The 134244-nt window shown below is 36.4% G+C and overlaps 28 protein-coding genes across 33 annotated transcripts in view; 17 read left to right on the plus strand and 11 right to left on the minus strand.

Moving 5' to 3' along the window:
- Positions 1-290, minus strand: part of LOC17900737 (cyclin-dependent kinase B2-2) — a 2167-nt gene extending 1877 nt beyond the window's left edge. Inside the window, exon 1 of the mRNA XM_006305341.2 lies at positions 1-290. This exon is cut by the window's left edge and continues 33 nt beyond it. Coding sequence (XP_006305403.1) covers positions 1-200 — 200 coding nt within the window. The 5' untranslated portion in view covers positions 201-290.
- A 1583-nt stretch (positions 291-1873) lies between these two features.
- Positions 1874-6254, minus strand: LOC17900458 (pyrophosphate--fructose 6-phosphate 1-phosphotransferase subunit alpha 1). Its single transcript, XM_006306922.2, has 19 exons — positions 6065-6254; positions 5511-5683; positions 5289-5401; positions 5081-5155; positions 4887-5000; positions 4735-4802; positions 4531-4614; positions 4351-4404; positions 4070-4150; positions 3878-3971; positions 3709-3782; positions 3475-3585; positions 3338-3382; positions 3193-3249; positions 2962-3066; positions 2753-2869; positions 2553-2662; positions 2293-2458; positions 1874-2192 (listed from the first exon to the last, which is right to left on the minus strand). The coding sequence occupies exons 1-19, from the start codon at positions 6152-6154 to the stop codon at positions 2079-2081; spliced, it is 1845 nt and encodes a 614-aa protein (XP_006306984.2). The 5' UTR covers positions 6155-6254; the 3' UTR covers positions 1874-2078.
- A 445-nt stretch (positions 6255-6699) lies between these two features.
- LOC17900625 (DExH-box ATP-dependent RNA helicase DExH12) lies at positions 6700-15186 on the minus strand. Its single transcript, XM_006306511.2, has 5 exons — positions 15051-15186; positions 11928-14883; positions 10776-11165; positions 7479-10673; positions 6700-7015 (listed from the first exon to the last, which is right to left on the minus strand). Exons 2-4 carry the CDS (start codon positions 14865-14867, stop codon positions 7491-7493), a joined length of 6513 nt encoding a protein of 2170 aa, XP_006306573.1. The 5' UTR covers positions 14868-14883; positions 15051-15186; the 3' UTR covers positions 6700-7015; positions 7479-7490.
- Positions 15187-18572: 3386 nt separating this feature from the next.
- Positions 18573-24096, plus strand: LOC17900343 (calponin homology domain-containing protein DDB_G0272472). Its single transcript, XM_006306530.2, has 9 exons — positions 18573-18757; positions 18938-21196; positions 21293-21531; positions 21618-21776; positions 21880-22059; positions 22260-22454; positions 22551-22649; positions 22727-23356; positions 23452-24096. The coding sequence occupies exons 2-9, from the start codon at positions 18976-18978 to the stop codon at positions 23812-23814; spliced, it is 4086 nt and encodes a 1361-aa protein (XP_006306592.1). The 5' UTR covers positions 18573-18757; positions 18938-18975; the 3' UTR covers positions 23815-24096.
- A 5469-nt stretch (positions 24097-29565) lies between these two features.
- LOC17897057 (squamosa promoter-binding-like protein 14) lies at positions 29566-34520 on the plus strand. The gene is made up of 10 exons (XM_006303785.2): positions 29566-30711; positions 30808-30992; positions 31089-31891; positions 31982-32056; positions 32153-32260; positions 32350-32467; positions 32555-32690; positions 32775-32919; positions 33008-33601; positions 33691-34520. Exons 1-10 carry the CDS (start codon positions 30176-30178, stop codon positions 34102-34104), a joined length of 3114 nt encoding a protein of 1037 aa, XP_006303847.1. The 5' UTR covers positions 29566-30175; the 3' UTR covers positions 34105-34520.
- A 647-nt stretch (positions 34521-35167) lies between these two features.
- On the plus strand, positions 35168-39930 carry LOC17898654 (squamosa promoter-binding-like protein 14). The gene is made up of 10 exons (XM_006306591.2): positions 35168-36240; positions 36353-36537; positions 36635-37437; positions 37528-37602; positions 37698-37805; positions 37897-38014; positions 38097-38232; positions 38320-38464; positions 38539-39138; positions 39224-39930. The coding sequence occupies exons 1-10, from the start codon at positions 35702-35704 to the stop codon at positions 39635-39637; spliced, it is 3123 nt and encodes a 1040-aa protein (XP_006306653.1). The 5' UTR covers positions 35168-35701; the 3' UTR covers positions 39638-39930.
- Positions 39931-40722: 792 nt separating this feature from the next.
- Positions 40723-42703, minus strand: LOC17897691. Its single transcript, XM_006305318.2, has 2 exons — positions 42156-42703; positions 40723-41530 (listed from the first exon to the last, which is right to left on the minus strand). Exons 1-2 carry the CDS (start codon positions 42568-42570, stop codon positions 40986-40988), a joined length of 960 nt encoding a protein of 319 aa, XP_006305380.1. The 5' UTR covers positions 42571-42703; the 3' UTR covers positions 40723-40985.
- Positions 42704-48507: 5804 nt separating this feature from the next.
- LOC17899704 lies at positions 48508-50246 on the plus strand. The gene is made up of 4 exons (XM_006305254.2): positions 48508-48694; positions 48788-48991; positions 49086-49301; positions 49549-50246. The coding sequence occupies exons 1-4, from the start codon at positions 48692-48694 to the stop codon at positions 49864-49866; spliced, it is 741 nt and encodes a 246-aa protein (XP_006305316.2). The 5' UTR covers positions 48508-48691; the 3' UTR covers positions 49867-50246.
- Positions 50247-56166: 5920 nt separating this feature from the next.
- On the plus strand, positions 56167-57367 carry LOC17897827. Its single transcript, XM_023789917.1, has one exon. The coding sequence runs from the start codon at positions 56422-56424 to the stop codon at positions 57058-57060; it is 639 nt and encodes a 212-aa protein (XP_023645685.1). The 5' UTR covers positions 56167-56421; the 3' UTR covers positions 57061-57367.
- Positions 57368-66468: 9101 nt separating this feature from the next.
- Positions 66469-67406, plus strand: LOC17899008 (protein MIZU-KUSSEI 1). Its single transcript, XM_006305485.2, has one exon. The coding sequence runs from the start codon at positions 66557-66559 to the stop codon at positions 67313-67315; it is 759 nt and encodes a 252-aa protein (XP_006305547.1). The 5' UTR covers positions 66469-66556; the 3' UTR covers positions 67316-67406.
- A 3864-nt stretch (positions 67407-71270) lies between these two features.
- Positions 71271-73970, plus strand: LOC17896904. The gene is made up of 10 exons (XM_006306226.2): positions 71271-71645; positions 71731-71800; positions 71904-71966; positions 72053-72337; positions 72431-72780; positions 72875-72974; positions 73057-73110; positions 73189-73275; positions 73352-73480; positions 73568-73970. Exons 1-10 carry the CDS (start codon positions 71542-71544, stop codon positions 73886-73888), a joined length of 1563 nt encoding a protein of 520 aa, XP_006306288.2. The 5' UTR covers positions 71271-71541; the 3' UTR covers positions 73889-73970.
- A 35-nt stretch (positions 73971-74005) lies between these two features.
- Positions 74006-75573, plus strand: LOC17897774 (UPF0047 protein YjbQ). The gene is made up of 7 exons (XM_006303513.2): positions 74006-74321; positions 74442-74502; positions 74606-74700; positions 74791-74824; positions 75015-75069; positions 75153-75195; positions 75399-75573. The coding sequence occupies exons 1-7, from the start codon at positions 74031-74033 to the stop codon at positions 75468-75470; spliced, it is 651 nt and encodes a 216-aa protein (XP_006303575.2). The 5' UTR covers positions 74006-74030; the 3' UTR covers positions 75471-75573.
- Positions 75574-75753: 180 nt separating this feature from the next.
- Positions 75754-77985, minus strand: LOC17897330 (UDP-rhamnose/UDP-galactose transporter 2). Its single transcript, XM_006305176.2, has 6 exons — positions 77820-77985; positions 77560-77707; positions 77243-77427; positions 76958-77158; positions 76400-76561; positions 75754-76316 (listed from the first exon to the last, which is right to left on the minus strand). Exons 2-6 carry the CDS (start codon positions 77696-77698, stop codon positions 75957-75959), a joined length of 1047 nt encoding a protein of 348 aa, XP_006305238.1. The 5' UTR covers positions 77699-77707; positions 77820-77985; the 3' UTR covers positions 75754-75956.
- Positions 77986-78454: 469 nt separating this feature from the next.
- On the minus strand, positions 78455-82629 carry LOC17898833 (chaperone protein dnaJ 10). Of its 2 annotated transcripts, none has more exons than XM_023790181.1 (10): positions 82324-82629; positions 82010-82069; positions 81021-81103; positions 80740-80896; positions 80322-80448; positions 80045-80203; positions 79679-79857; positions 79507-79587; positions 79241-79378; positions 78455-78824 (listed from the first exon to the last, which is right to left on the minus strand). In XM_023790181.1, exons 1-10 carry the CDS (start codon positions 82408-82410, stop codon positions 78729-78731), a joined length of 1167 nt encoding a protein of 388 aa, XP_023645949.1. In that variant the 5' UTR covers positions 82411-82629; the 3' UTR covers positions 78455-78728. The 2 variants fall into 2 exon arrangements, with proteins under 2 accessions (XP_023645949.1, XP_006305020.1); XM_006304958.2 differs by having other exon boundaries at positions 78455-78833.
- A 2772-nt stretch (positions 82630-85401) lies between these two features.
- LOC17900432 (uclacyanin-3) lies at positions 85402-87422 on the plus strand. The gene is made up of 4 exons (XM_006304083.2): positions 85402-85763; positions 85871-85986; positions 86525-86914; positions 87017-87422. The coding sequence occupies exons 1-4, from the start codon at positions 85616-85618 to the stop codon at positions 87083-87085; spliced, it is 723 nt and encodes a 240-aa protein (XP_006304145.1). The 5' UTR covers positions 85402-85615; the 3' UTR covers positions 87086-87422.
- Positions 87423-87916: 494 nt separating this feature from the next.
- LOC17898928 (indole glucosinolate O-methyltransferase 1) lies at positions 87917-89284 on the minus strand. 2 transcript variants are annotated; one of them, XM_023776979.1, is made up of 4 exons: positions 88779-89230; positions 88317-88689; positions 88174-88216; positions 87917-88047 (listed from the first exon to the last, which is right to left on the minus strand). In XM_023776979.1, exons 1-4 carry the CDS (start codon positions 89228-89230, stop codon positions 87917-87919), a joined length of 999 nt encoding a protein of 332 aa, XP_023632747.1. The 2 variants fall into 2 exon arrangements, with proteins under 2 accessions (XP_023632747.1, XP_006303698.1); XM_006303636.2 differs by having other exon boundaries at positions 87917-88216; positions 88779-89284.
- Positions 89285-92918: 3634 nt separating this feature from the next.
- Positions 92919-94269, plus strand: LOC17898082 (putative F-box/kelch-repeat protein At1g20940). Its single transcript, XM_023777092.1, is given in 2 exon segments — positions 92919-93179; positions 93181-94269. Coding segments are annotated over 2 exon segments (1281 nt in total). The 3' UTR covers positions 94201-94269.
- Positions 94270-97101: 2832 nt separating this feature from the next.
- Positions 97102-98153, plus strand: LOC17897505 (vacuolar iron transporter homolog 1). Its single transcript, XM_006303121.2, has one exon. The coding sequence runs from the start codon at positions 97284-97286 to the stop codon at positions 97884-97886; it is 603 nt and encodes a 200-aa protein (XP_006303183.1). The 5' UTR covers positions 97102-97283; the 3' UTR covers positions 97887-98153.
- Positions 98154-98925: 772 nt separating this feature from the next.
- Positions 98926-100727, minus strand: LOC17898372 (transcription termination factor MTERF6, chloroplastic/mitochondrial). Its single transcript, XM_006305987.2, has one exon. It carries the CDS (start codon positions 100384-100386, stop codon positions 99190-99192), a length of 1197 nt encoding a protein of 398 aa, XP_006306049.1. The 5' UTR covers positions 100387-100727; the 3' UTR covers positions 98926-99189.
- Positions 100728-100841: 114 nt separating this feature from the next.
- On the minus strand, positions 100842-105399 carry LOC17897435 (eukaryotic translation initiation factor 5B). The gene is given in 15 exon segments (XM_006306606.2): positions 100842-101104; positions 101199-101315; positions 101402-101539; positions 101627-101902; positions 101904-101942; positions 101945-102184; positions 102304-102363; positions 102466-102531; positions 102637-102747; positions 102828-102918; positions 103006-103106; positions 103197-103304; positions 103388-103935; positions 104026-105141; positions 105245-105399. Coding segments are annotated over 14 exon segments (3048 nt in total). The 5' UTR covers positions 105116-105141; positions 105245-105399; the 3' UTR covers positions 100842-101041.
- A 236-nt stretch (positions 105400-105635) lies between these two features.
- LOC17899596 (exocyst complex component SEC5B) lies at positions 105636-111965 on the plus strand. 3 transcript variants are annotated; one of them, XM_006303081.2, is made up of 21 exons: positions 105636-106130; positions 106195-106349; positions 106464-106549; positions 106636-106830; positions 106919-107046; positions 107132-107290; positions 107422-107526; positions 107765-107839; positions 108063-108200; positions 108294-108479; positions 108637-108765; positions 108901-109027; positions 109110-109320; positions 109677-109792; positions 109928-110156; positions 110394-110487; positions 110629-110706; positions 110817-110873; positions 111007-111156; positions 111253-111468; positions 111570-111965. In XM_006303081.2, exons 1-21 carry the CDS (start codon positions 105711-105713, stop codon positions 111783-111785), a joined length of 3270 nt encoding a protein of 1089 aa, XP_006303143.1. In that variant the 5' UTR covers positions 105636-105710; the 3' UTR covers positions 111786-111965. The 3 variants fall into 3 exon arrangements, with proteins under 3 accessions (XP_006303143.1, XP_023645493.1, XP_023645492.1); XM_023789724.1 differs by having other exon boundaries at positions 106038-106130; positions 106206-106349; XM_023789725.1 differs by lacking the exon at positions 111570-111965 and having other exon boundaries at positions 111084-111156; positions 111253-111349.
- A 131-nt stretch (positions 111966-112096) lies between these two features.
- Positions 112097-113256, minus strand: LOC17897644 (sm-like protein LSM3A). Its single transcript, XM_006303372.2, has 3 exons — positions 113043-113256; positions 112798-112893; positions 112097-112418 (listed from the first exon to the last, which is right to left on the minus strand). Exons 1-3 carry the CDS (start codon positions 113157-113159, stop codon positions 112338-112340), a joined length of 294 nt encoding a protein of 97 aa, XP_006303434.2. The 5' UTR covers positions 113160-113256; the 3' UTR covers positions 112097-112337.
- A 523-nt stretch (positions 113257-113779) lies between these two features.
- Positions 113780-115817, plus strand: LOC17897295. Its single transcript, XM_006307466.2, has 2 exons — positions 113780-113889; positions 114120-115817. Exon 2 carries the CDS (start codon positions 114140-114142, stop codon positions 115466-115468), a length of 1329 nt encoding a protein of 442 aa, XP_006307528.1. The 5' UTR covers positions 113780-113889; positions 114120-114139; the 3' UTR covers positions 115469-115817.
- Positions 115818-117376: 1559 nt separating this feature from the next.
- LOC17899741 (wall-associated receptor kinase 4) lies at positions 117377-119958 on the plus strand. Its single transcript, XM_006303631.2, has 3 exons — positions 117377-118243; positions 118336-118500; positions 118579-119958. The coding sequence occupies exons 1-3, from the start codon at positions 117403-117405 to the stop codon at positions 119769-119771; spliced, it is 2199 nt and encodes a 732-aa protein (XP_006303693.1). The 5' UTR covers positions 117377-117402; the 3' UTR covers positions 119772-119958.
- A 903-nt stretch (positions 119959-120861) lies between these two features.
- LOC17899783 (wall-associated receptor kinase 2) lies at positions 120862-123550 on the plus strand. The gene is made up of 3 exons (XM_006306783.2): positions 120862-121880; positions 121973-122158; positions 122238-123550. Exons 1-3 carry the CDS (start codon positions 121037-121039, stop codon positions 123428-123430), a joined length of 2223 nt encoding a protein of 740 aa, XP_006306845.1. The 5' UTR covers positions 120862-121036; the 3' UTR covers positions 123431-123550.
- Positions 123551-123623: 73 nt separating this feature from the next.
- Positions 123624-124483, minus strand: LOC111828707. Its single transcript, XM_023777261.1, has one exon. It carries the CDS (start codon positions 124420-124422, stop codon positions 123733-123735), a length of 690 nt encoding a protein of 229 aa, XP_023633029.1. The 5' UTR covers positions 124423-124483; the 3' UTR covers positions 123624-123732.
- An 829-nt stretch (positions 124484-125312) lies between these two features.
- On the plus strand, positions 125313-127805 carry LOC17897576 (wall-associated receptor kinase 5). Its single transcript, XM_006303852.2, has 3 exons — positions 125313-126162; positions 126270-126443; positions 126534-127805. Exons 1-3 carry the CDS (start codon positions 125319-125321, stop codon positions 127718-127720), a joined length of 2205 nt encoding a protein of 734 aa, XP_006303914.1. The 5' UTR covers positions 125313-125318; the 3' UTR covers positions 127721-127805.
- A 2057-nt stretch (positions 127806-129862) lies between these two features.
- LOC17899487 (wall-associated receptor kinase 1) lies at positions 129863-132267 on the plus strand. 2 transcript variants are annotated; one of them, XM_006306791.2, is made up of 3 exons: positions 129863-130721; positions 130822-131001; positions 131078-132267. In XM_006306791.2, exons 1-3 carry the CDS (start codon positions 129863-129865, stop codon positions 132262-132264), a joined length of 2226 nt encoding a protein of 741 aa, XP_006306853.1. In that variant the 3' UTR covers positions 132265-132267. The 2 variants fall into 2 exon arrangements, with proteins under 2 accessions (XP_006306853.1, XP_023632663.1); XM_023776895.1 differs by lacking the exon at positions 130822-131001 and having other exon boundaries at positions 129863-130360; positions 131311-132267.
- The last annotated feature ends 1977 nt before the right edge of the window (positions 132268-134244 follow it).

A 134244-nucleotide genomic window follows, 5' to 3' on the forward strand; every position in this document is an offset into this window, starting at 1 on the left:
AAGATAGAGATCTCGCGAAGAGTAGTGGGAGGAACGCCTTCTTCATCCTCATGGAGACGGGTCTTCTTCAAAGCAACGATCATCCCAGTAGCTTTCTCTCTCGCTCTGTAAACTTTGCCGTAAGTACCTTCGCCTACTTTCTCAAGCTTCTCGAAAGCTTCCATGGCTGAAACAGAAGGTTTAACTCCATTGTTGTCCATCTCCTATTTCTCTCTAAATCAAATGAATATAAATCTCAGGTTTTTTGTTTTTTTATGTTTTGGGGGAAGGAAGAAGAAGAGAGAAGAAGATAGAAATGGACAAAGGTAGAAGAGAGAATGGTTTAAATAGGAAGCAGATATTTGTTTATTAGAAATATATTAATTATTATTATTCCCTCTTTGAGAATTCATTTCAAAATTCAAAACCGGAGCGTCAGGCACTATTTGCCTTCTTTTTTATTTATTTCTTTCTAATACTCTCTCCTCTTCCGCTAAAAGTGTTATTTTACTTTGTTATTTTATTGAAAGTGTCATTCTAAATTCTTAATGCAAATTTTACACTACATTTCCAAATTTTACTATTTAATTTATAAGTAACTAAACCATTACCAACAAGAAATGTATATGTATATTTGAATTTTTTCTTAATTTATGTGAAATATGTCAAAATGACATTTTTTATATAATAGAAAGAGTACTATTTTAAACCATATGACGTGGAAATACCGATACAGTCATGCTATTTATGTGTTTTTCTTAATTAAAATCATTTTTGTTGTTTTTAATTAATTATAAATTATGATTTTACATTCGTAATATAATAATTATGAAATTTTCATAACTCAAAATTATGTTTCTGCCATTTAATCCAAAACCTTTTCTAAAATATCAATTTATCTATTTGTGGCAGTGTCTATTAGAACTGCGTTGATAGACACTCTGTCTTTGAGCTTTTCCTTCATCATAACCGCGAAATTAGCTATTGTTATTGCTCCCTGTAAAATCAAAAATGTATGTTACGTTTTGACATGTATTTAAACAGTTATAGTTATATATAAGAGGTATGTGGTCAGATAAAATAAACTTCACAAAACGGATAACAGACGTTTTGACATGTATTTAAAGCTATAGTTATATATAAGAGGTATGTTTTCCAACTATCTTAGCTATAAGTTTTGATCCCGAGTGATTAAAGATTTAAAACCTTTTTGTTAAGGGATTTACGACGAAGAGGCATTAGATTAAATATTGGTATATATGTAGGTTTTCAATAATGCAAAATAATATAATATATTAGTTATCAATTTCGAAAAATGTTTAAAACTTTTAAATCTTTTGATGTCAAAACATTTCTTAATAATGTCTAAAATAGTTAACTAATATTATATATATATATATATATATTATTATATTTTTGTATATTGACACACAAATAAACAATATGTAGTTTTTAACTATTGTATAAAAATATATTTATATTTGTACATTAAACAAAATGTATGGTTCATATTATATAATATTGTTTTAGTGGCATGTTCATAAATAATATATTTTGATGAGGGTTTAAAAGTTGTTGAAATAGTATCAAATAGTGAAAATGAATATCAAGAAATTGTATATATGATGTGGTGTCAAAATTAAATTATAAGATCAAAAAATTGTATATATTAAGGTTGAAAATATGTTTAAATAATGTTTTCACTTTATATTTCCTTCTAGGTAGGTCTCAAATGGAAATATAATAAGAATATAAGAATAAATATTGTCATTTGTTTTTTCAGTTGTATAACTACTTTTACAGTTTTACTTAACAACTATATACTTTAACTTAACAACTAGGTGGAATAGTGGTTCTGTGACTGATCTGAAACCTAGGTGGAATAGTGCCTCTGTGACTAATCTGAAACCTTCTGTCTTTTATAAATCTCTTTCCAAACTCAACAACTTTTAAAAAAAAATAACAACAACAAAAGTTACATCTCAGACGAAAGAAAACAACAGATACGACGTGTGGAATGATTATAAAAGAGCTTATATGCAAAAGCTCATGAGAGAAATTATTACAAGAGTTTTCTTGACTCTTACGTTTGAGTTAAACTATTGACCACCAGTGGAAGAAATAGTAGTAAGAACATCAGTCACCGAAGCCATCACACTCAGAGCTGCCTTCAATACGTCTTGAGAACATCCTGGTTTCACTATCTTTCTCACCTGACCGACCCCCAAAAATATGTTAGGATTATGACTATATATATACAATTCTATTACTTTTCAAAGATGACACACAGAGAAATAAGTCTTTATTTTTTACCTGGTCTAGATATTCCTGCAGCTTCTTTATACGGCCCATGTAATCTTGATCTTCAACACAGAGGCTCACTGCTTTAGCATCCGCACCCGGACCATCGTACTGAAGCGGTCCCGGGTTTCTGTACAGATCCTCCATCAAGAACTTTTGTGCATTCTGTCTCAAGAGGCTGCAAAAGAATCATTCACATTAAAAACTATTGAGAAACTTAAAGGCAACTTTGTGAATTAGTGTGTTCATGTTCTTTGCTATAGCTAGCTTACTCGTATGCTTTGCCTTTCAAATCCACCATAGCTGGATGAATTGCAGGTCTACCAATTGAAGTTAAAGTAGAACTAGCATTTTGGGACCAATGCTTCACCGTCATCATCGCCTAAAGGTTGTACCGGAGATGAGGGAATTAGTATAGAAAGAAACTGTAGTAACTGCCATCTTTTAAATAGAAAAGAACACAAAACTCAACTGTAATAGGTGCAGCACCACATTTCCACTTGTTTACTGGACTTTTCAGATTGGTTACAGTTGCCATGTAACCATTCAGACCAGCTGCAAGGATGTGGTAACATATATGTCCAAGAACCTGCATGATTTTCCCATTCAATAGTGTGAATGAATATTCATCCTAATTATTAAGCAGCATTGATATTGTGTTGCAGAGTGTTAGTGACTTACATAGGCATAATCACAATCAAATTTCGATGGAAGAGATCCACGAGCTTGGTAACCAAAAAAGTGACATATGGCATTGAATTTCTTCCCCTTGTATGTGCCTTCTTTCTGTCAAGTTCACAGATTCTCAATTACATATGCAAGAAGTAATGTTTTTGATGCCAATGATGAATCCAATTATTTAGATAAGAATACTGGGAACAAATAGAAATCAGTGACAAACATGGAGCATACCAAGCGCTTGTTCATTTCAGTCTCCACGAGATACGCAAGTAGTTTCTCTGTCTCAATCTGGAGTAGAAAGCAAAAAGAGCATTTAGGATTCCAACCCTTTTTTAAGACATATTAGCTCCAACATTTTTCTTCTTCTTATTCTTACCTGGGATAGCTGAGCAGAATCATCAGACTCAGGACGTAGAAGTAGCTGCAGCAACAAAGATTGACTATCTTGTCAGCATTCACGCTCATTTGCTTTGGAGAAAAACAAAAAGAAACCTCGAGTCAAAGAATTCAAACCTGTTTCTTAATAAATGGAGGAAGAAATTCGAATAAAGCAGATGACCAAGGTGAAAGCTGAGTAGAAATCTTATCAGCAGGTACACCCTGCCTAAGGAGCCCGTGAATTTCCTACATCACCAAATGTCAAACTTAGACAAGGTATATACTACAAAAGTACATCTTGGTGTTAGATAAAGAAGAAAAATAGCTTCAAATGATAAATACAGATGTCTAAAACTATCAACTTATTACCTTTAACAGAGCGTAGACTTCAGGGATACTCTCTATGATTCCTTCCGGAATGAGGATGACTCCATGGTTCTTGTCTGGTTCAAACAAATTTATATGGCACTAGAGTTAGTGAGCATTTGGATACATGACACCATCATATTTAGATAGTTTTGACTTTTTGTTTTAAGACCTTCTCCTGCTCTTGCTTGAACAGCATCACAGATCTGTTTTGCTATGTCAAAAATTGTGAGCTTCGATGCTGCAACCTCCTCGCCCAGAATCACCTGAGACAATCGCATAACACACAATTGAAACTCTGGAAGACAAAAGCATACCTACAGAATTCAACTGTTTATGTTTAGAAACAGAAAAAAATACAAACCATGTTTGGGTGAGACTGTAGTGTACACTCAAGGGCAACATGAGAGTGCTTCCTACCCATGAGACGGATAAAATAATAATACTGCCAAGATACAAAGTGAATTTGATATCAGAATCATAAATTATACAACTTTGGATTGCTCACTTTGTAAAAGATTACATCCTTAATGGAAATACTTTTCTTATCAGAATATGAAGATGATAAAGTGCAGTTAGGCTACATAATCCCATGGTTATGAATGACCTAGCAATCTCTTAGTTCAGCAAAAAAATAGCATTTACCTTCTCTGCAGAGAGAGCATCAGTGCAGGCATTGCTAATGAGCTGTGAATTCACCTGTATGACGCAAAATTTCATTAGCCAACAATAACATACAGTTTATGTAAAGACTTACGAGGACAACCACAACGTGTTGGTTGAAATAGTTACAAAAATAACCAGAAAGTTAAAGTTTACATTTACCTTGCATATGGTGTCAAAACCTACGTTTGTCTCCACAAACTGATTCTTGAGATCTCCGTTTGTGGTAACCGGAACACCAACAACCTGAAATTTTATAAGTAACTTGTAGTATCAAATTGGTTTTTCCATTGGCACATGCAGTTGAATTACCAGAGCATTTATAAAGGAATTCAAAAGACCAATATCAAAATAGAAAATTGGGACCTTAGTTGGACATTTTGCTTCAACAAAAAATTCAGCAAGATGAGCTGCATCTGTGTTTGATGTTACACCTTTAAAAGACCATATAAATTCATGATTTAGAAAAAAAATTACGACAATAATTTCAATGAATAGAAATATAAAAGGCTAGGTACCTCCAATGATAACAAGGCCATCTAACTTCAAATCTGTGCAAGCTTTGAGTGCAGCGTTAACCTGCTCAGTTGTTTTGATCTGATCCTTGGTTCTTCCGAGCAAATCATAACCACCTGACAACATACATTTCAAGACCAATATATCAGAAATTTGAAGTAATATCACGGCAATGCCTTCTCATCAAACAACCTACCTTGGTTTTTGTAAGTCTGGAGTATATCATCTGTGATCTCCAGAGTCTTTTGTGCAAATAGACCTTCGGAGCCACCTATTATTATCAGGTAACAACAAATTTTACTTAAATCTATTGTGACGAGAAGAAATAGTTGATGAATGGTAATACAAAAGGTAGAAATCTCTAATAGCAAAAGATGCAATGCCACAGATAACAAAAATTATACCCAAAAAACCAAGCAAAGTGCTTTTAGAGTTGTGCACTTTGAGAGCCTCGAAAAGACCCCAGATCACATTGTGTCCACCAGGGGCTTGCCTTCCACAAAACACAATTCCAACTCTACAGTAGAAAAGATCTAAGATTAAAATGAAACTCCCTTCAAAGGTGAATCAAAAATATAAAGCAAATCCAGAAACATATGACACAGGGAGCAAAGGGATTCACACACCTAACAGATGGAAGCTCGGTAATGATGTGAGCATCAGTAACTTGAGCAGTTTCCCTGAGGAAGTGAGCCAAAGGCTGGCCTAAGGTATGGGGGAAAGCGCGAACCATGGTGTGGGAATCAGCAGCCTCTGCGACAGTGGTCCCATCGCCAAGCTCCACGCGGACAGTAGTCCCCTGAAACGAAATATCAAACATAAAGTAGAATAAGAAAATAAAAAACGAGAGATAGAGAAGTGAAGTCATTATTAAGACTGTAAAATCCAAGCAAACGAAACACAGGGATCCGAATAAAACAGATCGAAGATCATTACAAACTAGAAATCAGATCTGATTAAGCAGCACCAACACTGTAAGTTGCTCGAGCTAAGATAAAGAAACAAACATGAAAAACATTTTGGTGGGATAGTTGCAAAACTGCAGGTAGTAATAAGACAAGTAATGAAAAGAAGTAAAGGAAGTCATTCAAATAGATCCAATGAGTGGAACAAGTTAGAAACAATGGGAACGAAGGCAGTAATAGATCTATGGAGGAGGAGTAGAAGAAGAAGAAGGGACCTGGAGACAAGGAGGAAGCTCGGGTTTGTACTGAGATCGGAGTTGCTGAAGAGGGGAGAGTTCTCTGGGGATTCCAAAATCTGAATCCATGGCGTTAGGTTTTATGTGGAAACAAGTGTTTGGTGTGTGAGAGAGAGAGAGTGGCTTTGTTTTCTTCCCTTTTAGCTTCAAAATATATAGTGAGGAAGACTGAGGAGGAGGAATATACCACCAACCAAACACATCCGTTTCCTTTCTTCGTCTTTTTCAGATTTCGGACCAAATCTATCCTTCTCTCTCTTCTGACCCCCTCCACTATTTACGATAGCGCCATTGGATCTCTCCTGACCTTAAAATTACCAACACACCCCCGCTCTTTCCCGCTATTTTGAAAGTTAGTTTAATATCTCTTTATGTTATATCTTTGGTCGTGATCGGTAAACTACCAAAATAGAAATAACGTGATTTTTGTGTGTTTTCAATTCATTTCGACTTTTTACTTTCTTATTTATTTATTCTTCTTTTATGTGCAAATATAGTCAATTATAGTCCATTTTAGTTTTAAAACTCGAGTAACCAAGTAAAGAGTAGTAATTTTACAAGTCTCAACACTCAAATTTTGCAAATTAACACTGGTGTGGTGCATTTCTCTCAAGTCTCAATCAATCTCAGTTATCAAAGTCATTTACTCGAAATCAGTTTTCACATAGGCTCTCCTCTGCTTCAAACAAAACCAGGAAACAAGCCATACATAGGTCTAAAAACTCGATGCATGGGCATAAAACGAGTAAATGTAATCGTAGTAGTATTCCCTAGACAGGTCAGACAGAGAGATAGTAAAAGACCAGAACAACGATTACACCTTAATATAATAATATCTTTTTCCACAAAGTTGAGTTTGCAGAGACTCGAATGGTACCCGGAGGCTATTTGGAAGACAACTTTACCTCTCTCCAGAATCACAGCATATGCCTGCAAATAACATAAAAAATTATTGTGTCATTTTCTTGGATTTCTTCATACAAAATCTATAATCAACTATTTTCAAGGAAAACCATGTGAGAGATTTATGAGACATGATTTAGAAACCAGTTTTCATAGTAGTGATGTGATGCACAGATATCAAATCACCATCCAATTTTACTACTTGACTAATTATTTTACAATAATATGTCATCATATACCATGCACAATACGCAGTCTTACTTGCACAAACATTCCTGTATTCCAATACTCAGATACGAAAATCAATGGTAAAGATCAGACCTAATGCATAGCGGATGGACAAATTTCTTACACCTAAAGTTTCCATGAAGGATGATGCGAGACGGTCAATGCACAAAGCAGAATCTACTAAAGCCAAACTCGCATACAAAAAATAAAATACCACCAGACCTAATTCCAAAAATTATGACCAGAACACTGCGAAACTAACCTGAATAACAAATCATTCTTCCATGTGATCTCCAGCGCCAGATCCTTTGACATCAACAGAGAAAGAGTACTCTTGGTCACAGCCCAAGTAAGAGTCGCACATGAAGTATAGTGTGTATGACTTCTCTCCTGATTCAGTCGGTACTGTGAAATCCAGCTTCACCTTCGCTTTCCGTTGCAATGAAACACGCTTGATTGCCAGCAACTGATTCGTCTTGGTGTCGCCCACAACCAGCCACCATCCTTCTTCTTTGGTCTTGGGATACCTGAGTGAATCCACAGGTCCCACTTCTGTCCTTCCGTCCATGTCTCTCTCAAGCATCACTTGCAACGTAACCTCTTTACCTGGGGTCACCTCTTCACTGTCCACAACCTCGTAAGTAAGGTCGATGTTTGGGAAGCGGTTGCAGAATCTGGCAATGTCTAGAAGTTGCACGTCCTCCATCTTAAGAAGCTCATAGCGTTCTTCGTCCTCCATCTCCACAAGATCAAATATCGTTTCAATGTTTTTCCCCGGGTTCTCCTGGCACCTCTTGGCCAAGTCCTTTGTGAAGTGAGGGAGCTGCAGAAGCATGGAGTCCCGCTCCCACATGCCTTGAGTCACCATCTGGCTCACTTCCATAGCTAACAGAGCAAGATTCAGCCAGCCATTGCTTGATATCACATCGACCATCGCTTGAAGAAGTCTAGTTGCAGATAGAAGGACATCACGCTGATCCATTGCCAAGTTTCCGCCAATGTTTTGCCTTGAGAAATGCGCCTGGAGAAGTGCGTTTGCCTTCACATGAGGGTCTGTGCATTTTGGGTTTTCAAAAGAGAACCTCTGGTGATTGATTAGTCTCCGAACAGTGTCCTCTTCGCCAGGCCGTATAGGGATCATGTCATACTCTGAAGCAGAAGTTAGGATCTCAAGAAGACCCTTCATCTTGGTTTTAGAAGACAACAGAGAACTGAAGCGCTCAATAGTGGTATAACTGATGTAATAATAGGATGCAATCATACCAAGATTAAGAGGAGAGAGTTCCATTTCATCCTCTATCTCAATGCATTTACTGGCTTCAAGATCAGACAAGGTGTTCTCAACCAGCTCTGATAGGTGATCAGATAAATGCCTGTGGCTAACACCTTGGAGATTGTAGTAGTTAGGGTTCTGGGGAAGCCTCCTGTACATGAAAGTCCATGTAAGATAATCCACGGCATCTTGCTTGTTCTCTATAACCCCAGCAACCACTTCTGCGTTGAAATTATCATGCAAGAAATGCTGGAGATTACTTTCCACAGGGAAGGCTTCGTACAGAAACTTCTTGTAATACTCTTTCTGAGGTGCGTGACAAAAGATCACACATTTCCCGGCATTGTCAAGAAGTGGTCGGCTAGCACGCCCCATCATCTGAAGCAGATCATGGACGGGATAATCAGAATGTGAATTTTCTCTCCCATCGTAATACTGTGTCCCCATTACAACCACCAAATGCGCAGTTAATGGAGTTCCCCAACACAATGAACTGCTCATCACACAAGCCTGAATCCGTCCAGCTTCAAAGAGCTGTGTCACAATCTCCTGATCCAGATTGCTTAAACCCTCATGCAAGTACCCAATACCATGGCGCAGTGTCTCCTTCAGTGTTTCCTCACGGATTTGCCTAACAAAAGGGTCCAGTTCTTCCATATTCCCTAATAGGAAGTCAGGACTCTGCGGGTTATCCATGTGAGAATAAGCCATTAGATCCACAGCAGTCAAGCGGACATGTTTACGGGTTGGGACGAAAACAATAGCCGGCTTCTTGTTCTTGGCGTGCTGGACTATGGCAGTATAGGTTGGCTTGGTCATAGCCTGCATCCTGGCTTCAAAACTGGATATATCCACTCCCTGAATGTGGATCTCTAGAGGAACAGGACGGACACCAGGAGGGAAATTGAAAAGGCCGTGGGAACTGGCCCCAATCCACTCCCCGAGATCCTTCGCATTTGCAAGGGAAGTGGATAGCGCAACAATCCTGATCTTGTTATTGACCTGACTTGAAATATATCTCATTCTGGAGACTATGACCTCCAAAACCGGACCACCTCGACCTCCAATTAGATGGAGTTCATCGACGATGAAGAGACTAACCTGTTGAACGAATTTTCTCTGTTTCCACCTGCGAGAAAGAGCATCCCATTTCTCAGGAGTAGTTATGATTATCTGACCTTTCTCAAGCAGCTTAAGATCCAATGCTGTCTCCCCAGTTAGCTCAACAACCCGTAAACCAAGACCCTTCCCAAACTTCTTCTCCCAGATACGAAACTGCTCCTTGGCAATAGCCTCAAGTGGCGCAATATAAACAACACGCATTGTAGCAGGTCCTTCTTGATGATTCCTTAAAATAGCAAACTCCGCACAAATAGTTTTCCCACTTCCCGTTGGAGCAGCAACCAACACATTGTCGTTTGTGTTATACAAAACAGTAAAGACCTGTGTCTGCACTGGATTGAAATGCTTGAAATCCTGATAGAGTCTCTCGTAATTTGGATTCCTTAGCGCCGTCACTGGGAGGGGCTGCAAGTCCAGTAGTTCCGTCGGAGGTGGATACTTTTCTGGAAGAATCAGATGCCTGAAAGATACAGGCAACACAGTCTGCGAGCCAAGCCACTTGTCTGAAACCACACGGACAAAATACTGAGGTGGCAGTGGTTCAAAGATAGGCACAGTGAAGCTCAAAGTGTGATCCTCATGTATATACTGCTTCTTCAAAAGAAAATACTCATGATGAAGGATCTTTTCACCATCATTGTCTTCCACAATTATCCAAAACGGCTCAACATATTTATGAATTTTGTCGTCCCACAGGAAATCAGGTGTAACTGTAAGCTCTACCTTCAAAACAGTACGAGTTATAGGCTGAACATGTGCAGAAAGAGTCAATTTTGGGAACTGGTGGATGAACTTGTGAAGCGGCCTGCCCATCTTAGGATTACGAATAAGCTCTCCTAGCTCCTGTGCGGATAAATCATAGTACCTCTCCCACACCAAATCCTTCTTCTCCAACCTCATCAAAATTTCATTGGGAATTCCATGAAACTGACGGAGGGGTGTCTGGACACTCCACATCCTCTTCCCAACCATTTTAGATAAGTTCAGAGCCTTCTCTGCCAGTTGAGCCCATCCCCTCTTCAATACAATTTCATAAAGAGCTCGCACAAGACGTCCAGCACTCTAAACATGATAGAAAGAAAAGAGATATAAGTACCAAAAAATAGATACAGCAAACATATCAATGTAACAAGAAGAGACAAGAGAAGAAAGTATAGAACAAACCTGAGTAATGTAAACCATGTCAGATGTCAAAGAAAGACCCTCAAGCTTTAGCTGCGAAATATATGCCTGCAGCAGTACATTTATCTTTGCACTGGGCTCCTCCAAAGTTTCCTTGATCGGAATCGGAACACGATCCAAGAGTTTCGCCAGTTCCATCTTCTCATCTTGCCGAACAGTCACATACTTGAACTCCTCACTCAGTGAGAACAGACGATAGAGATCTATATCACCCATTGTAGGCTTCAAATGCTCATTGTATGTAGCTATTGTCCCATGGGTTATGTAATAGTAGCTAGCTATCCGTCCCAAATCTGTAACTTGGAAGTATCCACTTTTCCTGTCATACTTAACCAAGTTGTTTTTGTCCAAGATAGTAGCAGCCGAATGTATCTGCAAAAACAACATATTCAAGAAAGCATTAGACACAGCTCGCCATTAAGAATAACTTATAAAAGTAACTTTATTACAATGATATTAGATAACCAAATGCAAAACTATCATTCTGAAATCTCAAAAAGATATATGAAATACTAAATTTGTGATCAGCTTAAGAAAGAGGACAAGGCAAGCACAAGGATCCACCAGTTCATCATGGAATGCATGTCATAGACAGTGAAAAAGCTAATGATGCTACGAACAATATTTACAGGAATTAATATCAAATAATAAACGCAATTTTCAGAGTACTAGAAAACGAGATCACGATTAGGAATATCAAATAAAATAAAATGCAACTAACAGAGAAATAACATTAAAGAATCAGATCAAAACAGAAATTTATGATACTAGATTAGTAATCAAAGTGATGAAAACACAAGTGATCCCAACAGTTAATCATGGATTACACATAGTCGGCAGTGACAAAAGCTACAGATGCGAGGATGATATTATGGGCAATGATACTACATGAAAAACAAACGCTCAGAGCATTGGAAACTTGTCACTAAGAATACTACACAAATAAAAGAAACTTTCGTAGCAGTGACAACAAACACACACAGTTGATCCCAACAGTTAATCATGGACTGCATATAGTGGCCGTGTGAAAGTTCCAGATACTAGGCATAACAGTTATGTGCATTTAACAGTAAATAAATGATATGACTGTAGATAGCAAAAACACAAAATTATGCAGATGGAAAAAGCACGTACCAGGTCAGCTCTTCTTTCCTCCAACACTACATCTTTTGCAAGGGCATCAGGCGCTAAGCCATACAATGTTGGGTTACGAACCATACGGATATATAAATACGTATAACCAAGCCAATGGCAAGCCTCTCTAGCATTCTGAACGGTTCCAAGCACAATTTCAGCATTAAGCTGATCAGCAAGTTTAGAAATAAACTGGCTTTCAATAGGTAGTTGCTCATTCATCAAAGAAAGATAATATTGCAGCTCGCTGTAGCCAGTGATAATTATACCCTCCCCATGTTGATCATACTGAGGCCTTCCAGCACGACCAAGCATCTGCATAACATCTAGAGGACTCAGTTCCATCCACGCCCCTTTTTCAGGATTATACACTTGGGTTCCTTTTATAATAACTGTATGTGCAGGCAGATTCACACCCCATGCGAGAGTTGCAGTGGAAACCAGGACTTGCACATGCCCCTGAGCAAAAAGATCCTCAACAATCTCACGATCACTCCTTGTTAACCCAGCATGATGAATTGCAAAACCGTAAGGCAGAATCTCTTTCAGGTCACTATTCTTAACAATCTCAACCTGACTCTGAAGAACTTCACGACTTACACTATCTTCCTTCAAGAATCTGCTGACGGTATCATTCGACATTGCGGTGTCCCGTATTGCTCTTGCAGTTTTTGCTGTTTCCTTTCTCGAATGAACAAAAATAAGGACCTGGTGCTTTCCAGCACCAGCCAATACTTTCTGATAACATAGATCATTCATCAACTGGAACCTCTGCAACGGTTTTTTCACACTGATTCCAATATACTGCTGATGGAGAGGCACGGGTCTGTAGCTGCGGTCAAATTTAAAAAGACCTTTCTTAAGATCAACCCGCAAAAATAAGGCCACGTCTTCATAATTTGGCAGTGTAGCAGATAAACCCACCAGACGAATATTCTCTTTTGTGGTTTCAATTTGCCTAAGGGTCCTAGCGACAATGCTTTCAAGCACAGGCCCTCGATTATCATGAAGGAGATGAATTTCATCGATAATAAGAAGTCTCACAAGCTGGGTATAAGTTCGATCTCCAGACTTTCTAGTGATGATATCCCATTTCTCTGGTGTTGTAACAATTATCTGAGTTTCTTCAATTTCTCTCCCAGTTAGGGACTGATCCCCACTAAGTTCTCTCACAGTAACTCCATAATCCTTCAGACGATTAGACAAATTACCTACAACTTCAGCAACAAGGGCTTTCATGGGTGCAACATAAACAATTTTGTAATCTCCATGGTTATAAGTTCCATCTGTATTCCTATTCATTTCAAGTTGCTGCAGTATCGTAAGCATAGCAACATTGGTCTTCCCAGCACCAGTTGGAGCACAAAGAAGAATGTTTTCTGCCTTAAAAAGTGCAGTTTCATACACTTTGCTCTGAACTCTGTTTAACTGTTGCATTCCCTTAAAAGCCGGTTGAGCCCAATCAGGCATTTCTGTAATCTTCACAAGCTTCTCATTGATATCCACCTTTTTAGAAACCCATGGCACATGAACTTCATCATATCCCTTGCCATGACTTCTGTACGAGCCAGGGGGGAGGTCACACTTCTTATTCGCCATCAGGAGACCACCTTGGTCAAAAGCCAAGCTCTCCAGGTCCAGCATCTGACGCTGACCCTTCACCCAACCACTCTCTAAATCTCTATCAGCAACATCTCTCCTGCCTCTGCCTCCATCATCACCAGTTTCGTCCTTCAAACGCCGGGCTTCTTCGTTAATACTTTTTTGCAGATTCTCCTCCCTCTCTTTTGCTGTTGCTCTTGTTGCATGCAACTGCTCCACAATTGCTGTCAACTCTGGGCCCAACCCCCTCATCTCCTCCTCAATCCGATTCCTTTCTTCCTGATCTTCGGCCCTAGCCAAACGAGTGCACCACACAATTTTAAGACGGTTCTGCAGCAGAAATTTAACAAGGCTGAACTTTTCATACTGAAGGTGCACAAGCAGCTTGTTCTCAACATCCCTGTCATCCCCTTCAGCAAGTGTCTTTAGCAGCTCTTCTGCGAGTACCTGGCATTGTTGTGGATCAATCTGCTGTTCATATGCTTGAGATATTTTTCTCTGGAGCCAATATGCATCAATGTCTTGAACATTAAGATTTGTGCCCTCATTAACATCTCCTGCATCCTCGTCATTTATCCCTGCACCAACCTGCATACCTCCAGTTCTGGTAGGCTCTTCATCCTCCTCCTCATCTTCCTCTTGAACCATATCAGGATCACTCTCCTCATCATCTTCTTCATTCTCCTCAAATTCAACAGCCACACCCAAATCATCATCAAGTCCTTCATCCTCATTAGCTTTACCACCACCAGAATCACCACCCTCCTGAAAGTCTGTGATCAACTTTCCAATGGAAACAAGCTGATCAAACTCTTGACTCCCAATACGGTTCAGCAACTTCTCAATCTCCATCTTTTTCTCAGGGTTTCTAAATGTTTCGTTCTTGAGAACCGCCAAAATCTCATCAGCCGCACCACTAACAATATTCAGAGGTTGCCCACCCAACTGCTGCTGAATAAGACTAAGCATGGCCTCATAAGCAGCCCTCGTCTCCTTGGTCTTGGGCTGATAAACCGCATCATCAGTATCAGTAAGAACGCTTTCTTCCCTAAGACGACGCCTCTTACTCTGCCGAACATTAACAGTATCATCTACAGCATCACGTTCCTTCTTCTTTGACTTTTTAAGCTTATCCTCCAACTCCTGAGGCCTTCCCTTAGCAACACGGTCACCAAAAGACCTTGGATCGATTTTCCCCCAGAGAGTTTCCGGCTCTCCTGTAGGCTCGTGTGTATCCCGAGGACGATTATCAGTGGTTAACACCAGACTTGAGTTAGCTCTGTACTCATACTGCTTGAACCTGGCATGAGCTTCCGCACCGCCTCCCAAGTTCGCCATTACCAAATCCGAAAACCTAAAAATCAAACCAAACAAAGAGACAGATACAAAATGTCAAACTTCGAATCGAAGAAACAACCCCAAAAGGAAAACAAAAGTGAGACGAAGAAACTCCCAAGAGCGCAGATGATAAACCCTAATAGAACCAACCAAATCGAGTAAACAAAGAGAACGGAAACTTACGGAAACAGCAACGAAGTCTCTTCTTAGCTCGAGACTCGCTGCAGCAAATGAATCAAGTAGCAGAAACCCTAATGGGGAGATGATTAAGAGTTCTCACTTCTCACCTCCTCTACCTCCTAAGAATCGATGAATCGATCTAAGAATAGGTTGAACAAAAAAGGATAAATATGTATAAGGAGTGTTCCTCGGAGTGTTTGTAGCTACCGCCTTAAGGTGACAAGCATTAACGACGCCGTTTCAGACTATGGATCCGATAACTAGACCGACCCATCCATAATTTTATTATTGGGTTGGGCCTTTACATACTCCTCAAATAAGCCCAACGCAATAAAACAATGGTCCGGGAACTTCATGCTTCTTTTTTTTTGTCTGGTTAATCTGAGAATGAATGCAAGTGTTTTTTTCATATTTTTTGTTTCTCTCTCCACAGACACTTCACTATAAATAATTAAAATTGTCAAACCACTATTTATTAAAAATACCTCACATTAAAATTCGCTGACAAATATAATGTGTGTGTAATAATGAAAAAAAAAAAAGAGGAATGGGAAGACTTTAAATTGGCGACAATGACATTGATGCATATTACTTTGAATACAATCTTAGATTAGTAAAAGAAGATGCACATGCAGATGCAGCATATGAGACCAAGGGCTCATGTGTTATCATGTGAGCAAAACTGGGCACGCGCAAAAAATATCCAAAACTTATATACTTATTTTATCTGTTTTTGTCAAAACTCAAAAAAAAAAAAGAGAGATCTATTGATCTCAGAGATAATATAGTTTTCAAACAAGTAACACACACATCATTTCTAGTATATCGTTGGACGACCAAACATCAGTGATGACCACAACAACGACAAACAAGAAAACTTGTTTCATCCATTAAAACTCTTTGTGGAAGATTTAGACTAGATTTTTTAACTTTCGTTTACTCTTTATGTTATAATGAAATACAGAGAATGGTGACAAACAAATGAAAGAAGTTGAATATAGAAGAAAACTCACATATGTAATGTATAATGTGCAAGCGTGTGAAATATTGAGACGTGGAAAATCAAAATGTTCCCAAAAGAAGGCCATGTGTGGGAAGTCCACGTAACTATAGCAATAGCAACAATTTTTGTATTCATGTCTAATATTCTAGAATGCACACTACAACGTACAAGCACTCCCTATATACATTGTGTTTTATTTATTTGTTCTATATTCATGTATTTTAAAATTGTATTTTAAGTGGTTACCAAAGTTTATTATATTAAAAACTACATACACTAAAAACCATTAATATACGTGTTAGTTTTGTCATATATGTAATAACAAAACATTTTGGTAAGCAGTCGCATGTCGCATCCATCTAGATTCTGTTTAAACATACATGGGTGTAGTGTAGAGATAGGTAAAGCACATATAGTGCGGGTTTAGAGAGCATTGATCATGTGACATAGTGTGGCTCCATTATCTTTAAATTTTTTGCCGGAGATATTAATGACAAAATTGGTGTACTTTATTCCAATATTTTAATAGTACAAACACTTTTTTATTCAATAGAAAAAAGAAACAAATTGCCTTTTTATCAAAACAAAAAAATATATATATTACAAAAGTGAGGAGTTAAGGTACCACTTTTCAAATCATGAATACGTGAATTTCCATTATATAAGAATAAGATAAGAACCGCTAAATAATGGAATTTTGATAAGGTCAAAAGATGTAGCTCATCGTGACGTTCCACCAACCTAAAGTTTCACCTCATCTCACCGCTTCACGCATGACCTAAACTAAAAATATTTTACAAAACTCAAGAAAACACTAAAACAACGTGTGTAGAGGTGATAAATTTGAGTTACATATAATTACATATATAGATAGAAAGAGATATGGTATATATATATACGTTAACTGTTTGTTACTAAAAATCGATAATTTTGATAGATATAGCTAGCTCGTGTTTGCGGCATCTACATATTGACAAATATAAGTTTTTTTGATGTGTTGATGATAGCTGTCTCTTAGGCGAATTGTGTAAACACAAGTTGGTATATTGTTTTAATGAGTTTTTACCAGCTAGCTAGCTACTCACCACTTTAATTGTCGTCGAACTATAGATAGTGCCACCAAACTAATTTATAATGGCGACTAGACTACAACAACAACAACAACAAAAGTCGTATCCGTGATCCGTCGTATAACTATTAACGTGTTTTTCAAATTCTATTTTACGTGTATAAGTTCTTTTCGTCAACTATTGAGTAGTGCTGCTAGATCTATATATAAATCAAACGGTGGAAAAAACTAAATAATTGTTGATCATTATACATATATTTGCATGCATTAAATAAACATAAAGCTCATTAGATATTATAAAATGGTTGTATTGAATATACTGAATCCTTCCTACTATACCGAAACCGACATATCCATAAGTTTGATATTTTTGTTTGTTCTGTAAACACGTCATTTTCGTTTAATATAGTGTTGAAAAAGAAAAATTCTCATCCTCAATATGAAAAATGTATAGGATTTTCGTTTGATGGATTTTTTTTTTTTATGAACGTTAATCTCTTATGATCCTTTGGTTAAGTGATGACAAGTAAGTTTTAGCAATTAAAATAGATAGTTTTTTTATCAGTTTCATTTTTTATTTTATTTTACCAAATTTATATGATTAAAAGAAATTGTAAAGAAAAATTAGTTTTATGGTTATAGATGTTAAAAAAAAAAAATGATTCCTAATAAGTAAGTTAGGCAAAATAATGATTTAGTAGTAATATAGGTGTTGTACAGTAGTTAAGATAATGAAAGAAATGAAAATAATAATTTGATGGAGAAGGAGAGAAGGTCGTTTTCCGTGCTCAACAGAAAAGCGCATATCCGTTTTGGTAAAAACTCCCGGGGACCCAAAATCCTCCTCACGCGCTTACTTTATCCCCCACCCGGACCCGACCCGATTCACACTTGTTAACTATTTTGCTAAATATGTGATTAGTGTTTTATAATTAATGATGTTGATGATGTGAAAATTTAGTGTTTCATCCTATTACAAGATGCCACATGTATTCTCTGTTTTTTTTTTCCTGCCCATAATCACCCATTGATACGAATGTGCATTTATCTTTTCTTCTTCACTTTATGAAATAGAAATCATTGCATTATCCCATTTGTACAAAATGAAAATAAAGAAAACTTTTGTTCTTGATTAATTTGATAGATACTAATTCAACTAAATTAAATAGTAGTACTAATTATGAATAATGATGATATTCATAAACAGATCTTGAAGTTAACAATGTTTTGTTCGCAGCACTTATACAGTATATTTTTGGATAATTACGCTATCTGTATATCTATTGGTAATTGTATTCATTAAAAATTTACCCCAATTAAAATGATTCTATCTCTATAATCTATATACACGAAAGGCATTGGTTTGTTAATCAAAGGAAATAAAATAAAAAATAAAATTAAATCTGAATAAGGAAGCCCTCTGTTCAACAAAGAGGCTTCTTCTCTCTCGTTCCTTAATTCCTTCTTCTCTCTTAAGCCAGCTGTTTTCTTCTTCTTCTTCTTCTTCTTCTACTCTCTTCTCTTTGCTCGCTTCTTAATTCCTCATTACCATCCTCCGTTTATCGCCGGCATTGTCTTTTGTTACCGATCTGACTATCTCTGCTTTCGAATTTTCCGGCGACAAAGCCTGATCTCCAGGTTAGTTTTAAATCCTTTTTTTTTTAATTGTTTTCCCGGGACTTTTTTTTTTTCTCTGATCTCCGTCCATGTATGTCGGTTTCGTTTTTTATTTTATTTTGGGTCCTTGAATTCTTTTTTTTTTGTTAGATCTGGCTGCAATTTCGTTTGATCTGATCTATTCCTTACTCGTTTGATTAGCTTTTCGTTCGTGGTTCCGTCGGTGGAAGCTTTGAAAAATGCCGGTGGAGGTTGAGAGAGAGCAAGGTGAGGTGTCGGTGAAGGTCGATTTCGATAATGCGACTGAGATTAAACCCGAGGTTGTTGTTCCGACGACTGCCAAAGAGGACGTCGTGAATGGGATCAGCCATGCCGGTAACAATGGCAACGGGAACGACACTGATGCTTCTTACGTTTTCATTACGGAGAATGATACCGTAGCAGATGATTCTGATTCCGTTAAGCCTGTTGACGTCAATGTGGAGAAAGATCTTAAGGAAGGACAGAGTGTGAATTCTGGGGAAGTGAAGGTAGAGGCTGCAACTAGTGCCGATGATGTTGTTTTGGGAGTTTCTCAAGGTAGTCAACCCCTGGAAAATTCTCAACGAGAAAAGGCAGCTGATGGACCAGAGGAGGTCGTTGGGATCCCAAATTCAGAAATTGAGGATTCTCTTGAAAAAAGTGTCGAGGAGAAGCATCCTGATAATGGGCATCTGGAAAGTGAGCATGAGGCTAAATTGGAATCTACAGAGGAAGCGGAGCAACTTCAAGATTCTGAAGTTGGACCCAGGGATCTGACAAAGAATAACGCTGAGGAAAAGCCTGATGGTAAATTTGAATCTGATAGTAAAACAGATGTGGAGGGACATCAAGGGGGCAGTATTGAAACGCAAGAAAAGCCTGATCTTGATGTTGATGTTTCTGAAGATCTGAAAGATAACGACGATTTAGCAGAGCACCTTGTTGACTCAGATCAGGGAAAGGTGTCTAAGTTGGTGAGCGCTAAGGTTTCTCCAACTGACCCCAACGATGGAGACATGGGTTTAGGACAAGATACGCTAGCAGATCCAGCTGATACCATCAATGGATCTGAATCTGTGGATGATCGAAGTGGATCAGAATCCGTAGCAATTTTAAAACCTGTTTCTGTTGAAAATGGTCATCCTCCAATAGAATCAGAGTCGGAGGAAATTGGTGATGTTCAATTTACTTCAGAGGCGGAGAAAGTCAATGCTTCTGAAGTTGATGTCTTGCCAGACTCTGGATCCGTGGACGTTGCTGCATCAGAGGTAAGTAGTGATGTCCCGGCTGAGACTCAAACTATTACTGCTGCAAGCTTGAATTCCAACATTACTGGTATAGATAGTGTAGTTGAAAATGGTAATAGCAAATCGGAATCTGAAGCAGAAATTGGAGCTGTTGATGGTGTCTCCGTGTCTGATGGGAATATGAACACTCATCCAGAATCTCGAGATGCAAGCAATCCTACTTGTGATCAAGATGGAAAACAACAGATAGCATCTGAAGTTAAGGAACTTCTTGACGCCCCTGCTTCAGAAGAAAGAAGTGATGCTGTTATTGTTGCCAAAGAGAATGTTTCAGAAGCTGCTATTTCTGATGGCTTATCTTGTGCCAACCAGCAGGCACCAGAACGGGATGAGATATCTGGGCTTGTTGAAAATATCCCATCCCATCCGCTGCATGAGAATGCGCATTCTGGGAATGACTCAAGTGTAAATGTAAGCGATGACAGCAAAAGTCAAGGTTTATCAGAGAATCATGAGGTTGACACAAACCAGAAGATCCAAGATGATCGTAGTGCTCAGTTGGATGAAGAGACCAAAGTGAATGTAAAACATGCTCCAAACGAGAAAGTTCAAGAAAACAACAGTGAGAGTGACTTGGATGTTGGTGCTGGTGATTGTCTAAACGCTGCTGAAGAAGTGACAGAATCACCTACGGAGGATCTTTCTGGGAATGCATCCCATGAGAGTGCTGAGACTCTCTCTACAAACATCAACGAACCATTGAGCTTATTGGAATCCAAAACTGCTGTCTCTGACTTGGCAGAAAGCTCAGCAGAAGGAGTGGCTGACGAAACGGGCGCTGTTGCCACGGAATCTGAAGCTGCCCCGTCAGTTAAAGAATGCACTGAACCACAAATTGCTCCACCCACTATTGAAGTTGGTGAAATAAATAGAGAAGTCAATTTTTGTTCAGAAGTGAATGTGACGAAGACCACTCCTGTTGATGTGTGTGAGGATCCACCTAAAGAAGTTTCTGAGGTGAAAGAATTGGACATCAAAGAAAAATCTTCGATAAATACAGATGAAGAAGTCGCTAATGCCTCAGTTGCATCTGAAACCAAAACCTGTGCACAGGACGTTGAATCTAAAGTGGTTACATCTATTGCAGAAGCTAAAGACTCTGTGGACAGCCAACCTGCTGAAAACAAAGATGGTAATAAGTTAATTGAAAATGAAGCTAGGCTATGTACTTCTCTGGTTGAGGATGAGAAAACTGGAGTTGACGGTTTATCTAAATTGTTGTGTTCAGGAAATGCTGTTGATAGAATAGATGATAAAGTTGCCTCGACCTGTGAAGGCTCTGCGAGTGATGCCTCTGAAGGGCACACTGTAGCGGTAGAGATAGAGAAAAGACCGTTTTACTTTCTGCCTAGAGTTCCAAGATATGATGACGAAAAGTTAGCTGAGCAACTCAAGCACGCTGAAGCGCAGGTTGATCAGAAAACAAAGAGTCGGGATGCTCTTAGAGCGGATATCCAAAAGATACGCGTAAGAGACACTTTTAAGATTTTCATAAGTAAAATCAACTTGCTCTAAGTTTAACTTTGACATATTTTAAAATTTGTTATTTATAGGCAATATGTAAAGACTATGATATCAGTTACAAGGCGGCCATGGCAGAAGAGAGATCTGCAAGAAAAGCAATGCACTCAAAACGGCAGGAAATTGATGCTCTTCAGTCTGTGATTAGCCGGGTTAAGAGTGCTGCATCTGTTGATGATATTGATTCTAGGGTGAGATTCCCCAGCGATCACATTTCCAGCTAAATCTTGTTCAACTTCTTAGCTTCTTTAACCTGATTGTGCTAATCTATCTGATTTCTCTGCCTCCAATCAGGTGTATAATATGGAACATATGATGCAACACTCAACTTTATCTCTGACTGAAGAAAAAGGATTCATGCGTGAAATAAAACAATTGAAGCAACTCCGTGAGCAGATATCTTCGAGTATGGGTACCAAGGATGAAGTTAAGCAAGCATTGGATGAGAAAGAGAAAACAGAAGAGCGTTTGAAGGTACCCTACAGTCAGCAATCATATTTATGTCATATCTGCATTTAGTTGATACCTGTTACCTCTTGACATTGATTAAACCTATTTTGTCAGTACAAGAGCCTTTAGTTCCTCTATTTACGTAATAGGTGATGTAGTTATTTAATCCTTTCTTTGTGGATATCATTTACCTAGTTCAAATATGCCATTTCTGGTGATAACAGGTATTGAGGAAGGAACTAGACGGGCTTAGAAACGATCTCTCAAAAGTCGAAGCAATCACAAAAGCTGCTAAAAAAAAGTGTGATGAGGAATGGGAAGCACAGAGCAAACTGCAAGAACAATTCAGAGCTGCTGATGCTGTTCGCCAGGAAGCATTTGTTCACCTACAGGATTTGAAGAAACAACAACGAGAAAAGGTACCCAAGAGCATCTGAAAGCAGGCATAAATTTACAAATGCTTGCATCTGTGTCTTTGGGATTAATCCTTCACTTTTACTATTTTCGTATTGCAGAACAAATATTTTTTCAAGTACAGAGATAACTCAAGGGCAGCAAGTGAAATGGCTTTGAAGAAAGATAGAGCAGCCCTGCAAAGCCTTTGTTCTGACCAGGTATAGGCAGATGCCAAATTTCTATAATGGTTTTTAATCCCTGTATGTCCTTTGTACTCATTACAATCTTTCAATAGGTGGAGAATTTCATGAATATGTGGAACAATAATGAGGAGTTCCGCAAATACTATGTAAGATGCAACACGAGGTCTACCTTTAGGAGACTAGGAACCCTAGATGGACGATCTCTTGGCCCTGATGAGGAACCACCTCGGATCACTTATGCTAAAAGAACGGACAAACTTAGAACGTCTAGTGACAGAGCAGAGAAACATGAGGCAGTTCCACCAGTTCCAGCACAACAAGAGAAAGTCATTAAATATGAAGGTTCAAAAGTTGAAAACAACAGTAATGCTGTTGCTAAAGCCAGTGAGAACAAGAGTCAGGCCACTAAATCTAAAAAGGCCGTCAAACCGGACCAGCCTCCACCAAGTGTCACGAAATTGGATTCTGGAAAAGAGGAGATCGAAAAACCAGCAACAAAGGAAGAAGAAGAGCCACCTAAGTTAAGCGTAGAGGAAGAGGAGTTAATTAAGAAAGAAGAGGAGAAGAGAAAACAAAAGGAAGCTGCAAAGATGAAGGAGCAGCATCGGTTGGAGGAAATAGCAAAAGCGAAAGAGGCAATGGAGAGGAAGAAGAAGAGAGAAGAAAAGGCGAAAGCAAGAGCTGTTCTTAAGGCTCAGAAAGAAGCGGAAGAAAGGGAGAAGGTAACTTTTTCCTTTTAACAAATATAAAGCATATTTTAATTATGTCTCTCTCGCAAATGTGTTTTGATCTAATGAAAACTCTGTATTGTGTGTAGGAACGAGAAAAGAAGCTAAGGAAGAAGGAGAGAAGAAAGGGGATATTTGCATCAGAAGAGACAGCAACAGAAAACCCGATTCCGACATCAGAAACTGTAGTAGAAACCCCAAGGGAGATAGAAATTCCAAAGAAACAAGCGGTGGAAGAGAGTCAACAAATCAAGAAAGCTCATAAAGCATCATCACAGTTTCTCAAACAAAACAAGTCAAAATCGGTTCCTCTGCCTTTAAGGAACCGAGGAAACAAGAGAAAACTGCGGCAATGGATGTGGATTGGACTCATAGTTGTGGTCATCCTCGCGTTGTTCCTTCTCGGTAACGCTAATCTCTCCTTCTCTCGTGCAAATCTCTGGTTTACATAAGAAAAGAAAGGAAAAAAAAAAGAAAAAGAAGTTGCACACTCTTTTACACACTTTGCCTTGTGCTTTTTATAGTATGCTTTTTTTGGCTCATATAAATTAGTTTGGATTGTGTTTGGTTTTTTTTTTTCTTTTTGTTATCATTTAAGTGGAAGCTTTGATTCATTGATTTCACGCGAACGACAGACATAGGTTGGTTTTGCTTGCTCTGGGTATATGTCTAAGAAACACCGATTCCAGTTTTTTTATATTTTTTTTCCAATACACCATAATATATTATATAAACAGTGACGTCTTCTTTTATTTTTTATTTATATGTTGAAAAATATAAGTTTGGAATCAAAAAAATATAAGAGAAGAGGATGTAGAAGTTAAAATCAACAATGGAGAAAGAGTCTCATGTTTCTCTGCTCTGTCACTTGAAGTTCTAAATCTTGGTCGTTCTAGTCATATAAGTGATCCGGGGTGGTTGATCAGTGACGAGACCCGAGAGACCGTTCATCTAGAACGCCATAGCCAATTACCCAATTGATACGATCGGGTTCTAATATCTTATAGCTTATTAAAGATGATTATGACACCAATACCCTAACTTCCTTCTTTCTAACCTCATGCGTTTCGTATTATATTTTTTGTTTTTTTCTTTGTAAATCTGACGTAGACTCTCTCAGTTTTCACCGACAATATTAATATGGAGTTACGAAATGTATAAAATAAATTATCCTAACGTGTAGACTCAACAACAACAAAAGATAAGTCAGGTTCGTTATATAAACAGTAGGTACTTAGCTAGTTTCGTAATATGAAAATCTAGATTAGAAAAAATAAACAAAATAGTAGTTGCGTTCAAACTCAGCCGAATCTTTTTTACATTCACATGACACGTGCCATAATAATATAGCTGCCGTATTACTCTCTCTTTTTTTTTCTTTTTTTTTTTCTGAATTTTGCTTCGTTCTCATTGACATGAAAAAAAAAACCAAAAATAGTACTATTGACTTTTTATTTTGTCAACTAAAAACTTAGAAATATGTATGAAATAATAAAGTTATAAAGTTTGAAACATATAATTTCCCCCCTAAACAAGATAATCGTGGGAAGTGGGAATGGGACCCCGTGATATACAGAACGAAGAAAAGCTACTTTTATAGATTCAAATTTCTAATTAAGCATAATAAAGGTTACTCCATACTCACCATTGCATTTCAAGTTTCAAATGCTTTTGAAGAATTATCTCCTCAAATCTTGAAAATGAATGGTTTACTATTCCATGTCAAACCTTTCTAAGTTCTGATTTATATATTTTTCTGTCTTAAATTATATAAGTTGTCAGATCCTAGGTTTCACATCACAGAACAGTCAGTCGATTGAAACAAAGTGGTTATGATAATGAAAAATTATTGTACTTGTATACATATTCATGACTCATGACCACGTCCAATGAACCTTTTATTGCACTCAAAATTCAAAGTTCAAACAAAAAATGGTTAGATCTGTACTGTACGAATTGAGTTTTTACTCATTCAATTTCTTCTTATGACGTACATATGCATTATTGTTGGAGATGCTTATTAAAACGTACGGTGCTGTCTTTGATTGGTTTTTAAGTTTTACTCAATAAAATTTAAACATAATCACGGGGTGAGAAAAGAAAAAAGAAACGATATATAGTTTCAACGTTTCATTTATACTATACATTTTGATTCAAACGATATACTTCATATTTATATGATTCAAAAGTTATAGATGAGTTTACATATACTATGATCTTAAACGCTACAGTTTGTTTTTTTTGTTATTTTCGTGAATTATGTTCACACAAGCAGCTGTCGCTGACCACAAAGTTGACGTTGTTAAATATTATATTATGATGGATTCTTCAAAAAAATGTTAAAACTGAGGGTTTTTTTAAAAAAAAAAATATATTGCGAGTACAAAAAATTATCAACAAAATCTTAGTTACTTTTGTAATACAACCTAGCTTTTCTAGTCATATTTATAAGAAATCTTGGCATATTGATAAACACTAGTTTTATATATTCCAAACTCCATAAACACATGAAAGAAGATTCGAGATCAATAGCATATATATACGTGTAAATGCACTCACAATTTGCAAATTATTTCCTTATCTCACAAATATATTACAATTTTCCAATCATTGTAAATGAACCTTTAGCATAGAACTAGAGAATATATGAAGATGTGACATATATATACATATAAACTGGTTTATATTTCATATGAACAAGTAGAAAATAAACAAAAACCCGGCGGTGTTGGTGGTAAGAAGCATGTTGCATGAGGATGTTGAGGGATTAGGCTCAATACATTGCACGTTTGATCTGTGATTGGAGTTTGGACCACCATGTGACATTTGACTCTCTCTCTTTTCATTTTTTTTTTCCTTTTTCTCTTCTTCATCATGGTTTACTCCATTTGGTTGCTCGACTTCGGTTAACGTTATGATTTATAGTTCGAGCATAATTCGATCGGTTAGAAGAAAAGAAACAACTTATAGGGTTGCAACATTGTTAGGATACAATCTAATACTATATATATGGTGGCTACATATGGACTAATCCAACAATTTATGATAGGATTTTTTAGTTAACAATAAGATTAGTTTGTTGTTTAATCGGTTTAAGTTAGTTAGCTTCCCATAATTTGGTTTCATTTTGAATGGTTTAGTTTCTATATATACTTAGATTAAAGTTCAATCCTACGCATTTGATGAGATATACTAATGCACAACGTACAGATCTGACGACAATAGTAATCTTTATAAAAAGATTTGCCGAAATGATCAGTAATAAAATACACTGATCAAATCCAAAATAGAATACGCGTAGAGTCGTAGAGATATGTACATATAAAAGGGGTGTATATGGTAAACACTAAACAACAAAACACTTGATTCCAGAAAAATGTTGGGAAGAGAGTTTAGTTGTGTCGGGGTGACATAACTTTATAAATAAAATCGTCTCAGTTCTATTATTACTTTATACATCAAATTAATAATAATGCCACATTTTTGAAATTATTAAGCATGCATGATAAGCCGAATGTTGTAACCAAATTAATAACAACTTCATAGTATTATAACGAAGCAGCTAGCAAACAAAACTACAACCTTTGTTTAATCAGGCTATAGGAGAGTGCATTATTTTTATTTAAACACAATAAAACATTCACAAGGCATATGCGAGCTTTATATTATAATGAATGAATATGCTTCTTTGGGCATTATCAAAACCTGTCATGTTCCGTTAGTGTAGCATCCATCGACAAAAAAAAGGTCTATCAAATTGGTCCATCATTTTTATTTTATTTTTAAAAGGGTTTTAAATATTATTAACAGTCCATAATTGTCCTTAATTTGATTTCCATAATCTTGTCTAACCAATACTTCCAAAATCCAACTAAAAGTTATAATGTACATTGATTGAATAAATACATGGATTGTATAGTCTTTGCAATACCAAAAAATAAATAAGTAATTAAGAAAATAAAATAAAAAGTATAGAAATGGGGTGAGAGGTGTAGTAGTACTTGTACTTAAAGTTAGAGAAAGCATCATAGTACAGTCAAGAATGGAGACACGTTAGATATTGGTTAGCAAGAGTAGTAATTAATGTTTAATTGGTTAGTGTGAATTAGTGAGAGATTATGGTCCAATCCATTGCATTCGACCTTTCCGTACCAAACTCACAGCTATATATTTCCCTTTCACCTTTTTCCTCCATTGTATATATCTTTAATATAATCATGTGTCTATATATAACCATCAAAAAGTTAACGTTCAGCTGACAAAATGATGACATTCAGCTTACAGAATGAATCCCAAATTTCTTAGTATTTCACGATAAATGCAAAAAAAAAAAAAATGATAATAATGATAAAGGGTGGAATATTATGTTCTGATAATAAAAATTAATATTATCTTAAAGTGAAAATTATATAAACGTTGTATTTGTATAAAATAATATAATACTATCACACTATTCTAATCTTCTTACAAAATACTCTAATTATTTTTAACAATTCATTCTCTTCATTTTTGTTCATATATTTCATTCGTATACTATCGATAACAATCTTTAACTTTCTTGATTGATTTATTCTTCATTTTTCCATTTCATTATTTAGTGTCATGTATATTATTTTTATAAGAAGTCAGCAACTGAAACTATTGGCATATATAACATAATAGTAGATTGACATTAGAATTAGTAAAGGAATGTAAGAATGGATGTATGACCGAATAAAAAGTTGACACGAGGTGATTAAAACGAGACACGGTTTAACAACGATAGATTATAATAATGCTAAAACCATCATAAACTAGGGAATTAATAACAAACGTCGTTTTATATATGGAACAACAAGAGAAGAAGGAACCAGCCACTTGCACGCTTGTAGGGACGAGTCATCAAAAAACCGTACGTGTGTGATGACTGATGACTTATGAGGTGTGGCCTCTCTCTCTCTCTCTAATCTCTCTAATCTCTCTTTCTCTCTTGTCTTGTCCAATCTCTTGTTGTTTGTACTACAATGGTCTAGAGGAGAGGACATGAGAGGCTACTTTCGTAATATTCTGAAAACGTATGGGTCAGTTTAATCTTTTCGACATGGTTTTGGGTGGGATTGTTTTTATCCTCTTTACCTTACGTGATCACGACGACTTCTCTCCCTAACGCGGTGTCGATAGATACAAGCTTCATCATATAGCATAAAGCGTTCTGACGTACTTCTTACCATGTATATTAGGTTCATAGCTAATAACCATTATCATATATTGAAGTTTTGCGAGATGAATCATTCAACTACGTACAAAAGAAGAGAAGCTATGAAATATAAAAGAAATGAATAAGTTTTCTTAGCGAAGGTCTTGTACATCTTAGCTATCAGTCCTATAAATGATGAGACAATTAGTTAGGCAAACACTTGTAAGTAGCTCCACGTCTCAAAAAGAAAAGTCGACGATCGCTTCATTATCACTAACCACTCGAGGCATGTTACATGTTTTATAGCTAATATATATATGTAGTACAAGCAATTATATATATATATATTAATAATTATGGTACGAGCTAGAGCTATAATAAAATAGTTGGTTCGTAGGACCGACACTAAAAGATGGTTTTCCTAAACAACAGTTATAATGATTTCGACTATTTAAATTAAACTTTTAGGTTTATTGTTCTCTAGCAAACAACTTTTGATCCTTGCGACAGAAATTGGCATACGTTCATTGATTCAAGTAACCCATCTTTGTTTTCTTGAAAACATTACACTAATATTAACAAGAAAACAAGTTTCTCTTAACCAAGTTTTCTATAGACATAGATATATGTCACAGTTTTGAAATCTACGTACGCATACTTTAAAATTCAACTAGACAAAACAATTGATATATAATCTCAAACAATCTGATATGACTATAATCATAATTTATCATGCCACATTAATTTTTTTTTTTTTTTTAATCTTAAACAAGTATGTTTGACTAAATAGAAGTATTTTCAAGTCAAAAAGTGTGAAACCGAAGTGGATCCGTTTATTAAGGGTAAGAAATAAAGAAATTAAAGAAGAAGAAGAAAAAACAGTGTTTGAGATTTTTAACTGAATCAAATGGATAAAAAGAAGAAAATGGAAATGTCTTGGATCCTTCAACTACCATATCTCTCTCTCTCTCTCTCTCTCTCTCTCTCTCTCTCTCTCTCTCTCCACTCTCACATATGGGCGGCTCGAATAATACCACACAAATGCCCTCTTCACTATTCGAATTTACACAATGTGCCACCACCGTAGAAAACAAATAAGAAACTCACCAAAACAAAAAAAGGAGGAGGACTTGAAACAAACAAGGATAGAAGAAAAAGAAGAAGAAGAAGGACAAGTTTGAGACTTTTTGGATATTTTAAGAAGGCGGGTCGAAGCTGAAGCTGAAGCTGGTGAGAAGGAAATCAAAATCAAATCGTTTCTCTTGTTTTGCTGGATTGGATCGGGAAATCTACAAGCTTGAAGATTCGTTTTTTTGAAAATTTGTTCGAATCTGAACATTCGAATTCGAGTGATGTTTTGCTTGATTCGTTCGTTGATTCGAAGAAGAGTTTATGCTTAGAGCTGTGAAGATTCTGATTTTGGGTTTGTTGATTGGAACTTTTCTAGCTAGGCGGTAGATATGTTGAGTAGGTACGGTGGTTCCTTCTTCCCGTAGATTTACTGAAGATGTTCTTCTGCAAAAACTGAATCTTCTTCTTCTTCTTCATCAACTTGATTGATCAAAGTCTATTTTTGGAATTTGAAAAGAAGAGACTTTTGAAAAGGGTCAGATCGATTTCGGAGGAGAGAGAGAGATATGGATGAGGTAGGTGCTCAAGTAGCTACTCCGATGTTCATTCATCCGTCGCTATCTCCGATGGGGAGAAAACGTGATCTTTACTATCCGATGTCGAATCGGCTGGTTCCGTCTCAACCGCAGCCGCAGCGTAGAGATGAGTGGAACTCTAAGATGTGGGATTGGGATAGCCGGAGATTTGAAGCTACACCGGTGGATGCTCAGACTCTTCGCCTTGGCAACGAGACACAACAGTTTGATTTGACTTCAAAGAATAGGAGTGGAGAAACAAGAGGACTTGATTTGAATCTGGGAAGTGGGTTGACCGCTGTGGAAGACACCACGACGACGACGACGCAGAACATTAGACCGAACAAGAAGGTTCGGTCTGGATCTCCGGGCGGGAATTATCCGATGTGTCAGGTGGATAATTGTACTGAAGATTTGTCTCATGCTAAGGATTATCATAGAAGGCATAAAGTGTGTGAAGTTCATAGCAAAGCTACTAAAGCTCTCGTCGGCAAACAGATGCAGAGGTTTTGCCAACAGTGCAGCAGGTAAGGAAGAAATTTGATTTGTTGTTGTTGTCACCAGTTTGATTTTTATCTGGAAATGGTTCTCTGTTCTTTTCTTTTAATATATGATTTTTGCAGGTTTCATCTGCTCTCGGAGTTTGATGAGGGAAAGAGAAGTTGTAGGCGTAGATTGGCTGGCCACAACCGAAGGAGGAGGAAGACAACACAGCAGGAGGAGGTTGTGGTTCCGGGGAACCGTGATAATAGCTCTAATGCCAATATGGATCTTATGGCTTTGTTAACCGCCTTAGCTTGTGCACAAGGTATTAGCTTGCGATTATACAAGAGTTTGTTTCTGTCTGGGAATTCTGCTCGGATGTTCTTGTTTTATTAACAGATTTGTTGTCTGCGAGCTGCAGGTAAGAATGAGGTGAAGCCAGTGACTACTTCTCCAGCTGTGCCTGATAGAGAGCAGCTTCTTCAGATACTTACCAAGATAAATGCATTGCCGTTGCCTATGGATCTTGTCTCTAAGTTGAACAATATTGGAAATTTAGCCAGGAAAAATCTGGATCAACCTACGACGAACCCCCCAAATGATATGAATGGCGCTTCTCCTTCTACAATGGACTTGCTTGCTGTTCTTTCATCAACGTTAGGATCATCTTCACCTGATACACTAGCCATATTGTCTCAAGGTGGGTTTGGTTACAAAGACAGTGACAAGACTAAGTTATCTTCGTATGATCACGGTGTTGCAACCAATGTGGAAAAGAGAACTTTAGGGTTTTCTTCTGGTGGGGGAGAGAGGAGCAGTAGCAGTAACCTATCTCCATCTCAGGATTCAGATTCACGTGCTCAAGACACTAGGTCTAGCCTGTCTCTACAATTATTTACCTCATCTCCCGAGGATGAGAGTCGACCAACGGTGGCATCTTCTCGAAAGTATTATTCTTCTGCAAGCAGTAATCCTGTTGAGGATAGATCTCCGTCGTCCTCCCCGGTCATGCAGGAATTATTCCCATTGCAGACGTCCCCTGAAACCATGAGGTCTAAGAATCACAATAACTCAAGTCCCAGGACTGGTTGCCTACCGCTTGAGCTCTTTGGTGCATCAAATAGGGGAACTGCAAACACTAATTTTAAAGGTTTCGGGCAACAGTCTGGGTATGCTTCTTCTGGTTCTGACTACTCTCCTCCCAGCTTAAACTCTGATGCTCAGGTTTGCAGCTTTTCAACTTCTCTTTAGCATCTATTTGTACGTAGATAAAACAAACCACTTATGGTTTTTATATATATGACATATAAACAGGACCGCACTGGAAAGATAGTCTTCAAACTACTTGATAAAGATCCAAGTCAGCTCCCTGGGACATTACGATCGGAGGTGATAATTTCTGAGCATGATATAGCCTTATCTTAAATATTTAAGTTATTGATTGCTTCTGTTACAGTCCTCATACTTATTGTCCCCCTGTAACAGATCTATAACTGGCTTTCGAACATTCCATCAGAAATGGAGAGTTATATTAGGCCTGGCTGTGTTGTTCTATCTGTCTATATAGCGATGACACCTGCAGCCTGGGAGCAGGTGAGTGGATATTATGTTTTAAGTTTTTGGTTATTGAATCACTCAATGCTATGTATAGCTTAGAAGCAGTTGGTGGTTTTTTTTTTCAGCTCGAGCGAAACTTACTGCAAAGGCTTGGTGTTTTGCTACAAAATTCTCAGTCTGATTTTTGGAGAGAAGCTAGATTTATAGTTAACACGGGGAGACAGCTCGCATCACACAAAAATGGTGAGTGCTCACGAGCTCTTACTTCTGTGTAGCCTTGAATGTTGCAATTTTTATCTCTTCATGATCATAACATATCACTGGTTACAGGTAGAGTTCGATGTAGCAAATCGTGGAGAACTTGGAATTCACCAGAGCTCATCTCAATTTCACCTATAGCCGTAGTAGCTGGTGCAGAAACAAGTTTGGTATTAAGAGGTAGAAGCTTGACTAACGATGGGATCAGGTAAACTTAAAAAAAAAATCAGTTTCATAGTGTTTCTAATCTTTTCTTATTTCTTTCTAACCTATATTATCATTGTGCTGCCAGTATTCGTTGCACACATATGGGCACCTACATGTCGATGGAAGTAATTGGAGCAGGATGTAGACAAGCAGTATTTGATGAGTTGAATGTAAATAATTTCAAAGTGCAAAATGCACAGCCGGGTTTTCTTGGACGCTGTTTCATTGAGGTATAACTTCATATAACTGAACTTCCTAACTGAACTTAGTAATTTACTTTGTCAGTCTAGAGATGTTGAAAGTCTAGTTTGTGTCCAGGTGGAGAATGGATTCAGGGGTGACAGTTTTCCATTGATAATTGCCAATGCATCCATCTGCAAAGAGTTAAATCGCCTTGAAGAAGAGTTTCACCCCAAAAGTCCGTCAGAAGAACAAGCTCAGAGCTCAGATCGACGTCCCACATCAAGAGAAGAAGTTTTGTGCTTCTTGAATGAGCTTGGTTGGCTTTTCCAGAAGAACCAGACCTCTGAACTTCGGGAACAATCCGACTTTTCCCTTGCCCGCTTCAAGTTTTTGCTCGTTTGCTCAGTTGAAAGAGATTACTGTGCTCTCATCAGAACACTCCTTGACATGTTAGTAGAGAGAAATTTGGTGAATAATGAGCTGAACACAGAAGCCTTGAATATGCTCGCTGAGAGTCAGTTGTTGAATCGTGCTGTTAAGAGGAAAAGCACAAAAATGGTCGAACTACTTATTCATTACCCAGTTAATCCCTCGGCACTCAAGTCCTCTAACAACTTTGTTTTCTTACCCAACATAACTGGACCTGGCGGTATCACACCTTTACATCTAGCTGCGTGTACATCTGGGTCAGATGATATGGTTGATCTGCTGACAAATGACTCACAAGAGGTATGGCTCTCTCCCTCTTGCTGCCTCTCTCAAACGTAATTTTATTTCTTGCAACCCATAAGACTGAGGAAACCGTATTGCTGTTTCAGGTCGGATTATCAAGCTGGAACACTCTTTGTGATGCAGCCGGCCAAACTCCATACAGCTACGCTGCAATGAGGAACAACCATAGCTATAACTCTCTGGTGGCTCGTAAACTTGCAGACAAAAGAAACAAGCAAGTCTCACTAAACATTGAGAACGAGATTGTTGACCAAAGGGGTATGAGCAAGAGATTAAGTTCAGAGATGAACAAATCATCTTGTGCGTCGTGTGCAACCGTGGCTCTCAAGTATCAGAGGAGAGTTTCAGGTTCACACCGTTTGTTCCCAACGCCTATCATTCACTCAATGCTCGCAGTTGCAACAGTCTGCGTTTGCGTCTGCGTTTTCATGCATGCTTTCCCAATCGTGAGACAAGGATCTCACTTCAGTTGGGGAGGTTTGGATTATGGCTCAATCTAGACAACAACATATATATAAATTATAATTTTATTCTTTTGGTTTCACAAAATAAGAGAAAAAGGGAAGAGACTTCGCACGAATATATAAGGAAAAGCTCAGAGACTTGACTGTGACAACGACCAAAGTGTGACTACAGTAGTATTACTCAAGGGAGTTTCACCGTCGGGAGTTCTTTTTTTTTTTTTTCAATTATATATATTTTGGTTTGGCTAATTTGTTGTGTGTATTTCTGTGTATTTTGTTTCTATATTTTGATTATGATTATTCTTTAACTAAGATAATAACCTGCTGCTTCATATAAGAGGCAGTTGTTTTACTGTTTTTTTGTATTTTGGTTCTTGTAAATTTGTACTTTGTACAACTAGCTCCTTGTTCATGTTGTAACTTGAATAACATTGTTTTTTTCTTTCTTTTTTGTCGAAAGTCTAAATGCATTACCATTTGAAACTTACATTACTATTACATGATATAGAACGATGTTTGTGTAAACAATATGAAGATGGAGTAATCTTGTCACATATGCCTCTTATGTCAACGATTCCCTTGTCGGGATTCTCAAACATCAAACCTCACAAGTTAGTGTATTGTTTTGCATGATCTTGTAGCTCATTTGATTTAATGGCTTAGCTCCACCTCGTGAGTTCAAGTCATGGCAGAGTAGGAGAGGAGGCAAAGAAGATACACACTTTATCCAAAAAGAAACTGAAAACTCATGAGATATCTTTTAGTTCAAAGGAATTTATATTTGTCACAAGTAGACAATGAATTTTTTTTTGAGATTAGTGTGATTTGATTACTTCATACTAAACGACGTACTTAATGACATTGAAAGGAAACGATGTCGAAAAAGAAATTATGGATCTCGATTAATTTGAAGAAGTAAAAAACAGAAATGTTTTTGGACTATCAAATCAAAAAATTTAACTTTAATCAATGGATAAAAAGCAAATGGGAAATGTCTTGGATCGAATATTACCATGTAAATGCCCTCGTTTCTGTTTGAATTTACAGAATGTGCCACCACCGTAGAAAACAAATAAGAAAGAAAAAAAAAAGTTATCGTAGAAGGTAAGGACTTGAAGACAGCAGAACACGGATTAAACAAAAAAAAAAGCTTGATCAGCGGAAAAAAGAAGAAGGACAAGTTTGAGACTTTGGGGATTTTAAGAAGGTGGGTCGAAGCTGGTGAAGAGGAATAATCAAATCATTTCTCTTGTTTTGCTGGATTGGATCGGGAAATCTACAAGTGTTTGAAGATTCGTTTTTTGAAAATTTGTTCGAATCTGAACAAGTTCTTAACATTCGAATTCGGGTGATGTTTAGCTTGATTCGTCTCCAGCTTTCGTTGAATCGAGGAAGAGTTTATGCTTGAAGCTGCCAAGATTCTGATTTTGGGTTTATTGATTAGAGAAGTTTTCTAGCTAGGCGGTAGATATGTTGAGTATGTACGGTGGCTCGGTAGATATGTTCTTCTGCAAATACTGAATCTTCTTCTTCTTCATCATCAAGCTGATTGATCAAAGTCTATTTTTGGAATTTGAAAAGAAGAGACTTTAAAAAAAGGGTCAGATCGATTTCGGAGGAGAGAGAGAGAGATATGGATGAGGTAGGTGCTCAAGTAGCTACTCCGATGTTCATTCATCCGTCGCTATCTCCGATGGGGAGAAAACGTGATCTTTACTATCCGATGTCGACTCGGCTGGTACCGTCGTCTCAGCCGCAGCCGCAGCGAAGAGATGAGTGGAACTCTAAGATGTGGGATTGGGATAGCCGGAGATTTGAAGCTACACCGGTGGAAGCTCAGGTTCTTCTTCTGGGCAACGAGACACAACAGTTTGATTTGACTTCAAGGAATAAGAGTGGAGAAGAAAGAGGACTTGATTTGAATCTGGGAAGTGGTTTGACTGCGGAGGAAGACACCACAACGACGACGACGCAGAACATTAGACCGAACAAGAAGGTTCGTTCTGGATCTCCGGGAGGGAATTATCCGATGTGTCAGGTGGATAATTGTACTGAAGATTTATCTCATGCTAAGGATTATCACAGAAGGCATAAAGTGTGTGAAGTTCATAGCAAAGCTACCAAAGCTCTCGTTGGGAAACAGATGCAGAGGTTTTGCCAACAGTGCAGCAGGTAAGGAAGAAGAGTGATTTGTTCTTATTGTATCCAATTTGATTTTTTTCTGGTGATGGTTCTCTGTTTTTTTTTTTTTTTTTCTTAATCTGGTTATGAATGATTTTCGCAGGTTTCATCTGCTCTCGGAGTTTGATGAAGGAAAGAGAAGTTGTAGGCGTAGATTGGCTGGCCACAACCGAAGGAGGAGGAAGACAACACAGCAGGAGGAGGTTGTCGTTCCGGGGAACCGTGATAATTCGTCTAACGCCAATATGGATCTTATGGCTTTGTTAACCGCCTTAGCTTGTGCACAAGGTATTAGCTTGCGAATATACAAGAGTTTTTTTTTTGTCTTGGAATTCTGCTCGGATGTTCTTGTTTTATTAACAGCTTTGTTGTCTGCGAGCTGCAGGTAAGAATGAGGTAAAGCCAGTGACTACTTCTCCAGCTGTGCCTGATAGAGAGCAGCTTCTTCAGATACTTACCAAGATAAATGCATTGCCGTTGCCTATGGACCTTGTCTCTAAGTTGAACAATATTGGAAATTTAGCCAGGAAAAATCTGGATCAACCAATGGCGCACCCCCCAAATGATATGAATGGCGCTTCTCCTTCTACAATGGACTTGCTTGCTGTTCTTTCGTCAACGTTAGGCTCCTCTTCACCTGATACGCTAGCCATATTGTCTCAAGGTGGGTTTGGTTACAAAGACAGTGACAAGACTAAGTTATCTTCTTATGATCACGGTGTTGCAACCAATGTGGAAAAGAGAACTTTAGGGTTTTCTTCTGGTGGGGGAGAGAGGAGCAGTAGCAGTAACCTATCTCCATCTCAGGATTCAGATTCACGTGCTCAAGACACTAGGTCTAGCCTGTCTCTACAATTATTTACCTCATCTCCCGAGGATGAGAGTCGACCAACAGTGGCATCTTCTCGAAAGTATTATTCTTCTGCAAGCAGTAATCCTGTTGAGGATAGATCTCCGTCGTCCTCCCCGGTCATGCAGGAGTTATTCCCATTGCAGACGTCCCCTGAAACCATGAGGTCTAAGAATCACAATAACTCAAGTCCCAGGACTGGTTGTCTGCCGCTTGAGCTCTTTGGTGCATCAAATAGAGGAACTGCGAATACTAATTTTAAAGGTTTGGGGCAACAGTCTGGGTATGCTTCTTCTGGTTCTGACTACTCTCCTCCCAGCTTAAACTCTGATTCTCAGGTTTGTAGCTTTTCAATTCCTCTTTAGCATCTATTTGTACGTAGATAAAACAAGCCACTTATGGTTTATATATATATGGCATTCAAACAGGACCGCACTGGAAAGATAGTTTTCAAACTACTTGATAAAGATCCAAGTCAGCTCCCTGGGACATTACGATCGGAGGTGATAATTTCTGAGCATGATCCTTACCTGAAATATTAAAGTTACTGGTTGCTTCTGTTTCAGTCCTCATAGTTATTGTCTTCCTTTTATTACAGATCTATAATTGGCTTTCGAACATTCCATCAGAAATGGAGAGTTATATCAGGCCTGGCTGTGTTGTTCTATCTGTCTATATAGCGATGGCACCTGCAGCCTGGGAACAGGTGAGTGGAAATTGTTTTTAATATTTGGTTATTAAATTATTCAATGATATGTATATAGCTTAGGAGCAGTTGGTGGTTTTTATTTTTACAGCTTGAGCGAAACTTGCTGCAACGGCTAGGTGTTTTGCTAAACAATTCTCAGTCTGATTTTTGGAGAGAAGCTAGATTTATTGTTAACACAGGCAGACAGCTCGCATCACACAAAAATGGTTAGTGCTCACGAGCGTTACTTCTTTGTAACCTTGATGCAACATTTATCTCACTATAATTATAACATATCATTGGTTACAGGTAGAGTTCGATGTAGCAAATCTTGGAGAACTTGGAATTCACCAGAGCTCATCTCAGTGTCTCCTGTAGCTGTGGTAGCTGGTGAGGAAACAAGTTTGGTAGTAAGAGGTAGAAGCTTGACTAATGATGGGATCAGGTAACTTAAAAAAAAAATAAAACAGTTTCATAGTGTTTCTCATATTTTCTTAATTCTTTCTAAGCTTTATCATCATCGTGATGCCAGTATTCGTTGCACACATATGGGTACCTACATGTCGATGGAAGTAACTGGAGCAGCATGTAGACAAGCAGTATTTGATGAGTTGAATGTAAATAGTTTCAAAGTGCAAAATGCACAGCCAGGTTTTCTTGGACGCTGTTTCATTGAGGTAGAACTTCATATAACTGAACTTGATAGTTTCTTTGTCAGTCTAGAGATGTTTAAAGCCTAGATTTTATGCAGGTGGAGAATGGTTTCAGGGGTGACAGTTTTCCATTGATAATTGCCAATGCGTCCATCTGCGAAGAGTTAAATCGCCTTGAAGAAGAGTTTCACCCCAGAAGTCAAGATACATCAGAAGAACAAGCGCAGAGCTCAGATCGTCGTCCCACATCAAGAGAAGAAGTTATGTGCTTCTTGAATGAGCTTGGTTGGCTTTTCCAAAAGAACCAGACCTCTGAACTTCGGGAACAATCCGACTTTTCCCTTGCCCGCTTCAAGTTTTTGCTCGTTTGCTCAGTTGAAAGAGATTACTGTGCTCTCATTAGAACACTCCTCAGCATGTTAGTCGAGAGAAATTTGGTGGATAATGAGCTGAACACAGAAGCCTTGAATATGCTCGCTGAGAGTCAGTTGTTGAATCGTGCTGTTAAGAGGAAAAGCACAAAAATGGTCGAACTACTTATTCATTACTCAGTCAAACCCTCCTCTCTCGATTCCTCTAACAACTTTGTTTTCTTACCCAACATAACTGGACCTGGCGGTATCACACCTTTACATCTAGCTGCTTGTACATCTGGTTCAGATGATATAGTTGATCGACTGACCAATGACCAACAAGAGGTATGGCTCTCTCCCTCTTGCAGCCTTTCTCAAACTCAATTTCTTGCAACCCATAAGACTGAGGAAACCGTTTTTGCTGTTTCAGATCGGCTTATCGAGCTGGAACACTCTTTGTGACGCAACCGGCCAAACTCCATACAGCTACGCTGCAATGAGGAACAACCATAGCTATAACTCCTTGGTGGCTCGTAAACTTGCAGACAAAAGAAACAAGCAAGTCTCACTAAACATTGAGAACGAGATTGTTGACCAAAGGGGTGTGAGCAAGAGATTAAGTTCGGAGATGAACAAATCATCTTGTGCGTCGTGTGCAACCGTGGCTCTTAAGTATCAGAGGAGAGTTTCAGGTTCACGCCGATTGTTTCCAACTCCTATCATTCACTCAATGCTCGCAGTTGCAACAGTCTGCGTTTGCGTCTGCGTTTTCATGCACGCTTTCCCAATCGTCAGACAAGGATCTCACTTCAGTTGGGGAGGTCTGGATTATGGTTCAATCTAGACAACAACATATATATAAGTTATAATTTTATTCTTTTGGTTTCACAAATAAGAAAAAAGGGAAGAGACTTTGCACGAATACAAGGAAAAGCTCAGAGACTTGATTGTGACAACGACCAAAGTGACTACAGTAGTATTACTCAAAAGGGGTTTCACATTTGGGAGTTCTTGTAAATTTGTACTTTGTACAAGTAGTTCTTCATGTTGTAACTTGAATAACTTTTGTCTTTCTTTTTTTTTTCCATTTTGTTGAAGGTCTAAGTAAATGCAATACAATATTAAGCCTAGCTAGTATATTATATGGAACAAGGTTTATGGAAAAAAAAAATAGAGGAAGAAGCAATGACAGTATGAAGGCCATAACATGTTAACGATTCGAACGAGGATTGTCGAAATTCTCAAAAATCACAACTCACAAGTCACAATATATCTCTTGCCTGATCTTGTAGCTCAGTTGGTTTGAAGGCCTACCTCCACCTATACAGTCACGATAGTAAGAGAGCGACGTATACACAGTCACAAGTAAATTATCTTTTGTGACAAGTAAAAGATTCTTGAGACTAGTGGTGATTTCGTTACTTAATCAACGACAGACCTAAAGAATCTTGAAAATGTTGTTGTTATACAGAGGAGATCACATTATAATTCCACTTTTTTAAAGGAAAGTCTTGAAAGTGAAAAGGAGAGTGAAATCATTTGTAAGGTTACATTTCAAAAGTTTATTCCGGTGGCTATACAAGTCAATCAACTCTTGATTTTTTCGGTTTTGTTTTGTTTTTTTAACTCTATGGTAGGTTTGACATAATCTTTTTTATCAAAAACGTTTTCAAATTCTTGTTTAAGTTGAAATAAACTTGATAATAGATATATTTGATGTAGTAAATATATTAAACTTGAAATAAAATGTGAGTGGTGGGTCTTTTCTCTCATAATATATGATTTGAATGGGAGTTAACTTTGGTGTGCCTCTCTTATTAGGTAGTAGTAGCTTTTTATTTCTGTAAGATCCAAATAATTATACATTTTTGGTCATATTTGCATACCAAAACGCATATGCCTTTGGTTTAGTTACAATGTATTCATTTATTTAAGCACAAACACATGAAATACACATTAAAAATATCACTTAAGCAAATAATACAACATCATTCTCTCTATTGTACAGATCACCGAATTTAATCAAAATAATATTATATCCCACCCGAAACTTAATAAACACCAATACATCTATATGTACTTTATCATCAAAGGCATCATTATGGCATATAACAATCTACACATATAAAAGTATAAACACTCGTAAGTATAGTTAATCAAGCAATCTCCAAATTCCATCATAATCACCCTCCTCAGACACGTGGAATTGTCCTAGTAACACCACCATTTCTGCCGCCGCCGCCGCCACCACCACCACCGCCTCTAGTCACACCGTCCAAAATAGCTTCACCAACACCTTCACCAAGACCTTCCATTATACCACCGAGAAAATCAATCACAACCTGCGACGCCAACCTCGCCGCCGTTCCCAAAACCGCCGGAGACTTGTCCCTCCCTTTATGTCCGTTTGAGCGGAGGCCGTTCACGGCTGCGTCTTTAGCACATACGGCGTGCAAGTGGTAATCGCAGACGGTGCAACGGTAAACCCTACCCGTCCGTTTACCTCTCTTGCACTCTCCGCAAAGATATCCTCCGGGGTCCCTGCCGGTGGTGTTAGCGGCTGAGGAGGATGGGATGAGGCGGAGAGGGTGGTGGTGGAGTGAGGAGGACGAGAGGGAAGGGGATAACATGGCGCAGCCAGGATGCATTTGGAAACTGCAAGCTTTGCATCTAAAGGTGTAACCTTTTGGTGATCGTCCACACACGTCGCATTTGGATTTTACTATCCCTACTTTCGCTGTTATTCATCATCACAACATACATTAGATGGGATCAAATTTAAAAGTGCAAATCTTTAGTTGTTTTTTTACATTAACAAAATATATAAAACGTCACATTTCTAATATCTTATATAGCCTCCGGAAACGTAAGTTGGACCGACATTGTCACGGTACGAGCGTGACATCAGATTTTATAATATCACCGATCAACTAATAATCAGTGGCCAGATTTATGTTTTAATCATTCTTTCGTTCATGCATGAGGACGAGGTGTGTTTAATTAATGATGAAAACAAAATTCTATATTAAGGTATCTACTTTTGGTGTCTTCAGAGATTGTACTAGAGCTAATTAAGTTCAATTACAATCTTCTAATACGTTTATGACGTTTTATAAAGCTTATTTATTCTCTGTTAATTGTTCAATATAACCAAGATTTAGTTATTAATTTTTTATGATACCCACTAAACCAAATAATAATTCTGTTTTTAAAAAGGATTATTATTCGGTGTAAAGCAATTAGTATTTTGTACACGCAAGAAAAAAAAAGTATTCAATATATAATCGACAATAATCCAGATTCTTTTAGTTCTTGGTATGAAGACAAATAAGAATCTGATAGGACAGTAAAATAAAACGTACCAGGTTTGGCAAAGAAGAGAAGTTGATGCTGGTAATGAAACGGATGCGACTTTAGTAAAGGAGGAGCCAAAGCGCAAAACTCATGGAGCTGATAATCGCACTCTTGACACACGTACCTAATCCCTGCTCCTTCCTCTTTGCACCCTGCACACGTGTAGATATCCGGCAAATCAACCTTGACCAGCACGTGTTGGGGATGTCCGAAATGGACCATCTCTTCACCTTGTATCAGTTGAGGTGATGCTGGGAACTCTACTGACCGCAGACGAGGTTTTCTGTTAAGACCATTTGTGCCTACCACTGCGGCTGAGGCAGTAGTGTTTGAGGCCGAACGTCTCAGAGCTGCCATCGCGGTGATGTTGGACGTATCGTTCCTGGAATTGGAATTGATGACTATGGATTTGCTTCTCATCATTCTTCTTTTTTGAAAATGAAAAAATTTGAGTTGGTGGTGGTAGAAGTTATGATTGACTAGCTATACGGGTTTTATGGTTTGTTGTTGTTGTTGTTGTTGTGTGGTACGGAGGTGAAATTTGGAGTGGTGAAATTAAGGGGTGGAGGTGAGTGATTATTTATGGTGGGATAAAGATATTGGAAACTGTTTTAATTACATAGACAGGTTTTGTGATAGATGAGAAATTTAGTTGCTTTAGGGTTTCTAGAAAGAAAAGAAAGATGCTTTTGTGGACTTATTTGTCAAGTAATTACATGTGCATTTTACGTTACATTAAAGTACTTAAAACTAAATATGGATTTTATCGAGATTATTTGGTTCTCTTAATCGCAATGAACAACGTAATTTAGATGTCCCCGTATGCATGTATATATGTAAGCTTTTATCCTTTGTGCATTAGTCAGTTAGAGTTAGCTAGGAGTTGTAGCTATACTTCATTGATTTGTAATTTTGTATAGGTGTGGGTATTAGGGTATATAGCGCACACAGTAAAACAATTCCCTCGCGCGAGTATCTTTTGGATAGAAACCAAAAAAAAACTAGCTAATTAATCTTCCATGCTTTCAATTTTATTTTTTATTTAAACTTGACTTGCTTGCTTACTTTTTCTAACCTTAATAGTCGGCAACCACCACCGTATATACACTACTATACATTGGCAGACACTCTTTTGCCCATATTTATAGATTTGAGTATTTATTTTGTCTATAATGTCAAGATGAGATATATATATATATATATATATACATAATAGTGTGAGTTTTTAGTATAACATAACATTTTTTTACGTTTGAGTTTTGCCGAAGTTGGAAGAGAAAGTAAGATAAAGATTCTAATACAGTAGCCGATTTTTGGAAGTTAATTACATTTAAATTATCAACCAAAAAAATGCTTAGTTCCCTACCAGATCCGACATTGAAATATATCACAGAAATGTATTGGGACCCGATTTAATTCGTATTCCTCAGCGAGATCATACAAAACATATGTTGTGATGGTTTCCTAGCAAAACCCCAAATTATTATAAATCGAGCTCATTTATATACATAAATAAAATTTCCGTAAAAAAAAAAAAAAACAGCTCAAAAGGTTGTATTCGTTTATTCAATGGTAGAGATACAACAAAGTATATTACTAACAATACTCCAACTTAGGGTTTCATTTTACATGAATCATGAAAAATCTGAAAATTTCAACTATATATAAACAACTTTTATGACCACACTCAAAGGTAACCAAATCAGGGGTCCTAATTTATAATCTTCCCCACGACTCGATCGAGCGCTTCTCGGTACATGTTTATTGAAATTTAGAGAGATTGATCATTCCTTTATTACTCTTTTCCAAACATTTTTAGAAAAAGGAAGATAAATATTATAAGAAACAAAAAAAACTTTTCTGCTGGGTATGCGCTGTAAGGGAAGGAGAAGAGCATAAAAGAACAACAGAAGACTGACACTATGAGAAAGATTCTCACTCAATTAAAACACATCAAAACTTGACTATAAGTCTTGATTTGGCCAATTGTTTCCCTTTGCTCAACTCCACAAGTTATTCCACACTGTCATTTCATCTATGGATTAGTCATTATTGGATTTAATCATTCTTTCTCTCGATGATTACTTTCTCCATTAGACAAAAAAACCAAAAGTATATAATTAGGATAGAGAAGCGAATACAAGAATATTTATATATTAGCAAATACTAATAACAGTAGTTTTCTCTTTATTCTCATACATTGTTTCGGATAATGAATTCTTGAGCATATGCATATATATTGTCTAGACTCTAGATTATGCTTAGGAAAGGACGTCTTTTATAATAAAAATAAAATGTTTTGTTAGGTTATTCTGGTTTTACTTATTAGAACTGTAACTGAATCTGAATCTAAGATAGGTTATTTCACTTTGGCTCGGTGTGATAGAGAAGTAAGAGTCTAAATTCTAAGAGAGGTACTGTTAAACCTATTAAAGAGGACATACATAGTAATATAGATGATGATGACATATGTGAATTTGAAAGAAAAAGAAAAAAAAAAACAGATGAAAGTTTTATCATTGCAATTCACACACGCACGTTCTTGGTTATTAGAATTACGAACACTTATTTGTCATAGCGCAGCTCGATTCGATTGTTGGTAAGGTGAAAGGTAAAAATATGATTGAACTCTTACCAAAACATTGGTTTCGTTTTGTTTGCTACGGATTCTTTTCGTAATGGGTCTGCTAAACAAACTGTCACTCCTAATTATGATTAACAGATTATAGTAGTCTCTTATTGTTTTTGTTTCTGCAAGTTACCTTTGTGATTTTGGCTGTTAGTGGTATTTTTCTGATGGATGTTCATTGTGGGTATTGTTACATTAGATTTAAACCTTATAATCGTGTTATATCTTCATTTATTCTTGTACATGTATAGTCTTCTAGATCAGATCAGTAACTCACAATATTTCCCTTTGTTAGATATAATGTGAGTGTAAGCTGTTAAGCAGGCTTATTACTTTACAATTAATTGGGCTTTGAAAAGCCCATGATATGAATTTATATAATACAGGACCTGAGTTTAAGACCCATAAGGATGTAGCAAGCTCGAACTAGCCCATACAGATGAGGCTAACTCGTGGACGAAACGGCAGTTTCGTAAATATGAATTACTTGATAGGGATCGACGAACCTGGTGGCTGATGATACTGTTAAAGAGACACGTAGGATAGTGACTCTTGTCGGCTAAACAATGCTACGTGGCGTATATACTTTTCTAGGGATATCCTTGCCTGTATACTTGGTTCCTTTGAAAAGCTACTTCCTCAAATCGAGGACCTAACTCCGATAAATGCTGTCTCGTCGTATCTTCATGCGTATTCATAGTTTATTAGTTTCTCTGAGATTATATCATTCATTCATCTCCTTGGACCCTTGTCTTTACCCTTATACGAAGAGTCCTTTTTGAAATTTCAAGTGACAATTCCGAATTTGCAAAGTAACTTTCATATAATAACTCCTCACCATTTCGGAGGGTTAATCAGCCATATCACTATTCTGATGGTTATGCGTGGTTTACTATACGGATGTTTGTGGTTCGTTCTACATTTTTGTTTTCTTGTGAGTTCAAAATTATAAGATTATACTATTGAATTTATAAATTAATGTGTCTCCTAGATATTTTATTTAATACTTTTATTTCATAGTAAAAAAGTGCGTTGCCTAATTATATATTCATATCTAATCTACTATCATCACGACGTTGAGCTCTAATCTAAACCAAACCACAAAGTAATCAAACATTGTAATTTTCTAAGTTTGAGGATATAAATTTTCGAAGCGTGTGATTAATTAAGGGCCAAACATGTTTCCCATTGGCTCTTCTTCGCCACCAGAAGCAAGTTGCAAAAGCGAGTGAAGCACCCAAATATTAAACAATAAATCTTTTAAACCTAAAAAGTTAAAATATCCTTTTTATCGTGCTGCAAATTTCACTTTTAGTTGGTCATCCAAATTGTGTACATCAACCTTCGTTAAACAAATACATACGATTTGGGTAATGATACAAAGTAGACACACTAGTGGACCAGTCACGCCTAATAGTACCCACCAATGTATAATCAGGTAAGGATCGGTTCCATTTGTCCACATTCCCAAACGTAGAACAAGGAAAAAAAGAATAATACTTATAGTACGTGTGTCCAAAGCATGGGGTTTGGCTAATGTTCCAATTTGATTATATGGTTAACATTATCGATCCGGTCCATTCTTCATAGGACCAAATCTATATAAAGGTTGTTTGGATCCGAATAGGTCTTCATTTTCTCGAGTTCATGCATGATATAAATTCTTACAAGTTCAAGTTGCATGTTATTGGCCTGTACTAACTACTGAGACTAGTCTCTAGTTTTACCAACGACCCACGTGGTCAAACGGGTGAACAAATGTCACGTGAGTCACGTTCGTGCTATACTGTTTCAAGCCTCTTCACATTTTTTGTTTCTTTATTGCCAATTTTAAGAGATAAGAACACGAAAAGATGTCTCTTCCACTTTCCTCATCGCCGCTCTATCTATCTATGCTCTCACTTTCTTCTCGGTCGGATTTCTAATTACATTTTAAATATTAGTGCTCACATTTTTGTTCATATCTATTTCATGACGTGGATCACACTTCTCTTTTTTTTTACATGCTTATCTCCTTAATTACTATTACAGTATATGATAAACTCGTGATCAATCTTTCGAATTTCTTACAATATATTGAGAGTTGTAATTCGTAAAATAGGGTTTTAAGTATTGACAAATCATTAAATTTTAAGTTATGCTTATAAGTCCATTTTCTAGTAAGCAAAATATTGATTTAGGCTTCGAATGCAGATAGCGTTTCAGGCAGAGCAGATCAAGCAATTCAAAAATATAAAGCAGAACAAAAGCAGATCAAACAAACTAGCAGATAAAACACTCCAAATCTACAGCGTTTTTACTGTTCATAGTGCAGTACAATTTTCCTTTTAAATTTTGATCTGCTGGCAGGACAATTATTTTTTAATAATATTTTTTTTTCTGAACTGCACTTTATGTATTTTGTGTTGAATGGTAAATATACAGGACAGTATATTTGCTTGGCAGGAAAACTGCTTTTTATCTGCTTTTTATTGCTTTCCATTCAAGGCCTTATTGTAACATTCACGTTTCATTACCCGATAAAGTAATGAGATGCATCATTGCACATAATGACGTCTCAGTACAAAAGTCTCAGACTACTTGTTTTGACTTTCTTTTTTTCTTTTAACATGATTTAACTTTTACCAGAGAATCTAACATCTAGCTATTTTTTACTAGTAGAATATTTCCATTGTTATCCATATAATCTAGTCTCTCTACTTTTCAAAATCAGAGTTTTAACCATAAACGAACTTCATTTAATGTTTCTTGGATCACGTTAAGTAAACGTGGCAGCTCAACGCTGACCTACGACTCTATTATTAACCCGACGGCTCTCGATTGGCCACGAGTCTGAACGAGAGACGGGGCAAAAGCGTCCGACACGTCCCAAAAGAAAGAAAGACAAAAAAAAAAAAAGGATTAGACGAGAAGGCTCTTTCTCATCCAACGGCTCACATCTAACTTAGACTACTCTCTTCTGTCTCTTCTAATACCCGTTGATTTTGTCTATAGCTTTTCATCGCTCGCCACCTCTCTCCATTTTTATTATTTTTCAGTTTATCTCTTTAGGGAGTATTTATTTGTTGATCTGATAATTGTCTTAAAAAAAAACAATTTATTAGGATAATACTATTTGTCTATCTAATTCTGACCATTACTTAATTTCTATTTCTTATTTGACTTTTTCAAAATGATAAGTGTGGTAGTTCCTTTATTCTTGTTGTATCACTCTCAAGCGCTTAACTAGATTTGACATCCACATATGTGTTTGTCCGCTATATCGTACCTTTGAAAATTATATATATATTAATATATATACTATCCATTGACATAGCAAAATATCGTAAGTTTTTTTTTTTTGTCTTGGATAAAATATCAGAAAATGTCAAGAAATGTAATTATTTATCAACAATAATATCGCAATTTTTACCTTTTATTGTAACCTTTTTTTTTTGATGAATTTCTTAAAGGTCTTCTAGATGCACACTGAACAGACACGCATATTCACAGATACGTGCGTCTTTGGAGGACTTCAAAACAAATACTAAAAAATAAAGCAGAGATAATGATTTTTCCCAAATAAAGTAGTCAGAAAAATATAATTAAGGAACAAACAAAAAAGATACCTTTAATAATAAACAAAAATAAAACGTTATTATTTTAAAAATCTAATTTCCTATGAAATATAAACCGCATATACATATCGTGACCGCCTTAAGGAAAAAAAAAAGAAACAATAAAACCCTCTTTTTAATTTCTCTCATCCAGCAGCCGCTTTCACTTCCTTCTTCCTCTTCAATCTTCTCCTTCTACTTTCTTCTCGCAGGTTTTTTTTTTCTTTCTCTGTACACACTAGAGCTCGCAAATCTGGCAATCGAAAACCATCATCATAAACTTAACTTCGGGGCCTTCAAGGCCAATCACAAGAAAGTCATGGTGATGATTCTTCTTTTAACCCCTTTTTGTTTGTGTGTTTTGACTTATTATCATTCTCCAATTTTCTGATTTTTGGCTTCTGTGTACTCTCAGGGACCGATGATAAGAACAGAAGAGGAAGAAGACTGTACGAGTCCACCGTGGCTAATGCCAATGCTACGAGGGAGTTACTTCGTCCCCTGTTCGATCCACGTCGATTCAAACAAAAACGAATGCAACTTGTTCTGTCTTGATTGTGCTGGAAATGCCTTTTGCTCTTACTGTTTAGTCAAACATAAAGACCATCGTGTTGTTCAGGTCCAACATCTCTTCCCTTTTTTACCCCATTCAAAACTCTCTCATGTTTTTAAATGTATATTGAAATGAATTTGGTGTTTTATAAAATTTGCAGATACGAAGATCTTCGTACCATAACGTGGTGAGAGTGAATGAGATACAGAAGTTTATAGACATCTCCTGCGTTCAGACGTATATTATCAACAGCGCAAAGATTGTGTTCCTCAATGAAAGACCTCAGCCTAGAATAGGCAAAGGTGTTACAAACACTTGTGAAATCTGTTGCAGAAGCCTTCTTGATTCTTTCCGTTTCTGCTCTCTCGGCTGCAAGGTAACACACCACAAATCACTATTTTTTTTTCCCCTGTTTCCACCATTTTTGTCTTACAAAATTTTTCTATTAGTTTCATTAAAAAATAATAAAAATTTTCCTAAACCCATTCACGCATTTCACTTCTTAATACATAATTTTTTTTTTTTTTTTTAAAGTTTTGTTCATGATTCATTTTTGGATATGCTCTATTTTTGAATGTGACTTATGGGATGACTAAATTGTTGTGTTTTTGACTGTTGTTCAGCTTGGAGGAATGAAGAGAGGAGATTCAACTCTAACCTTCTCTTTGAAAGGGAAGCATGGTAGAGAGTACCAAGGTGGGTCTGAATCAGATGAAGCTACAACACCCACTAAGATGCGCAAGACCAATGCTTTCAACCGTTTGATGAGTGGTCTCTCGATCTCAACCGTCAGATTCGATGACTACGGTCAAGGTGGTGATCAACGGTCTTCAAGCTCTGGTGATGAAGGTGGTTTTAGTTTCTCTCCGGGAACACCTCCGATATACAATCACCGGAACTCAAGCCGACGAAAGGGTGTGCCTCACCGTGCTCCGTTCTAAAACAAAAGATAATTACCGAGTTTCAAACCCCATAATAATAATAGTAATAATTAATTAAAGTATAAATAGAATTATGGTATAAATACCAATACAAAGTGTAACAAGTCGGGGTGAAATTTAGGATGTAGTAATGTTGTAAATGGGCTACTCTCTTTTTTATAGTTTTTTTTTCTTTCTAAAAAGATAAAATAATTAGACACAAATACATAAATACATTTTTTATAAATATAGAAGAATTAGGGTTATAGTGAAAGTGTATGGTAATGTTTAGCTTGTTTAAAAGGTATGGCTTTGTATTGTGTTGTAATGTAATGTAATGTGTACATTAATTTTTGTTCATACAATAATGATAATATCAAGTGAAATGATATAGAACTAAACTGATGCGTTGTCTAAACTTCAACTAATCTCTTCACCATTTTTGTAACATTAAACAGTTCTAACTTATCCTGACTCGATTAAAAACTAATAGTATGATAATGTGTAACTGAAGTAATGTCGTCATACTTATAAGATAGTTTGTATATATAATAAAAAGTCGCAAGGAGTGTCACTGAAACATATAGTTTTCAAAATACTATTGATTGATTTGTTGTAGTTTGACGTAATCAAGAAGAATATTATAATAGTATACGCTAAGGAATATTTATTATGCAATATAAAATAAAGTAAGCATGCAAGTGGATAGAAGAGAAGAGAAAAAAAAATGAAGAGCCGTGTAGAATCCGAAAGGCTGCGATTCTCTCTCACCGTTAAGAGACGGGTGTTCATTTCTTTTTTTCTATGATCTCTCTTGTTATTGTTATTCAACATCATGTTTTTAAGCTCTACACTAATCCACGGAATCGAATAATTGGCAGATTTTTCTTTTTTATTGCTTAGACAATTTTTTCATGATTTTACTACAAGATAATGTTTTTAATAATGCAGTTTCGTAAATTATCCGACACACAAAAATCGTTTTCTCTGGCTGGTTAAGTCTATCCCACAAATTTATGATTTGGAGGTCATTTGTACAAGGTTTTTTCACACAATATGTTCTTCTTTAAAATCATCACATAATCCCTCTCACAATTTTAGAGTCGTCTGGTCCATAATCTCTCTCAATTTGGGAATACAGATTTTCATGTTTATCATCAAGATTTTAACATCAAAACATTACTGGAAAGAGGCAATCTCTTATACATATTTTTAACATTTATATTTTTTGTAGCTTTCGTTTATCAAAACCCGTAGTTACACAAAAATATTTGTGATCAGAACAACTGAAAATGTGTGCTTGTTTAAATTTAGTAGTTACCCTAAGAAAAACAATTGTGGAGGCCACCACAACAAATGTATGCATTTGGATCTCAGTTCAAATCTTTGAATAGAAAGAACATATTAGAACAAGAAACTTCAGTATTTCTTATTCATTTGGATAGAACCTTATGCTATTTCAAAACTATATTCTTGCCAAAAAACAAAACATGTATATACAAAACTGAGACTATAGTATTGCGGCCAAGGACGATGGCTCTGCCACGTAATCGTAGACAGCCCCCACCGGCTTAGGCAGCGACCGAATAAGAGGGTACTACTGACTTTTCGGTCGGACTTCGAGCCAGTTGCGCATCCTCGTCACTCGGACTACGACACGTGTCGAGTAAACCCACTAAGAATACGACACGTGTGATGAAGAGTGTGAGAGGGGGACCAACGTGAGAGACCTTGTGTGTGTGTGTGTGTGGAGTTATCTTGTTCAGTCTCCCAAGACGTTAAGTAATCAATAATATTATTATTAATGGGAAAGCCTAGCGACACGACAAATGCTGCTGGGATAAGGATTTGTTTGTGATGATGTCTTTAAACTATTCCCCCTCTATTGTTTTTAGTGTCGCTTTCGGAATTGTGATATTTTGTTTGTTTTTTGTAACTTTACTTAATGTGGAATATAAAGTACTATAATTCTTAATAAACTCTTAATAGTTATGATCATAATAGCGTTAGCATATAAAATAAAATTTCTAGTACTACTGACAATTAAGAGAAGACACAAAAGTTTGAACTATTTTTCAGGTTTCACAAACACATTCACACATTAGGTGATTGTTTAAGTTCAGTTCACATTATGTCGGAACTGAACCCCGTTACCGTTCTCTCTTTGTCTCATAACCCTATTATTTTCGATCTACGAAAATTACGATGGAAGCAAGAGTGTCCATAGTATACATAAAAATACTGACCTATTCACTATTGTATAGAAACAATTGTAACGAAAGCTAAACCTTATACATCAAAGTAAACTAGAACGCGCGGATATGTTCTGTTATTCATAATTAAGGCTTGGTTCGTGGACCACGAATTACTTATTGGTCTCTTTATTGTTAATTGTCTTGTATTCTTTTGGATCATGTTTTATCAATTTAGATATAAAAAGCAACTCTCGGATATTATATTTAGTTTGATCACCAAGTCATTCATACATTGGTTATATACATATACACTACAAAAAAGGTAGGCAAGGATAGTTTTCAGCATGGGGCCATATGTGTATAAGCTAAGGCCATTTATGGTCCGTGGGTTTCCATCTTCTTAAAAAACTCATATTATATCTATAGATCACGACGAAATTTATATATCTCTATATATATTCCTCTGAGGAATGTTATTTTCATACCTAGATGTATATATAAACCAAGTTCGACAGTGAATGACTTGTACTTTGGTGTGCTTCTGCAAACATCTACTATATGTAAATTGACGTTTGTGGGTGGAGAATTTGCAACTAACTGACAAATTTTACCAAAAAAAGTTATACATTGACAAATAGTTTTTTTTCTGTTTAGATTAATTAGCAAGACTCTCTATCAATTTTCCATGAATTATAATCAGCTACGTGGATTGCCAAAACGTTTATAATAAAATAGAATTTCGAAACAAAAGGTTTTACTAGAAAATAAATAGTGTGTTTGAATGCTGCATGTGAAACAAGAATGGTCGAAATAAATTTCTGAAATATTCGTCTCTAATGTTTGATACGTTCTAGTTGGAGAAAAAAAAAATAGAAGAAAGTTAACTTTTCGTACATTGATACAAGGAGGCATAATCATAAAGAACTGTATACTTCTTTTTATTATGACAAAATGATTTTTTGTGTTTTGTGTGTGTTAATGAAAACTAGATCTTTGTATATATGAGGACATTCTAGAGTCATGAAACAGACATTGGTTGAACCAAAAAGTAAGATGGAGACAATTGGAGAAGAGATACAAATTCTCAAGGCCATGTTCTAGGAAAAATCAAAGCACCTGTATTATATTTATAAGTATCGATGGGCTTCAAGAGAAATTAATCATCATCTATAGAAAACTTATACAAGCCCATTGGACTGGTCCATTTTGCCTCAGATAATAAATGGGCCTTCATAACCCCAACTCTACGCTACCTCCATATGGAACATGTTCAGAAAAATATCGGAGCTTATAATTAAGTGCAAGTTATCAACACTAAGAATATATATATATAAACCAGAATTAGGAATACTTTTGGTAAAGGAACAAGGCGACGTGTGACAAGGTCCTGTCCACAAAAAAGATGGCTTATATATCTGCCGTCTTATTTGGAGTTATTTTTCTAGTTGTTAATTGTTTTATTTTGTTTTTGATATGATAGATATGTTGTTATTAAATTCGAATTTGTCGGGCAAACATGTGAACATCGTCAGCTTAATCAAACGACATATCGCAAACCACATTAACTTTTCTGGTCCCTAATTATGATGTTTAATTGATTTGATGCGTGTGAAGATTTGATCTCATGTGGAATTTCTTGTGAATTAATTTTGTGCACACGAAGTTGCTGCAACAACGTGCCAGGTGTGCCCGTATTTGTACAAACTGACGCACACACATAAACGAAACTATACGTAAATGTGTATTTTAGTATTACATATATAAGCAATCAGTTTGATCCATATAATCAAACTGTAGAACAAATTTCAATACATTTATTTGCTCTTACACACAGATTAGTTTATATATACAATACTACTGACTTTAGATATCTGTTTTTTGAGAAATTTTAAACTTTTTTATTGCAGATGATATAAAATGTGTGCTTTTAAGTACGTCGCTAATTAGATAAATGCGTGAAACACCGACACAAAGAAAATTAAACACCGTTTAAAGACAAATGAATATGATTAGTATGTTTTACTTAACATCAATTACTATTTCTCTGAACATCATGTCTAATATTGTCCATTAGATTTGACTAGACTCTACGTCTCTACCAATTGATAATCTCACAAAACCGAGAATAAATAGCACTATTAAGAGACAATCGAGAAAATAAAACATATATATAGGTTGATAAAGTAACTTATATTTGGAATTTTCTTATTCATATGGAATTTTCTTATTCATATTTATTAGGTTCGATTCGTCCTGTATAAATAACAATTAGTTATAACTATTAGGGATGAACATTTTAATCTTACTTAATTGAGTGAACTAGAACTAAACCAAACGTAAAATAACCTTGGTTAGAATCGAGTTTATATATAGTTTTAATAGAACATTACTAACCAAATTGAACTAGATGTATAATATGCTAAAGGCCAAAACGCATTCCAACAAAATTGAAATGAACTGGCTGACATAGATGTGGTCAAAGGGTTAAAGCTCATTTATATATAGATTTACTAGAATCAAACTATATATTTAATCGAACCCAACTCAAAAAAAAAAAAAAAAATACACAAATAATAAAACCGAAATACCGATCGATAATAACATCTCTATTGTATACTACATGCCTAGGCACCTACAAGTTTATTACTTGATTTGTGTTTTGAAATAATATTGTACGGCGTTACATACCCGAAAAAAGGAAAGTTATTGTAGCGTAGGTCGTAGGGTATGTGATATTGTTTGTTTGACCGTATATGTAAGTTCTACTCCAAACTTTGAAGTTGGTAATGGTATAGATACTCCGTCGTCACATCCAGAAAATTTATGTCAAATGTTAAATGTTGAACTTTACTGCAAAAGTATATAAAAGAAAGGTTCAATTTAAATCACGGGTATACGTATTTATAGATAGCTAGCTCGGTCTACCAAATAAGTCAACGTGTGAACATGTGAAGCCTGTTTGATTTATTATGCATGGCATGCGACCCGTTCGAGTTGACATGGTTCGGCTAAAAACTGAAGATATTTTCTTTACCATGTTGAGTTTTGTTGACCAAAACAAAAGTACGTAAGTACGGCTCTCTCCACTGCAAGTTACTATATAATTACTATAATGAGACACTAAATAACACACAGCTGGATAAATTACAAAATTTGACTGCCGACAAAAAGAAAATTACAAATTTGACTAACCTGGAGTATAATTTATACTCCCTAATTCTTGTATTAAGTTAATAAACTGCCGCCAAAACAAAAAGTTGTAATAATGATGTTGACTCGCACGTGCATGAAAGTTGTAAAAGTTTATGATATTTTTCCAATAAAAAATGCATGGGTAAATTAAATAAAATTACGTTTTTAGCTAAATTTGAAATTTGTACAGTATCAATACGTGAAAGTCAAATACAAGTTGCGGTATTGGGGTTTCAACAGGCCACTTGTCATGACTTGCGACTGGGAGCCGCGTGGTACGTTCCAACGGCGTCGTTGCTTATTTTGCTTTCAGATTGTCCCATCCATCTTTTTTTCATTCTTTTCATTTCCCACCTTTTTTTGTTAATTACACGCTTGATTACTATCTAAATCTAATCAAACTATATAAATAAGTATCCCCGACTAAGGAAATTTTGCTTTCTTTTGATCTTGTAGACTGTAGTGATACTATTTTCTTTTACATTTTTTTTTCATTTACAACTAGTCATAATTCTTCATTTAGTGTATATATAGTGAAGTTGAAAACGACATGATCGTCTACTTAACTTATAAATTTGGGAATTGGGGCGATCCAGAGAAATCATAATTAAGAGCATTCATTCAATTCAAAGAAATTTTTTTGTTAAGTTAAATATTGTTACGCACACGCACTCGTATACATGACCACAACTTATATAATTATGTATACTGTCAATATATTTAGAATCTATATGTAGAAATTCAATCAAACCAGAAAGATTTTTAGGACATATATATGTTGACAGTATATATATATATATACAACTCATATAGTAACAAGATAAATAAAATAATATGGGAGTAATTAGGTCATGAAAAGGAAAGTGAATTAGGAGGTATATAACAAAGGAAAGTTTATATTATGTCCTTTTTTTAACTATGCGTGACAAAAATCTACTTAATGGACAGACGACAGAGAACAAACATAAACCTACCGGTTCAAAACAATCAAACCGTAACCGGTTTAGTAATTTCAATCTTTTTTATTATGGATCACACACAAACCGGATTTATCATCCCCCTCTCCAACTTCTATAAATAACCCTACCATGACCGACTCTCTTAGACGCGTTCGTATCATAAACACATTCACTTAATCTTCATCTTCTTCCTTTACTCTCTCTCTCTATCTGTATCATCTTCAACCATAATGGGAATCTGTGTATCGTTTAACCGGAAAGATTCAAATGCATCACCGACGGTGAAGATCGTGACAGTCAACGGCGATCTACGTGAGTACAATGTTCCAGTGGTGGCATCTCAGGTTCTTGAAGCCGAATCAGCTGCAGCTTCTTCATCTTCGTCTTCCTCTAGATCTTCTTCTTATTTCATCTGCGACTCCGACTCTCTCTACTACGACGACTTCATCCCGGCGATAGAATCTGAGACGCCGCTTCAGGCCGACCAGATCTACTTCGTCTTACCGGTTTCTAAACGTCAGAACCGTTTAACGGCGTCTGATATGGCCGCTCTCGCCGTTAAAGCCAGCGTGGCGATACAGAACTCCGCCGGGAAAGAGTCTCGTCGGCGCAAGAAGGTTAGAATCTCTCCGGTGATGATGTTGACGGGGTCTAACGATTCCGTTAACGGAAATGGGAGTGAATCGACGGTTAAGAAGGGACGGCCGTTTGTGAGTGGTTATAAAACCGCGCCGTTTAAAGCTTCGAGTGGTTATAACCGGTCCGGTTCGGTAAGTAATTTGAGAAGATATACTTCTAAAAGAGCTAAGCTGGCGGTTCGATCCTTTAGGCTGAAGCTTTCAACGATCTATGAAGGCTCCGTCGTTTAGATTTGTTTATTTATCAAGTTGCTTTCAATTTTGAGGAACCAAATAAATTAGAAAACAAAAGAAAGAATGAAAAAATATATTAGAAGAAGCATATATACTTACTTATTTTTTTGGTTTGTTACAAACTGATGATATAGTTTTTTTTTCACGAAGAAAACATTTGTATATTTCTCCTTATACGCTTGATTGTATATTTTTGTCATGTACAATCATATATGTTTACCAACAAGAATTTATAATATATGATTTATGATTTTTCTCAGTTTAGTGATCCTAACCATACGGTCACTAGACTGATGATTGTAAATCTATAATGTGGCTCTTCTTTTTTTTATCGAATGTTTAAAAGTTACGTGAAAAAGTATAATCTGATGCTAAAGTTACGTGAAAAAGGTATACTCTGATGCTGAGTTTGTAATATTGAACAACCTTTTGAATTGTATGTAAAGTGAGCTTTAATTAGGCTTGGGAGGAAGCATAACAACTATGTAGTTTCAATGACGGTTAAAATTAAGGTGGAAATTGGAAAATGTATTTAACTAAAATCTTGGCTTCACAGCCAAGGAAATTTTACTCAAAACATTTCTAAGATACTTATTCAATATCATTAAAGTAAGCAGTTATTCTATGCAAAATTAAAATCAAACTTTGAAATTCAATTATAGCTTTTAAAGAATCTCGTAAGATTTTATATTATAATATTTGCAAGGATCCTTTTAACCTACTTATCATTGTCGAGAAGATACCAAATCAATGATACTTACTTTTAATTCGTTGAATACAGTTTGATGTGTTGTTGATGTGTCGATCAAATCCTTATTACACATGTTGTGTGTGAAAAAAACCAATGTCAATTTTTAGTTGTTGACTAAGACGTCCTAGTTATGTTAGTCCTCTCTAAGCTATGATTTATATATGTATATAACCAAAGAAATTTTACTAGCAGGGAATTACTTATGGTATTACAAGTGTAGACCTTGTAGAAGTTTCAGCAGCTTTCGTGTTTGATGAACCTAGTGACTAAATTTGACAATGTAATATAAACTAAAAAAAACAATAAATATATGACGTAAACAAAATAAATTCATATAAAGTACTATTCAAATGTGTGTTGATTCTAAACAGAGACGTGGTGTGAATAAAATATAGATTCCACTAGGGAGTATATATGAAACCACGTATGGTTTGAAGCGGTATTATATGAACATCGTGGAGGCTTGAATTGGTGATTTGTTTGAACGTTAAGAAATCAACATTCATTATTTTCGCTCTTAAAATAGCAAGTCCTCCGACATGACTGGCTAACAAATCTCCGACAAAGACAGGTTGTATATGGAGGCGACGATGTCATTAATTAACTATATCATATTACTAGATTAAGTTACCATAAACGTGCGTCATAATAGAAAAATAGATAATTATGTGGTATATATGAAGTCTAGATTTATTGCAATGGCTTCTATATATACTTTTTTTTTTTTTTCTGAAAAAGTAAAATATGAATATGGTACAAACTGTTGTATTTTACCACACAGGTTTGATCGTATTTGTCCGTTATATAGCTAGACATGTTGTTAACAAGTTTTTTACAATGAAAAATAAAAAGAGAAGATAAAAAAGAGCTCCTTTGGTAGGTTTTACAATGTGTAGAGAGAATAGGCCTATGTTGCCACGTATGATAAGATGATCGTTGGTATGTACCGAACAAAATTTGGCGTCAAGTCTTTTAGACGAGTGACCAAATCGCCTTATTGGACCTTCCTTATTGAATCCGTTGATTAGACTAGAATGTCAACTCTCCTTCGTTTGTAATCTGTTTTTGGTTTTTTGGTTTTTTGGTTTCTAGGTTTGCTATCAGTTTTGGTGATTCAACAGAAATGCGTAAAATTTTCAATAGTTTATGAATAGTTTCCTACGTTGACCAGAAACCATTAGATATTCTCCTATATAGTAGTTTTGAAATATGGTTCCGGTTGGATAAGCTTGAAACTTTTTTCCGATGAACATATTTCAAACTTATAATTAATGTGCATAGCTCACATGCGACTTTAGAAAAACATATCGATACCTTTTTCCATATAAAATCAAATCTGGTCTTGATATTGAAAATTTAATGCGTATTATATTGGGATGGCTATCCTCCACATATTGTTAAAAATTTAGCTTGTTATCCCAAAAATCAAACTCTCATTATTGATTCTAAATATATAAATACATATTTTTTTATAAAAATAAATCTTTAAGACTTCCATGTATTGATTGATATAACTAGAACACGATATAGTTTTGTTATGAACTACACAATATATACCATTTTACCAACACAAGACGCACACGCACTTCTAGTTCTTCTTATACGAGTGTGAATTTGTAGCAAAATTAGGTAGAGGGGGTAACAGTTCTGCGACATATAGACCGTCATTGACGGGGAAAACAGAAGAAGCAAAATCCAATACGAAAACAAATCAAATCATACATTTGGTTTCCATTTCATTATTCATAAACCTTTTTGAGGAAAAACACACAAAATAAGCAAATAACGATACGTACGAAAGCAAGCTCAATCGTAGATAAAAAACCCTTTAGTAGTGAAAAACAACAACTCAATCATTGATTAATTGATTTCCCTTTCGTGACAAAAACCATACAAAACAAACGAATATTTCTCAAGATTTGCATGAAAACAACTTCAGGCACGACTTGTCCTTCAGATTTGCTTAACATCACTACTGTAGACCCTAGCCAAGTCATCCGAGTTGAACATATTCACGAAATGACCACTACAGGAAGAGAACCATACGTTGATATGTGATAATAACCATTTAACGAAAAAGCAATATGCAAATAACTAGGGAGGTTGAGATATTTTGTAGAGAAATTAATAGAATATGCCTATTAATTTTCTTAATTCTTTCATCTATTTTGTTCTTACTGATTCTTGTAATAATTTCGGGTCTAGACAGAAATATATATATTGATATTCTGTAGTGAATTTTATGAACACAAACGATAGTATATATTAATTATATAATGATGCAGTTCTAAGAAGAATAAGTTAATTTGAAAAGTGAGTTTATAAAAGGGATTATCTAAAAATGTCAGATTTATAAGAAAAATTGGAGTAATGGCTTAGTTAATGTTTTTGGGGGCGGAAGGGTTTCACTTTCAATATCGCTGTCTAAACAAGCAATTATTTTCAATATGTATTATAGTTATCGTTAGCTTTCGTCAAGATTTGTCATGGACCTTTGATTTGTTGATAAGATCTCGACTTTATCTATTTTGAATGATACATAGGCTCTTACACTCACGTGGATATTGGGTGGATTCAAAAATTTGTTCTGTTTTTGCATAATAGGAGATGAACCTCATATTATTGGGGGGGGGGGGGGGGGTACATAACAATATTATTTTTCTGGAAATTGATTTCCAATTTGAAAAATACTTGAAATAATAATTTAGGATGCTGGTTGGCTTATCATCGTCGTCTTTTAATTCAAAGTTAAGCTATTTTCGGATTAAAGTAAGCAAGTAATATACGTCGAACTACATTAATGTATATGATAATCTAAACATTATAGATTTCTAGTCTATAGACCTTCACCTTCCTTCATATATGAAAAGATGTTTGTGTTAAATTATAAGAAAAACAGCATACAACGATGTTTGTGTATAATTTTTACGCGCAAATTAGACTGACTAGGCCCATTATCGTACCATGCAACATTTTACTCTCGGCCTCGCATAGGTCCATTAAAACACTGTACATATTATATTCAACGTACATAGATATGGGAGGAAAAAAAAAAAACACATATCTTGAAACTCATGCAAAATTGCAAAGAAAAAAAAAAAGAAACAAATCAGCCTTATAAAAAGTTAACGTCATATTTACTGGTAAACAGTATTACGCTTAAGTCTTTATTATAAACCACTTATCTTTTACCCTAAATTTTTGGATTTACCCACAAATCTTTTCTTCAGGATTTAATACAATCCATGAGCATTATGGTTCAGTATTCTGGATATGATCAGAAATCAACTAGATCACCTTCTTTGTTGACATTTATATGGCTTTACGATACATTCAGACTCATGGTACTTGGTAGTATCCCTCTCGAGGAAAAAAAATTTGTATCTTGATCCAGAGAACTTATATGTGAAGATTTCTTGATCTGTGATTTCAAACTGACTTCACACTCGAAAGAACTGCCATATATGAACCATTTATAAGTCATATTATCCTTACAATACTCGTTGGATCTTTCATTAATAAAATTTGAGTATCTAACAATGATTAACGAGTGATTCGATTTAATTAACTAACGGATGGTTCGATTTATTCGGCCGGTAACATTCTCCCGGCCACTATCTCTAAAACCTACTCAACGAATGATAACATTGTTTAGTATGATGATTCAACTATTATATGCCTTGATTGATATAATTTTTTTGTTCATGTATTAATATCATGGCATCACATGTATTTCATTTACCAGTCAATGTGGCTTTTGGCCGGTCAAAATATGTTTAAAATATAAATATATTGATTAGTTACTAGTTAGTATGTATTTAGAGTCCATTAGCTGAGGCTGAGTGTACATTATTAAACATTTTCATGCCATCATGCATGAAGGCATTATATTGTCATAAAAATAAAGCTGCCCACTAATCATATCTTATATACAAATCTCAGTTATTAGCTCTATGTGTCTACATTGTTGCAGTGGTCAAGACTCAAGAGTGTGTTGATAATGTTAATTAATAATTTGAATTATTATTATTTTAAACCACAGAAGGAAGAAAGTAGAACTAACACTTAGAAAGTGGTTGATTACAATAATTACAATAATTTTAAAGCATGTCCCCCCCCCCCTCCAAAGTATGCCGTTAATTTGACTAAACCACTCAAATAATGCTGACCTCTCAATTATTTTTGGGTTATCATGCTTATCTCTCAAAACAACCATCGTATTACAAGACGACAAATATAATTTTAAAAATCGTTTAACGATATAGTTACTTAGTTAGTGTCCTTAATTAGAAATCTACATAAGGAAAAATAATTAGGTTTGAGACAAATAGCAAAGAGAGAAATAAGACCCTATTTATTTAGGTAGTGGACATTTGGGCGGTGTTAGGGGTCCATGGTTACATGTGTGTCCTTACTACTCGTAAGGCCATGCATCTCCAATGGGACATCAAAACATCATTTTAGTGTAATCTTTAATTTGTACCCAAATTGACACCAAAAATCGCACTCTTTCAACTATATCCATTTTTTTTTCACTAAGTGAAGATCATAATAAATATCATAGAACATGTTTATTCAGGGATTATCAATTGGCGATATTAATTTAGCTATGATGAAAATGTGTGATACAGGATCTCTGTTAAAGTTATACGCTATGAAACGTAAGCCGACAATCTCAGTGAAAGGATAAAAAGTGATGATGCGAAAACAAAGGATTCACAACACTGGTTTTCATGTTTTTCCCTTTTTCATATGATCCAAAACCATATAAAGTTAATGTGCCATGCATGTTTGTTATCAAATCATTTATCTTGCTTTACTAAACGTTAAATTTAATATAAGAAAGTATATAAGTTACTAAATAGTAAGTATTGGCTTTGACTTGTAGGCGTAAAAACTGATTTTAATTTGTAGTAACACTTTTCACTTTTGTTTAAGTTGAATCTTATTATTATTATTATTTTTTTTTTTTGGTAAAAAAGTTGTCTCTAAATTATTTTAACAGTAGCATACATGAACGTCGTAAAAAACAATTATAAATTATTTTTGGATATGTGAACTGTTTTTGGATACTCGATCTTTTCGATCGATGTTGTTTAGACTTGTATATGTTTCTTCTTAATTTCTACTTTTTATGAATAGATCAAATATTTTATGAAGAAAAACTTCAGAACCCTAATTGAAATGTCTATTTAAAACTAAAGAGAAAAATTGATTGGTAAAAAATTCAATACCGCCAAACAAAAACTTGATTGATTATAGAGACTGGCTATGAAGAATTTAGTAGAATTGTACAACTCTCATCATTATCTATTTCTAATCACCTTGTTTGTGGTTAAGAAGTCAATTTATTATTAAGTTAATCAATAAACCCCATAGTTTAATCTTTAAACTAAGAAAAAGAATCTAGGGTGAGTTAAATTTATAGCCATAGATGAATAAAAAATAAAAAGTATATTATCAATAACAAGAAAATTAGTTCTCTCACCTTGTCTCTTATAAGATTACGAAATTGCCCCTACTTTAGCTGTTAGATGATTTAATAAATTGATTATGGTTCCTATCTATACTGACAAAGATACGAACAACTCCAGCATTTAATGATGTTGATGATATCTACAAATATATACAGTATCATTCTGTTTAGTTGATATTATTCTGTTTAGTCGATAACTCTATATGACAATTAGTATTCTACTGAGGTAACAAGTGTTGTCTTATAAATAAAAAATTGGTATTAAAAACAATAAAGTATTCACTAATTGCACACTTGACTTTCTAAAATAGTATATAGACATAAGCATAACATTTTGGATAGTGGATTACAAAAACATTAGAAGACTACGTATTTGTTATCAGGTAAAAGAGGCGAGTTATATGATCATCATAGGGTTGACACCTTGTCCATCTTTTAATGAGAAGTGCAATGTAACCAAATTTAAACATGTTAAATAATCTGTTATCGTAGTAATTTACATATTATCCGTTAAATTAATATTTATTGCTATAAAAATGAAAATTAATATTTTCTGACATTATATATCAAAAACTGTTTCTTTCGCCTACTACTACACTGTTTAGAAATACAATTTATCACCAAAAAACAATAAAACAAGGATGTATATGAATATATAATAAATAATTTAACTACATAATTATACGTTTATCGAATAACATATAAGTTATAGTGGTAACATAAGGTTTATTATAAATAATTTAACTAGATAACTATGCATTTATTAGATAACTTATAAGCAGTAAATGAAACTTACGCCACGATTTGTAGATAAGAAACAAGAACCATAAGACTCACTCAATTCACAGATAAACATGAATTACATATCGGTAAGGATCTGGGTTAATCAAATCAAATCAAATCTGATGAACTATCATAAAACCCTGATAAACACAAGATCCACATCAAGAACACAAAAAGTGTAATTCAATTAGAAAAAAAAACTTGAACAAAAGCTTCGATCTTTGAATTGAAAGAACAGTACAATACATATCAAACTTAGCACAAAAAAAGACACTTCAAATCCTTAGATTTGGTACACATAGAGAGAGAAAGATGGGAGAGAATGATAGAGAGAGAAAGATGGGAGAGAATGATAGAGAGAGAAAGATGGGAGAGAATGAGAGGGAGAAGAGTTAGAGATGATAAGGTTAAAATGGTCAGAAAAAATGAGAACTAAATAAAAAAACATCAATGACAAATACTTAATAAAACAGTCAATAAAGGTCATCAGTTACAATTTCCCAAGAATCTATACTGTTATGGATTCAAAAGATTGGACTGCATGCAATCTTACTTAGACTGATGTGATATCTATGCTTTATATTTACTTTTGTATGTAATAATCTGTGGTTGTTCTATTATTTAAGTGTTTGTGGTTAACAAAAAAAAGTACTACTATTATTATCAAAATATAGAAAACCAAATAAAGTTAACATTCGAATGTAAAATAGTACAATATTGATGACTAATAGTAATATCTTGCAACTTCATCAATGATATTTTTCTTTTTATGATTTTAAACTCAATTTCTTCATTTTCCGGGACTGGTTTTGAAAAAGAAAAATTATTCTTGAAATGATTATAGAGTTGACTATCCTGTGGTATTACTAGTCAACATGAAACTACATGTAGTATGTTATTAGTCAATAAACTAAAAAATCAAAATATTTTTGTTAGAGTCTCTATAATATCAACTTATAATTAAACTATGTAGATGTATGAACGTTCTTTTAGTTTTAATTTCCTATAAATATTAAGTCTAATTTGGATATTAATATAAAAAACAGGGTTAATTAAGTCTTATATATGAAAAAGCTAAATATGATCTTGAAAATTATCTTTCTCAAGGTGCCATATGCTATGAATATTTCTAATATTTCTTGTGAAAGTAGGTTAAACGCAAAACTATCATGAATCGATTTAAGCAATGATTAAAAAGATCAGCATCTTAAGAAATGCTATAAAAAACACAGGAGCATGATTGGCTTTTAATCATTGCTCTATGCATGCTTGGTCTTAGGCCCTCACGCCCTATATGCGTCATTCATTATTTCTCATGTTACATTTTCTTGGTAAAAGTATATATCTTGCCCAAAAAAAAAAAAAGTATATATCTTTTTGCAATGACAAACGAAATCATATATCTTTTCATGAGCACTAAAACAGTAGAAAAATAAGAAAAGATCCCAAGTGCTTGATCAGTTTCCTAGCGATTTAATATAAGTGAAAAATATGAGTAAGCAGGTAATTGGAATTGTATTTCCCAAACACGATCTAAAGCAAATATAAACCCGAGTCTGAGGGTTTTTTTTGATAGGGTTAGAGAATATTTTTACTATAGTGTTACTCAATTGACTGTGAAACAACAATTAGCAAACCAACAAACCAAAAAAAAACAGAAAGTGAAAAAAAAGTAGGAAGGGGTAAAGAGGGCGTGGGACTTCACTTGGACTGACGCACGCGCACCATTCGCTTCCTTCCAAACGCACTGATTGGATATTACATTAACATATTTTGGTCCGACTCGTTTTTATATTACGACACGTTGACCCACACCTTCCTTTGATCCTTCCTCCACATTCCACTGCCTTTCTCTCTTTTTTTCTTCCTTTGTTCTACTTCTATAAGACTTCTAGTAGTATATGCTCCAAGATCAAGAGGTTCTCGATCTCTCTCGGTTCTGAAATTATCATATGAACTTTAATTTGTAACTATAGGGTTTTAAAGTTACTACTATATATATCATAATAAGAATTTAGAGAAGGAGCATATGACGAATACTTCCTTAAACACACAAAGTTGATGCATGTCAATTTTACACGTCATTGCACTTCGAATTCTACCTTAGTTTATGTATTCTTTACTTTTTCCCAATATCTTAACCGTGATGATCTTGTGGCTGGATTCAAATGCACAAATAACCATGAGTACAAATCATTTTATAAATAAGCTCACTTTAATTGAAGTTTGCACTACTAGGCCCAAAAAGAGATATAAAGCATATACTATACTAGTAATATTAATTAAAAATATATAAAAACAAAAATAAACAAAGAAAAGTCTCCACTCTCCATTACCACCAGTCACCAACCTATACATATATGCCATCAAACTTCATCATCTCCTTCACCAAAAACAAACTCAACATTCTTCTCTTCTTTAACTTTCACTCTCAAGTCTCAGCTTAGCTTTAAAAAAGAGAGAGAAAAAAAAACACAAAAATCATGAGAACAATGGTTGATTTAGGAAAGCAAAGAGATCATCACTATCATCCCATGCAAATCATAACCACTCCAACCACCGTCGATTGTGCCCGTGAATTCCGTCTCCGACGAACTCTCCGATCACTCATCGAATGCATGCTCCCATACTGTTGCACTTACCAACAACCACCTTCTCCTTCATACCAAAACGACACCGTCTCAGTGTCTTCTTCCACTTCCTCCTCTTCCTCTTCAGACCACTCCTCCTCCACCTCTTCCTCCCATAGTAACAGCATAGTAAGTGGAACTTTCTTCGGCCACCGCCGTGGCAGAGTCAGTTTCTGCCTCCAAGACTCCACGGCCGTGGGATCTTCGCCGCTTCTCCTCCTCGAGCTAGCTGTTCCCACGGCGGCTTTAGCCAAAGAAATGGACGAGGCAGGTGTTCTACGCATAGCCCTCGAGTGTGACCGTCGTAGAAGCAGCAACAGTCGCTCGTCGTCGATCTTTGATGTTCCCGTGTGGTCGATGTATTGCAACGGTAGGAAAATGGGATTCGCCGTGAGGAGAAAGGTAACGGAGAACGATGCCGTTTTCTTGAGGACGATGCAGTCTGTGTCAGTCGGAGCCGGAGTTGTGCCGTTGGACGAGGAGGAGCAGACGCTGTATTTGAGGGCGAAGTTCGAGCGAGTCACTGGTTCGAGTGACTCCGAGTCGTTTCATATGATGAATCCGGGTGGTAGTTATGGACAGGAGCTTAGTATATTCCTTTTAAGATCGTGAAAATTAAGTACGGTGGTTTTTACTATTATATTTCTATAAATGTACATCTTAAACTAAAATCATCAATATAGTGATATATGCAGTTTAATCATTTTTTCCCTAAAACAAATAAAGAGTTCTTGAGATAGGGAATTGGGGTATTGTTTAATTATGATCTCTTTAAATCAATTAAACGCAGAAATCATTCTTATGAAATGGTGGATACAAAACAATATAGTAGTGCTTTACCAAAATAAGAAAATAAACAAAATAATATACAAGTACGTACTGGCTTGGGTTTCATGCTTTTGGGCGAGGTATAAATTGATCCGCGCACACACACTTTACCATTGCAAAGTTTTCATAGGAAAAAAGTACTGATTAAGTTCCTCAGAGAATATAAGCCTTGTGTATAATAAAGTTTTTAGAAACATAGCTAGGTACCCAACAAGGCAACAACTGAATTCTGAAGTTACCCAATAATGTTCCGTAGCTTTGAATTTAATTAATTAGTTTGTAGAAACTTATAATGTTTTAAGTCGTACATAAGGGAATGATCATAATGACTAAATATTTTGGTAGGTAAATTGAAAAGGAGAGATCAGAGAGACACCAATTTTGGTTCTTCAAGACAGAATTATGCTACGATATACATTTTAAATTTTATTTTTCTTTTTTAATCTACTTAAGCATATCCTCGTATTAAGACTAACAAAACTAAATATAATCACCAAAATGGTTGAACTAATTGCTGGATTTGATCGTTATGAATATGAAGTTCTTCCAAAATCTCAAGTGACCATCGAACATGTCAATTGCACTTATAAACTGTGCCTCGTGAACCTATCCATGCTAAAGTAATATTTTGCGACTGCGACCAAACTGGATCGTGGATCTTGGTTTTAGCTTCGGGTGTCTGGTTCGGTTCCAAATCAGTGTGCCACGGTAGGACCTCTCTTTTAATTTCCATTTCTTTTTTAAAAAACTTTTGTCTCTTTGATCGCACCGAGTAGTAGTAGTTAGTTATACATATCCCCGTCACTCGACTCATTCCCTTTTACTGGAAGAACAAAGCCCTTAATTATAATATACACACATGCACGCTCTAGTTTTTATTTAAATACTCATATATGTGCTGCGTTGTGTTTCTCGAGAGAGTAAGGCCACGAATAAAAATCAGTATTCAATCATGGAGTTGAATTGTTGTCTTATAAAGAAACTCTTAATTAATTCGATAGTATTAATACTTCAGAAATACAAATAATAGAGACACCGCCGTTGATCGATATCTTGCGATACATTCACCGTACCAGAATACTGACTATTCTTTTCTTTTCCTTTTTTTATTATGAAAAAAAGGAAAATATAGAGAGGAGGCCACGTCCAAGAAAATGACAGAGGCATGCAAAATTGTGATATCCAGCAAGGTATGTGAGACACTTATAATCTTATTGCAATGTTCTTTTGTCCCCTTTTTATGTGAAATAGTACTGTCGTTTGATTTTTCTTGTTCTCCATTATTATAGATTCTCAAAATCTGTAAGCTTTTGTTTTTGTAATATATGTATATATATATGATTAAATGAAGAGAAAAATATATTAAATAAAATACAAAAGAGAAGAAGGAGACTAGGAATGGGTGATGCACACGAGGGATCAGTATTAATCCTCCTAACATAGAGACATGGTTGGCTCCACTACCATCTCCTTTAGTCTGATTTTCACGTGCCCCTTCAACCCCACGGATCCCTCTTTGTTTTCTTTAAATGTAATCTTATGAATGTTTCCATGCAAATCATTTACCCATTTTTCATGAGATGAGATCTTAAGACAAGTACAAGAAAACTCAGTTTATTACAAGAAAACTCAGGTTATTTCATATCGTCCGTTGCTAGCTCGTATATCCTGAAATTAAATGTACTCACGAGTAATATATAATAAGTGTCTAGTTATAATACAAATACTCATATTTAATTCGATACAAATGACAAAAGATATCGTCATATCGATAAGATTGCTCTCTTAATACATAAATGTTATACCATGATGATTGATAGAGATACGAATAAGAATAATTCAAACTCTTAAATGGTGAGGGAGAAAGGCAATGTTTGGTCCAGCACGGCTAACCATATTTGCTTTTCGTTTTGTCATATTTGCCTGCTCTAAATTATTGAAATTAGTATATGAAACCACCCAATTGGCGCCATCTTACAGTCAAAGACTCAAAGGAAAAGAGAGTTAAATAAAATAATCTGATACTTTCAAGAAACTAGAATGATATGTATTCCGATGTATGGTCTTAGTGTAGTAGCCTACTATCATATCTATCCCTATGCTCCTCAAGTAACAAAACGTTAGAAAAACTTCAGTAAAAGTATGACGCGAGAGAGAGCCCGTTTGCAATATGAGCCCAAAATTTAGAGCTGAGTCAATACGGCCCGGTTTGCTTGACTGACTACGATAGTGGTGACTATAAAATGACGAATTTTGTTATAATTTTTGTTAAGGAAGAAAAAATATATTCCGGTTACTATTTTTGACTTCTCTTTTGCGTAAAGTTTTCTGAATTAGAAACATAACAAGCTGATTCATAATATTTGGTTAGCTATTGTAGCAACTTTCCTTTTATAAAACAAAATCTAACAATAGTAACGCTGATCCCTTGTGGCCTTGTATAAAAAACCTACTTAGCAAAGTAATTTTTTTTATCTCTTACTCAACGATTTCCCCTTGTACTATCTATCTACCCAAGCTAGGAAGGTCAGAAGTCTCTTATGAATGATAGTAACCAATATGAAAGTCACGAAAACAAATGAGAAAAGAATGATACGTACCCAAAAAAGTATGATTCTAAATAGCATAGGAAGCTGCACACCTCTTGAAAATTCAGTAGGAAATCCAAAATTTTGTTCACACTGATAATAAATCTATACTACAAAAGAGTGGTGCCAAAAACTGGAGGCATTTATTGGTCTGACCCAACGGACCACGTCGAAAATGAAACTCGATTTGGAAGTTTATGTAACTTAGTTTTGTAGTAATAATAATATTTTGCCTCATTCTATTTTCATTTACTTCTTCTTATCCAACCAACTATATCTGTCTTTCTATACACAAACGACCCAAACAAGAAAACAAGAGTCAAGAGACACTAGCTAGCTACCTCTTCTACTTTCACCTATCTTCTATCAAAAACAAAACTCCCAATATCTAATTTTCTTACTCATTCTTTACATTCTCTTGTGCCTTTCATTTTTTGTTTTTGGTTTTTTTGAGAATATTTATTTGAGTCTTCTTCTACTATTCTATTTTTGGACATGTTTTTTATTTTTTTGCCAAGCCAAGGGTTACTTACTATTGTACAATGATTTTAAACGGAATGGTAAAAAGAAATAAGATCTCTTATTATTTTATGTGACCACAAAAATATTTGTTACTATTTTATGTCTCATTGTCAACTCTTTTAAATGTATCGTTGTTAGATTGTCCCCACTCACTTAGTTGTTTTGAGATCGACTGCATTTAATTTGCTTATCCTTTTTTTAAAAAATTTCTTTACATGTTTTTATTTTATTTCTTCAAGGCATTTTCTGATCGAATCATAGAACTGACTATAGTTTTAAAAAGCAATGATAATGCAAAAAAACTATACTGTATATAAATTAATACGTAATAAACATATCCTCATGTTTTTTTTTCCCAAATAATTGCTGCATTCGTGTATTTATTGATATTATAATTCTTATATTAGTAATTTATTGCATTATTTTCAGAGTAGTTGAGTGGTGTGCACTGAACAAGTGAGAGTGTACTATGGATTATTAATAGTAACTATTAGTAGTACAAAATGTCATTAACAGAGGAATAACAATAGTTAATGATATTTAAAATATTGATTTATTTAATAGAATTAGAATTATTACCTTTTAATAATATACTCGGGATACTCTTTCTTCTGAAGTCCCGGGAAAAATGTCGGTTTCACTTTCCTGATTTTCTCGCTCATTTTCCCGGAAAGTTACGAGAAAAAAACATCTTCTTTTTTATTTTTCGGCAAAGTTTTGGAGTGACACTAACATAAGCATATAAACGACAAGCCAAAAAGACTGGAGCTTTTTCGAGATATGCTCTCTCGTCTTGAGTTTGAGTTGAGACGTCTCAAAGGAAGATACTTTGATGGGATATGTCTTAATTTTTATTACTATTATTCCCCTCTCTCCCTAAATACTAAGTAATATTCTCTGATGAATCTCTACAAACAGACAAGAAAGTGCGAGAAAATGATGGGTCTTTGTTCTCCTTCTCCTTCCTCTCCTTCTTCTCACGATTGTTCTTCATCTTCTCCAAGGTAAACGACGATTTACATCCTCTGTCTCTTTCTGCAACTTGTTTTAGCTTTAATTGAAAATCCAATTTTGTGTGTTTTGTCACAGGAACTCGGAGAAGAAGCAGAAGGTTATTGTTGCATCCTCACCTTCAAGATTATCTACTTACACTAGACCGGTAATACTCTGAGTAATTAGAAAGTTTTCATTTTTCTTTCTAAAAGCGAAAACTTTTTTGGGGTTCTAAAAGTCCACACTTTGTCTGGATATGTTCATGGCAGAGTGTATCAATTGAGAAGAGATTGCTAAGTTACCAGGATTCTAATTGCAGCGTTATGCCAAAGGTTTGAACTTTATGTATAGCTTTGAATGCTCACAGATTGTTTTGGCAAATGTAGTGTAGCCTCTTATGTTCTGTGTGTTTCTGCAGTCTTCAGAAGATTTGAGGAAGGAGATTGCTTCACTTGAGTTTGAAATTCTGCGCACAGAACAATATCTGCTCTCTCTTTATAGGACAGCTTTCGATGAACAAGTTTCTTCTCTTTCTCCTCACGCAGAATCAGGCTTAGTATCTAATCAGTTTTATCACAAATCCGAGCAATCAGACGTTACTAGTGTGCTCAGTTACCATTATCAAGCTTCTCCGGCGTCTGAACGTTCCTCTTCGTGTCCTCCTCGGAGTTTCCAAGCCAGCTTGAAAGCTTTGTCTGCAAGGGTAAGTAACACCATTTGCATTTTCCTTTGGCGTTGTTTAACCAGCATTGTGATGAATCTGACAACACTTAATGATGTTTTGGGCATTTTGCAGGAGAAGACTAGATACGTTTCTGGTAATCACACTACTCTTGGAGATCTTCTGGGTTCTTCTCATATCGTGGATAACACTGTGAACCCGAGTAGGCTCTCTGAAGATATCTTAAGATGCATATGTTCTGTGTATTGTACACTCTCCACTAAAGCCAGAACCAGTTCTTCTCTTCAGGCTTTTTCTTCTTCACCTTCATCTGTCTCTTCCAAAACCACTTTTGATAGCTGGAACTCACGTCATGAGGAACGCAGAGAAGCAAATGTGCCACACGGTGTTGTAATAGAGTCCCTAGAACTTCACCTGGATGATGGTAGTTTCAATCACGCTGCTCTTATGCTCAAAAACTTCAGGTATAATACTTAAAACAGTGACAATTTGCTTATGTGATATTTTTTTACAATGACTTGGGCTTAACCTGACATGTTACTCAAATGGTTTGTATAGATCACTAGTTCAAAAGCTTGAGAAGGTTGATCCAAGTAGAATGAAACGTGAAGAGAAGCTTGCATTTTGGATAAACATTCACAATGCCCTCACAATGCATGTAAGCAAACAAGAACTAGTCTGTTATTGGTTCTGTCTCTGGGATAAGCTTAAATCTTTACTTGATTCCCTCTCTATTGCAGGCCTATTTAGCCTATGGAACTCACAACCGTGCCAGGAACACCTCGGTTTTAAAGGTTTTGGTCTTTACATCTCTTAGACTGATTGATTTATATGTCTTTGCTGTTACTTAAGCTACCTTTTATGTGTCTCAGGCAGCTTATGATGTTGGAGGCTATCGCTTAAACCCTTACATTATCCAAAGCTCAATCTTAGGCATTCGTTCGCATTTCTCACCACCTGTATGCGACACACTCTTTGTTTGTTGATTCACTTTCACTACATTTGTATAACTTGAACTAACATAATAGTAAACAGTTGTTGCAGACACTGTTTTCGCCATCAAGAAAGTCGAAAACTTCTAATGTCAAACACATTTACGCCTTGGAATATCCCGAAGCATTGGCTCATTTTGCTCTTTCTTCAGGAGCTTCCACAGATCCTCCGGTAGCAAAAAAAAAGCCTCACCATGTTTACAAAAAGTTTGGAGTATATTATTTGGACTCTAATCTTCTAGAGTTATTGTTCTTTCAGGTTCGGGTTTACACAGCTGATTGCGTTTTCCGGGATCTAAGAAAAGCCAAAGAAGAGTTTATAAGAAGCAACGTTCGCATACACAATGAGACAAAGATACTATTGCCCAAGATCGTTCATTACTATGCTAAAGATATGTCATTGGATGCATCTGCTCTCATGGAAACAACGGTAAAGTGTTTACCAGACTCGACAAAGAAAGTAGCTCAGAAGTTGTTGAAGAAGAAGAGCAAAAACATTGAATATTCACCGGAAAACTCAAGTTTCCGTTATGTCATCATTGAGGATCCAACAAGAAGACATGAATCTCCTATAATGTAAAGCTGAATACAAAACATTACAAAAACGTCATGTAGTTTATATTTTAACAAACTAGAGATAAACTACACGCCGTTTTTGATAATTGATATATATCCACAAAAAAACTCTAAGGCCCAGAAGCAAAGTGAAGTAAGAAAAATGAATGGTGATGATGATGAAAGTGAAAGGCCTTATTTGGTTTGGAGTTGTGGGAGGAATTGTGTCGGCCATTGTTGTTGTTATTATTGGGCTTAGAGGAGGAACATCGAAAGCTATGCAGAGCTCCACGATCTTCTTCTCTGGTGTTGCTCCTCTGCGTGTCAGATCGGTACTCACTCCAGCAAATCCAGCTACCGATCGAGCTTCAATGGCGAGTTCCTCTGGTCCTAAGTGGGCTCAGAAAACAATCACGCTTCCACCGCAACGTCGTGGGTGTCATCTTATCACTCCTAAGGTTTTCATTATTTTGTTGTGAATTTGTATCAATTTGTAGCGATTCTGAATTGACGAACTTTGTTTTTTTAAGTTTGTGAGGTTTTGGGTTTAATTTTTGTGGAGTCCATGTTTGAAACAGATAATGAAGGAAATAGGGCAAGACTTGTCGGGTTTCAATTGTGGTCTTGCTCATGTCTTCTGTGAGTTTTTCATTCTCTCTGTAGTATCATTCAGCTCCTGCTTTCTGTTTTTTTTTTTCGGGTTCTTGATTGAGTAAATGTTTATTTTCTTGTTTGGTTTTAGTACAACACACAAGTGCTTCCCTGACAATCAATGAGAATTATGATCCAGATGTTCAGGCTGATACTGAAACTTTCTTGAACAGGATTGTTCCTGAGGTATGTATATCTGTCTTTCTTGCTTCATCCCTATGTTTCACACTTTTTTTTGTGTTAACTGATCATCATTTCTTTTTGGTTCAAACTCAGGGGAATTCAGCACCTTGGAGGCATACCATGGAAGGTTAGTCTACTGTTACCATGATTTGTTGTTTTCATCAATCTGAAGCTATTTGTAGAGACAAGTGATAAATCAAAGATGCTCCCTTTATCCTCTGAATTGTGATATTTGTCTTAAGATAATGTTACTTTCACCCTGTTTTTTGCATGAAATCTGATGTACTGAAAATTTAATTCTGTATATGTAATTGCAGGTCCTGATGACATGCCAGCTCATATCAAATCATCAATGTTTGGATGTCAACTCACGTGAGCCACAATCTTATTATAACCCTAACGTGTTGCAAAAATCTTTTCGGATGCTCACTTAACAAGTGTTTATTGCTCTGCAGAATCCCAATAACAAAAGGCAAACTTAACATGGGAACTTGGCAGGTAATAAATTTCTCCATCTGACTATACATTATTACTACATTCACATGTTTTCATATTTCCTCATTTATGGTACTGACATGTTTGAATCGAGTGGTAATGAATCTTCAATACTACAATGATTAGCAATTCAAATCTGTATCTCTTGGATCTCATTTGCATCTACTTTCTCTAAAGCTATTGTGTTGGAAATGTTTGGGTTTCAGGGAATATGGCTATGTGAACACCGTGATCATCCAACCGCCCGCAGTGTTGTGGTCACTCTCAATGGGATTTAGAGATGTCATCTTCATGTTAAATGGCTTGTAAACTCGTGGTTTATATAGATTTTACGGTCTTATAATAAAATTTGACTTTCTATATGAGATATTGCTCCGTCCATGTGATTGTTGTGTTTATTGCATCAGAAAAATCCATATTTACAGCATTTATCAAATAGGAAGGTAAGTGAAGAGAAAGAAACTGCAGAAACAGTGATCGGAAACTTAACACATGATCACTTCTACGTTACTGCAAAATCAAAAATCTTTTTATAAATTCCCATATGTTCCAATATATGCATTCATGCAAAGAAGATAGAAATTTTATATATTTCTATAGAAAAAAAAAAAAGAATGTGCTCTGCAGAGGAGAGCTCATCAAATAGAGGGCTATTAAGGTTCTTTGGGACAAAGAACAAATGAAAGGGTAAAAAAAAAAGTTACATGGTGGTGAAATGAGAAACCAAAAAAACCCAAAAATCTTCTGTCCTGAAGGAGCTTTATTTATGCTTTATTATTTCCTAGCTCCATGTCTTTCAAATCCATATGTTCCATTCCTTCTTTGAGAAGTTTAATCTCATCTTCTGTCATACTGTGTTTACCATGCGGTGTCACTTTCGACTTTCTCTGTTTCTCTAACTCCACCGCCCAACTGTATATAACCATTCCCACCACGGCTAAGACCATACCTGCTATGTTCTTGAATGTCATCTCTGAGTCAAAGATAAGCCATCCTAATGTTAAGACACAGACTGTTTTCATGTGACCAAGAACTTGAAATGAGGTAGCAGAGAATCTTCCGATGCAGAGATATTGGCTTATGTTGCAGAAAACCGCCAATGCGCAGGAGAGAAGAATGCATAACTGTAAGTATGGATGATGGTTGTCAATTGTTAGATAAGAGTTGAGATTTTATAAACAGGATTAGGAAATTTTTGGATTCTTACGATGGCACCATAAGTCATCTTGTAAGTAGTAATGAATCTGCCACTCAAGAAATAGTCAACAAATGGACCAAAGATGAGAAGTGAAACGGCTTGGATTGGAGCTGTCTTGCTCAGCAACTCAAAAGATCCAATTGAGTATTTCTTCTGCAGTGAACCTATAGACTTTTTCCAGAGAGGAAATTTATCAGAAACATTTGAACATCATCATCAAGAAAGAACCTTTCAAAGTAAGACTATCCATAAGGAGCTTTAGGCACTAAGACATCTTATCTTCCAGATTTATGAGCTATAAATACTAAAAATATCGATGTTTGACAACTTATGAACAATACTCAAGGCTACATGACAACATATCTACTGTAAAGCTTAAGGTATAGATCCAGAATGATTCAAAGACTAAAAAAGCAGAGTCACTTGCAGATTGCCACTTATTTGAGAAAACTTTGAGACTTGTATAGAATCAGATTGCAGAAATTCAGAGATCAAGCAACAAAGTAAGGGACGAACTCTGAGTTTGATAAAGATTAACAAGTTGAGTAATGGGGTATAAAAGCTTACGATCTGCTGGAGAGAAGTGGAGAAAACGGCAGTGCAAGCACAAATGAAACCTTTGGCATTAACCTTGACATCAGTCACAGTACAAATCCCAACTCCTACAACGACAACCATGACAGATGCCTTCACTTCTCTCGAGTAATGCTTGCTATGCAGAACCCATTCCATCACGCAAACAACCGGAATCATGCTCAATTTCGAAATCTAAGTGAAATCAAACACAATGTGATATATCATAAAAGCTAAACTGAGAAATTTGTGAATGCAAAATCAAAGAGGAAGCTAAACCTGGTAGAAACCAACAGAGTTTAACATGAGACTAAAATTCATAGCAGCAATTGAGATATTAGCAACGAGTGAGAACCAAAGAAGCTCCCAAAGAGGAACATGCTTAGATGCAGATAAGCCAGTCGCGTTTGACACCATACCAACGAGAGCGGTGAGAGCAAAGTGAAATCCCGTGAGAGTCGTCGCTGCAAATCACGAATCCATTGCTATAACTCTAAAAAATCACACGATTTCAATACGCATTGTATAAACGAAAATGATCATGCAGATCGAAACGAAATGTAAATTCGGGAGAGATACAGATCAAGGAATCAAACCGAAGCTGAAGCCGAAACCAGCTGTTGACATTAGCTGTTTATTCGCCATGATGATCCCAACGGAGCTCGTAACGTTCATCGCCCATGCTCCGACGTCGGATACAGCCGATGGCTTCTTCTCGTTCTCTGTCTTCTCCATCTCCTGTGACTAAATTCGGAATTCGAAATTGTAAAAATTCGAAATCTGAAATCAGAAACCAATTGTTTCCAAACACAATCAGATCCGGACGAGAGTGTGGAGAAAAATTCGAATCACGCACGTTCAGCTTCTTCGTGGAAGCCGCGAAGAAAAGCTCAAAAAACAAACACACACAGAAAGAGGTATCTCTATCGTCTTCCTAATATGTGCAGTGGCTTCTTCTTCTTCTTCTTCACTCGTGGTGGTGATGCCTGGCTATTACAAGTAAGCTTATTCCGCCATTGATGCTTTCCTTGAGGAGGCCTTTGATTATTAATTTATATACATAAAATTAAAAATTCTCATTCATTAAAAAACTTGGTTAATACAATAATAATATTTGACGCTTGTCGTTTACCGTATTTGACCTTATGTTTCCGTTTTTGGGACGCACATGATTAACTGCCACAGTGCGTTTCACTTAAGGGTATTCTTGTCATTTGCTCATGTTAATCCCATAACGTCTCATAAGCCTTTAATTGTTTTACAAACGTTTACAACTGAACTTAGATCGTTTAATAGTAGTGAATTTAATAGACTACTATTATTGGGTTTTACAAATAAATTCGATTACAAAATGTTTCCCAAAACAATACTAGATCTTATGTCTGAAGAAAGTTCTAGTATACGCAAGCAAGTTGTAAAGACAGCTATATGTATGTCTCTTTCTATGAGGCTCTTCTTATAGATAATGAGAATAAGAATCACAACACATGATCGATCTCCAAACATCATCTATATATGTATAAATAAATAAAATACAAATAAACATTATACATTGTCTAAGATGAGATTTGATGTGCTTTTTTTATATAAAAAAAGACCCAATAATTTCTTCTTCTAACAAACATTAAAAAAATTACATATTGGTTACCACCGCCTGCAAATATATCAAATATGCATAAAAGACTTTGTATTATATATAGTACAAAAGGGAAAATAGTCTTTTCGCAATCTCTTATCTGAAGACTGAATCAAATCCTTTGCCAGCTTAAGAGTGTCTCTGTGCCCCTGGAGGTGGCGCAGGCCTTGGGAAGTACTGGTTGAACTGCTCTTCTCCAAGTTTCGGTGTTTCCACATAAGGGCTCTGCGGTTCCTACATACATTGCATTTCATGAGTCCTTTTAGTGGCTTTAGAGGCAATTACAAATTTACACAATGGTGTCTGTAAGAAGTGACTATGAGTGAACCAGTGTGATCCGGCTAAATAATAATACCTAACACAATCAATCTTATCTCATGATCTCCCATTAATAGCATAAACAACTCACAAACCAATTGTTTTAATCAATCTACCCTAAACCATTTCTCAAATCTCTACAGTATATAAACATGGAGCTGTCTCTCACGATGTGTAAGTAAAGTAAAGCCTTCAAACATGCTTAATGAAAGTGGAGATATTAAGATTACACAAGAATATGTTCCTCTGGTTTTGTTCAAGTACTAGTAAGATGAAAATTGTGCGTGTGGTAAATGTTATGGCTAAAGAGGAAGGAGATGTACCTGGGGTCCAACTGTCGAACGAGATGCTTCATCGGATTTTGGTGATGTGGATGCATTACCATGGTCTTGACCATTTCCGTTTAGTGTGTGAAGTTTGGCTCCTACTAATGGATCACTCTCACTGGCTATCTTGTTCTTCTACATGACCACAAAAATAAAAAGACTTTTAATCAGTCCTCCCTCCTATTTCTCGAATGTCATTTAAATTATATTTTGAAAAAAAATATGTGCTATATTCTCTAAGAAGTGAATGAAAAAAGATTTACCTGGAAGATTTTCCCTAGAGTTTTTAACCCCTTGGCTCTTAAACGAAGCTCCTCTCTCTTGGCAGTGGGATCTTGAAGTACCTAAGACAGAAATAATCAAAAATGGTTACAACACAGAATTTGGACCAAGATGCTACATCAGCCAAATAGTGAACACGTATAGTTAGACTACCAGCTCACAAACACGGGAGATAGTGTTTTCTATATCAGCAACATTGAGCTTCCACAGAGAGTCGATCATCACTTTCTTATGGGTTTTCATATACTCTTCCAGTTCCTTCTCAGTATAATTTCCTTCAGCACTTAGCTGTCTTTTCATTTCCTCTTGCAGCTGGAATAAAGCATATGCACCTAAGAAGACAGAAAAAGAACAATCACTAAATGTTACTCCCTAAGAGAGGAGTCCAAGTTTCTTCAAAGCTAGGAAACTATATACTTGGGGTTTCTTTTCAGTAGGTGAATAAATGTTCCTTATGTAGCCCATACTACAACTTCTAGCACATGATATAAACGATGATGTTGTTCCTAAGTCACTAACCTGATGCAGCTGTTACTTGGGATTTGATGAAGTGACCTTTTGTCCTAAACCATTCAGCAACGAATGGTACACCGAGATAAATAGCTTTCTTCCCAAGCTCTTTTGCCGCTTGTCTTACATATATATATCCGATTGTGTTCAACATCTCCACCCCGTATGCTGTTAAAGATAGATACAGAAGAAGATAAGTTTGCCTTTTGACCACAGATATGGCATTGATTGAAAGAGAAAGCATAAATTATGTAACGGGAACAATATATGCTACAGAACATCTTACCTGCATTTGAGAGTCTTGTTACTTCAGCTTCAGCATTGCTAATAAATTCATCTTTGTTCGTCATATATAGGTTGAGGCGGTCCTTAAGAATTTGAGCAAGTTTGTCTTCTCTTTCTTTCTGAACAGCCTGAAACCAAAATCAATCAAACATGCTTAGGAAATTATGAACAAAGGGAAACTCTGGGAATTCCCTACTCTGTTCTAGTGACATGCCGAGCACAATTCTTTTATCAGTTCCGATAATCTAAACAACTGTATCTTAAGAACAGATGTTTATTCATGTCAATAGAGTGTGAGCAGAGTTAAGAAAATTTAGAACACGCTTTCTGTGTTTTATGCTGGATTTATAGAATGCCAGGAAGGACCGGTGAACAAAGAATATTCTAAAGCAGGATAGATCAATAAATGATAAGTTTACCCTCATTTTTTCTATAATCTTTTTAGTATCAATCTGCTCCCCTTCAGTGAAAATATCAAGTGAAGCCATTGATGCCATAGCAAGCTGCCCTATGTATTCTTCAAAAAGTTCACTCCCAAAAAGCATAGCAAATATTGCCGCAGGATCAATGATCTCACTGCAAGAATTAACACCACAAGTAAGAACTGAGGAAAGGAGAAACTTTTTAGCAAAATGATCAAGATCCATGTCACCAATCATCCATGGACCTATCACAAGAGAGAAAAAGAAAAGACACTTACGTTGAAATCCCTGACTTCCCACATGTGTCATAGGCCTGACGTTGCCCTGGATCACTTAGAACTTGGTAGGCCTCTCCCAACACCTGTATAAGAACTTAAGTTTTCAAAAAGCTCATTCAAAAAGATTTACCAAAGAAAAAAGTAGATCAAGAAAGACAAAGAATACTGAAAGCATCGTCATACTATACTGATCTCTTGGAAACCGGATTATCTGTTAGGGAGTATATACTTTGATCTATAATATCTGTTGTAATCTTTGATTATCTCTAAAATATTGACAATTGATCTCTTGTATGTACATGTAGAGATGTACCCTGAACCTAATCAAAACAACGATCCTCTGATCAGAGCTCTCATCCTAAATCCCTAAAGTTTTATTTAATCTCTTCTTTCTCGGCAGCCGTGACAGAAGAAACCTTAAGCACCGCTGCTTCCATCACACAATCCGCCTCTGTTTTTGATCCCAAAGATTCAAACAGCCATATTCTTAACATCAACATGTCTAACATCAACCACTACTACATAGCATGTAGTCAACAGATCAGAAACCTTATTGAAGAACATGGATTATAAACCCTCGTATCTGAAAAAGCCAAATTCGTCTCACCAAAGATGGTATCTCTAAGCCAAATCCTAGGTTTCCTCAGTAGAGGCGTCAGGACCACCTGATTCTGGACGCTCTCCTAAGAACCATCTCCAGCTCAGCACATCCCCTTGTGTCATTTCCACTCTTAAGTTGCCAAAACATTGATTAATCTCCTAAGGTGGGAAAATCCACTTTCTGCAGATGCGCTCAACAAACAATGAGAAAAAACTACAAACCTAAGCATCCACTACACTAAATCTGCAAGCTTTACCACTAGAATACTTTTCCAAACATCATAAGCCAAGAAGCCTAAGAATTAAACTAAACATGATACAGTCTCTCCTAGATATCAATGAGTTTAAGCTCATTTCTCTTTACAACAATAGAAAATTAGAAAACTTGCCTGGAAATTATGAGCAGCCTGAGGATCATTAGGGTTTTTATCTGGATGAACTTGGCGTGCCTGTAGAAGAAAACACAAGCAAACAATCAGCAAATTCATAATGTATCAATCAACCAACTTAACTCTTTTATGAGTGGTAAGGCATGAAAGAGCTTTGGTCTATTATAAACTCAAGAGACAGTACTGAGCTCGTGGGTAACCCAAATCGACACACCCAAATTCGAATTCAGCTAAGAGCTCACCGAAATTACAAAACTTTGATTGAAAAAAGAAGAAGAGAGAGAAGAATAGAATCAGAGAAGAGGAAATGAAACCTTGATGTAATAAGCTTTCTTAATCTGGGCCTCCGTAGCGGTGGGGCTGACGCCGAGGACATCGTAAAACTCCGTCTCCTTCACCATTGCTAGTTGAAATCAATCCGATCTCGATCACGATTCACGATCTCTGACTCTTCTTAGAACGTCCGATTCAGAATCTTTGGCTAAGTGAGGTGGAGAAGACACGAAAACACTCCACGCGCGTTAAGTTGACAAGTACGCGCCAGCCTTTTCAACTCAACCGCTCCTTTTTCTTCTTCTTCTTCTTCTTCTTCTTCTTCTTCTTCTTCTTCCCTTTCTTTTTTTTTTTCTTTTTTTTTAGTATTTCTGTTAAATAGAAGTTTTATTTATTTATTTGAATATATATCCGTACGTTTATATTCGCCACGCGTTTTTTCGTCAGCATATTCCTCTTTTCTTGAATTTTTCCTTCTGATTTTTTTGGCTTCTCTCTTCTATATTTATTTTCAGTGCAATCCAATAAATTTGTTTCTTAGAGATTAAGACTAAGATTAATGAGAGGTTTCTTATTAAGACTTAAGAAGAGCTTTGAATTTATTTTTTGAATTATTTAAGGAGAGATCTTGAGATCACTAACTTAGGCTTGACCTTTTGATTTCTCTATGTGACAATGTCCTGAGTTTGGTCAAAATGTATGGCATAGGGTTAGGGTGTAAACTCTGCACAAGTAGAGGGACAAAAGTATCCAAATATGTATATTTGCTTGTTAATACCTTCCAATATCTTTTAACCTAGTGCAATGTTTGGTTAGTTTAAGTATTCCAGAATCAAACTAATTGCATGCACAAATTAATAACTTTAGATTGTGACTGGTGTTGTAGTTGGAGAAAATAATCAAATAAGAGTTATTTAAACTTTGGTCCTTATGAAATGAATTAAAAATTTTCACAATTTCAATTGATCAAGTAAACTATTATATGTTTGATCGGTATCTGATTTGTCATTTTGAGTTTTTAGGAGTTTAGAAATTAAAGCGGTAACCTAGTGTGTATATTGCTTCCTCTTTGAGAGTGATCTTATGAGATCAATGAGACTAAAACGAAAACAAACAAACATAATTAGAATCCTAAATAAATATATCTTACAATTTAATCGTTTCTTTCTAAACAATCAAACATAACAAGAATGGTATAATGTTTCTATTCTACGATTGTTATGAACTTTGCTTATTTACTAAATTATAAACATGGCTACCTCATACCTGTGTGTACATTATCATTTATGTATTTGATGTAAGCATGATAGTATGATCTAAAGCTTTGGTTGTAAAATGAAATTCATCTAAATGTTTTTACATTATTTGATGTAAGCATGAGAGTATGATATAGCTTCGACGTTTATTCTTCTTCAGATTTTACAAATAAACCCTATTTAGTATCGTAAATTAAACTATTATTTTATTGTAGTACGAAACTCCAAATTGGCTGATACAAAGATTGTTCAGAAACAAAGATTGTTTAAAGTTTAAACTATATATGTACTCTCTCTATCAAAAGCAACGGGCAGAGATTTTTGGGGGTTTGGCCGAAGCTCGCGTTTTGTCATGTAGTAGTTGTCGTTTTTAGCATGGAAAATCTAAAAACATATACGACGAGACGTGTACACACATAAGGCTGTGTGGTTCGTGTGGTTCTATACAAAAAAAAGGAAAAAGGTGCACCATGCTCGTTCCTCTTGTTCCAAGACTGAAAACAAAAACTGAAAAGTTTCTTTATACGTTATAAAAGTATGAGGTATCAAAGACAACATACAAACAAATGCAAAGACAAAATCCCTAAGCTCAAGTTTGTTTGTTTTGAAGCAGAATGTTTGGTCTTGTCAACATTTGTGTGTTGGAACTTATTGATTTTGATCGATACCATTTAACTTCTACCGTGGATATACTGACATTAAAAACCCACAAAAATACATTATAGCCTGGATTTCGAATACAATTTTTTTTTTCTTTTTACGTTTAATGTGATAAAAAAAAAAAAAGTCACTTGAAAATTCGAAAATGTTATAGAAATGTTAGTTTAATAAAGCTTATAAATGAAAATTAATGATTAGAGAGGAGAAATTTCAAGAAACAAAAATAGTAGTAGTAAAGTAATACACTCATTATCTTAACAAAAAGGTAAGATTAGCATTGATGACATCTCTGGCCTAAAACAAAGATATGTGTATAATTGCCTCCAGCCCATAAAGTTGTGTCGATGATATAGTGTCGAAAAGTTATGGTTATTAGTATTTCTAATTTCGTTTGATTAAAGATAGAAAAAACTTTCTAATTAACAAAACGGTGGAAGGTAATTATAAAAATGAATTTGTGTAAAGTAAGGAACATCAGAAACAATGTTGGGGTTAAATCACAGGCGTAATGATTTAAGAATAATAATCACCATCATTATCTTGTTATATAATTCTCACTTTATTACTACCTTTTTCTCTTTTTGTTGTTGTTGTTGTTCTGAAATGTACATTACATGAATTTTTTGGTGGTTCACTTATTTTCGTCAGATTTATATTTCAAAGTATTATTTCCCGTGATTAACATGATGACACTTTTTTTAACCGTTTACTAAAATTATTTACATAGAGATTCATTCATGTACAACTTCTCTTCTGTGCATTACCTGTCTTCCAATCTTATCCTTGAACTAATAAATAAACCATCAGCTTTGTGACTAAGTTTAGTTCAAACTAATTATTTATTAATATTCAGTATAGTCTATGTATGTAAATTAATAAGACAATTGTACAAAGTATGATTTACCTTTAAAGCATACGAGATCTCAACTTATAATTTAGGAAAATAAATCCAAGAAAAATTAGTTATAGACTTGCATTAGTCAAGATGTCTTTTAAATGCGAACTTGTGTTTAGTCATAAGAAAATATATGATATCATTCTTAATTAAAGTGTAGTTAATTGGTTATGGGACAAATTAATATAAAAAAAGAGAGTAAAACACTCCTCAAAAAATTCAATCTTCTCCATTTGTTCAACACAAACACACACATAAAAGTAAAAAAGACAGACACTCACTCACTGCACACTTCTCAAAATACTTCTATCTCTGTCTCTCTCTCATCCCTTTTCTTCTTCTCTTCTCCCTAAGCTCTCTCCATAGTCACCAAACCTCTCTTTTGACCTAAGTGTGTGTGAGAGAGAGGCCTGCAAAGATAAAAAGGAAGACATCATTGAAGCTCTTTACTTCTTTTTTCTTCATTTCAGAATCTCTCTAAAACCTAACGCATCTCCTCATTTCAAGCAAAAAAAAAGAAACATGGTTTGGTCTCAGAAACATCTCACCTCAATGCTCTTCTTGTTTTGCTTCCTCTCTCTCTTCTCTCAACCTTCACTTTCTTCCACGTTTCTCGTCGACGGTGTCTCTGTCTGGAAAACCCCCACTGTTCATGTCGGCGACTCCGTTGGTAACTGTTCTTTTCTTACAAAACCAGTCCTTTATTTTTTTCCTATTTTGATTAGATTTTTACTCTTAATTGATGGTTTTTGTTTCTTAATTATACGGTACCCCCAGTTTTCAGACATAAGTATGGATACGATCTCTACATCTTCAGAAGCAAAGATGCATTCAATGTCTGTGACTTTACTCAAGCCACTCTTCTCACAAAACCTAATTCCACTTCCTTTACGGTAAAAACATATCTCTTTCTCACATTCACATTTCTTAATTCGTTACCTAAATTGTGAATTTGGTGTAAAGATTGAGAATTTCATCTTGGGTTTCTCAGAAATTTCATAAAGTTCTGATCTTTCTTTTACAACTTCTCCCCTTTTTTCCTCTCTGTTCTTGAGATTGGCAAAAAAAGCTCCTCTTCTTCCCCTGTTTTTTCCTCTGTTTTTCTTTTTAATTAACAGTATCAGTGGTCAGTGGATATTAATACAACTTGTAATCCGATGCTTTGTTCTGACAAAAGAGAATTGAAAAATGGTTTAATTCTAATACTTTAATACACACCAAAAAGTCATATTTTCAAGGCTCAATGATAATCACAGTTAAAGAAGCATCTAAATAGTTTAATACAGTCATTAAAAAGCGTCTAGACTCTATTAAATCTTTCTTTTACATACTTATTATAAAGTTTGAAATTTCAAACATTTATTGTTAAACTTAACTCTAATGATATAATACATTTTTAATCCAATTTCTTGATGATTCTTGTTTTCTCAGTGGTATCCATCAAGAACAGGCTCTTACTACTTTTCTTTCACAAACAACACATCTCTTCCCAAAACTTGCCAACTCAATCAGAAGCTCTCAGTTCAAGTCATCCTCGCTTCAGCGGCATCACCACCATCGCAACCACCAACAACCGCCCCTGTTCCGGTTTCAGAGGGAGGAGTGATCTCGTCACCTTCTTCTTACCCCTGGCCATTAGGTCCTAAAGAAGGCTCAGCTTTCTCTCCTGGACCATCTCCATCAGAGATCACGTCGGTGACAGTTCCCGGTAAAGACGGTGTTCCGTTCATCAACAGTAATCCGGCGGTTCCACTCCCCACCGGAGAAGTCGATTCTACTTCCATTAACCCTTTACCCACTTCCACTAATTCAGCACATCAGGTACCTTATAATTCACTTTACAACATTAATAAAAAGGTTAACTCTTTTCAATACAAAATGACTTATGAAATATTTGGATGGTGCGTGTGTGTGTGTGTGCAGGTGATGATGACAGTAACGGTGAAGCTAGTAGGTGTATGCTGCGTAGCCATGTTTCTACTTCTTCAGTAGAAGAGAGATAAGAGAAGCTTTTAATGGAAGAATGATTACGTTCTTGATCTTATTGTTAATCAACTTAACTTTAGTTTTGTGTAATCATTCTTCCTTTAGCTTTTCTGTTTCTGTCTCTCTTGTGGTAGGCCTCTTTGTTAGAATCTTTAGGATTTATTTTATTTTGTTTGATATGCATTTTTATAAAAATCAATGTGTCTTGGTTCTTTCTTTTTCTCATTCGCTGAGTTCGTGTCTCTCTTTTCTTTTGTGGTCACCACTACTACTAACTCTCACTCATATGTCTCACATTTCTTTTCAGAAATTTGGGTCCCTACTCTAGAAAAATAAGCATATAGTATATGGTTTAGCTTTAATTGAGAGTTGTACTATATGTCCTATCCTTTTCTTATTTTCCAACTATTAAAAATAAAGTGTTGGATATATTAAAGTTTAAAACCATATGAATGTTTCCGTGAACAAGATTCTGATCACAAGCTTTTGCAATAATAGAATGAATGAATGAAACATTAAAGTAGAGAAGTAGCCGTTTAGTTATTTCTCGTGAGTGTAAGAGGAGACAAATCAAGTAGCCGACCGTTGAGTTATGAATATGCACTTGTGACTTGTGAACTCTGCGAAAAGAAACAATTAAGTTCATGTGACTACTAGCTAACAAAAGAAAATAAGCTTATTTTTATTTTAATGCTTGAAGACAAAAGACATGCATGACCATTTCAAACAAAGATGAAAAATAAGAAATAACAAGGATAATTCGCATATCACCAAAACCAAAAAAGAAAAAAAGAAAAAAAACAATTAACGACGATTTGGTTTTATTTTTCACACATTTTATTTACAGAACTCAATGATCCAGCAGTGATAAGCTTGGCAAACGAACTTGCAATGGGTGAAGCCAGAAGCTGTAGCCAAAGCTTCAAACTCACCTCGTGACCTCTCTTTTCCGCCCGAACATTGAGTGAACATCAACATGTCCATGTCAAAGGCAATGTTTGCGTTGATGTCTCCATTCTCCGCATCATCAGGAGTGACTAACTCTATGACAACGACTTTACCGTTCTCTGGTAGTGATTTCCAGCAATTCTTGAGAATCTTGATGCAGTCTTCGTCGGTCCAATCATGAAGTATACGCTGCGAAACAAATGTAAATCCAGATGTAAGTACAAGAAACAAGCATGCATACACTTTTTAAAAAAAATTGTTAGAGAATAGGTGGAGTTGATTAAGTTACTTTCAAGATCATGGCATCTCCGGTTGGGACATCTACAAACATATCTCCGGCAACATGTTCCACTCCAGGGATAGAAGGTGCTTGTGCCAAGGCACAAGTTAGATCAAAATTGATACCCTTGATATTGGGATACTTTGAAGTAACAATACCAAGAGTGTTACCAACTCCTCCTCCCACATCAACCAAAACATTCACACCTTTGAAGCCTTCATAGACTTCAAGAGCCTTCTTCACGACCGCGATGGTAAATCCGGTTTGGTTAAAGAGTTTGCTAAATCTCTCATCTGTACCCATATAGTCGAAGAGTTTCGTGCCACCATGTGCGCGGCCAAAGGCATCTCCTCCTTCTAACACCACATCTTTTAATTGTAACCTGCGAAAATGATGTATGGATATAGTAAGATTCATTTGCGTATGAAAGTGATTTCTAAAGAACTCAACATGCATGAATATAAAAACTACCAAGTATTAAGGAAGACGCTATCGAAATTGACAATGACTTGAGAAGCCAGGGATCCCATTTCTTGAATGTTATCCTTCAAGAAGAACCTGCATATCGGCTCGGCTCTATAAACCCTCTCGCCCCTTTCTTCAGAGACCTTACCGCACTTGACCATGGAATAGCTAGCGAGTAGACGAAGCATGCGATCCAACAAAACCGGCGCTTCAGGGTTACGAGGTGTATTTGGTAGCTTACTCGCTATCTCAAAGGATGATAGGAACGAGTCGGTGGTAGAGGATTCGGCGTAAAGAGTGTCAAAGACACCGAGCTCGAGGGCAGCTTTGAGAACCATTGGAAATGCAGCGGCGTTGGCAAGTCTCACGGCCATCAAACCTAACTGGTTGTCGTCATAATTAACGTTAGAGGCAAGTTTAGGGTTAAAGCTTAAGTTCTCTTCAAAAAAGAATCCCATTTCTCTTTCTTTTTGTTTTGTGTTTTCTTCTTCGTCAAGGCACTCTACTTGATCAAACTGATGGAGAAGCGATGAAAGCGAGACTGTGTGTGTATGTTTTGGTATATTCTTTGATATGGATCTTAGTTTCTCCTTTTATAGTAAAACATAGCCTCCTCGTACTCGTTCTTGATTTAATTATAGTGTTGGCTAGCTATGCCGGTCCATATGAGCGCTCTATGTGGAAAAGTAAGAGCCACTTTGTGACAGCTGAAACAACTACTATTAAACATTGTCGCATGTCGTTTGTTTTCTTTTTAAAATAGCAGAAGTCAATGTTCAAAGGAAAATATTCACTTTAATTTCACTCCTAAGAGATTTCATTTGTTTCTCGTCGATCTGATCAACATGATATTTATAACATACACGTGTGACTCCCACCTGTTGGCATGCATGATATTGTATTTTCTGTGTGTTTTTTTCCTTTTTTTTTTTTGTGTGTAAATCAAACAGTCATACTACTATAAGTCTATAATACATATACATATTTTAGTTCAGACCTAATTGATTAGTGTAATAACACTAATTAGTCTAATGGTCCTTTATGGTCTCCATGCATTTTGAATTCTTGATTGTCCTTCGTTTCAGGAAGGTTCGAAATTTTGGATTGTAAAAGTTCATAAATCTTTTGTATTGGACTCAATCAGTATATATATTATGTATGAGGCAATTAGTCCAAGGAACCAGAATGTTTTTTAAAGTAGCCACATAATGGACCGACTAAAGTTAATTACATTAATAGAGGTTTAAGCTAGTGATCCGAGTGTGCTGCAGTCACCGAGAAGTCGTAGATTGTGTATGAGTCAAAAATGGCGATAGCTCTCGTTTGACCACAATCGGACAATCACTCTTTGAACACTAAAAACAACATTATCTAGCTATCTTTACGTCACTATGATTTACTTATATAAAAATCAACCTCGGCAAGCTTTAATAGATATATAATATCAAAAGTGTCTATTTTAATGAAACAGTTTGGAGATTTGTACATGTAACCTTAAAATTGTCTCTTTATGGACTCCACAGCATGCAAGTCCCTTTACGGCCGTTAGTCTATTTTGAATGGTAGGTACACATTATGGTGTAAAACGTAAATTATCAGTAGACTTAAATATATTATAATTAGTTTGATAAAAAAAAAGTATTCTTTTCTACAAACTAATTAATAGGAACTGTTTGTTTCCTATTTTCTTTTCTATTTTCAGTCTCATATGGTTCTATGTATTTTCAAGTACTCTAAAATCAGTTGTATAAGACAATGTTTTCAACACGCAAACGGAATCTGTTAATGGTGAATCAGTGAATCAGTAAAAGTACTCTAATTTCTATTTTTTTTTTTTTGTTGCAGGATCTACTCCTGAAAGGCTTTTTTAATGAGCTTATTGGTAAACTCGAAATAGATAACATAGCAGATGAGCTGTTTGGGCAGATTGTTACTAAGTTTATGCCTCGTGGAGAAGATCGAGAAGCCGTGTACATCAAGGTTATGGACGAGCATCCTCATGGAGTAAGAACTTTCAATTTTATGCTCCATGCATCCTCCTACGTGTATACCATCATTAATTATTTAATCTCTTTTCTTCTCCCAATGAGGATGGTCTTAGGATCACATGTAATCCTTAATTGTGGCGGCCATTGTAGGAGCTCGAACAATCAGATGAAGTTAATAATAAAGATCAAGTGTGCTCTAGACTAGGACTACAATTATATTTTTTTTCAATACAATATTTGCTTCTTCGATAAATCAAATATTAAACCAAAAGTCTAACATTTTGATGCACATATTATTTTTAATATATAGTTACAAATGGTGCACATACTAACATAAATTAGGACGTCTAGTTCATTAAACAAAAAAAAAAAAAAAAAAAAAAAACACCTTTTGTTATTAAAAAAAAATGATTACATGAACCGTAAATAAGGTTTAAATAAACTCCTCTAGGTGAAATATATTTACTTACTCGCCAATAAATATATTTTATTTATGTTTTGCTTTTGTTTTCCTTATAAAAAGAATAATTAATAACCCTATATTAATCTTTTACAATTATGAAACATCTTACCACCATATATGGCTAATCAAATCCAATTATTTTGGACACAGTCAATTCTACCTCACCATTAATATGTAGATTATTCATATTATTATTTAATTTTGATTAAGAATACGTTTTATAATATGCAGATTTCAAGAGAAAATTACTTATTATCAAGGATGTCTACAACAATTAATTATTAGATTTTATGTTAATTTTATTTCTTAGACACTCTTAAGTGATTACCCATCTAATAGAGATATATAATATAAATGTCTAAAAAATATATTTATACATTTTAAAAACATAATACACATCTTAATTATTCATTTTTAAACTAAGAACATTGGAGTCCTAAAACTTGCGTGCGACCATTATACATTCTTAGTATAGAAAAAAAAGTAAGTCTTGACAATACACACACAATGACGATATCGATTGTCCATCTGTGATCTGTAAAGGTGAATTGATGCATAGAGACACAGTTTCGGAGACAAAGCATGCGGTCCAACAAAACGATTGCCTCAGGGTCAATTAAGAGCATGTTCAATGCTTATTATTTTCAAAAGCTGATGTGATAAGTTTATGTTTTTGAACTAAATAATAATAAATCAATGCATTTGTATATAAGTTTGCGTTTACATTTCTAAGAATGAAAAATATCCTAAAAATTCAGTCGATCGGTTGGGGGATTTTGCTTGCCTCCCTCCGCCCTGTCGGATTTGATATTTGATTATTTTCTTAATTCGGCCCCAAATAGTGGTTTTTTAAGAAAACCTTTATAAGATACATTTGATAGAGTTTCACTTTTAATTAGTTTTAATCCATTAGTTTTGTATTAATAACTTTATAATCAAAAATATTTATAATCATTGAATTTATAGTTTCTAACATACATTCAAATTAATAAGTAATAAAACTAAACTGTGCATTTTCATAGACCACATAGTATATTTAGTTAATTAATATATAGATGAATTTGATATAATTTCACATTTACCTTGAATCCACTGTTATTAACATTAGAATTATTTTTGATTAAAATATTTATTATCTTTGGATATTAAAATTTATACTTTATAGCATGTTTTAAAATAAAAACTAATTATTTTAATATATATTTTACACTACATATATATTTTTGTTTTATTAGTTTAATAAAAAAAACAATGAATTTTCACAAAAACTATTTCCAATATGCGTCAAAAATTAAGAAATCTATATCTACATAATTTTAGTTTTCTTACAATGATAAAAGTTTTTTAAAAAATTTGATATTTTTAACAAAAAAATATTTATTATCTTTGGATATTACAGTTTTTATAGCATGTTTTCAATTAATAAGTAATTATTTTTAATATATATTGTACACTATATATATAGAATATTTTGAAATTATTAGTTTAATCAAAAAAAAATTATTTTCAAAAATTTATTTCCAAATACATCAAAAATTAATAAATTATATATCTGCATAAGCTTAGTTTTCTTACAATGATTAAGATTTTTTATATATTTTGATTTGATTTTTATTTCCTTTCATGCTATAATTTGTAGCCTATATAACAAGCTGGTCAGTAAATAAATCATTCAACTTTCATTTCACTATGATCATGAATGACTTACCTTTGTTTGTTCTTGACGATGTTCTCTTCAGATTAGAACTCAAATCTTTGGCGATGATGCGATGCACAAATAAATTTTTCCAATCTTATATATCCAATGACTCGGATTTTCAAATTGCATATTTTGCCATGTACAAAATCGAGCCTATTATGTTTCACCTTGACAGCTGTGGTGACCATTACATTTTCTGTTATCCTTTGGGTTCTTCATGCGATTCTACATCATACGGAAGAAAAAATAGAATTGGATATTCGTAACCGATTATATATATTTGGCTCATGCTCTGGCCTTCTCTTACTATATATCAATGGTCTCTTTGTTGCAAATCCCCTCACAAAAACATATCGAATCTTAGATCACTCAGGGTCAAAGCTTATACCTAGAATAGTTGATGGTTTGAATCTCTCAGATCCATTTCTTCATATGGAGAGAGCAATGTGCGTTGGTTTTGCAGTAAATCGAAACCAAACGACCAAGAGATTCAAGATTGTCGGCATACTCGAGATGGAAACGGTATATGGATTCGAGATCAATGATGGAGATTCTTGGAGACTATCAGAAACGAGTATCACCACTAGCACAAAAAGTGATCTCACGACAAATATGAAACATGTTTACTTGGATGGCACGCTCCACTGGCTGAGAAACGACGGGAGCATCATAGCTTTCGATTCGGAGACAGAGCAAGCACGACTGATTCCTTCCATATTCCATAGAAAACAGGATATGAAGTTACTATTCGCAACGGACGATAAGATTAGCCGCTTGACTTTAATATCGGGGACAGAAGAAACAATCTCAGTTTACACACTAGTCGAGAATTCCAAGTGGACCCTTTCTAGGCAGATCAATATCGTATCCATGGAAGGCAATATAATTGTACGCTTATCTCCTGAAACGCAGAAATTGGGCGGTGATTGGGAAGACCTTTTCCGTATACACTGGAACATGGTTGCGTACGATGGTAAGTTTCTTGTGGTGAGAGAGATGAGGAGAATTACTTCGAGAGGTTTGGTTCATTTGTACGACATGGAAGCTAACAGTTGGAGAATTTTGGGGTCAATCTGGTGTGGGTATGGTGATATCAGAAACTTCTATAAGTTTACTCCCTCTTTGTTATCTGTTGAGAAGGATGAGCAGACAAAGGTTCTTATAGCTTCGGATGACCAACGCATCCCCTATCTAACTGAGGTTATGGGACTCATTGACACAACCATGGGGAGTGGCATTGGTCCTAACGTAGTTTCAAATATAGTTACAATTTATTAAAAGGGTTTTATACAACATATATTTTCCTTAACCTTGTTGACTCAGGGAAAGCTATTTCCTTGATCGCATTATATCTAGTCTAAGAGACAATATGCTTTGTTATGAAGAAACAGTATTCTTTGAAATAATAAAACTAATTTGGTTCTCTGAAACTCTTCATGTCGACTGTTGTGTTTCACTATATGTTACCCGTTGGAGGGCCAATATTTTGGGAGTGGCTTTACGTATTTTTCCATTGCTGTTGTTAATTACGGTATTGATCCCATTTAGTACTGAGCCCAATTAAGTTTCAAAATTTTCTGCTTTGTTAACTTTTAGACAAGAATCGTAATTTATATATATATTTTTTAATTCATACATTAATAGGATTCTTTTAAATGATTTATATTAACTCTCATCTATCATCTATGCTACTTATACTATAACCATTGAACTAACGAAGTTTAATTAGGAATAGGACCACGTACTAGTTAACTCGGACCATCATTATCAATGTAAAAGGCACATTAACACTACTTTTCACTACATAAGAGAGAATAATCAAGGGATATTATACATTCGTTAACATTATATGTTTATTTTAGGATCAATATTTTTCAGATCCTAATTATAAAAAAAAAACAGAATAAATTTTGTTTCTCAAGCCGCTCTACGAATTATATACACAGTACATCTAAATGCTTGATTAATATACATAGTAACTTTATACCATGTATTTAACATTCGGACTATATATATTGTATTTTCGACTAGTGTTTTCATTGTGTTATTGTAATTATTTCGGAATATATTTTTGCACGTAGTCTATGAATCATAGAAAAAACAAAAAAGCTGCCACTCATATGATATGAGTTATATACATTTTTTTTTAATGATATCATGAATTCGATATTCTAGAGAAGTTTTTAAAACACGAGCTGGCATACATGTACGTAGGCGACTACGTATGCATGCATACACATGAACAATCATCATACGTAGACATATACGTATGTGTGTGCAACAAGTGATGATGATGTTGATAATGATAGTGAATGTGGTGCTATTCGTGTGGAAACCACACTCTCGTCCCTCTTTTCCATTATTTTATCTCCTCAGTGCCTTCCAATTCATCAATCCATCTATTTTCATTTTTTTCATATAGCCTTTACATATATATATATATATGTGTGTTCATTATCTACTAATTAGTATGTTGTTTTATGATTTTTCACTTGCAGACGGCTCTAATCGCTGGATCAAAGAATCTATATATAGTGTGAAAAGCATCTGATTCAATTTTGATCCCCTTCATATATTTATTAATAAGATAGTTGGATTCTACTATTTCATATTTTTTAATCGTCCATATGCATTTGTGTCCTGTTATTAGTAATGAGGTGCTGTGTATTGATTAATCCATATCATGTCTTTGACCTATTTTTTCTTCCTAATTAATGAATTAAATGAAAAGAAGATGTAGCGTAAGCAGTGTATGATTTGATGATTACTCACACTTATCAAACATTTTCAAAGATCGAACAGTGTCTAGTCACACAATAAATAGATTATCCATTGATCACTTTTGGTCAAACACTAAGAAAATATAGAGAAGGTTTCCAAACAGTGTGTGTGATTTGATTCGACGACCCCTTTTGTTTTCGTATTGTTTCTTTGTCGACAAAGGCGCAAGTATATATAATCAACCAACAACAAAAAAAGACTACATACACACAAAGTAAAAGAATGAGATGGTTGTTTCATTTTCATTTTTTTATATAGAAAACGCTTTTCATATAGTTTCCGTGTTCTAACAAAAAGGGAGAAAATAGAATAAAATTAAAATCAAAATCAATTAGCCGTCAATTTATATATCTTTTTATTTGGCTTAAACATTATGTAAGAGTGAAAACAATGACGATAATGATTTATATTCCTTTTTTATTATTTTATAAAAAATGAGAAATCTATGTCAATAGAAAAAAAATTAAAGAGAAAATCTGAAACTTTTAGGAAAATCTTTGTATCAAAATTTCTTTCAAAAAAAAAAAAAATGTTACTACGTACCAACCAAACTCCGGCCGATCATGTTTTGCAAAAAAAAAACATGTTATTATTTTTCAAAAAAATATATTAAATTTATAAAAAGTACATTGAAGCATTTGCCAAATTTGAATACGAATTTTTGACGAGTCAATATAAAATATAATAATGCAGTAGTTGCCAGCTGAAGAAAAGTTAATTTGGTATATAGCTTGGTAATAAAAGTAAAACCAAGAGAACTAAAGTGTATTATCCTTTTTAACAAACTTGTTTTGGCAAACAGATTTCGTGTACCATTAGGTGATCTTCTTGGAGGTTGAGATTTCATTTTGTATCCTTTTTATTTTATTTTGTTTGTTTGCCAAGAAAGAAGACATATAAGCATGGTTAGCTTTGATCTTGATGAAGACGACTTAACTTAAACAGCTCGCTCACAATGTAACTGCCCCTTTCGGTCACTCAAAATTGTTTATTTTATTTGCTATCCTTCACGAATCAAATGAAACTGAAAAAGAAACACCAAATGTCTTGTGGTTTCACATTTATTTTTCCTTGTTTATAATTTTGTTTTTAAAGGTGTTATAATGTATGTTGCTTTTGGATTTCATTTCATCTGAGATCCCTTTGCTATGCTTTATTGTATATCTTTACCCATCGTACGCGGAAACACACTTTACGTTTGTTTCTAAACTTCATTTTGTTCGTTTCAAACTTATAATTAATCATAGTGTAAAAACGATTAGATGTTTGTAAAATTCCATTTCCTAATCTAATTTTTTGAAAACGACGTATATAATCAAAGTATTTCCGTTAGTGGTGATGATGCTCCTCCATATATTATACTAATCGTCGACTCCACCACATAAAAGTTTTATAATAAAATTTTTAAAAAATTTAAAAAGCTAAAAACATAGAAAAGACTCACACACAATCTCTCCATAAATAGAACCTAGGCGTGTGTTCTCCACACTTCACCTATATTCTCTACCTTCTGTTGCAAACCAAACACAAGAACAAAGAAAAGAAAAAACCAATTCAAAAGAGTTTTTTTTTGTTTAACTATGGAATCCAACAACGTGAACAACAGCTTGAACCTAGACATGGAGAGTAATCAAGAAACGGCGTTCGACTACTCCAAAAGAGCTCAATGGCTAAGAGCCGCGGTGCTAGGTGCCAACGACGGTCTTGTCTCCACGGCTTCGCTTATGATGGGTGTCGGTGCCGTCAAGCAAGACGTCAAAGTCATGATCTTATCAGGTTTTGCCGGTTTAGTAGCCGGAGCTTGTAGCATGGCCATAGGAGAGTTTGTCTCCGTGTATTCTCAGTACGACATAGAGGTGGCTCAGATGAAGAGAGAGAACGGAGGACATGTGGAGAAAGAGAAGCTCCCGAGCCCGATGCAAGCTGCTGCTGCGTCTGCGTTAGCGTTTTCCCTGGGAGCGATTGTGCCTTTAATGGCGGCTGCGTTTCTGAAAGACTACAAAGTGAGGATCGGAGCGATCGTGGCGGCGGTGACGTTGGCGCTAGTGATGTTTGGGTGGTTAGGAGCGGTTTTGGGGAAAGCGCCGGTGCTTAAGTCGGCGTCTAGGGTTTTGATTGGAGGGTGGTTAGCTATGGGCGTTACGTTTGGTCTGACAAAGCTGATCGGGTCACATAGTCTGTGATATGTTTTTTTTTTTTGTGTGTGTTTACAGACGTACGTGAGTAACGTGAGTAAACTCTTCTTCATGCTTCATGCTTCATGCAACACAATTTAAGCGGTTACGTTTTTGTTTATAGGCGTGGAAATGAACTTTGTGACTTTTTCTTATTTCGTGGGAAATTTGATAGTAATGGGATATCTCTTTGTAAACAATTGTGTTATATAAATCTATCAAATGGAGTTTTCCCCAATAGTATGAATAAAGGCGCGTTGAGAGTCTTTTAATTAACACTTATATGGCTCTAAAAATATTCTTGAAATTCTCTTAGATCTATTATATATCTATATTGATCTGAATTTTTAAACTTCAGATATCTTTTAAGAGCTTGACAAGAAAAAGTTTTTACATTAGCCAAAAAAGTATAACAAGTTGACACATCCATTAGAAGCAAATCAAATCAAAAATATAAAAATCCGGATATACTTTCTGCTTTAGAGATATTATATGTGTATCAACATAAAGATAATACAGTATTACACATGTATTTGGCAAACTGTTGAACTAAACTTTTGCCAAATATTTATATTTTCCTTAAACTAACAGAAACGTTTAAGAGAGTAAACAATTCAAATCATTAGACATAAGTTCTAATAAAAGTGCCAAATTAATCCGCCAAATTAATCCGCCAAAAATACCGCTGGAATTGTTTTGGTAGTTAGCATTGGATGGAAATTATAACTAAAGAAGCCTAATTACATACGATATTATCCATTTCGCAATTGCTTAACAAAACAAAACAACGCACATCGCTTACACAGTGTAAAAGAGCTTTGTGTGTGTCATGGCAAATCAATGATCTCCTCCGGAAGAAAACATAAAAAGCGAGTTCTACTTTTGGAATTGTTGTCGTGTACTTCTATTATCTCATTATGTTAATATCCCGATTATATATACATTTAAAAAGCATGTCGACAAAAAAAAATAAAAAAAAATATACATTTAAAAAGCTAATGCCTGCTTTTGCACTAGATTGCGTGTAAACTCTCACATCCTCGTCATATGGAAAATGCAACATCTAGCTTTATTTAGTTCCATGAGAAAACATTTTATAGCATCATTCATATATTCTAACGTACCAAATTATAAACAGAACCAAAAGGTAACGTTCAGCATAACATGATCCGATGCAAAAAAATACATGAGTTACCGACAAGATTCAGCCACAACCACGTACAATTATGTATGCTGTGTTCTCACTTCAATAGAACAAACTCGCAAAACCTTTCTTTTTTTCTTCCTCATCAAATCTGCAATCTAGTTAGACTCATCGATTACTAGTAAAGGTTTGCATAAGTTGTGGCAGCTCAACCTGATGTTTTAGCACAAACTTATCCATGAACTCTGGGCTTTTCATCTTTAGTATAGTGAAATAGTTGATGTCTTTTTTCTTCACGAGTCCTTTTGAGAGAAGCAAAGAGATCACCTGGTTCCTCGGTTTGATTCTCTTCTCCATGCTCAGACCCAACACCACTGGTCTTGCAGCAATGTCACGAGCCTGCAGACCGATGTTGTTTACAAGGTACTCCATCGTGTACATTATCTTCTCATCTGAAACCGTCGCACAGTTTGGGAATCTCATGATTGCTGAGACAAAATCTTGTTTAGACCAACCAAAACGTTGGAACAACTTATACTTCCGCTCCATTGTTGATTCGCTCGTGCAATCAAAGGCTATCATAGCGTGAACAAAACCCGCTTTCTTCGGGTCAAAACCGTAGCTGCAAACTCTGTTTAAGATCTCGTTGAATCTTCTCTCTGAAGAGAAAAAAGTGAATGGAGACGCTTGAACCAACCACTTGATGCTTTTATCTGGAACGCCAAGCTCTCTAAAAATGGAGATCCGGGGAGATACACAATGTGCAATCTTCAAAGAGAAACATCTGTATCCGCGCTTCAGACACTTGACAACGTTTTCTTCCTCTAAGAGTATGCTCTTGAGGGAATCATAGCAAGGGATCAGTCTTTTCTCCAAGCTGAAGGATAGCGTTTTCGGGCAAGAAGAGATCAGCTTGGCAGTATCAGAGGTCGAAAACCCGATGGAACTGAAAAACATGAGCTTGGGAGAGATGACAGCCTCTGGGCTCAATGACAGAATACGAGGAAAAGATTTGATGACAGTGGTGATCTGGTCATTGGTGAAGCCATGGTCCTTGAAGAGAGCAAGAACAGAGTCTGGTTTCTCGGAAGAAACCAATTTGACGAATCTCGAATTTGACTTAGCTGATTCCAAAGACAATCCACAAGAATTCACGAGATACGAAACTGTAAAAGATTCCAAGCATTGGGTTTGCTTTTCGAAACCATCTAAATTCACTTGTGACACCGAACACAATGTCCTTCTTCTATTCACCAGAAACCCTAGATTGACTACGACGGTGGAAGTGTTAAACGCAAAATCTCCGACCTTTCTCCGGAAAGATGAAACTATACCAACCCTTCTGCAGTGTAACAAGCTCGACATGAGTACGCGAAAACACTAATCCTAAGCCTATGCCTAAGCCTCTTTGCCAAATCTCATTAAAAGAAAAAACTAGAACTGTGCAATAATCCAATTCGCCGGAATACTGGCTCAACTGAGAATAATAGAGCTAAAATCGCCGTCACGGTTACCTTTTTGTAGCCTTAAGAACCTTGCATAGACAGACTCACGGAGATGTTGTTCAGTGGGAGAGCGAGCTACTGAGCTAGCTCAAAAGGACTTGGCTCACACACACTCGTGCGACGACGACGGAAGAAAACGGGATAATCTCAAAATGTAGTCCTTGTACTTCTCTGGATTCACAGATTCGCCTCAAATTGTATTAAGTTACACATTAGCCTACATAACACGGATCCTACATTTTATTTTGCATAATCCCCTACATAACATAAGACTCTCTAGTCTGTATAGTCTTGTAAACTATATATGGACATCAATAATTAATCTTGTAAATATTGCAAGTTTGAACTTTGAAACAAAGACAATGTTAGAAAAAGCGTAGAGAAACAAGAAGGTGAGGTTAAATGTCTGCAGGAAAAAATTAAAGAAATGTCTATAAGAAAAAGCAGCAGTTCAAAAGGGAAAAAGAAGAAGAGACGCATAAATCTATGTTCTTCCTTCTCGGGTGATGAATCTATTATATCTTGAATATCTTTTCAAGTCTCAAAACAAGCGTCTTCACGTTGTTGGATAACTCATCCTGCAATTATGTTACGAGTATCATCAGTTTGAGCTTTAACAAAACACAGTAAATATTAAAACATTTTCGACACACCAGAACTTGTCAAACTTACCCAGTAGTTAGTTCTGAGTACGTCCATGGATCGCTTAGAAATGTGACTGACAAGCTCGTCCTCTATACCAAAGTGCCTCCCAAACATTTTCTGCTCTTCAGGGTTAGAAGCAATGATCTAATAGGAAAAAAAAAATTAGATTTTAAACCAATGTAGAGAAACTAGGAAAGGGTCAACTGATGTAAGAGAAAGAGGTCTCGTACCTTAATAGCCACCTCCTGTTCTTTTTTTGCATAATCAACTGGCTTGTCTCTGAGATCCTTAATAGATGCAACATGCCCAATGTCCATAAACACTCTTACTTTCTCAATCATTTTGAGAATGCAAATGGGAGTTCCAACCTAAATCATCAACAAGACCATTTTTGTTAGATCTGTGTGACCCAGAAGACAAGCGTAAAAAGATCTTGATGAGAAAATAGGATATACCTTGAGTATTCCATCCTTGACTTCAACTCCAAGGATTATTGGGTCCTTCTGTCTGTATATACGGTTTGGTAATATCTGAAGGACACATGGGAAAACTGCTTCACAAGCAGTTTCTTTCTTTTTCTCCTCTTTGATAGCCACGATGTAACTCTTGAAATGTTTCGATAAATCATAGATGGTATCAGCACAGAAGATTTTCACTCCCATTTTGTCGGCAAGTTTTCCGACCTCTGCAGTTACTTTCACGTCAAAAGCTAAAATCGTTGCCAACTCTTTTTTCCTCTCTAGCATTACACCCACCTTCATGATATCCTTCTTATGCACAGGTCCAATGCCAGTACCAATGACAGGTATGTTTACACCAGGGGACTTCAAGTGCTCGAGCAATGCTTCCAAAGACCCTCTTGTAGACGCTTGTACATGAACTCCTTTATCAATTTTGTCAATCCGGTTCATAACTGATTTGATATCTTCCATGGCCTTTTTCTTGGCTTCTTCCAGATCCTCATTAGGTCCAATCACACGCAAGGCAGTACCAGCAATGGCGTGTTCAAGTCCCTTTCATAAAAAGGAAAAATATAGGAAACATTTGTTCAGGATGTCCTCATTTTTTTCAAAGGCTAAGTAATTAAGATCAAGGTAAAAAAAGAAGCAATTGTAATGTTAGAGATAATCACCTGTGCTGCAATTTTGATACCCTGTGCACCCTTTACTTCCCTTTGAGGCAGATAGGTACCCTGACACATCAGACCAAGAAATTGTCATTGTATAAAGAAATGGAATGTAGAGAGTTATTTGCATAAACCATGTCTCCCAAGGAATGGACTATCTGAAAGTACCTTCACCCGCATCTCTTTCATAGGATGAGGAGTCAATAATGATCTAATAGTTGTTACAATTGGTCCCTGAAATAGAAGAAAGGAAAAGAATCAATCACATCTAGTTTTCCAGCTTTATGATATACTTGGCGTATTACATGTTTAGGTATGAGCCCTGAGTTTTCTACTTACCTGTGAACCACAAACAACGATAAGGTCACCTTCATGGAGTACTCCGTTGACCAAAACAACATCAACTGTAATACCTTGGCCTTCAATAACTTTAACCTCGAGGACAGTACACTGTCAACCAGTTTAAGAAAAAATAAGAAAGCTGCAGTTGTGCAGAAACGTTTCATTACCAAAAGAGAAATGAGACAAACCTGCACTTTGTCAACATATGTGAGTTTCTCGACCATTGTTTTCTGAGACCATTGAACCAACAGCAGCAAAAGATCTGGGATCTCTTCCCCACTGAAACATCAATATTAATCCATAGTTAGCATGCTTGACCTCTATGTTGGACTACAATTCGAATACAGCCAAAATGAAAAAACAGACCTAATAGCGCTAGTAGGTACAATATTGATAGTTTCTCCCATTTCTATGTTCTCGGAATAAAGCTTAGAGTTGAGTCCTTGTTCTTGGAACTGGTTTATGACCTGAAATGAAACAAAATTATTTTATAGCACATGTACACATTCTATTCACCCTAAAAGAATAAAACAAAAATCTCTAGGCGTAGAACTTACCCGATTTAGCCTCATTTTAAATTCATGAACCACATCACTCGTTTGTTGCATCATTGTCTTCATTATAGGAGCATTCGTGATTCTTTTCCACCCATATAGCAAATCCACCTGAAATTTGGAAATTTTGTGCCATACATCAGTGACAAAAGAGAAAACCAAACACATCCCAGCAGAATGACAAGAAACCTCACCTTATTCAAGGCAACAATGAACTTTACATTCCTTCTTCTCAAAAGATTCAGAGATTCTATGGTTTGTGGCTTTAAATCATGCATTATATCAACCACTAGAATTGCAAGGTCACACAAATTTGAACCCATTGACCGCAGATTTGTGAATGACTCGTGTCCCGGTGTATCGATAACTAATAGACCTGGCACCTTGAGTTTTGCATTAGCATTTAACTCCTTGGTCCTCTCACGTATGTTTTCTGCAGGAAAATATGTCGCACCAATCTGTTGAGTAATACCTCCAGCTTCACCTTCCTGAACATTTGTTCCTCTGATGCAATCCAACAGCTTTGTTTTACCAGTATCAACATGACCCATGATGCAGCAAATGGGAGAACGAAGATTTTCTTCTCCTTCTTTAGCAAGTTGATTTAGTACTAAGCCTTTACCCTTTTTAGAAGTATCTTTTGGCCGTGTAGCATCATCCACCTTAGGCATAGCTTTCTTGGCAGCTGTTTTTGGCTTGCCTACGACTCCAGCCTTCACTGTTGGTATATCTGGTACAGGACCTGTATTGAAACCCAAAATATTAGATAAAGCAGACAAAAGATAAAGAAAACACAGACTGAGGTTCTTCCTCCTCAAGTGTTTCGACTGACCTGAATCATGTGCCTTCGATGCAGTGTCTTTTAATTCTTTCTTAACCACAGGCTGAGGCTTCTCCTCCTTATCATCAGAATCAACCTCGATGGTAAAATTAGTTTTTGCATCCCACACATCCTCCTCATCACCATTCTTTTTTGATACATCAACAACTTCATGCTTCTCTTCTGTGTCTACGGATTCTATTATACCAACCCTTTTACCTTCAACTGAAACCAATTCATGCAAAGTACCTGGTTCCTCTGTAAGATTTCCCTTTGTTTCTACATCACCTTTCATCTGGACAGAGGCAGAATTGTTTGATTTTTTGCAAGATGATTTGTTTTTATTGCTGTAAATGGGACGCTTTGAGGAACCATCATTTTTATCTGCAAAAAGAACATCTCCAGCATCAGTCAGCACCTTGTTCTTGTAAGCCTCATTCTTTGCAGCTTCACGCTTTTGCTTTGCTGTTAGAATCCCGCCTTCTTGCTTCTTCTCCATTCTCCTTATCTTTCTCTTCTGCCTAATCTCTTCAGCTTCCCTTTCTCGCTCTTCCTCTATGCGGCGCTCCTCTTCCTCTTTCCTCAGTCTCTCTTCTTCTTCCTTCTTCTTCCTCTCTTCAGCTTCTTTCCGCCGCGCGAGAATCTCTTGCTTCTCTCGAACATGTTTAGGAACTTTCTTCTCTGCTACTTTAAAATTTACAACTTTCTTCTTAGACTGTGATGGCTCAGATATTGGATTATCTTGCTTGTCCTCCTTAGCCTCAAGGAAAGAAGCAGCTAATTTCTTTTCCCTGTCCTTCTTCTTTCTCTTTTTCTTAGCTGCAGAAGACTCAACAGTCTGTTCTTCTCCATCCTTCTCACCAGGTCCAACCAGCTCAGACAGAGCTTGAATTTTCTCCACTTTGGATACTGGTGAAACAGGAAGTTCAGCGAGTATCTTGTCCAAATCACCTTCATCATGGGCAGTCCTTACAGTCTTATTCTTCTTTCTCTTTGAACTTACTCCAACCTCACATATATTCTTAGATTCAGCACTTGCCATAGATGAGACAAGGGGGAGATCATCGTCCCCACCCGATGCACTTGATTTCCTCGTATCCATTGATGAAAACCAAAGATGAATATATCCTGTGATTAACAATTAGGTATCCGATCAATAACTATACAATCAACAACAAAAAAATCAATAAATCAACGAAATTAAAGCAATAGTGTGAGAGAAGATGATTACCTTTATCTGTAATGGGTTTCTCTTCATATTAGGCAAAAACAAACCAGGGGAGATTTACTGAACAACGAAGAGGAAGTTATCAAACAAGTTTAGTTCTTTCTGGGGAGAAGAAGAGTAAACAGCTTCGGCCTTTCGTTCGTTCTAGGAGAAGTTTGGGATTTTTAAGGTTCGAAATTATTTTTGGGGGTTGTCGCGTTTTTATAGATTTCGATCGAAAGCTTGAGAAACGATTTTATTGGGTTTAGGTTAAAAATAGCTAAAACGATCCCGTTTCTGAAATAGGAAAAGTAAATACAGTATTAAATAAATAAAGTAAAAAATAAAAAGAAGAAAAATTCAACAAGGAAAAAGGAAAAAGTCACAAAACAAAAAATTCAAATTAAAATTGCACAGATCTCTATCTGCTGCGTTAGCTTAAGCAGGGGAGGAAGAAAAAGACGAACATCTGATTCAGAGATAACAAACAATGTCGAGCGACAGCGATGACTTTGACGAAGATGAGCTTCTTCAAATGGCGTTGAAGGAGCAATCTCAGAGAGATCTTACATATCAGAAGCCTCCTTCCGCCACTGCTCGTAAGCCTGTCGCGAATTTAGTGCAGCAGCCACGGAAACAGAAGACGGCAGCAGCTCCTCCGTCGAGGAAGTCTATTGGAGGTACGAAGCCGTCGAGGAAGCCATCGATGGATGATGATGATGAATCGGAGGTGGAATTGCTTAGCATTTCGAGCGGAGATGACGATGTGGGGAATGATCGGAGAAGAGATGGTGGTGGAGGTAGAGGAAGAGGTGGAAGTGGTAAGGAGAGAGGAAGAGCGCGGAAGGAAGATGATGGAGCTTGGGACGGAGTGGAGCCTGATTGCTGGAAACGAGTGAATGAAGCTGAGGTACGGTATCTATCATGTTTGGGTTGATCTGGCTTCGATTTTGACTTTGACAAGATCTTGGCAGCTCGCCCGCAGGGTTCGTGATATGCGGGAGTCGAGAACAGCGGCACCCGTGACTCAAAAGCTTGAGCGGAAGGTATCTGGAGGCAAGAATGCGGTTCTCACCAGTTTGCAATCATTTCCTCGTGGCATGGAATGCATTGATCCACTAAAATTAGGGTACTTTCTTTCATTTGTTTTCTTACCTTGAAAATCGATCATATAGTTTATTCTACCTATGAGACCATGATATGATAGGGAGTATCTAAAGATGTCTTTTTGTGTACTTCGTAGGATAATAGATAACAAGACTCTGAGATTAATCACTGAGTCATCAGAAAGTCTTTCTAAAGCTGAGAAAGTGGATAATGCACTTCGGGGTATGTATTTCTTCATGATCATACTTGCAACTTGTAGTTGATTGTTAGCTCTTACACTCCAGGCTTACTCGTCTGAGAATATGCAGAAAAGTTGGTGTACATTTCTGACCATTTCGATCCCAAGCTATTTCTTTCTCGCATTCACCAAGAGACAAGTGCAGCGGACTTGGAATCTGGTGCCCTTGCTCTGAAAAGTGACTTAAAGGGTCGTAATTTACAAAGGAAACAACTGGTGAAAGATAATTTTGACTGCTTTGTCTCCTGTAAAACAACAATTGATGGTATGTATTATTATGCTAAATTAGTTTGGCATACATTTACTTTAATCTTATCTCTTGTTGATGTGAAGTCTGCTACCTTTCTCTAAAGATATTGAATCAAAACTGAAACGGATCGAAGATGACCCTGACGGATCGGGAACTACTCATTTGTTTAATTGTATGAAGAGTGTGACATCACGGGCTAATCGTGCTTTTGAGCCACTTTTTGAGAGACAGGTTGGTGTGGTCACATACTATTGGTTTTTGGTTTTGTCCTAGCCTCTTGCTATCTACTTATGACTTTTATCGCCATTATTCGTAGGCCCAAGCTGAGAAGATCAGGTCTGTACAAGGAATGCTTCAGAGATTCCGTACACTCTTCAACTTACCTAGTATAATACGTAGCAGTATTAGCAAAGGAGAGTATGATTTGGCTGTTCGAGAATACAAAAAGGCGAAGTCTATTGCTCTCCCTTCTCATGTAATGCCTGCCCCATTGATCAAACTCTTTAGACAGATGCCACTCATGTTTCTCTCAGCATTCACTTGTTAGAATATTAATCACTTGAGTTACAAAGTTCTTAAAAGCATAGAGTTACACGTTGCTTACAGGTCAATATACTCAAGCGTGTACTAGAGGAGGTTGAGAAAGTAATGCAGGAGTTTAAATGCACCCTTTACAGGTCTATGGAAGATCCAAAAATAGACTTAACGAGTGTAAGTTCATTATTACTACTTCTATTAATGTACATTCCATCTTTCATTTAAAGAAGTTAAGGATCCTGGTGCCTTTGTTATTAGATCGCTATCAGTTTAAGTGTACAATTATTGAAGTTTCATGCTTCCCTTTTGTAATACTACAAGTCACCGAATTAATATTTATACAAGACATTATGTATCTTGTCTCTCCATTTCCTTCCTCTGCTGGATGCTAACATGTTTTTGCTTAATTTAGTTGGAAAACACTGTGAGGCTTTTGCTGGAGCTGGAGCCCGAATCAGATCCTGTTTGGCATTACTTAAATGTTCAGGTCAGTGTATTAGTCCTAAGTTAGTGCTGAGTAGTGTTTTAGTATTCTGCTATTTTTTATTTTAATATCCTGGCTCTCTTAGCCCCTGCTTTTATGCATCTCTTTCCTTCATATTTGTGGTCTTACTTGGCACCTCTTTAGAAACACACATTATATACAATTTTCAGACTATTTGTTAAAAAATGTATATAAATTTTTCTAGCTCGGTTCTTTCTTTTATCAGAACCATAGAATCCATGGACTGCTTGAAAAGTGTACATTTGATCATGAAGCAAGGATGGAAATTTTGCGCAACCAGGTGCATGAGAGAGCTCTCGCTGACGCGAAGTGGCGACAAATTCAACAAAATGGCGTTCAACTTGTGAGTTCAACTGTGAAGGCAGCTATATTTTGGCAATATAAGCAAGATTAGAGTTTAAGATGATAATAATTTGTTCTTTCTTCAATACTTCAGTCAGATGACACGTCTTCTATAGATGATAATCAAGTTCAAGTTGACCTACCATCAGTAGAGTCGGGAGGGAAAGAAAATGATGCTTTGAGGGGAAGATACATCAAAAGATTGACTGCTGTAATCATATATCATCTCCCTGCGTTTTGGAAAACAGCTCTTTCTATTTTCAGTGGGAAATTTGCCAAGGTATACTAACTCTGCCAAGGTATAAGAACTCCTATGTGCTCTGCTCCTGCAGTATAATAACTCTGTATTACAATTTTTTATGCTGAGGGTAGTGCTATTTCTTTCTTTATTCAAATGGAGGTCAATCTTTACTTTGATTTGAATTCTACCAATTCAGTCTTCCCAAGTTAATGACACATCAGCCAGTAAAGCTGAGGAGAAGGTGGAAGAGGCGAGGTATTCAAGTCATTCTTTGGAAGAAGTTGCTGGGATGATACGCAATACCATATCTGTTTATGAAGAAAAGGTTATCTCCTTTCCTTTCTTTTCTGTTAAGTGATGTTGCCAATATACCGTTTTTCTGCCATACTGAAAAGATATCATGTCGTCTGTTTTCATTCATTGGTTCTAATACTTTTCCGCCTGATGTTTGATTGTGTAGGTGCAAAGCACATTTCATGATTTTGACGAATCATACATTCTCCAGCCATATATGAGTGATACCATCAAAGAAGTATCAAAAGCATGCCAAGCTTTTGAAGCCAAAGAGTCAGCTCCCCATAGTGCTGGTATTGAATTTCTTCTGAAGTTTGAGCTTGTTTTTTTGCTAAAATCTATTGAGATTTTATATACACTATTTGGTTCTTGCAGTCATTGCACTCAGAAAAGTCAAAGTGGAAATCACTAAAATATACATCCAAAGGCTTTGCTCTTGGATGAGGGCATCTACAGAAGGAATATCAAAGGAAGAGACGTGGATCCCAGTTTCTATTCTTGAAAGGAATAGATCTCCATATTCCATCTCTTACCTGCCCCTTGCATTCCGTTCAGTTATCATCTCTGGGATGGAACAAATTAATCTGTAAGTTTCTAGCCTCTTGCAGTTACATGTAAATATACAAATACTTAATCTTGTGTACATTAATCGTTACAACATTTTGCTACAATAACTTTGTAAGAGTTCTTTATATCTATGATGCTAGCCAGAAACTAATTTCCGATTGAATATTCTACTTCTCCCAATCTCTAGTTAGAAGAACAAAATGACAGTTGCCAAATTGCCATTTTCATGATTTTGGTTATATCATGATACTCAGAGACTGAGTCATAACTGCGGTTCAGAGTACTGTATATGTAATTGTGTACCACTAGTTTTTCGTGTTCTAAATGCGGTGTTTTCTTATGTGGCTGATGATTTCTGCATATTTTTTTATTCAGGATGATTCTATCTTTAAAAGGTGAAACTGCTACATCAGAAGATATGATTGCCCATATTGAGGAAATCCTGATATCTGTTAGACTTGCCTTTTTGAACTGCTTTCTGGATTTTGCTGGTAAGCCTTTTACACCAAACTTCTGTGATAATATATGTATACAGATGCGCACACATTCATGTGTGCAGACAAAAGAAATGACGATGATTATGTTGATATGATTTTTTTTTTTTTTTTTTTTTTGCATATATTAAGCTCACTTAGAGCAAATTGGTGCTGACCTTTCTCAAGGCACCTCAAAGAGAGAGAGTTGGCAAAATGGATATTCCAACGACCACCAGGAAGAACCATCAATCAATGCTCCTGAAAGTGTCGTTGATCCTCATAGGCAGTTGCTGATGATCTTAAGTAATATAGGTTATTGCAAAGACGAACTCGCCTCTGAGCTTTACAACAAGTACAAATATACTTGGTTACAGTCGAGGTGAGTCTCTCTCTTATTACCTCATTGGTGCTTTTTTGACATCAACATTTTCCTATCTCTGATCTAACCGGCAGAGAAGTTGGACAAACTTATTCATGCTTATTGTCTGAAGTCTCAATCACGATAGTTAGTACCAATGTCTTAATTTTATAATCAAAAGTTTGAATGTTAGTGAGAAATTTATATATGGTAGTATGAGTTGACTGGCTAATCCCATTCGTGTCTTAAATCTTCCAGGGGGGCCGATGATGACAACAGTGACCTTCAAGATCTAACAATGTCTTTCTCTGGTCTTGGAGAGAAGGTCCTCGAACATTACACGTTTGCTAAGGTAATGCCTAATCGGCTAAGTTAGTCTTTACTAATGTTGGCACTGTGTGTTAAAGAAATGATGCAGTTCCATTGAACAATGGATAAAGGAATGTTAATTTTTAAAATCCTTTCCTTTTGCATCTATATGTCTTCTACCCAGGCAAACTTGATCAGAACAGCTGCAACAAATTATTTGCTGGACTCTGGTATTCAGTGGGGTGCGGCGCCTCCGGTAAAAGTAAGTGGCAAGTTCACTCTCAGCTGTGACTTTCTTGTTCCTTAGAAGAATCAATGAAAAAAACACTTTAGCCTACTTTCTGAAGAAACGATGACTAAACCTTTGTTCAGGGAATACGAGATAATGCTGTTGAGCTGTTACACACTTTGGTTGCTGTCCATGCAGAGGTAATACCGTTGCTTCATCCTAAAGAGAGTCAGATATTCGAATTTCCATAACAATTGCTTCTAAACATCACACACACTTGAGTAATCCTAGTGCTAAACCAGTTAATCTTATACTACGAACAATAATTTACAGGTATTTGCGGGTGCCAAACCACTTCTTGACAAAATTCTTGGCACTTTGGTCGAAGGTCTGATTGATACTTTTCTCAGTCTTCTGGAAGAAAACAGATCTGACGACCTGAGCTCAATAGATGCAAATGGTTTCTGCCAATTGATGCTTGAGGTAACAATTTGGTTTTCTCAACTTTATATGAGTGAATGGGTTGTAATACTTAAACTAGTTGTGATGTGTATCTGGTTTTACAAACTGATGATGCAGCTTGAATACTTTGAAACTATACTGAACCCATATTTGACGGTTGATGCAACCGAGTCTCTAAAGTCTCTGCAAGGAGCTGTGTTGGAGAAAGCTACAGAGAGTATAAGTGAGAAAGTTGAGAACAATCCAGGAGGGCATCAACGGAAACCAACACGTGGTAGTGAAGATGCAATTTCTGAAGACAAACAATCATCCGTATCCCCGGATGATCTCCTTGTATGAATATTTCTCCTTAACAATATTTTCAATCTTCAATACTTTAAAACTCTTACAGATCAGCTAAAAGCATTATTCCTTTGTTATTGTTGCTACTTTAGGCTCTTGCACAGCAATGTACAAGCGGGATGCTTCAACTAGAGTTAGAGAAAACCCGTTTGAACAGTGCATGTTTCGTTGAGACAATTCCGTTGGATCCAATGCCACCAGTAGCCAAAGCTTCTTACTCTAGAACATCTAGGGATTCTCCGAGCAGAAACTATAGAGAGCCACAATCAATGGGTTCGCCGGTTCAAGCCAGGCCAAGACAAAGATAAGACTTCTCTTTTTTACTCTGATTCGAAGCGTGTTAGTTGTGATCATGACACGTTTTCCTCAATACTGTATATTCGTTCTAATTGATTTTACATCACTAATCTTCTTTTCACTGTAAATTCACTTGTTTACAATTACATTAACTTTTCTCATGAATTTGAAACGTTAAGTGTTTTCATCCACTTGTGAATCAAAATTAATTGTCGTTTAATCAAAATGTCTTTCCTGGGTGGGTATCTAAATAGGTCATTAATCTCTTTTGCTGATAGAGTTTAAAATCAACGAGTTTGAGGAAGAACACAAATCTTAAGAGGAAAAAAAACATCAAACCCGAAAATGAAACTAAAACCACGGTAAGAAAGTCGACATTACGAAGTATGTTACACTGCTTCTACTATAACGAAGCGCCCGTTACCAGAATTCGAATTCGGTTTAAATGTTTGACAACAAAGAAAACATAGCACACAATTACAAGTCAAGAGCTAAGTAATCAGAAAAAGTGCTTCTACTCAGCTCCGGATTTGTTAACTCAGATCCCAGTACCAAAAGAACAGTTAGGTCGTCCTCAGAGGCGGCGCCACCAATATCACTCCATCTCCTCTCACGAACAGAAATGGAACTGTTCGCTTCGTTGTCTGACAAAAGCAAGCTCCATCAGCAAGCAGTTCGAACATATGATTGTGCAGTTAAAAATCGATATAGTCATCCCAATTTCGAATCACAGAGCATAGGAAGTAAACTATAGTCTAATCATAAGCAAAACATCAACATCTGTTTTAAGTTTGAGAAACTAAGTAGAGTTACTAGCTACCTAATGAAGACTCTATGAGTCAAGAAATGTGAACTTCTACATGTGTCAAGATCAGCTTATAACTCAACACTAAGACAAAGGTATATAGATAATGTGAAAGCTGAAACTTTAAAACCCTATACAATTATACATCATCCAACCAATCCACAAGCCTAAGAGATTAATATCTCTCTGATTTGAGCTCTGAAAATCACATTACATACCCGAACGATCTCTTCGTATGTCTCGTCGTCGATTTCTATAGTCGTAATAACCTCTTCAACATCACCCAGAATCATATTCAAATGCTGATCAAAAGCCTGCACACACACACACACACACACAAAGGTGAGCAACCTCAAATCTTAAAAAATACAGCTGAAAATACCGGAGAATGAACTAAAAACCGCAGTCAAGATCAAATCTGAAATTCGAATGGGAAATAAAACGAGAATCCAAAAAAACGAACGTGAAGCTTGCCGCGGAGTTCACGGTCAGACCGGAGCTTGACATAGATTCTCTCTTCGATACTCAGACGAATCAGATCCAATGGCTCCCTGACGGTGGCGTCTTCCTCGACTGACATTTTCTGATGGAGAAACTTCTTCGGAGGGTTTTGAAATTGCGAAGAATGAGAATAGTCGACTCGCCGATCTCTCTCTCTCTCTGTCTCTCTGAGCTCACGCAATCACCACCGTTGATTTCTAAACTTTACAGATGTTTTATTTTGGGCTTTTTCCTATTGGGCCTGAGCCTACATGTTCGCTTTATTAGTTCTCTGTTCTAAAATTGCAAACAAGGACGGTAGACGCGTATCTCATTCAATTAAACTTTTAATTAAAATTTTAGATGACCATAATTATATAATTATAAGTAAATTTAGTACCATACAAACAAAACCAATAGATGTGATTCTCAAAATTTCTTATCTTTTTTGTCTGATAAAAGTAATTTTAAGATAAACAATCATCTAAATGCAAATAATCTTTGAAGATTGAAGAAAAATTCTCCCACCATGATTATGATTAATCCATGGTTAGTGGAATTTAGCTAAGTCCAATCACAAGGTAGTATCAACGAGACAACAACAAGGAGTCCCATCACAAGGTACCAATTTGTCATTTCATTAACACTAAATTTATAATAAAGAATTCGTGAGAAATGTGGACGTGAAAATTAAAATAAAGTTTACAAAAAAGAAGAGCCTTTTGGCACATTCATGTTTAGAGAGAGAAAGAGAGAGAGAAACTCTGAGGAAGCTGACGACGACCCGGAGAAGACGAAAGCCAACAACAAGTTCCTCACTTTTTTCTTCTGTGAGTTACTACTTCCTTTTGACTCATCTCTCTGCAATATATATTTACCGCTTTAACTTCTTCATCTCTCGATTCCTCTCTGCTTTTCTCATTTCTAAAGGTTCCACCTTTAATTAATTTCCCCAAGATCCAGTAGTACTAAGTTTTTTGTGAGAAAGTTTACGCTTTTCAAATCGATTTTTGACTTTTTTGAGATCTGTGTTTTCTCTTCCATTTCTCTGATGAATTAGGAAGTAATTTGGGGGTGGAAATGGATGGGAATTTTCCACAAGGAGGTGTAGTTCGTGGTGGAGCTTCTTCTTATGGAGGATTCGATTTGCAAGGTTCTATGAGAGTTCATCATCCAGAGTCCATGAATCAGCATCGACACAATCCTAATTCTCGACCACTTCATGAAGGTCTTCCCTTTACTATGGTAACTGGTCAAACCTGTGATCATCATCAGAACATTTCTGTGGCTGAGCAACATAAAGGTGAAAGAGAGAAGAACTCTGTGAGTGATGATGATGAGCCGAGTTTCACGGAGGAAGGTGGTGATGGTCCCAATGAAGCTAACAAATCTACTAAAGGATCTCCATGGCAAAGAGTTAAGTGGACGGATAAGATGGTGAAGTTGTTGATTACTGCTGTGTCTTATATAGGCGATGATTCGACTATGGATAGTGGTAGTAGAAGGAAGTTTGCGGTTTTGCAGAAGAAGGGGAAGTGGAAATCGGTTTCTAAAGTTATGGCTGAGAGGGGCTATCATGTTTCGCCACAACAATGTGAGGATAAGTTCAATGATTTGAATAAGCGGTATAAGAAGCTTAATGATATGCTTGGTAGGGGAACTTCTTGTCAGGTTGTTGAGAATCCTGCGCTTTTGGATTCCATTGGATATCTGAATGAGAAAGAGAAAGATGATGTTAGAAAAATCATGAGCTCCAAACATCTTTTCTATGAAGAAATGTGTTCGTACCACAATGGGAACAGATTGCATTTGCCTCATGACCTTGCTTTGCAGCGTTCTCTACAGTTGGCGCTTCGAAACAGAGATGATCATGATAATGAGGATTCTAGGAAACACCAAATGGAGGATCTTGATGATGAGGATCATGATGGGGAAGGTGATGAACATGATGAGTATGAGGAACAGCATTATTCACATGGGGATTGTAGGGGGATTCATTATGGAGGTGGAGGTTTGGGTGGTGGTCCTTTGAAGAAGATAAGACAAAGCCATAGCCATGAAGATGCAGACCATCCGAGTCATGTAAATTCTTTGGAATGCAATAAAGTCTCTTTACCTCAAATGCCGTTTTCTCAAGCTGATGTGAATCAAGGTGGGGCAGAGAGTGGGAGATCAGCTTCAATGCAGAAGCAGTGGATGGAGTCTCGGACTCTACAGCTAGAAGAGCAGAAGCTTCAGATCCAAGTCGAATTGCTGGAATTGGAGAAACAAAGGTTCAGGTGGCAGAGGTTTAGTAAGAAAAGGGATCAAGAACTCGAGAGAATGAGGATGGAGAATGAAAGGATGAAACTGGAGAATGATCGGATGGGATTGGAGTTGAAACAAAGGGAATTGGGGGTTGAGTTATAATGGAAATGGCTTGACACTTCTCTTGAGTGGTGTATAGCTTCGCTAGATGAAAGATTCATTTCTGCTCTTGTATGCTTGTTTTGATTGAAATGATCTCGAGACTTTGATGTGAGAGATCAATGTGGTTGCATCAGAGTTGATGCTGAGAATATAGTGACACAGGAGTGGTTAGTATAAGCAGCTATCTAAGGTTTGCTTTAATTTAACCTTTCAGTCACTTTTTCCATGTAAACATTATGACTTGAAGTAAACCAACTGGTTAATTAATATAATCATTCTGCTGTAGACATCTTCATCCAATTTTCTGGGGTGTAAACAATGTATCATTATTAAGCCAGTTTGCCAATGAGGTGTTGTGTATTCTTCCACATGGAGCCTTAAGTTATTTTGAACTATATCAATTGAATTCCTAAACTAAATTGTGATTGACCCTACTAAAGTATCTTCCGTTTTTCTTTTTCTAATGGACTTGGATCCAGAGAAAAAATTATGCAATTTATACTTTGGATCATATCTCCTGTAGTAGAAAAAGATTCAGACTGTGTCCCAAGATCTGGGTTTGCGTTTTTGCCTTTAACTTGTTTCGACGACTCTTCAGTTTGAGGATGTTGAATTTGTCAGGAGTATTATCATGAAGCCAAAAGGTTTCTTCAGGTTTGACTTGCATGTTTTTTCAACATGAATGTAATCATGTTCCTGACTAAAAAGCATGTTGTGTTTGCCTGTTTTTGGTCCATCCTAATGTTTGCTTCTTTTTATTTCCCTTTTGGGTGTTAGGTGATGATGATCTTCTTTCCTTTCTGTTGATTCAAATTAGAGTTTTGTGGATATTTAATAGTTACTAACGAAGAAAGAACTTCTTCATAATCAACTTTTAACTATCCATAAAACTCTAATTTGAAACAAACTCTACTTTTGGGTCGGCAGGTTCTGTGTAAACGTCTTTGGCTCACTGCTTCATACACCTGTGATGTTGAAATCTTGAAAAGTGTCATTTTTAGCATGTATTAGTGATGTCATGGTCAAAATAAGAAGACAAACTTACTGTAGTAGAATGTCTGCGAAAACGGGAAGTTCCTTCTTCCGCGAAAACGAATCAGAAGAAGAATTCTTTACACCGAGTATGTGATTTTCATTCACGCTGATAGCATATCCAAATCCAAACAACACCTATCAAGGCATGAGTAGCTGAGGACGTGTATTGGTTGCATCAGTCAACAACTTCAAGCTGAGTGTGGCGAACCAACCAAAAAATTTAGCTGAGCTGGACTAGTCTGACCCTGCCAAGGTAAGAATCATGTATCCACTCTATACATTAAAAGCTTTCACTCTCTCAGTCAGCACCAACTGACTTGCAAATACTCGAACAAACTAAAGTCAACATCAAAAACAAATCAGAGCATGTTATGATTAGGTAACAAGTCTCCTGAGGTGCCTTAATGTGGATAAACACAATTTAAATAAATAAAAAAAAATCATTTTGATGTGATAATCAATGTTTAAAATAAGTTATTTTGACAAGACTAAAGTTGAAGAAATCTCAAATGGTTATTTATTTACTGTCAAATGGGTTTCGATTCTATATTATCTTAAAGAAAGTCGTCGTCAGTATGATACTTATTCTTCCCATTTGTGATTCCTGATAATTACCACCAACCGTTACGGTTTTTAAATCCTTGAAAACAAAAACAAATTGTTAAAAGGAAGCAAACGTAGATGAACATGTCTTGGCTATGTAATTAGGCAATTGATTATAGTATTATAGAAAATGTCTTGGCTATGTAAAGGAGAAATAGGAATGGGTCTTCGAAGAAGGTAAACGGATGATTTGAAGTGCACTGCTTTTCTTTTTTCTTTTTTTTTAATAAGAAGCGTCAGAGAGATGAGAGAAAACTCAAAGAGGAACAAGTTTGAAGAGAAAAGAAAAAAGGAAGATGAAGATGCAGGAGGTTGTGTTCTTGGTGACTATTTTCTGCGTTTCTTATACCGAGCTGTTCAAGGGGGAAACCTTGCCCGATTGCCCAAAAAGTTGTGGTACCGTTACTATTGAGTACCCTTTTGGCTTTTCTCCAGGTTGTTGGCACTCCGAAGATGTTAGTTTTAAACTCACTTGTAAGAACGAGACGCTATTTTATAAGGGCCTTAGAGTGGTCAACATTTCTCACAGCAGCCAGCTACGCATCCTGTATCCTACATCCTATACTTGCTACAACAGCCAACAAGTTGTAGAAAAGGGCGTTTCCTACTATACTGATCAGGTGGGTAGTTTAACTCTCTCCGACGACAACAGGCTTACTGCAGTAGGCTGTGACACGTTCTCTTTTGTGAGCACTGGTGGAACTCGGAGAAACTCATTTGGATGCATATCAGTATGCGATGATCATCCCCTGCAAGTGGAAGCACATAATGAATGTAATGGTGAAGGTTGCTGTCAGACCTCCGTCATTGCAGGGAGCAGTTGGTACATAGTTAGAGCATATCGCTTTACCAACGGCACTAGTTTTCGCCGCTTCAGCAGTCCTTGCGTGTACGCCTTTCTCGCTGAAAATGGCACTTTTAAGTTCAATTCTATGAAGGACTATTCCTATCTACAGAATACGAGCTTCCCAGTGGTATTAGATTGGTCTATTGGAGGAGAGACATGCAGGCAAGTCGGAAATGAGAGCTTGTGCAGTGTAAACAGCATATGTTCCAATTCTACTCGCACAACCGGGTATGTCTGCAAATGTGAAGACGGTTACTTTGGGAATCCATATCTTGAAGAAGGTTGCAAAGGTACTTCAACTTGTTTTCTTTTTTATCACCTCACTTTATTGTTCGTTTCTATATATATGCTTGCTGCATCTTGCGCTATTTTCCTTGGCCAGATATCAATGAGTGTATTAGTAGTAGACACAACTGTTTGGATCCTAGTACCTGTGAAAACACGAACGGAAGCTTCACTTGTAACTGCCCAACTGGTTTCCGCAAAAACTCCACTAGTAGCTGCACGCTTAAAGAAAGGCACTTTGAATGGACTCGAATATTTCTAGGTAAGCTCCCCTCTCTGGGTCTGGATTCTTTCTTCTCTGAAACAACTTGATCTAATCATTTATGTGTGATGTTACCAGGAACCACTATCGGCTTCTTGTTGATCTTGCTTGGCCTTAGCTGTATACAACAGAGAATGAAGCACCAAAAGGACACCAAGCTCCGACAACAATTCTTCGAGCAAAATGGCGGTACCATGTTGATACAGCGACTCTCAGGAGCAGGGCCGTCAAATGTTGATGTCAAAATATTTACAGAGGAAGGCATGAATGAAGCAACTAATGGTTACGATGAGAGCAGGATCTTAGGTCAGGGAGGCCAAGGAACTGTGTACAAAGGCATATTGCCAGACAAGTCCATAGTTGCTATAAAGAGAGCCAGGCTCGGAGACAATAGCCAGGTAGAGCAGTTCATCAACGAAGTGCTCGTGCTTTCACAAATTAATCACAGGAACGTGGTCAAGCTCTTAGGCTGCGGTCTAGAGACCGAAGTTCCCTTGTTAGTCTATGAGTTCATTACTAGTGGCACCCTTTTTGATCACTTGCATGGTTCAGTGTTTAATTCTTCTCTAACATGGGAACACCGTCTGAGAATAGCCATAGAAATTGCTGGAACTCTCTCATATCTTCACTCCTCTGCTTCTATACCAATAATCCACCGTGATGTCAAGACTGCTAATATTCTCCTGGATGAAAACTTGACTGCAAAAGTAGCTGACTTTGGTGCATCAAGGCTGGTACCGATGAATAAAGAGCAGCTCACAACTATGGTACAAGGAACTCTAGGGTACTTAGACCCAGAGTACTATAACACAGGACTCCTAAATGAGAAGAGCGATGTTTATAGCTTTGGGGTAGTCCTCATGGAACTGCTCTCAGGTCAAAAGGCATTGTGCTTTGAAAGGCCACAAACCTCAAAACATCTGGTGAGTTACTTTGCCACTGCCACGAAAGAGAATAAGTTGCATGAGATTATTGATGGCCAACTGATGAAAGAGGATAATCTGAGGGAGATCCAAGAAGCTGCAAGAGTCGCTGTTGAGTGTACAAGATTGACGGGAGAAGAAAGGCCAGGGATGAAGGAAGTAGCTGCAGAGCTAGAGGCATTGAGAGTGACAAAAACCAAACATAAGTGGTCAGATCAGTATCCTGAAGCAGAGGATATTGAGCACTTGCTTGGTGTTCAAACCCTATCAGTGCAAGGGGAAACAAGTAGCATTGGCTATGACAGCATCAAGAATGTAGCAATATTGGACATTGAAGCTGGCCGCTGATAATTCCGTCCAACTTTCACTAAAGACTTTGACTGTTGGCTACATTCCGTTTGATCTGATCAGGTTTCTCCTCTCCACCTTCTCATCCTCATTAACATTTAAACCTGATAATAAAACAAGACATTAGAAAGAAAACCTTTTTGTTTGTGAAATTCTTTTTTCGTCAAATCATCGATCATTGTGTTTATAAGTCCACTTAATTTGGTATTTTTACACTTCACTATCAGATTTGGTAATAGAATATTTCTGGTACCGAACTCATGAATCTGAACATCAGTATACAATATATTAATGTTAAAAAGACCCAAGAAGAAAACACTAAGCATCAAAAGAAATGATAATTCATTCTCAAAATATGAGAATTCATTATGACTACTCATGAGCATGATTCGTCTTCTCACTCTGCTTAAGTCTCTGTTCAAACCGACCAGCTTCTCCTTTTTTTTTCTCTGTCTATCTCGTATTTTTTGGCCCGTTTCTCAATTACGCACCAGAAACCGTCCCACACACACTCCGACACCGTATCACTCTACCGTCACTTTTCCTGGTGATGTCAAGCAGAAGAGGAAGTTCAAATGATTGGCCAATGTCCAGTGCTAGTCTTTCTTTTTTAAAATTCTCAGATGGTTTAATTTTCAGTAATAATATCTTGAGCATATAATCTGAATATATTTACCATTTTCTCCACATTTGAAGATTCCTTGCGAGTAGCAGCCGTCGTAATATCAGAATACAACCAAAATTAGAGTCAGTGTCAAAACATAGACATTGGGATATAATATTGGAAGATGGATGTTGTATATACTTTAACGTCCTTCTTTCATTACATTGACAAATGACATGTTCTTGTCTCTATAGTAGAATTCCTGCAGTTTGTTTTCTAACTATATATAAGATGCCTCAAACAGATGACTAATCTTTTTCTATTCAATAAAATATAATTAAGCGCGCAATTAGTCTGATTTCCTTACAACTACCAACCATCGTAAACTTTGACTACTACAAAAAATAAGAGTCATCATGTCAAACGTTGACGTTGGGATTATCTTATGGGAGAATATGGAGACCTGAACGTGCTCCTTGCGTGACATTGACATGGTTTTGTTTGTGTAGCTGAATTGGAAAAGTGTCTGCGTTGAAGTGTAAAGAGGTTTATTTCAAGACTTGAGGTTTATTTCCTACAAGAGAACAAATAAGCAAATAAAACTCAAGGAGATGAGAGAAAACTCAAAAGAGGAATAAAGAGAGAAGAGAGAAAGAGAGAGATGTTGAACAAGGTGAGGGGTCTGTTCTTTGTGGCTATTCTCTCCCTTGTATATACTCAGCTGATCAAAGGGATATCTTTGCCCGGCTGCACAGATAGGTGTGGTAACACCACAATCTTGTACCCTTTTGGAATTTCTGCAGGTTGCTACTATCCCGGAGATCAAAGTTTCCAACTCACCTGTAACGAAAGAAATAACAAGTTAATCTTTGGCGGCAATGAAGTGATCAACATATCTCACAGCGGCGAGCTACGTGTCTTGAATACTAGATCCTATGTTTGCTACAATAGGCAAGGAGAACAAATTGGCCGCCAAAACCGGTGGTCTAGGCTGGGTAATTTAACATTCTCCGTCAAGAACAGATTTACTGCAGTAGGCTGTGACACTTATGCCTTTCTGAACACTAATGGACTTGGAAATTACTCAACTGGATGTATGTCAACATGTGTTTCTCCCAGGGAAACAAATGGATCATGTTCTGGTGGAGGTTGCTGCCAGACTTCTGTCCCTAGAGGGAGCAATTACTTTAGAGTCAGAGCATATAGCTTTTCCAACCATTCTTCTGTGTATCCCTTCAACCGCTGCAGCTACGCCTTTCTAGTCGAAGATGGTATGTTTAACTTCAAGTCTTTAGAAGATCTTAAGAATTTGCGGAATATCAAAAGGTTCCCTGTGGTACTGGATTGGTCTATTGGTAAACAGACATGCGAGCAAGTAGGACGCGAAAGCATATGCCGTGGGAACAGTATATGTTCCAACTCTGTTCGTGGAACCGGGTATATCTGCATATGTAAAAAAGGGTTTGATGGCAATCCATACCTTTCAGATGAAAACGGCTGCCAAGGTACTTCAGATAGTTTTCAATTTTCTTCTTCTTCGCTTGTAAGTTAATTTTTCTCCTAAAACATATCTTGTTGCATCCTGGGCTATTGACAGACATCAATGAATGTACGACTACCAGTACTATCCATAGACATAACTGTTCAGGTTCCAGCACCTGTGAAAACACGATGGGACACTTCCTTTGTAATTGCCCATCTGGTTCTGACTTAAATACTACCACCAATAGCTGCAGCCGTAAAGACAGGCCTGAATACTATGGATGGACTAAAATTTTTCTTGGTAAGCTCCTCTCACTTTTTTCGAGTTCTATTGTTTCCAAGAAAAAGTCAGTCAAATAATCTATGTATTTTGTAACCAGGAACTAGCATCGGCTTCTTGGTCCTCCTACTTGTCGTTAGCTGTATACAACAGAAAATGAAAAACCGGAAGGACACCCAGCTCCGTCAACAATTCTTCGAGCAAAATGGCGGTGGCATGTTGGTACAGCGGCTCTCAGGAGCAGAGTCATCAAACTTTGATGTTAAAATCTTTACTGAGGAAGGCATGAAGGAAGCAACTAATGGTTATGATGAGAGCAGAATCCTTGGTCAGGGAGGACAAGGAACAGTCTACAAAGGGATATTCCAGGACGAGTCCATAGTTGCTATAAAGAAAGCTCGGCTTGGAGACAATAGCCAAGTAGAGCAATTCATCAACGAAGTGCTCGTGCTTTCACAAATCAACCATAGGAACGTGGTCAAGCTCGTAGGCTGCTGTCTAGAGACAGAAGTTCCCTTATTGGTCTATGAGTTCATTACCAGTGGCACCCTTTTTGATCACTTGCACGGTTCATTGTTTGATTCTTCTCTTACATGGGAACACCGTCTGAGAATAGCCATAGAAATTGCTGGAACTCTCTCATATCTTCACTCCTCTGCTTCTATTCCAATAATCCACCGCGATATCAAGACTGCTAATATTCTTTTAGATGACAATTTAACTGCAAAGGTAGCTGACTTTGGGGCATCAAGGCTAATACCGATGGATAAAGAGCAGCTGACAACAATGGTGCAAGGCACTCTCGGCTACTTAGACCCAGAATACTACAACACAGGATTGCTAAACGAAAAGAGCGATGTTTATAGTTTTGGGGTGGTCCTCATGGAACTGCTCTCGGGCCAAAAAGCATTGTGCTTTGAAAGGCCACAAACCTCAAAACATATAGTGAGTTACTTTGCTGCTGCCATGAAAGAGAATAGGTTGCACGAGATTATTGACAGCCAAGTGATGAACAAGGATAATTTGAGGGAGATCCAGGAAGCTGCAAGAGTTGCAATTGAATGTACAAGAGTGACGGGAGAAGAAAGGCCAAGGATGAAGGAAGTAGCTGCAGAGCTAGAGGCCCTGAGAGTCACAAAAACTAAACATAAGTGGTCAGATCAGTATCCTGAAGCAGAAGATATTGAGCACTTGCTCGGTGTTGAAATCCTATCAGCACAAGGCGAAACCAGTAGCACTGACTACGACAGTATCAAGAATGTAGCAAGGTTGAACATTGAAGCTGGTCGCTGATATTTTCGATAAATATCTCTTTTGTTTGTGATAAACTAAAGCTATTTCTTTATTGCTTCTTTGTCCTCCTAAACATTTTATAAACCAGAGTATAAATAAATAACATGACATTCAAGAACATTTATGCTTAACTGATCTTTGTAGATAATCAATTACTCTATTTATAACTTCCCTTGATTACTATACTAACCAGTAAAGAAAAATTAGAGTTGATGAATCTTATTCCATATGTAGAGTAGATACAAAACAACAACTCAAGAAAATAAAAATGAAAAAATAAAACACTCGAACTTAATTCTTCATCACCTTGTTGATTTGATCACCGATGCTGCTTGGTCTACCAGAACAAAAGCTTGATGAAGAGACGGAAGAGGATTCATAAGCATAATTTGCGTTCTCACATAGCTTAGTTCTTTGTTCAACCCCATCAGAAACGCATAACGCTGCTCCTTCTCTCTCGCCTCTTTAGCTTGTTTCTCAATCTCGCAATCACAACCTCCGCACGCACACTCAGCCACAGGATCATACTCCAACAACTCCACGCTAGCTCTCATAAATTTCGCGAAATATCCACTCACAGAGTCACCATCTTGCCTCAAATTCGCGAGTCTCCGACGAAGCTCGTAGATCTTGAAATCAACACTCGGCACGAACAGGACCCGGAGATCCTCCCAAGCTTTATGCGCAGTCTTCGCGGACGATACATACCTTCGAAATTCTTCGCCCACTGAACTCATCATCCAACACTTAACCCTCGCGTTACATGTTCCCCATGGATGATAGAGCGGCGAGGAAGGTTCAGGTTGCTCGACGGTGCCGTCGACGAACCCGGTTTTGTTCTTGCTTTGAAGGAAAAGGAGAAAACCATTCTTCCAGATGAAATAGTTGTCTTCGGCTTTGCTTAGTATAGCCATCGGGAGATTCTCGTTGTATTGGTCATCTGGATCGATATAATAAGGAGATTCAGGATCGAGTGTGGAAGATTCCGCCATTTTCACTGTGACCTCCTCAGCTCTGAGCTCTCGTTACTGTTTTTGATTTTAGGTTTGCTTTTGATTTTTTCTTTTTTTTTTGTAATCTGTATAAATAAATAATGAATAGCTGGGCTTCTATGGGCTTTAGATTTCTCCTCCCTAGCCCAAAGTTTAAGATTTATTTTGTTCTACCCGCCTTAATTCGTACTTGTGTGTTGGCTGTTATGTAACTCCAAAAAAAAAAAATTAAAGGGCTCATTTGCTACAAAATATCAATATTTGTCCCACAGTTTGACTCATATACATACTTGTGTTTTGTTTAAACGCTCATAAACTTTTGTTGTGTTTGAGAGGTTCTTGTTTCGTGAGATCATTAACCATTGTGTTAATAACTCTCCTTAATTGGTATTTTCTACACTTGTGTATCAAATTTGGTACTAGAAAATTTAAAGTTTTTGTTGAAAGGGCCGAATTCATGAATATGAAATATATATAGTTGACCAATGCCCACTACTCTTTTTTTAACTGTCAGATGGTTTTCTATATTTGATAATTATATACATTTCTGAATATTTTACCATATCTTCAATTATTTGAAGATTTCTTGCTACTACCAACTATCTGAAACTTTGAATATTGTTAAACAGAAGCAAACGCAGACGTTGTGATGTAATATGGAAATAAGCAGCAAATTTGATCAACGTGGTCTTGCTTATGTAAGTTGAGTTTAGTATTTGCAATTTGTAGGAAAATGGGAGCGGGTCAGCGAACACTAATCAAGAAACACATCTCAAGGCTGAGGATTGGTTCTTATTATATAAAGCCTTAAAGGGATATGATTAAACAAAAAAAACAATTCAAAAGAGAAACAAATTAGAGAGAAAGTAAGAAATAAAGAGAAAAAAGGAAGAAAGATGAAGAAGGTGCCTAGTCTGTTTTTGTTGGTGGCTATCTTCTTCGTTGCTTATACGCAGCTAGCGAAGGGGCAACCTCAACCTCGCCATGATTGCAAATCTAGATGTGGCAACGTCACAATTGAGTACCCCTTTGGTATTTCCACAGGTTGCTACTATCCCGGAGATGATGTTTTCAATATCACATGTGCGGAAGATAAACCAAATGTCATAGAAAACATTGAAGTGAGAAACTTTTATCACAGCGGCCAGCTACGCGGTATGCTTCCTCGGTCCACTGTTTGCTATGACGGGGTAAGGAATGATGAATTCAGTTCCCTCTGGTTTCAACTGGATAATTTATCTCTCTCAACCAAAAACAAGTTTACTCTAGTCGGCTGTAACGCTTGGGCACTTCTGAGCACCTTTGGATTGCAAAACTACTCAACTGGATGCTTGTCATTATGCGATTCTTCCTCGGTACCAAATAATAAATGTAATGGTGTAGGTTGCTGCAGAACAGACGTCTCTGTTCCGTTAGATAGCAACAGGCTTGAAATGCAACCAGCTCGCTTCGAAAACATGACTTCTGTGAAACACTTTAATCCTTGCGTCTACGCCTTTTTCGTTGAAGATGGTATGTTTAACTTCAGTTCTACAGAGGACCTTGAGAATCTGAGGAATGTCAGGCAATTCCCTGTGGTACTGGATTGGTCTATTGGAAACCATACATGCGAGCAAGTAGTAGGCAGAGACATATGTGGTGGTAACAGCACATGTTTTGATTCTACTCGTGGAAAGGGTTATAACTGCAAATGTTTACAAGGTTTTGAGGGAAATCCATATCTTTCAAACGGTTGCCAAGGTACTTTATATCAATTTATTTTTCTTTCTTTCTTCTTTTAAGTGTTAGTTTTTTTTCCTCATACATACATTTATATTTGCATCTTGCCCTTTGTTCCCTTGGACCAGACATCAATGAGTGTACTACTAGCAGCAGTATCCATAAACATAATTGTACGGATCCCAAAACCTGTAGAAACAGAGATGGAGGCTATTATTGTAAGTGTCAATCTGGTTATGGCTTAGATACAACCACTATGAGCTGCAAGCGTAAAGATTTTGGATGGGCTATGATTCTTCTTGGTAAGCTTCTCTCACTGTTTCTGGACTCGATGTTTTTTGAAGATCAACTCAGTCTAATCATCTTTGTGTGTCTATGTTGTGTGTGATCAGGAACCACTATTGTCTTCTTGGTCATCCTGCTTGGCGCTAGTTTAATAAAACAGAGGCTGAGGCACCGGAAAGACATCGAGCTGCGACAACAGTTTTTCGAGCAAAATGGTGGTGGCATGTTGATACAGCGACTCTCAGGAGCAGGGCCGTCTAATGTTGATGTCAAAATCTTTACTGAACAAGGCATGCAGGAATCAACTAATGATTATGATGAGAGCAGAATCCTGGGTCAGGGAGGCCAAGGAACAGTCTACAAAGGGATACTGCCGGACAACTCCGTAGTTGCCATAAAGAAGGCTCGGCTTGGAGACCGTAGCCAAGTTGAGCAATTCATTAACGAAGTAGTAGTGCTGTCACAAATCAACCATAGGAACGTGGTCAAGCTCTTGGGATGTTGTCTAGAAACTGAAGTTCCCTTGTTGGTCTATGAGTTCATTACCAGTGGTACTCTTTTCGACCACTTACACGGTTCTACGTTTGATTCTTCTCTATCATGGGAACACCGCTTGAGGATAGCTGTAGAAGTAGCTGGAACTCTTGCATATCTTCACTCCTCTGCTTCTATTCCAATAATCCACAGGGATGTCAAGACTGCTAATATTCTCTTGGATGAAAATTTAACTGCAAAAGTAGCAGACTTTGGTGCTTCAAGGCTGATACCAATGGACCAAGAGCAGCTCACAACAATGGTGCAAGGAACTCTCGGCTACTTAGACCCAGAATACTACAACACAGGCCTTCTGAATGAAAAGAGCGATGTTTATAGTTTTGGGGTAGTCCTCATGGAACTGCTCTCAAGTCAAAAGGCATTGTGCTTTGAACGGCTAGAGACCTCAAAACATATAGTGAGTTACTTTGTTGCTGCCATGAAAGAGAATAGGTTGCATGAGATTATTGACAGCCAAGTGATGAATGAGTATAATCAGAGGGAGATCCAGGAAGCTTCAAGAATTGCTCTTGAGTGTACAAGACTGATGGGAGAGGAAAGACCAAGGATGAAAGAAGTAGCTGCAAAGCTAGAAGCCTTGAGAGTCAAAACAACTAAACACAAGTGGTCGGATCAGTATCCTGAGGAGAATGACCACTTACTTGGTGTTCAAATCTTATCAGCTCAGGGTGATACCAGTAGCATTGGCTATGACAGCATCAAGAATGTAGCAATATTGGACATTGAAGCTGGCCGCTGATATATATCAGTCCAGCTCTGAAAAATTCACATGTAATGATATTTTTTCTTATGTTGTAAACGAATGCTTCATATATTCTTGTATCATGGTGTTACCTCTTTAATATCTTCGGTGTAGATTAATATTAAAGTGTTATATATGTTAGAAAAGGGTAAAAAAAATCGTAAAGGAACTCTAAAAACTTTTTACAACAAAAAATATCAAAAGAAAACAGAGGATGTTGTGATTAGGAGTTTTCTTCCAACATTTTCCCTATAAGTCATTCTTCATATTTGAGAAATAATATCAATTTTGAGGTGACAATAACTGTTAAGAAAAAATTATGTCAAGGAAAGAATAAGAGTAGAGTTTGACGAAGAAGGTTTAGGAATGTCCACTATTCAATATTATATTACCATTGTTTCTTCCCATTTGAAGATTCTTTGCAGCCTCTTGTTGTCATAATATTTGAATTCTACACGAATAAGAGTTTTTGTTTCTATCAAAGAAAAAGCAGACGTTGTAATTATTATAATATGGGAAAATGAATCATACTTAAACGTTCCCCTCGTGCTATATTGACATGTTCTTGTTTGAGTTGTTGGATTGAAATATTGCAGATTCCTGCAAGTTCTGTGAAATTGGGAACAGGACTGCAGTAATCAAATAGAGTAACACAGAAGCGGCCAGATTTGTTGTTATAATAACCTGAAGCAGAGGATATTGAGCACAAGGAGAAACATGTAGCACTTAGGCTATGACAGAATCAAGAATGTAATAGTACTGGACACTGAAGCTGGCCTCTGATGTTTATCAGTACCACTCTTGTTTAAGTATCAAAAACATGACAGTCAAAAAGACCATTTAAGCTCGATCTTGTAGATCACTAGTTCTCCTGTTTATATCTCCTATTTGCTTTGTACCTGACCGATAGAAGATTTAACTTCCATAGTACTTGAATTTACAAGCAGATATATTTGTGGTTACAAAACAACAACTCAAGAAGAATAAAACACTTTGGGATTCGTCCATTGAGAAGAGAAAGCGAATGCTAGGTGTCCGAGAGGCAATAAAACCCTTCAAGAGCACACACTAACTAGATCTTCCCCTCCTGAGTCTAAAGTTTCAAGGATTATTAGATTTTCCCGCCTCAATTGATACTTAGGTATTGCGTGATATGTACGTAACTAAAAAAGCTTGAAGGGCTCATTTGTTTTAAACTGTAAATTTGATCCACAGCTTCACTCATACATTTTTAATGTTACTCTAGCTAAAAACTTATATTTTGTTTCCTAAATTAAATTTATCATTCTTGTTGCATAAGATTGCTCTGCTTTTGTAACCAACACCTCGTAAAACACTAGAAATTTATTTGAAGAAAACATAGCATATTTTCATATAATTGAACAAATGAATTGTTATGAGGTGGAAATTAATGTGAAGAAAATAATAGAGATTGACGTTGACGAAGAGGTTAAATTGGTTGACGTGTGACACTTCTCCTTTAGTCCTTTTATATAGTTGTCAAATGGGTTTCAATCGTAGTACTTCTTGAGCCTGTAATCTGAATCTTTACTTCTTTTTTTTTTTTGGTCAAACAATCTGAATCTTTACTATTCTTCACATTTGAAGAGTCCTTTGTAACCACCAATCGTATTATCATAATAAAATTCAAGAGCCGTAATTACATTTTCATGGTCTTGATTAAATTTTTGAATCTTAGTATGGCAGATATCTGCAATTCATGGAGATAATGACAAAGGGGTTTTGCCTTGTGTTTCAAGAAAAGAAGAGAAGGACCGATGAGGGTTCACATTTGAAGATTCCGTGCAACTACCAAGCGTCTTATCCTTTGAATAGTAAGAAAATAAGTCACTGTTAGGAAAAGAAAAAACGAAACTGGAGTAACACAAACAAATTGTGAAGCAAACGTACACGTGTTGTTACATAACCTATATCATATTTGAACACCCTTCTTACGTGTTACATTGACATGGTTTTTGATTGATTAGTTGAATTTTAGTCTCCTGAAATTTCTGAGAAAATGAGAACGGGTTTGTTTCATATAAGAAGAGCCTCGAGGAGATGACTGATGATGAGAGAAAACTCAAAATAGGAACAAAGTTAAAGAGAAAGAAAGACACAACAGAGTTATAGAAGCAGATGAAGTTGCAGGGTCTGTTCTTGGTGGTGGTGGTGGTTATATTCTTCCTTTCTTATACGGTGCTGGTCAAGGGGCAACATCAACCTCGCAAGGATTGCCAAACTAAATGTGGTAACGTCACAATAGAGTATCCTTTTGGCATTTCTTCAGGTTGTCACTATCCGGGAAATGAAAGTTTCAGTATCATCTGTAAGGAAGATAAGCCACATGTCTTACGTGACATTGAAGTGAAAAACTTTAATCACAGCGGCCAGCTACGGGTTCTGCTTAACCGATCCTCTGTTTGCCACAGCGACAAGCAAGGAAACGAAACAGAGTTCGGTTACAGCAATCTTACACTGGATAACTTATCTCTCTCCGCCAACAATAAGTTTACTGTAGTAGGCTGTAATGTTTTAGGACTTGTGGGCACTTTTGATATCATAAAGCAAAACTACACAACTGGATGCGTGTCATTATGCGATCAACCACCGTTGGAAAATGGAAATTGTGAAGGTGTAGGTTGCTGCAGAACACAAGTCTCTTTCCCCTCGGATAGGAATACATTTCTATTTGGCTCAGCTCACGTACCGGGCCTGCCTTCCGTGTATAACTTCAATCCTTGCGCCTACTCTTTTCTCGTTGAAGATGGTATGTTTGACTTCAGTTCTTCAGAAGATCTTAAGAATCTGCGGAATGTCACGCAGTTCCCTGTGTCACTAGATTGGTCTATTGGAAACCAGACATGTGAGCAAGCTGGAAGTACAAGAATATGTGGTGGGAACAGCACTTGTTTTGATTCTACTCGTGGGAAGGGCTATAACTGCAAATGCAACAAAGGTTTTGATGGGAATCCATACCTTTCAGACGGCTGCCAAGGTAATTGATTAATGTTCCTTAATTCTTGAGTATTTATTGTTGTCCTCTTACTGAGTAATACATTTCTTGTTGCATCTTCCCTTATTTTTCCTTCGGCCAGACATTGATGAGTGTACTAGTACTATCCATACACATAACTGTTCGGGTTCCAGCACTTGTCAAAACAAAGTGGGACACTTCCTTTGTGTTTGCCCATCTGGTTACGATTTAAATGCCACTTCCAATGGCTGCGTGATTAAAGAGAAGCCTGTGTACTTTGGATGGACTCAAATTTTTCTTGGTAAGCTCCCCTCACTTGAACATAGATTATTTACTTATGAAAGTAATCAATTTAGACATCTGTGTGATATGATCAGGAACCACCATTGGATTCTTGCTCGTCCTTCTTGGCGTTAGTTTTATAAAACACAGGCTGAGGCGCCGGAAATACACCGAGCTGCGACAACAATTTTTCGAGAAAAATGGTGGTGTCATGTTGAGAGAGCGACTCTCACGCGCAGGGTCATCAAATGTTGATGTCAAAATTTTTACTGAGGAGTGCATGAAGACATCAACAAATGGTTATGACAAAAGCAGAATCTTGGGTGAGGGAGGCCAAGGGACAGTCTACAAAGGGACATTGCCGGACAACTCTATTGTTGCTATAAAGAAAGCTCGGCTCGGAGACAATAGCCAAGTAGAACAATTCATTCGCGAAGTGCTCATGCTTTCACAAATCAACCACAGGAACGTGGTCAAGATCTTGGGATGTTGTCTAGAGACTGAAGTTCCCTTGTTGGTCTATGAGTTCATTACCAATGGCACCCTTTTCGATCATTTGCACGGTTCTATGTTTGATTCTTCTCTTACATGGGAACACCGTCTAAGGATAGCAATAGAAGTTGCTGGAACTCTAGCATATCTTCACTCCTCTGCTTCTATTCCAATAATCCACAGGGATGTCAAGACTGCTAATATTCTCTTAAATGAAAACTTAACTGCAAAAGTAGCAGACTTTGGTGCTTCAAGGCTGATACCAATGGATAAAGAGCAGCTCACAACTATGGTGCAAGGCACTCTAGGTTACTTAGACCCAGAATACTACACCACAGGGTTGCTGAACGAAAAAAGCGATGTTTATAGCTTTGGGGTAGTCCTCATGGAACTGCTCTCAGGGCAAAAGGCACTGTGCTTTGAACGGCTAGAGACCTCGAAACATATAGTGAGTTACTTTGTTGCTGCCATGAAAGAGGATAGGTTGCATGAGATTATTGATAGCCAAGTGATGAATGAGTATAATCAGAGGGAGATCCATGAAGCTGCAAGAATTGCTCTTGAGTGTACAAGACTGGTGGGAGAGGAAAGGCCAAGGATGAAAGAAGTAGCCGCAGAGTTAGAGGCATTGACAGTCAAAACAACCAAACATAAGTGGTTGAATCAGTATAGTGAGGATAATGAACAGTTGCTTAGTGGTCACATATTGTCTGCACAAGGCGATATCAGTAGCCGTGGTTATGACAGCATCATGAATGTAGCACGTTTTGATATTGAAGCTGGCCGCTGATAAAATCACATATATCTCATATTGTTTGTGAGTAATGCTTATCTATTTGTACTACTAAACGTTAAATAACCAAAGTATCAAAACACAACATTCATGTTTATACACTTGACAAAACCACAGGGAACCTGAGAACCTGAGATCCTCACACATTTTATACGCTTGATTCATCATGTTTAGATACTCATCTAAAATTGTAGTATTGCACCATCTAAATTAACTTATCATTCTTGTTGTACAAGATTGCTCAAGTTTTGTAGCCATGCTTGATCACATCAAATCTCTTAGGTTGTTTTTGTTAAAATATATGATCTTTTATCTCTTCCTTTAGTTTTTGTTTTGTTTTTGTTAAAGTGTCTTCCTCTTGGTTGCTTAAGCATATGCATATATAACTTTGCATCATTGAAATCATTTCATTATAATGTGATATCTAAATGTAAAGTTCTTAAAGTTTCGATGAAATATGACTCCAAAAAAAAGTGATGTCATAGTGGGAAATTAAAGAAACAACTCGTAATAAATAAAAAAACATCAGAAGAAAACAGAACATGTCGTGATCATGACTAGTCTTATTCCTACATCGTACGCATCACAAGGAAATTCTCTTATAAATGTCGAGAAAAAGAATGTAAATTTGTCGTGTAATATCATCAAGAAAAGAAGAAAGAACCAAAAGGGATCACAGTTGAAGATTCCTTGCAACCAACCGTCACTGTTAGAGATAAAAAAAAACCAAATTGGCTACCCAAGGAAAACGAACAAGATATCAAAAAACGACGAGAGGACCGAGACCTAGAGTTGTCACTATTTAACCAAAGCAAACGTACACGTTGGGATATGAAGCATGTATAAACGTCCTCCTTTAATGTTACACTGGCATGGTCTTGTTTGTTTAGTTGAATTTTAGTCTTTGTAGATTCCTGAAATTTCTGAAAGAATGGGAACGGTTCTGCAAAAATGAGTTAAGAGAACATCTCATGTACTGGGGTTTCTTTCTTATAAGAAAAAACTTCAATGAGATAAGAGAAAACTCAAAACATTAACAAAGTTAAAAGAGAAGAGAGGTAGAAGAGGAAGGTGCAGGGTGTGTTCTTGGTGGTTATTCTTTCCCTTGCGTATATGAAACCAGGGAAACACACAACCTCAACCCTAGGGAGAATTCCAAACTAAATCTGGAAATGTTACAATCGAGTATCCATTACAACTAATAACTTATAACATCTTATGTGTAATGAGGAAAAAACAACTCGTGAAGTAACACTAGAAGTTTCTGACAACGGAAAACAGAGAGCCTTATTATTTCTACATCTTCCCTCTAAGCCAATTTTGCATATTTCAATAATAAAAGTATAAAGAGATTCTTGAGGTGGAAATAACAGGTAAGAAAGGGGTTAAGTTGCCTAGATAAAAGTAGAGACGATAGAGAATGAAGTTTAAATTATTGACAAGTCCACTACTTAAACGTCCTCCTTGCGTTACGTTGGCTTTTTGGTCTGGTCTCTGTAGCTTCCTGCAATAAGACACGAAGAAGGGACAGGTCAACGGAAACAAGTCAAGCGAGCATCTCACGAGTAATGTTTGATTTCTTAGTTTTAATAAGCCTCGGGCAGATAAGAGAAAACTGAAAGAGAACCCAATTTAGAGAGAGTGGAAGCAAGTGAGGAAAAAGAGAAAAGGAGAAGATGAAGTTGCAAGAGGGTCTGATCTTGGTGGCTATTTTGTACCTTGCTTATATGCAGCTGGTCAAGGGGCAACCTCAACCTCGCCAGGATTGCCCGACTAGGTGTGGCAACGTCACAATCGAGTACCCTTTTGGCACTTCTCCAGGTTGTTTCTATGCCGAAGATCCTAGTTTTGAACTCACTTGTAACGAGACAGAGAAGCAGCTCCTCACTGGCAACCTTCAAAGTCATCAACATTTCTCACATTTTTGAATATCATCTTTAGTAATGTTCATATTTTCATTAGTTGGCATGCTAACTA

Source organism: Capsella rubella, unplaced genomic scaffold (assembly GCF_000375325.1).
Source record: "Capsella rubella cultivar Monte Gargano unplaced genomic scaffold, Caprub1_0 scaffold_1, whole genome shotgun sequence".
In the NCBI taxonomy this organism is placed as follows: Eukaryota; Viridiplantae; Streptophyta; class Magnoliopsida; order Brassicales; family Brassicaceae; genus Capsella; species Capsella rubella.

Bases quoted from the DNA above. Each gene is read 5' to 3' on its own strand.
- LOC17900458 (XM_006306922.2), bottom strand. From the start codon at position 6,154: ATGGATTCAGATTTTGGAATCCCCAGAGAACTCTCCCCTCTTCAGCAA. The intron at 3,250-3,337 runs GTAAGAATAAGA...TTTCTACTCCAG, and splicing joins ATTCTGCTCAGCTATCCCAG to ATTGAGACAGAGAAACTACT. The intron at 2,193-2,292 runs GTAAAAAATAAA...GGGGTCGGTCAG, and splicing joins TGCAGGAATATCTAGACCAG to GTGAGAAAGATAGTGAAACC.
- LOC17900625 (XM_006306511.2), bottom strand. From the start codon at position 14,867: ATGGCGAACTTGGGAGGCGGTGCGGAAGCTCATGCCAGGTTCAAGCAG. The intron at 11,166-11,927 runs GTACGTGCTTTT...TTGTTTTTGCAG, and splicing joins AGGAAAGAAGAGCTGACCTG to ATACATTCGGCTGCTACTAT. The intron at 10,674-10,775 runs GTTTGTTCTATA...TATCATGTTTAG, and splicing joins ACATGGTTTACATTACTCAG to AGTGCTGGACGTCTTGTGCG.
- LOC17900343 (XM_006306530.2), top strand. From the start codon at position 18,976: ATGCCGGTGGAGGTTGAGAGAGAGCAAGGTGAGGTGTCGGTGAAGGTC. The intron at 21,197-21,292 runs GTAATAAGTTAA...TGTTGTGTTCAG, and splicing joins ACCTGCTGAAAACAAAGATG to GAAATGCTGTTGATAGAATA. The intron at 21,532-21,617 runs GTAAGAGACACT...TGTTATTTATAG, and splicing joins CGGATATCCAAAAGATACGC to GCAATATGTAAAGACTATGA.
- LOC17897057 (XM_006303785.2), top strand. From the start codon at position 30,176: ATGGATGAGGTAGGTGCTCAAGTAGCTACTCCGATGTTCATTCATCCG. The intron at 31,892-31,981 runs GTTTGCAGCTTT...ACATATAAACAG, and splicing joins GCTTAAACTCTGATGCTCAG to GACCGCACTGGAAAGATAGT. The intron at 32,261-32,349 runs GTGAGTGGATAT...TTTTTTTTTCAG, and splicing joins CACCTGCAGCCTGGGAGCAG to CTCGAGCGAAACTTACTGCA.
- LOC17898654 (XM_006306591.2), top strand. From the start codon at position 35,702: ATGGATGAGGTAGGTGCTCAAGTAGCTACTCCGATGTTCATTCATCCG. The intron at 36,241-36,352 runs GTAAGGAAGAAG...TGATTTTCGCAG, and splicing joins TTTTGCCAACAGTGCAGCAG to GTTTCATCTGCTCTCGGAGT. The intron at 36,538-36,634 runs GTATTAGCTTGC...TGCGAGCTGCAG, and splicing joins CGCCTTAGCTTGTGCACAAG to GTAAGAATGAGGTAAAGCCA.
- LOC17897691 (XM_006305318.2), bottom strand. From the start codon at position 42,570: ATGATGAGAAGCAAATCCATAGTCATCAATTCCAATTCCAGGAACGAT. The intron at 41,531-42,155 runs GTACGTTTTATT...GATGAATAACAG, and splicing joins TCTCTTCTTTGCCAAACCTG to CGAAAGTAGGGATAGTAAAA.
- LOC17899704 (XM_006305254.2), top strand. The intron at 48,992-49,085 runs GTCCAACATCTC...TAAAATTTGCAG, and splicing joins AAGACCATCGTGTTGTTCAG to ATACGAAGATCTTCGTACCA. The intron at 49,302-49,548 runs GTAACACACCAC...ACTGTTGTTCAG, and splicing joins TCTGCTCTCTCGGCTGCAAG to CTTGGAGGAATGAAGAGAGG.
- LOC17897827 (XM_023789917.1), top strand. From the start codon at position 56,422: ATGGGAATCTGTGTATCGTTTAACCGGAAAGATTCAAATGCATCACCG.
- LOC17899008 (XM_006305485.2), top strand. From the start codon at position 66,557: ATGAGAACAATGGTTGATTTAGGAAAGCAAAGAGATCATCACTATCAT.
- LOC17896904 (XM_006306226.2), top strand. From the start codon at position 71,542: ATGAATCTCTACAAACAGACAAGAAAGTGCGAGAAAATGATGGGTCTT. The intron at 71,646-71,730 runs GTAAACGACGAT...GTTTTGTCACAG, and splicing joins TGTTCTTCATCTTCTCCAAG to GAACTCGGAGAAGAAGCAGA. The intron at 73,111-73,188 runs GTTTTGGTCTTT...TATGTGTCTCAG, and splicing joins GGAACACCTCGGTTTTAAAG to GCAGCTTATGATGTTGGAGG.
- LOC17897774 (XM_006303513.2), top strand. From the start codon at position 74,031: ATGGTGATGATGATGAAAGTGAAAGGCCTTATTTGGTTTGGAGTTGTG. The intron at 74,503-74,605 runs GTGAGTTTTTCA...GTTTGGTTTTAG, and splicing joins TGGTCTTGCTCATGTCTTCT to TACAACACACAAGTGCTTCC. The intron at 75,196-75,398 runs GTAATAAATTTC...TTTGGGTTTCAG, and splicing joins TTAACATGGGAACTTGGCAG to GGAATATGGCTATGTGAACA.
- LOC17897330 (XM_006305176.2), bottom strand. From the start codon at position 77,698: ATGGAGAAGACAGAGAACGAGAAGAAGCCATCGGCTGTATCCGACGTC. The intron at 77,428-77,559 runs GTTTGATTCCTT...CGTGATTTGCAG, and splicing joins TGGTTTCGGCTTCAGCTTCG to CGACGACTCTCACGGGATTT. The intron at 77,159-77,242 runs GTTTAGCTTCCT...GATTTCACTTAG, and splicing joins ACTCTGTTGGTTTCTACCAG to ATTTCGAAATTGAGCATGAT.
- LOC17898833 (XM_006304958.2), bottom strand. From the start codon at position 82,410: ATGGTGAAGGAGACGGAGTTTTACGATGTCCTCGGCGTCAGCCCCACC. The intron at 81,104-82,009 runs GCAAGTTTTCTA...GTTCTTATACAG, and splicing joins AGGCTGCTCATAATTTCCAG to GTGTTGGGAGAGGCCTACCA. The intron at 80,204-80,321 runs GTAAGATGTTCT...TATCTTTAACAG, and splicing joins AACAAGACTCTCAAATGCAG to CATACGGGGTGGAGATGTTG.
- LOC17900432 (XM_006304083.2), top strand. From the start codon at position 85,616: ATGGTTTGGTCTCAGAAACATCTCACCTCAATGCTCTTCTTGTTTTGC. The intron at 85,987-86,524 runs GTAAAAACATAT...TTGTTTTCTCAG, and splicing joins CTAATTCCACTTCCTTTACG to TGGTATCCATCAAGAACAGG. The intron at 86,915-87,016 runs GTACCTTATAAT...GTGTGTGTGCAG, and splicing joins CCACTAATTCAGCACATCAG to GTGATGATGACAGTAACGGT.
- LOC17898928 (XM_006303636.2), bottom strand. From the start codon at position 89,230: ATGGGATTCTTTTTTGAAGAGAACTTAAGCTTTAACCCTAAACTTGCC. The intron at 88,690-88,778 runs GTAGTTTTTATA...TCATTTTCGCAG, and splicing joins AGCGTCTTCCTTAATACTTG to GTTACAATTAAAAGATGTGG. The intron at 88,217-88,316 runs GTAACTTAATCA...TTTGTTTCGCAG, and splicing joins GAGATGCCATGATCTTGAAA to CGTATACTTCATGATTGGAC.
- LOC17897505 (XM_006303121.2), top strand. From the start codon at position 97,284: ATGGAATCCAACAACGTGAACAACAGCTTGAACCTAGACATGGAGAGT.
- LOC17898372 (XM_006305987.2), bottom strand. From the start codon at position 100,386: ATGTCGAGCTTGTTACACTGCAGAAGGGTTGGTATAGTTTCATCTTTC.
- LOC17899596 (XM_006303081.2), top strand. From the start codon at position 105,711: ATGTCGAGCGACAGCGATGACTTTGACGAAGATGAGCTTCTTCAAATG. The intron at 106,831-106,918 runs GTATGTATTATT...CTTTCTCTAAAG, and splicing joins CTGTAAAACAACAATTGATG to ATATTGAATCAAAACTGAAA. The intron at 107,840-108,062 runs GTCAGTGTATTA...TTCTTTTATCAG, and splicing joins GGCATTACTTAAATGTTCAG to AACCATAGAATCCATGGACT.
- LOC17897644 (XM_006303372.2), bottom strand. From the start codon at position 113,159: ATGTCAGTCGAGGAAGACGCCACCGTCAGGGAGCCATTGGATCTGATT. The intron at 112,894-113,042 runs GTTCGTTTTTTT...GTGTGTGTGCAG, and splicing joins AACTCCGCGGCAAGCTTCAC to GCTTTTGATCAGCATTTGAA. The intron at 112,419-112,797 runs GTATGTAATGTG...TGCTTTTGTCAG, and splicing joins CATACGAAGAGATCGTTCGG to ACAACGAAGCGAACAGTTCC.
- LOC17897295 (XM_006307466.2), top strand. From the start codon at position 114,140: ATGGATGGGAATTTTCCACAAGGAGGTGTAGTTCGTGGTGGAGCTTCT.
- LOC17899741 (XM_006303631.2), top strand. From the start codon at position 117,403: ATGAAGATGCAGGAGGTTGTGTTCTTGGTGACTATTTTCTGCGTTTCT. The intron at 118,244-118,335 runs GTACTTCAACTT...TTCCTTGGCCAG, and splicing joins TCTTGAAGAAGGTTGCAAAG to ATATCAATGAGTGTATTAGT. The intron at 118,501-118,578 runs GTAAGCTCCCCT...TGATGTTACCAG, and splicing joins ATGGACTCGAATATTTCTAG to GAACCACTATCGGCTTCTTG.
- LOC17899783 (XM_006306783.2), top strand. From the start codon at position 121,037: ATGTTGAACAAGGTGAGGGGTCTGTTCTTTGTGGCTATTCTCTCCCTT. The intron at 121,881-121,972 runs GTACTTCAGATA...GGCTATTGACAG, and splicing joins AGATGAAAACGGCTGCCAAG to ACATCAATGAATGTACGACT. The intron at 122,159-122,237 runs GTAAGCTCCTCT...TTTTGTAACCAG, and splicing joins ATGGACTAAAATTTTTCTTG to GAACTAGCATCGGCTTCTTG.
- LOC111828707 (XM_023777261.1), bottom strand. From the start codon at position 124,422: ATGGCGGAATCTTCCACACTCGATCCTGAATCTCCTTATTATATCGAT.
- LOC17897576 (XM_006303852.2), top strand. From the start codon at position 125,319: ATGAAGAAGGTGCCTAGTCTGTTTTTGTTGGTGGCTATCTTCTTCGTT. The intron at 126,163-126,269 runs GTACTTTATATC...CCCTTGGACCAG, and splicing joins TCTTTCAAACGGTTGCCAAG to ACATCAATGAGTGTACTACT. The intron at 126,444-126,533 runs GTAAGCTTCTCT...GTGTGTGATCAG, and splicing joins ATGGGCTATGATTCTTCTTG to GAACCACTATTGTCTTCTTG.
- LOC17899487 (XM_006306791.2), top strand. From the start codon at position 129,863: ATGAAGTTGCAGGGTCTGTTCTTGGTGGTGGTGGTGGTTATATTCTTC. The intron at 130,722-130,821 runs GTAATTGATTAA...TCCTTCGGCCAG, and splicing joins CCTTTCAGACGGCTGCCAAG to ACATTGATGAGTGTACTAGT. The intron at 131,002-131,077 runs GTAAGCTCCCCT...TGATATGATCAG, and splicing joins ATGGACTCAAATTTTTCTTG to GAACCACCATTGGATTCTTG.